Raw genomic sequence first — 138,108 nt, 5'->3', positions numbered from 1 at the left:
ACAGGGAAGCTTCACTCAGGATACCTCAACAATCTGGCTGCCTAAACAAGGCCCAGCCAATGACAACACCAGTATATATGCTGGCCTGAAAGGAAGGACTCTCACAGGGTCTTACCCCAGATAAAAAACCTTGTATAACTAATAAACACTGAGAACACGAGAAATAGTATTCCCTGAGATGAGCCCCCAGTTGGTTATCCAATACCAAGTAATAGGCCCTCAAATCCTGTGCAAACAAGTAACACCAAAAGAACTAGAGAGGTTGCATTTTTATGTTTAGGTACGTACATGCACACACACATATAATACTGCGACAATAACCATTAAGATAAAGAGACCATGGTTTCAAGAGGGAGCCAAGAGAAGTAAGTGTATGGTTAGTAGAAGAGGGTGTGCGTGTGTAATTTTAATTAAAAAAAATAAAAAATAGGTGACAAGATGGTGGCGCCATCTTGTCTGAAGAGCAGGACAACCTTTTCTGTACAGCGACCAAGAGACTGAACTCTGGGCCCTAAAACAGCAGTGATTGTGTTTCCCAGGTGAGAGGAAACCCCCACGGTGTGGGAATCAGTCGGGTCCATGCTCAGGCCACCCAGTCAGAACTTGGAAGAGATCCCAGGTCGGGCAGGCACTAGGTCGCCAGACCAGAGCCACACGCCTGCATGTCCTGATCACCTTCCCAGGATCGGTGGGCACAAAAACACCAGAGACTGGGAGTCCCAGTCACGAGAAAACCCCACAGGGAAGGAAGAAAACCGGACTGACTTGGGTCACCCAGTCTTTCCCTAGAAAAAGTCTCGCATACCGGTGGGTACAAGCCGCCATCACTGAACTGGGCTCTAGCCGCGAGCACAGACAATTGCTGCGTGCCCAGCTCTCCAGCACAGACAGAGCTGTGAGCCCCAGGGCAACAGAGACTGGGAGTCACTGTCAGGAGAAATCCTCATAGGCAACAAAGAAAAGGGGATGGACTTAGGCCACTCAGTATATCCCTGGAAAAGGTCCTGCCGACCAGCCCAACCTAGGGACCTGCTGTGCACCAGATAGTCTGCTGTTACCAGGAGAGCGGTACCCACCTGCCACAGATTACAGCTTGGATATTGGGGCACAGAGCCCCAACTTCAGACCTACAGAAGTGCGGAATCCCCGAGATCAACTCCCAGATACTGCTCCAAGGGGCAACCAGTTATCCCTAACAAAACTGACCAAACCACGGGACACACAGGTTACAGCAGCAGAAACCCAGAAACAGGGCAGCTGTCTTCAGGACTTCTCTGGGTGAGAAGAGAGTCCTCTCGACTAACAAGGACCACAGTTACCACTCAGGTCTCTATGCCTGAGGTGAGCAGTGGCAACTCCTGAAAAACACTGACCATCCAGTGACTATACCCAAAAAGCTGAGAAGGCTTCCTTCAGGAAAACCCAACTTCCTGCCAAGGGGATTCTTTCCACCACAGGATCCAAGGAACCACCAGAAACTAATTCCAAACACCTAAGATTGCCCAATGGCTAGAGGCCAGCATAAAAGCTCAACCAACAAAAGACAGAGCAATATGGCATCTCCAGAACCCAGTTATCCAGGGGCAAGTAGCTCTGGACACCCCAGCATAATTGAAATTCAAGAAGATGACCTAACATGTATGCTCATGAAGAATATAACAGAGGAAACAAATAAAATGCAAAAAGACATAGAGGAAGATAAACTCAAACAGATTATGGCCATCTGTAAAGAAATAGAGGAAGATAAAAACAGATTATGGCCATCTATAAAGAAATACAGGAAGTTGCAGCCAAACAGTTTGTGGCCTTTAGAGAGGAAATGCTTAAATCACTGAAAGAAATAAAAGAAACAGAGGATTGTTCAAACAAACAGCTGAAGGAATTGAAGGAAAAAGAGGAAAATACAGTCAGATGGATGAAGGAAATCAACAAAACGGCTCAAGATCTGAAGATGGAATTGGAAAAATTAAAGAAACACCAATGGAGGAAATTGTGGAGAGAAAGAACTTGGGAAGAATACAGGAACTACAGAGGTTAACATAACCAATAGACTACAAGAAATGGAAGAAAGAATCTCAGGTGTGTAAGATACAATGGAAGAAATAGATGTATCTGTCAAAGAAAATCTTAAATCTAAAAAATCCTGACACAGACCATCCAAGAAATTCAAGACAACATAAAAAGACAAAACCTAAGAATAATAGGAATAGAGGAAAAAGAAGATTCCCTGCTCCAAGGCCCAGAAAATATTTTCAATAAAATCATTGAAGAGAATTTCCCCAACTTAAAGGAGAGGCCAATAAGAATACAAGAGGCCTACAGAATACTCAATAAATTAGACCAGAAAAGAAATAATTGAAATTCAAGAAGATGACCTAACATGTATGCTCATGAAGAGTATAACAGAGGAAACAAATAAAATTCGAAAAGACCTAGAGGAAGATAAACTCAAACAGATTATCGTCATCTGTAAAGAAATACAGGAAGTTGCAACCAAACAGTTTGTGGCCTTTAGAGAGGAAATGCTTAAATCACTGAAATAAATAAAAGATACAGAGGATTGTTTCCCCAACTTAAAGGAGAGACCAATAAGAATACAAGAGGCCTACAGAATACCCAATAAATTAGACCAGAAAAGAAAATCCTCCTGCCACATAACAATCAAAACAGTAAATATACAGAACAAAGAAAAAATACTAAAAGCTGCGAGGAAAAAAGGCCAAGTAAGATATAATGGCAAACCCATTAGAATCACACTTGACTTTTCAAAAGAGACTATGAAAGCCAGAAGGGCCTGGATGGATATCATGCAGACCCTAACAGAACACAGATGTCAGCCCAGGCTACTATACCCTGCAAAGCTCTCAGTCCTCATAGACGGAGAAAACAAGATATTCAATGACAAAAACAAATTTCAACAATACCTACACACAAATCCAGTGTTACAGAAGACACTAGAAGGGAAAATACAACCTAAGAAAACTAGCTACTTTCAAGAAAACACAAGAAGTAATTAACCTCACTACAGTAAAACAAAAAGCAACCAAGCACACAACCTTATGACCACAGCCAGCATCAATATCAAAGGATATAACAGCCATTGGTCATTAATCTCTCTCAACATCAATGGACTCAATTCTCCAATAAAAAGACACAGACTAACAGAATGGATGCATAAAGAAAACCCAGCAATCTGTTGCATACAAGAAACACACCTAAGGCACAAAGATAGACATTACCTGAGGGTAAAGGGTTGGAAGACGGCTTTCCAAGCAAATGGACCCAAGAAGCAAGCAGGAGTAGCCATTCTAATATCTGATAAAATAGGCTTTCAACCAAAATTAATAAAATGAGATGGGGAAAGACACTTCATACTCATCAAGGGAAAATTCCACCAGGAAGACATCACAATCCTGAACATCTATGCCCCAAATACAAGGGCACCCACACTTGTAAAAGAAACATTGATAAAATTTAAACCACATATAGATCCCCACACATTAATAGTGGGAGACTTCAACACCCCAGTCTCAACAAAGGGCAGGTCAACAAAACAGAAATTAAACAAAGAAACAATGTCTCTAACAGAGGTCATGATTCAAATGGACCTAACAGACATTTACAGAATGTTATACCCAAACACAAAAGAATTTACCTTCTTCTCAGCACCTCATGGAACCTTCTCCAAAATGGACCATATAGTTGGTCACAAAGTGAGCCTCACCAGATACAGGAAGATTGAAATAATCCCTTGTATCCTGTCTGGTCACCATGGAATAAAGCTGGACCTCAATAACAACAGAAATAGCAAAAAGCCTACACACACATGGAAACTGAACAACTTGCTACTAAATGACAGCTGGGTCAGGGAATAAAGAAAGAAATTAAAGTCTTCTTAGAACTCAATGAAAATGAAGACACAACATACCCAAACTTGCGGGACACAATGAAAGCAGTGTTAAGAAATTAAAGTCTTCCTAGGACTCAATGAAAATGAAGACACAACGTACCCAAACTTGTGGGACACAATGAAAGCAGTGCTAAGAGGAAAGCTCACAGCACTAAGTGCCTTCAAGAAGAAATTCGAGAGAGCTCATTCAAGCAACTTAATGGCTCACTTAAAAACCCTAGAAAAAGAAGAAGCAGACACACCAAAAAGGAGCAGACGGCTGCAAATAATCAAACTCAGGGCTGAAATCAATCAATTAGAAACAAATAAAACAATTCAAAGAATCGATGAAACCAAGAGCTAGTTCTTTGAGAAAATCAACAAGATAGACAAACCCTTAGCCAAGCTAACTAAAAGGCAGAGAGACTGTTATGCCAGGTTCACGGGACCTTCAGAGACCACCAAGTAATCTTAAGGAGATGACTTGATGCAATTGCAAGAGAGCTTTATTACGAGAGCGATCAAACTTGGTACCCAAGTCTCACTGATGCAGCAGTAGAGAAGTGGGACCTTGAGCTCTGAGTGAACAGGATTTTTAAAGGGAAAGTCTGTGAGCAGGGGGTTTCCATGGCAGCAAGCAGGGGGGCACAAGCGGTGGCATTACAGAATTGGTTGAAGTTTAGCAGGGCAGGGTGACCTTTTCTGAGGCACACAATCACAATGGCTAAGGCATATAATCACAATGGCTATTTTTCTAAACCAAATCTGAAACATTGGGGAGAATTTTCCCACCCAATTCTCAATTGATTCACATTGATTATTGCCAAGGAGTTTGTCTCTATTTTCTAGGAAGCATTTATTCTGTTATATTTCCTGGAGGCTGTTGCTAGGAGAGTTAACTTTGTTTTCTGCCAGGTGTACATTCTGTGATAATTCCTGGTACCTGAATTCAGTTCCCAGTCAAAATCTTTATTTGAAAATGCAGTTATATTCTGGCTAAATTAAACTCTTCAAGACACCATCCAAATTAACAAAATCAAAAATGAAAAAGGGGACATAACTACAGACACTGAGGAAATCCAAACAATCATTAGGACTTACTTCAAAAGACTATATGCCACAAAATTTGAAAATCTAAAGAAAATGGACAATTTTCTTGATCAATTCAACTTATCAAAGCTGAATCAGGACCAGGTAAATCAATTAAATAGTCCTATATCCCCCAAGGAAATAAAAGGTCCCATCCCAAAAAAGCCCAGGACCAGATGGTTTCAGCGCAGAATTCTACCAGACCTCCAAAGAAGAGCTAACACCAATTCTCTTCAAACTATTCCACAAAATAGAAGCAGAAGGAACATTACCAAACTCATTCTATGAAGCCACAGTCACCTTGGTACCTGAACCTCACAAAGACCCAACATAGAAAGAGAATTTCAGGCCAATCTTCCTTATGAACATTAATGCAAAAATACTCAGCAAAATACTTGCAAATCAAATCCAAGAACACATCAAAGATACCATCCACTATGACCAAGTAGGCTTCATCCCAGGTATGCAGGGGTGGTTCAATATACAGAAATCCATCAATGTGATCCAGCATATTAACAAACTGAAAGAAAAAAAAAACACATGATAATCTCCCTAGATGCTGAAAAAGCATTTGACAAAATCCAACATCCATTCATGTTAAAAGTCTTGGAGAGATCAGGGATACAAGGCACATATCTAAACATAGTAAAGGCAATATACAGCAAACCTATAGCCAACATCAAACTGAACAGAGAGAAACATAAAGCAATAGCACTGAAATAAGGAACAAGGCAAGGCTGCCCACTCTCCATATCTCTTCAACATATTGCTGGAAGTCCTTGCTAGAGCAATAAGACAGTTGAAGGAGATCAAGGGGATACAGATTGGAAAGGAAGAAGTCAAATTATCACTATTTGCAGATGATATGATAGTATACATGAGTGACCCCACAAACTCTACCAGGGAACTCCTACAGCTGATAAACACCTTCAGCAAAGTGGCCGGATACAAAATTAACCCAAATAAAAAAAAAAAAAATCAGTAGCCTTCCTGTATACAGAAGACAAAAGGGCTGAGAAAGAAATTAGGGAAACAACACCCTTCACAATAGCCACAAATGCCATAAAGTACCTTGATGTTGAAAGGGTTAGGCTAACTTTGTAACCTATATATCTTCTAAAGCCTATAGTTTTGAGTTTTAGGTCCAGGTTAAGCTAAAGCCTCTTAATACCTTTCCAGAGAGTGATGAAATGTGACCCTATCCGTGAGGACAGATATAAAAAAAGGGCAAGCATACAATGACCTTCACTCACCAAAAGAAGGACCAGACCCTTGTCCTTGAGATAGCGTTTCTTAGCAACGAACCTAGACTTCTTCTGATTAGCTTTTGACCTCCAGCCAAGAGCTCGCAGCCCTAATTTTCAAGGATGAGCTAACCACCCCCACCTTCAATTGCAGCTGCATCCACACTTGGCAGGACTGGCCAAGCTTGAACACCTAAGACTAACCAATTATCTTACTTTATAGCTTCCTCATCCAATCCTAAATTGCCAAAACTAGAACTTCAAATCTCCCACAATTTTTCTTTTAAAAACCTAAAGGCCTTTGTCTCCCGGTGCCACTCTTTGCTGACCAGCAGGGGTGACCCCATTGTACAATGGTTAATAAACCTCTTGCTTTTGCAATGAGTCTTGGTCTGGGGGAGTTTCTGAGAAGGGCGTGATTGAACTCCTGAGCTGTGAGACCCCACTTCTTACATTTTTGGTGCGTTGGCCGGGAAAGGGCGTGCCCCTTCCCCAACCCTCATCAGACTGAACTCGGAGGTCAAGCTCAGAACAGGTTAGTCTGTTTCTGTCTTACCAATCTGTTTCTTGTCAGAGATGGCTGCCATGAGGCAGCCTCTCAATTAGATTTCTGTGGTACCCATCTGTTTCAGTTTAGGCGCCTATCTGGATCTTTTTGGTCATCTGATCAGTCATTGCGATTGACAGATGGTGTCAGAATATCGCTTGACTGGGAACTGGGGGATGCCCCAAGTTTCTGTTTGGGAGGTTGGATCTGAGACGGTCCTCCTCCCGTCTGATTTCCGTAGAGAACGACCGCCACCAGGCAGCCGTTCTATCAGAGCACTGTGGTACCACTCAGAAGGGTGTCCTTGCTTGATTACTTGCCTGATTCTTTGTGTTTCTGTTGTTGTTGCCTCTCTGACTCTTTTGACAGGGAAATGGTCTAGCTTGAAAGCATCTGTAGAAGGGGTTCGAGTCCCCTGAGTGGTTCGAGGCCACTCGCCTAGAACGGTTTCATTAAGGCAGACAAACCTGTCATTAATGCCAAGTTCATGGGACATCCTGTAGGATACTCAGCTTGCCCCTTTCTGTGAACAGGGAGGAGCAGAGAGATTCTGCTCCCCCAGCAATTTAAATCCTGTGTTTCTCATGTATGTATGTATTTTTCTGTGTCTGTTTCTTGGTAGACTTGGACTGATAAAAATTCGGACAGAGGATAGTTAAAATTAGAACTAGTTCTCGGCCCGGGAATGCACATGGCTGTATGGCAGGACACCAAGCAGTGTGCTCTCCCTCCCGAGGGAGCCAAGGAGGGAATGCTTTCGGGTGGCTGGGGAGACGTGTGGAGCTGGGGCTGGAGCTTGGGCAGGCAGTGCTCAGGCACTTGAGCGTCTGTGGAATAACATTGCACACCAAGCAGGGCATGGGCTTGATGCGCCATCCCCTTGTTGCGATGGACAGCCAAAGAGCACGGGGGAGGGGAGAGGCCCAGCCAGGAAGCAGGTTCAGGACCTGCGGGGGAGGTAAGCTATAGTAGAGCTCACAAGGGAGCCAAGGGAGCAGGCAAGGCTCATGGGCTTGCTGGGTGGAAGTCCTTAGACATGGCTAGGTGGGGATTGGCACCGTAGCTGCTCCATGATAGGAGCTGCTCTGGCTGCTGAGAGTGAGGAAAAACTCCTCCCCCTTGCCTTCATGCCAGCTTAGCAGGGAAGTGAGCAGCAAGAGCTCACCACGCCCTCTTGCTCCTCTCTTCCCTCCTCCCACCTAGGGGGCTTGCAACTTACAGATCAAACAGTAATTTAAAAAAAACCTGCACTTGCTGTAATGTTTAGAATTACAGCTGAGTCTGTCTGTTTAAATATATGGCCATTATACAATTGTTTTCAACTGGTCTTAAATGGTTAATATGATAAAAAAATAATTGGGTATGTTTTAAGGTTAAATTCAAATTCTTGTTTTAAACACGTATATGTGCCTATGTGTTTATAGGGTCTATAAATGCATATATTTAAATAACAACAATGTAAATTGCCACATGGTGTGGCTCAGGAAAAGAACAAAGGTTGCAAAATCTCTGAGTCAAAATGATTTTATTTCCTTTTAGGATAAGAAGAAAGTCTTATTCTAAGTTGATATTGGTTCTGAAGATTGGGTTGTTTTCACTGATAAATTTTGGTTTTAAAATCTGGTTTCGATTTTTAAAATTATGGTTATGCTTTGTAAATTCAGTCCTAAAAAAGATACTTTGCTTTGATATTGCAGAGACAAGTTTTAAAAATTGTTTAGATGTTTAAGAGGATAAAACATTTACAGTTTATCAGAATTTTTAAGCAATAACTCTTGGGCAGTCCAACAACGAACTTAAAACAGTTTCCCAACCCTTGGGGAAAAAAAATTAATGAGAGTTTTCCTGTTGTCTGAAAAAAAAAAAGAGTGAGCAAGGAATATTAAAAAAAAAATAGCTTGTCTAAAACAAAAATGTCGGTTAAGCCAGAAAAAGAAAGCTAGGAACCTGAAGGTATATAGGATGTTGCAGAAGGTTAGTGGATGTATTATAAAAAGCCAGAGAGTTAATATGATTTGAAAAAAAAAAAAAACTATATTTAAATATGTTATAATTCATTTAAAAGGCTGGTGATTCTTCATTGCAAAATGTTTTTTTATGCTCTTTTAAGGGGAAAAAATTTCTGGCTGATAGGTTTGGTATGGCTAAAATAATTCATACAGTTTAAAAGTGTTCTGTACTGTTCTGTTATGCAGTTGGTTCTAAAACTTATTTGATCACTGTTAGAACTTTTGGTTGTGGGGGATTATGGATGCTCCACAGTGTTTGCTGTATCATCAACAGTACCTAATGGCTATTTTTGGTATTGTCAGTCACAGCCTGTGCTAACACATAGCTAGCTGCCATGATAGTTCAGGGATAGAGAGCACGTGAAGCGGTAGTTTTGCTGCCATATTTGTTTAGGACTTCCAGCTGAGTTCAGTTACACGTGGCCAGCCGCCATGCTGGTTCAGAGATAAAGAGGGTGGAGACATGAGTTTACCACCATTTTGTTTAGGTCTCTCAGTTATGTTCAGTCCTCTGATTAGTGTTAAGTGCAAAGCTTTTTACTGTTCAATTTTAATACAAAGTGGTAGGATCAGCAAATTTGCTAGCCCCTCTATAAACTGTATCTGATTAAAATGTTTGTTTTAATTTTAGTTCAGAAAGAGCAGACTTAAAGCTATGCTAACGACTGCAGTTGGTTAAGATGTTGAGCTCTACCTAGTGTCTTTGTATAGGGATTTTTTAAGGTTAAGCCTAGGATGGGTAACTATAAAGTTTGCCTATTTGTCTTAAAATATATAGTTCTAAAACATGCATCTCAGAAATATGCTAAAACTAGATTAAATAGCATTCTGTTTTATAAGACACAGTTTAAAACAGATGATAAAAACAAAGAGTAACTCAGATATGCTGGCCCTCAAGCTTATCAGAGATCTGATGAATTTTACATTTTAACATATGTAAGTTTATTGTGACAGAAAGTCCCAAAATCCTGGCAGTAGCTCCCCAAGGTCTCCGAGAAGATTTGGACAATGACAGATGACTGCAACTCTGGATTGTGGTATGCTAACCACTGGGCAATACTGCCCCAACTGGCCCACTGCTAGGGACCAGCCTAAACTGTGGACAAAGCCGGGGACACCTGAAGAGCCATTGTCTCACATTGTGAGAGGCAAGGTGAGGTCAATCTCTTCTGTTCCTCTTTCCACAGCAGCAGTTTCTCATTCTCTATGCCTGATGGCTGGACTGCCTCTGCTCAGAAAGCCAGGAGACCATAGGAGCAAGGGACACTGCCTAGGTGATGGACTAACTAGTCATCTCTGTCATTTTGATCGATACATTTACTTAGCTCATAATTTATCCTTCTCAGGTCTCTGATCACATTGACAGCTAGGCTAAAAGGCTAGGCTTAGTTAACAGTAACTTGGCAGTTAGAGAGGAGAGAGTTAGTTTCACTATCAGCTCATTGGACAGTTCATTAGTTAGTTAAAACTACTGGGTACTATATCTTTTTTATAAAAAAAAAAAGAATAAAAACAGGTTTACCCTGCTCACAGGCTTTAAATCAGTCGCCAATGTCTTATAATAATAGTTAAATAAAAAAATACAAAGTTTATATAGGGTCTGAGGATATAGGAGTTCAGGTTATAAAAATCTAAAAAATGTTTATCTACATACTGATCAAAGTGTCAATTTAATGGACGTTAGGTTAACACTTAAGTAAAAAAAAAAGTACAAGCAGTTTCTCACGCAGGCAGTTTTACTTAGCCAAAATATAGGAGGGTTTACTCAAGGTTGCACAGAGCCTGCTGTCTGGCTACTATGGTTGCACGGAGTTTCTCAGGGTCAGAGCAGTCCACTGTAAGACCACCAAGGTCAGTCTGTGAGAGACTGGACTTTAAAAAATAGCCAAGAGTCTGAGTTCCGCTGCTCAGATGCCGTTAACTCCAAAAAGGCTGCCACATGGACACACTTAAGTTGTTTATAAAAGATATAAAACAAACAGCTGACTGGTACCAATTCTGTTGGATATAGTTTTTATCTGTTACTTTCAAAATGTTGCTGTATTAGATTTGCTGATATGTTACTTTTCTGAGTTTCCTTTTGTGTACCAAAAATTTATATAAGTTTATAAAAATCAAAAGGTCATAAGACCTAGATCTGGCATAGCTCAAATGGATTCCAGAAGAGTTTTTCCCTGGTGTTGGGATTCCTCACTTTTTCCATTTAACAGACAAATCTTAACTTCTGTCTCTAGTCTGACTTTGTCTCGGCAGATTTTTCACCTGGTTGACTCTGGGCTGCAAACTGAAATCTGGACTTGTTGGAAGCTGACATGATTGCTCCCTCTCTCTTCAATTGGATCAACTAACCAGAGACTGTTAAGAACTGCCTCATTGACCAGCCTTTGACTGGCTCCTAGTAATCTTTACCCATGTACTCTCCCCAACTTTTGACCAGCATTTCAGCCTCTTTTAAACTGAGATTTCAACGATCCATCATCAGGATGAAGAAATTCCAGAAGACGGATCATCGGCCCATTGTCCCATTCTACAGGCTGAAATGTTGAGTCAAAAGAAAAAAAAATTCTTAAGATAAAATTCTCACTCTGCAGCTGCTTCATGATTGAAGCAGTTACAAGGAGAAGGGGGAAATGAAAGGGTTAGGCTAACTTTGTAACCTATATGTCTTCTAACGCCTATAGTTTTGAGTTTTAGGTCCAGGTTAAGCTAAAGCCTCTTAGTACCTTTCCAGAGAGTGAAGAAATGTGACCCTATCCGTGAGGACAGATATAAAAAAAGGGCAAGCATACAATGACCTTCACTCACCAAAAGAAGGACCAGACCCTTGTCCTTGAGATAGCGTTTCTTAGCAACGAACCTAGACTTCTTCTGATTAGCTTTTGACCTCCAGCCAAGAGCTCGCAGCCCTAATTTTCAAGGATGAGCTAACCACCCCCACCTTCAATTGCAGCTGCATCCACACTTGGCAGGACTGGCCAAGTTTGAACACCTAAGACTAACCAATTATCTTACTTTATAGCTTCCTCATCCAATCCTAAATTGCCAAAACTAGAACTTCAAATCTCCCGCAATTTTTCTTTTAAAAACCTAAAGGCCTTTGTCTCCCGGTGCCACTCTTTGCTGACCAGCAGGGGTGACCCCATTGTACAATGGTTAATAAACCTCTTGCTTTTGCAACGAGTCTTGGTCTGGGGGAGTTTCTGGGAAGGGCGTGATTGAACTCCTGAGCTGTGAGACCCCAGGTCTTACAGTGTAACCCTAACCAAGGAAGTCAAAGACTTGTATGAAAAAAATTTCAAGTCTCTGAAGAAAGAATTAGAAGAAGATGTCAGAAGATGGAAAAATCTCCCATGGTCAGGGCTTAGCAAGATTAACATAGTAAAACTGGCCATCTTACCAAAAGCAATCTAAAGATTCAATGCAATTCCCATCAAATTACCAACACAATTCTTTACAGGCCTTGAAAAAAAATGCTCAACTTCATATGGAATAACAAGAAACCCAGAATTGCTAAAACAATCCTCTACAACAAAAGATATTCTGGATCTTAAGCTGTACTATAGAGCAACAGTAATAAAAACTGCACGCTACTGGCCTAGAAACAGAATGGTGTGTTTTAAGTGGTTATTAATATTTACTATTGGTTTATCTTCTGGTAATGCTGCTGTTAATCCTCAGCAGCTGTATAACCAAATCACCACACAGAGACTGGGTTTTTAGTTAACCTAGAACACAATGCTGGGCAATATTTACTCCCTCCTAAACCTCCAAGCCCTCAGTTTCCTAACATTTAGATTTCCCACATTATATTTGCTTTTTGTGAAATCTTAGGTCTGGTTCATGCTCCACGTCCTCCAAGATCTCTCCTCCAGCTCTGCTCTCCTAGCTCTCCTCATGCCCCTTCTCCTCCTTCTCTTCTCACGCCTTTCCTGCTCTCTAGCTCCTCCCCTCTTTCCTGTCCTCTGCCTCCTCTCATTCATTACATTGTATCTAGTTGCTTTATTTTGTCCTGTTTACACTAGAGTTGGGACAGGATGCTTAGAATGAGTATCACAATGCAATATCTGGATTGAAACCAGAGAGTTGGGGGTGGAGGAGAAATCAGTATTTGAATGAACAAGGGTAAGGTGTGTACATTAAAAAAAAAAACATTATTCCAACAATGTTTATCAGTGGAACTGAACAGAAGACCCAGAAATAAACCCACACACTTATAGACACCTGATGTTTGACAAAGTACCAAAACCATACAATGGAAAAAAGATAGCATCTTCAACAAATGGTGCTGGTCTAACTGGATGTCTACATGTAGAAAAATGCAAATAGATCCACCCTTATCACCCTGCACAAAACTAAAGTCCAAGTGGATCAAAGACCTCAACATAAAACCAGACACATTAAATCAGTTAGAAGAAAAAGAGGGGAAAATCGTAGAACTCATTGATACAGGAGATAACTTCCTGAACAGAACACCAACAGCACAGGCTCTAAGAGCAACAATCAAATAATGGGACCTCATGAAACTGAAAAGCTTCTGGAGAGCAAAGGACACTGTCACCAAAACAAAACGACTGCCTACAGATTGGGAAAGAATCTTCACCAACCCTTTATCTGACTGAGGGCTAATATCCAGTATATATAAAGAACTAAAGAAGCTGAAAAACAGCAAACCAAGTAATCCACTTAAAAAATGGGGAACAGAGCTAAACAGAGAATTCTCTGTAGAGGAATATCGGGTGGCAGAGAAACACTTAAAGAAATGCTCAACTTCATTAGCCATTAGGGAAATGCAAATCAAAACGACCCTGAGATTTCACCTTACACTCATGAGAATGGCCAAGATGAAAAACTCAAATGACAACACATGCTGGAGAGGTTGTGGAGAAAGGGGAACCCTCCTCCACTGCTTGTGGGAATGTAAACTAGTACAACCAATCTGGCACTTTCTCAAACAACTAGGCATAGCGCTTCCTCAAGATCCAGCCATACCACTCCTAGGCATATATCCAAAAGAGGCTCAAGTACACAAAAAGGACATTTGTTCAACCGTGTTTGTAGCAGCTTTATTTGTAATAGCCAGAAGCTGGAAACAGCCCAGATGCCCCTCAACTGAAAAATGGATGCAGAAATTGTGGTACATCTACACCATGGAGTATTACTCTCTAATGAAAAATAAGGAAATCATGAAATTTGCAGGTAAATGGTGGGATCTGGAAAGGATCATCCTGAGTGAGCTGTGCCAGAAGCAGAAAGACACACACGGTATATACTCACTCATATAGACATATAACAAGATAAACCTAGTAAAATCTGTATATCTAAAGAAACTAATCAAGAGAGAGGACCCTGACTAAAATGCTCAATCCCCATCCTGAAAGGCAAGGAGGATGGACAGAAGAAGAAGATGAAAACAGGAAACAAGTTAGGAGCCTCCCACAGAGGGCCTCTGAAAGGCTTTGCCCTGCATACTATCAAAGCAGACGCTGAGACTTATGGCCAACTGTTGGGCAGAGTGCATGGAATCTTATGTAAGAAGTAGGAAATAGTAAGATCTGGAGAGGACAGGAACCCCACAAGCAGAGCAACAAAGCCAGAAAATTTGAACACAGGGGTCTTCTCAGAGACTCATACTCCAACCAAGTACCAGGCATGGAGATAACCTAGAACCCCTGCACAGATGTAGCCCATAGCAGTTTAGTGTCCAAGTGGGTTACATAGTAATGGGAAGAGGGACTGCCTCTGATATAATCTAATTGGCCTGCTCTTTGATCACCTCCCCCTGAGGGGGAAGCAGCCTTACCAGTCCACAGAAGATGACAATGCAGCCATTCCTGATGAGCTCTGATAGACTAAGATCAGAAGGAAGGAGAGGAGTCCTTATCAGTGGACTTGGGGAGGGACATGCATGAAGAAGGGAGAAAGAAGGTGGGATTGGGAGGGGAGGAGGGAGGGGCTCATGGGGAGATACAAAGTGAATAACTTGTGATTAATAAAATAAAATTAAATTAAAAAATAAACAACAGAGGGGGCAAGATGCCGGCGCCGGGAGGACTCTCATTCTGAGCGACAGCACAGCAGGATCGGCACAGTGACCAGCAATCAGAACTCGCAGCGATAAAACACAGGTGATTCTATTTTCCAGGTAAGAGGATACCCCACGGTGGGGGATTCAATCAGCTTTTAACTCACCCAGCTAAACCTTGGAAGAGATCCCGGTTCTGCCAGATGCTTGGCTGCCGGCCACCAGCCCCAGCCCCAGCCCAGAACCATAAGCCAGTGTCTCTGGTCACGGTCCCAGACTGAACCGTGCGCATCACACTATCAGAGACTGAAATTTTCAATCGAGAGATAACCCAACAGTGCAGGAAACAATTGGGACCAACCTTAGGTCACCCAGACATCCCCTGGAAAAGACTTGGGTTCTGCAGGCACCCCAGGAGCCAGCCAGGAGTCAGAGCCAGGGACCCAGGCTCCGGCACAGAGTCCTGCCTGTGCGCCTGATTCGCTGCCCCAGATAGAACTGTGGGCTCCAGGGCACCAGAGACTGTGTTTCACTGTTTGGTGCAAACACACAGGGAGGGAAATGGCTGGTCTGATCTCAGAGCACTCAGCCAACACCCCCACCCTGAAAAAGTCTCGGGAAAATTACCCACTTTAGGCAGAAGCCCAGGATCCCAAAGGCCAGAAAGGCAAACACAGGCAGTTTCTGTGCACGAGCTAGCTGGCAGAGGCAAAGCAGTAAGCTCCAGGGCAAAAAATTGATTGGGAGACCCTGTCTCCAGAGAATCCACAAGGAAGGAAGGAAACTGTACTGAATTAAATCACCCAATCCTTCCCTGGAAAAAGCTCGCAGACCAGCGAGGCTGAGCCGCCATCACTCAGCTGTGCTCCAGACACAGGCACAAACAGTTGCTGCGTGCCAGATGTCCAACTGGGTCACAGCAGCTGATCATTACATTTACAGCAAAAAAACAAAAAACAAAAAACAAAAAAAACAAAAACAACAACAACAAAAAAAAAACAAACCAGAAACAGGGCAGCTGTCTTCAGGACTTCCCTGGGTGAGAGGAGAACCCTCTCGACTAGCAAAGACCAGTTACCACTCAGGTCTCTATCCCTGAGGTGAGCAGCAGCAACTCCTGAAAAAAATGCCAGCCATCCAGGGACTATACCCAAAAAGCTGAGAAGACTTCCTTCAGGAAAAACCTGCTTTCTGCCAAGGGGATTCTCTCCACCACAGGATCCCCAGGAACCACCAGAAAATAACCCCAAACACCTAAGATAGCACAATGGTAGAGGCCAGCATAAAACCTCAAGCAACAAAAGACAGAGCAATATGGCATCTCCAGAACCCAGTTACCCAGAGGCAAGTAGCCCTGGACAGCCCAGCATAACTGAAATCCAAGAACATGACCTAACAACTATGCTCATGAAGATGATAACAGAGGAAACAAATAAGATACATAAAGAAATAGAGGAAGTTGCAGCCAAACAGTGTATGGCCTTTAAAAAGGAAATGCTTAAAGCATTGAATGAAATAAAAGAAACAGAGTTGAAGGAACTAAAAGAAAAACAGGAAAGTACAATAAGACAGGTGAAGGAAGTAAACAAAACAACTCAAGACCTGAAGATAGAACTGGAAAAATTAAAGAAAACAAAAATGGAGGAAATAATGGAAAGGAAGAATCTAGGGAAGAAAACAGGAACTACAGAGGTAAGCATAACCAACAGAATACAAGAGATGGAAGAAAGAATCTCAGGTGTAGAAGATACAATGGAAGAAATTGATGTATCTGTCAAAGAAAATGTTAAATCCGAAAATATCCTAACACAGACCGTCCAAGAAATGCAAGACAATATGAAAAGACAAAACCTAAGAATAATAGGTATAGAGGAAAAAGAAGACTCCGTTCTCCAAGGCCCAGAAAATATTTTCAACAAAATCATTGAAGAAAATTTCCCCAAGCTAAAGGAGAGGCCAATTAGAATACATGAGGCCTACAGAACACCCAACAAATTTGACCAGAAAAGAAAATCCTCCCGCCACATAATAATCAAAACAGTAAGTATACAGAACAAAGAAAAAATACTAAAAGCTGCAAGGGAAAAAGGCCAAGTAACATACAATGGCAAACCCATTAGAATCACACCTGACTTTTCAACAGAGACTATGAAAGCCAGAAGGGCCTGGATGGATATCATGCAGACCCTAACAGAACACAAGATGTCAGCCCAGGCCTCTATACCCTGCAAAGCTCTCAGTCCTCATAGACGGAGAAAACAAGATATTCAATGACAAAAACAAATTTCAAAAATACCTACACACAAATCTAGAATTACAGAAGACACTGGAAGGAAAAGTACAACCCCAAAAAATTAGCACCTTTCAAGAAAACACAGGAAATAATTAACCTTACTACAGTAAAATAAAAAGCAACCAAGCACACAACCTTATGACCACAGCCAACATCAAAATCAAAGGATCTAACAGCCACTGGTCATTAATCTCTCTCAACGTCAATGGACTCAACTCTCCAGTAAAAAGAAACAGATTAAAAGAATGGATATGTAAACAAAACCCAGCAATCTGTTGCATACAAGAAACACACCTAAGGCACAAAGATAGATATTACCTGAGGGTTAAAGGTTGGAAGACGACTTTCCAAGCAAATGGACCCAAGAAGCAAGCAGGAGTAGCCATTCTAATATCTGATAAAATAGACTTTCATCCAAAATTAATAAAAAGAGATAGGGAAGGACACTTCATACTCATCAAAGGAAAATTCCACCAGGAAGACATCACAATCCTGAACATCTATGCCCCAAATACAAGAGCACCCACTTTTGTAAAAGAAATATTGATAAAATTTAAACCACATATAGAACCCACACATTAATAGTGGGAGACTTCAACACCCCAGTCTCAACAAAGGGCAGGTCAACAAAACAGAAATTAAACAAAGAAACAATGTCTCTAACAGAGGTCATGAATCAAATGGACCTAACAGACATTTACAGAACATTATACACAAAAGAATTTACCTTCTTCTCAGCACCTCATGGAACCTTCTCCAAAATGGACCATATAGTTGGTCACAAAGTGAGCCTCAACAGATACAAGAAGACTGAAATAATCCATTCTTTCCTGTCTGGTCACCATGGAATAAAGCTGGACCTCAATAACAACAGAAATAGCAAAAAGCCTACACACACATGGAAACTGAACAACTTGCTACTAAATGACAGCTGGGTCAGGGAATAAAGAAAGAAATTAAATTCTTCTTAGAACTCAATGAAAATGAAGACACAACATACCTAAACTTGTGGGACACAATGAAAGCAGTGCTAAGAGGAAAGTTCATAGCACTAAGTGCCTTCAAGAAGAAATTCGAGACAGCTCATTCAAGCAACTTAATGGCTTACCAAAGCTGAATCAGGACCAGGTAAATCAATTAAATAGTCCTATATCCCCCAAAGAAATAGAAGCGGTCATCAAAAGTCTCCCAACCAAAAAAAGCCCAGGACCAGATGGCTTCAGCACAGAATTTTACCAGACCTTCAAAGAAGAGCTAACACCAATTCTCTTTAAACTATTCCACAAAATAGAAACAGAAGAAACATTACCAAACTCATTCTCTGAAGCCACAGTCACCTTGGTACCTAAACCTCACAAAGACTCAACAAAGAAAGAGAACTTCAGGCCAATCTCCCTTATGAACACTGATGCAAAAATACTTAACAAAATACTTGCAAACCGAATACAAGAACGCATCAAAGATATTACCCACTATGACCAAGTAGGCTTCATCCCAGGTATGCAGGGGTGGTTCAATATACACAAATCTATCAATGTGATTCACCATATTAACAAACTGAAAAAAAAACATAATAATCTCCCTAGATGCTGAAAAAGCATTTGACAAAATCCAACAACCATTCATGTTTAAAGTATTGGAGAGATCAGGGATACAAAGCACATATCTAAACATAGTAAAGGCAATATACAACAAGCCTATAGCCAACATCAAACTAAACAGAGAGAAACTTAAAGCAATCCCACTGAAATCAGGGACAAGACAAGGCTGCCCAATCTCTCCATATCTCTTCAACATAGTGCTGGAAGTCCTTGCTAGAGCAATAAGACAGTTGAAGGAAATCAAGGGGATACAGATTGGAAAGGAAGAAGTCAAATTATCACTATTTGCAGATGATATGATAGTATACGTGAGTGACTCCAAAAACTCTACCAGGAAACTCCTACAGCTGATAAACACCTTCAGCAAAGTGGCCGAATACAAAATTAACTCAAAAAAATCAGTAGCCTTCCTGTATACAAAAGAAAAAAGGGATGAGAAAGAAATTAGGGAAACAAAACTCTTCACAAAAGCCACAAATGCCATAAAGTACCTTGGTGTAACCCTAACCAAGCAAGTCAAAGACTTGTATGAAAAAAATTTCAAGTCTCTGAAGAAAGAATTAGAAGAAGATATGAGAAGATGGAAAGATCTCCCATGCTCATGGCTTGGCAGGATTAACATAGTAAAAATGGCCATCTTACCAAAAGCTATCTACAGATTCAATGCAATTCCCATCTAATTACCAACACAATTCTTTACAGACCTGGAAAGAAAAATGCTCAACTTCATATGGAATAACAATAAACCCAGAATTGCTAAAACAATACGCTACAACAAAAGATCTTCTGGAGGTATCTCCATTCCTGATCTTAAGTTGTACTATAGAGCAACAGTTTTAAAAACTGCATGGTACTGGCATAGAAACAGAATGGTGGATCGATGGAACCGAAGAGAGGACCCAGAAATAAACCCACACACTTATGGGAACCTGATCTTTGACAAAGATGTCAAAACCGTACAATGGAAAAAAGATAGCATCTTGAACAAATGGTGTTGGTCCAACTGGATGTCTACATATAGAAAAATGAAAATAGATCCATACTTATCACCCTGCACAAAACTGAAGTCCAAGTGGATCAAAGACCTCAACATAAAACCAGACACATTAAATTGGCTAGAAAAAAAAGTGGGAAATACCCTAGAACTCATTGGTACAGGAGAGATCTTCCTGAACAGAACACCAACAATCAATAAATGGGACCTCCTGAAACTGAAAAGCTTCTGTAAAGCAAAGGACACCGTCATCAAAACAAAGCGACTGCCTACAGATTTGGAAAGAATCTTCACCAACCCTTTATCTGACAGAGGACTCATATCCAGTATATATAAAGAACTAAAGAAGCTGAAAAACAGCAAACCAAGTAATTCACTTAAAAAATGGAGAACAGAGCTAAACTGAGAACTCACTGTAGAGGAATATCGAATGGCACAGAAGCATTTAAAGAAATGCTCAAACTCATTAGCCATTAGGGAAATGCAACTCAAATCAACCTTGAGATTTCACCTTACACCCATCAGAATGGCCAAGATCAAAAACTCAAGTGACAACACATGCTGGAGAGGTTGTGGAGAAAGGGGAACCCTCCTCCACTGCTGGTGGGAATATAAACTTGTACAACCACTCTGGAAATCAATCTGGCGCTTTCTCAGACAACTAGGAATAGCACTTCCTCAAGATCCAGCCATACCAGTTCTAGGCATATATCCAAAAGAGGATCAAGTACACAAAAAGGACATTTGCTCAACCATGTTTGTAGCAGCTTTATTTGTAATAGCCAGAAGCTGGAAACAGCCCAAATGCCCCTCAACTGAAGAATGGATGCAGAAATTGTGGTACATCTATACAATGGAGTATTACTCAGCAATGAAAAATAAGGAAATTATGAAATTTGCAGGTAAATGGTGGGATCTGGAAAGGATCATCCTGAGTGAGTTGTCCCAGAAGCAAAAAGACACACACGGCATATACTCACTCGTATAAACATACAACATAGGATAAACTCACTAAAATCAGTACATCTAAACAAACAAAGCAAAAGAGAGGACCCTAACCAAAATGCTCAATCCCCATCCTGAAAGGCAAAGAGGATGGACATCAGAAGAAGAAGAAAACAGGAAACAACCTAGGAACCTGCTACAGAGGGCCTCTGAAAGTCTCTGCCCTGCAGACTATCAAAGCAGATGCCGGCCAACTGTCCGGTAGAGTGAATGGAATTTTATGTAAGAAGTGGGAAAGAGCAAGAGCTGGAGAAGACAGGAACTCCACAAGGAGAGCAACAGAACAAGAAAATTTGAACACAGGGAACTTCCTAGAGACTCATACTCTAACCAAGGACTATTCATGGAGATATCCTAGAACCCCTGCACAGATGTAGCCCATGGCAGTTCAGTGTCCAAGTCGATTACATAGTAACGTGAAGAGGGACTGCCTCTGACATAATCTGATTGGCCTGCTCTTTGATCACCTCCCCCTGATGGGAGAGCAGCCTTACCAGGCCTCAGAAGATGACAATGCAGCCACTTCTGATGAGAACTGATAGTCTAAGATCAGAAAGAAGGAGAGAAATACCTCCCCTATCAGTGGACTTGGGGAGGGGCATGCATGCAGGAAGGGGAGGAAGGATGGTATCGGGAGGGGAGGAGGGTGGGGCTTATGGGGGGATACAAAATGAATAAAGTGTAATTAATAATAATAATTAAAAAATTTAGGAAAAAATAAATAACAATTAAATTCTTAAAAATAACACACTTTCATCATATTAGCCAATAGACAACACTGTGGAGAATTTTCTTTCTTTTTAAAGCTTTAGTTAATAAAAAGTTACATCATTCCCCCAGCTCCCTTTTCTCCTTCTAGTTCCTCCTTAATCTCTCCACCTTTAATCCTTCCCAAACTAATGACTGTTTTTTCTTTGACTGTTGTCATTTCACACACACACAAATACTTAAATACAACATATCTTGTCCATTTATTAATTCTTCAAAAAATGAAGAAAACAAATAACCCAATCAAGAAATGAGCTATAAATCAATAAAGAATAAGTAAAAATAGTCACAAAATATCTTTAAAGTATTCAGCATCCTTAACAGTTAGGAAAATGTAATTCAAAATTGCTTTGGGATTTCATCTTACCCCTGCCAGAATGGGAAAGATCAAAAACATCAGTTGCTGGAGAAAATGTTGGGGAAAGGGAGCCATCAGTCAGGACTTCAAACTGGTGCAACCACTCTGGGAACCAGCGTGGAGAATCCTCAAAAGGCTAAAAATCAACCTACAATTTGACCCAGTTATGCCCCTCCTTAGCATATGTGCCCAAAGGACTCAGCAAGCCACTCCACAGACTTGTTCAGCCCCGTTCATGGTTTCTCTAGTTATGATAGCTAGGGAGCAGAAACAGCCTAAATCTCTGTTGGCTGATGGGTGAATAAGGAAAGTGTGGTACACAAAGGCAGTGGAACTCTATTCAGCTCTAAAGATGCAAAACAATGAAACCATGAAATCTGCAGATAAACAGTGAAAGCAGAAAATATACTGAGTGAGCAGAGTCAAACCCAGAAGGATAAATGCTGCAAGTTCTCTCTTATTTGTGGTCCCCAGTTCTGAACCTTAGATGTGAATCTGTAACCTGGAGTAAGTGCAAAACCCAGGCAGGTAGGAAGAGGCCATGGGCAGGGGGAGAGGGGGCTCTAGAGAGGGGGATAGGACACAGATGCTATGAAGAGGGGAAAGGGGAAAATGGAGGGGGGAGAGAGAGAGAGATAGAGGAAAATTCAGAGGGAAAGGGAGGGATGGTGGATAAATAACTCTAGGGATGTTTGAAAAAGCCATAAGGAAACATTATTTTATGTTTTTAAAACTGCATATATATGTATGTATGTGTATATAATTTAAATTAAGTTATAAAGCACGAGGTGATGCTGTTCCAAAGAGTTATAGAATATCTAATAAAAATCCCAGTGCCAGACATGTATAACCTCCCTTTGAGTCTCCCACAAGAATCCCAAAAGCAGGTTATTGCCTTTGCCCTTGGTTTCCTTCTAGAACTTGTAAAAGACCCTACTGCTAAAGATGTCACACACTTTGGACATAGTCCTTGGAGGGATCAGCCTCAAAGAGGTCTGGAAACCTCTTCCTTGACGATTAGCTCTCATGGTATCTGAAGGTGTTATGCAGGCTGCCACGGGAGAAAAGCAATCAGCACTCCTACCCCTCAGAAAAGCCGGGAGCCTCTACAGTGAGGGGCTCATTTACCTCTGTGGCAGGGAAGCTGCCCCTGGGAAATATCAACAATACGGCCACCTAAACAAGACCTGCAGAAGGACACAAGTTTGACATGCCAGTGCAGATGGGGGAATGTCGCAAGGCCTCCCCGCTGTAAGAAGTCTGGGCAGTGAACAGCTGCTGAAAGAGGGACAAGCCCCTGATAGGATATCCAGTCCCAACTGGTCAGCCCCAAACACATATACATCTGAGGAACACTAAATGGACTCAGTAAGGATGTGTGTGTGTATGTGTCTGTGTCATAATTAAAGAAGGAGTCAGGAATTTGGTGGGATCATAGAGGGGTGGGTAGAAATAATGTAAATATAGTTCTCAGATATGAAACTATCAAAAAGTTTTTAAATAGGGCAAAATGAGGAACACCTTTGTGCAAGCATATGACCAATCTACACATTTCAGTGCTCTCAAAGGAATATCAAATCTATTTTTGGGTAGAGGTAGCGCTGTCACACGATGCTTTATCTACCTCATTCAATTTGGAATTTGCCTACCTAGCTACACTTTTGCAAAAGCTGCTGCAAACTGAAGGTTTTCACTTGTTTGGGGGACAGGGTTTTGCTCTACAGCCCATGCTAGCCTCAAGGCTGACATCATCTTGCTTAGCCTATTGAGTGGTTGGACTAGAAGTATGTGCCACCATACCTGGCCAAGTTGAACCTTTTAAAGCACACTCTTTCATCGGACAATTTTTATGATGAGTTTGCCCAGCGTAGCAGATAACCACTTTTGACTATCCCTAATAAGATAAAAAGAACTCCTCGTCACTAGCATGCGAAGTGCCCAGCAATGGTCCTTCTGGACTTCTATCAACCCTCAGGCTACTCAATATCTTGTCTAGTTAATTTTGAACTCGTCCCTTGATACACCACACCTTACAGTCTAGTTAGCAATCATGAGACAAAAGTCATGTTCTTATCTATAGACACAATTACCCTACTCTAGCTTCCTGTTCCTTCCCTTTACAGAAGGAACTGGCCAGGACTTGCCAGCCTAAGGCTGTGCTTGGTGAATTTCCATTTTCACTAGTGCAGCCTGTCATTACTTTTCTGTTGCTGGGATAAAAGCCCTTGACAAAAGCAGCCCACAGAGAATAGGCTTATTCTGGCTTACAGTTTGAAGATCGCTATTTCATCGTGGCACAGAAGACAGGCCAGTTGGTCACAGTGAATCAGCAGCGAAGAGGCGGAGAAAATGAACAGGAAGTGGCACCAGGTTCTAAAGTCTCAAAGCCATGTCCCCTGTGACCCACTTCCTCCACCAGACTCCTCCTCTCAAAGGTTCCAAAATATATCACCAGCTGGAAACCAAATGCTCAAACACATGAGCTGCGCACGAGGACATTTCACATTCTGACCACATAAATCCAGAGACAGTGTCCTCCAGTAACCTCTGTATGTGAATCTCCCTCCCACTCTCCTCCTTGTCATAGTCTTCACTTTTAATTTTCTAAAATTATTCTACCTACCATGTGTCTGTGCACATGGACCATTTTTTGGTCTATCTTAGGAAGTTACCAGGATCCAATGGGAGCTTCACCTTAATGACCTTCTTTCTATAGATCCCACCTTGAAACACAATAAAGTTCCCACTCCTAGACTCTTAGAATGAGGACTCCAGTTCAAAACATGACCCTTTACAGAACTATCAAACCATCATGGCACAGCTAATCTTGGTTGTCAGCTTGACTACATCTGGAATCAAATAAAATGCAAGCTCTGGACATTCCCATGAGGAGTTTTCTTAATCAGGAACTTGAAGGAGGAAGACTTATCCTAATGACAATGAGCACTCTTTGCTGGCAGCCCAGATAAAGAGACATGGAAGAAGGGAAGTGCTTTGTTCTTATACTCATTCTCACAGGCAAGTTCATCTATCTTGCTTCTGTGGCATTCCTTCACTGGTATTAGAACCAACTTCTTCATGAGTAAAATGTAGACTGAAGACCAACCAGCCCTCTCCAGGAATCCCCTAGGACTCCAGTGCCAGACTGGGACTGCTGAGTCATCATCCCACCTTTTAGAGTCAACAACAGCCAGATTCTCAGCCTCACAGTGTGAGACAGCCATTGCTGGATGACCCAGGCTACATCCTGTAAGCCAGTCTCATAAATGCCATGTATTTGGATATATAGATACACTTCCACATCTATTCTATATATCTATCTATGTCTGCATATGTATATCTCTATCTAGACCTATATTTATATATTCTATCAGTTCTGTTCCTTTAGAAAACTCTGCCTAAAACAGAAGGGGGAACTTCCCAGGAAAAGAAAATGACAGCTACAAAAGCTCTGGAACAAGACTATACACAAATATTTTTGTTGCAACACATAAGGAAATCAGTCTCAAACTGACTAGGAAAGTTGCTTCTTTCTAGAGAGCTTTCATAATGCAGTCTGTGTTCAGTTTCACAGGTGTGTCCTGTTTCCATTCCAAGGCATACATAAAAGTGCTCTAAACTGATTTAAATCTAATTGTTAAACTTTATTTTTTATACAATTTTTTATTTAATACAATTTATCCACTTTGGATCCCAGCTATAGTCCCCTCCCTCATCACCTCCTAATCCTGCCTGCCTTCCCTCCCTCATCTCCTCCCATGCCCCTTGCCCAGTCCACTGATAGTGGAGGACCTTCTCCCCTTCCATCTGACCCTAGCTTATCAGGTCTCAGCAGGACTGTATTTCACAGTCTTTTGAGGGGGGCTGGAAAAGGCTGCTCTTCCCTCGGGGGGAGGTGATCAAAGAGCCAGCCACTGAGTTCATGTCAGAGACAGTCCCTGTTCCCCTTACTAGTGAACTCACTTGGAGACTGAGCTGCCTCGGGCTACCTCTATGCAGGGATTCTGGGTTGTCTCCATGCATGGTCCTTGGTTGGAGTATCAGTCTCAGAAAAGATCCCTGTGCCCAGATTTTTTGGTTCTGTTGCTCTCCTTGTGGAGCTCCAGACCTTCCCAGGTCTTTCTGTCTCCCCCTTCTTTCAGAAGATTCCCTGCACTTTGCCTGAATTTTGGCTATAAGTCTCAGCATCTGCTTTGATACCCTGCTGGGTAGAGTCTTTCAAAGACACTCTGTGGTTAGGCTCCTCTCTTGTTCCTTGTTTTCACCTTCCTCTGATGTCTATCTTATTTGCCTTTCTGAATGAAGATTGAGCATCTTACCCAGGGTCCTCCTTCTTGCTTAGCTTTTTTAGGTGTACAGATTTTGGTATGTTTGTCCTATTTTATACATCTAAAATGCACTTATAAGTGAATACATACCATGTGTGTCTTTCTGCTTCTGGGATAGGCCACTCAGCATGACCTTCTCTAGTTCCCACCATTTGCCTGCAGATTTTATGATTTCCTTGTTTTTCATTGCTGTTTAATTCCTTGTTTGTAGTTCCATTGTGTAAATGTACCACAATTTCTGTATCCATTCCTCTGCTGAGGGGCATCTGGGTTGTTTCCAGGTTCTGGCTATTATGAATAAAACTGCTACAAACATGGTTGAGCAAATGTCCTTGTTGTATATGTATCTTTTGTATATATGCCTAGGAGTGGTATAGCTGGATCTTGAGGAAGTGCTATTCCTAATTGTCTGAGAAAGTGCCAGATTGATTTCCAAAGTGGTTGTACAAGTTTACATTCCCACCAGCAGTGAAGGAGGGTTCCCATTTCTCCACATCCTCTCCTGCACGTCTTGTCACTTGAGTTCTTGATCTTAACCATTCTGATGGGTATAAGGTGAAACCTTAGGGTCGTTTTGATTTGCATTTGCCTGATGACTAAGGATGTTGAGCATTTCTTTAAGTGTTTCTCTGCCATTCAATATTCCTCTATTGAGAATTCTCTGTTTAGCTCTGTACCCCATTTTTTAATTGGATTTGTCGCTGTTTAACTTCTTGAGTTCTTTATATATTCTGGATATTAGCCCTCTGTCAGATAAAGGGTTGGTGAAGATTCTTTCCCAATCTGTAGACTGTTGTTTTGTTCTGATGACAGTGTCCTTTGCTTTACAGAAATGTTTCAGTTTCATGAGGTCCCATTTATTGATTGTTGCTCTTAGAGCCTGTGCTGCTGATGTTCTGTTTAGGAAGTTATCTCCTGTGCCAACGAGCTCAAGACGCTTCCCCACTTTTTCTTCTGACAGATTTAATGTGTCTGGTTTTATGTTGAGGTCTTTGATCCACTTGGACTTTAGTTTTGTGCAGGGTGATAAGTATGGATCTATTTGCATTTTTTCTACTGTAGATATCCAGTTAGACCTGCACAATTTGTTGAAGATGCTATCTTTTTTCCATTGTATGGTTTTGGCATTTTTGTCAAAGATCAGGTGTCCATAAGTGTGTGGTTTTATTTCTGGGTCTTCTATTCAATTCCACTGATCCTCCAGCCTGTTTCTATTCCCCAGGACCATGCAGTTTTTATTACTGTTGTTCTATATTACAGCTTGAGATCAGGGATGGAGATACCTCCAGAAGATTTTTTATTGTAGAGGATTGATTTAGCGATTCTGAGTTTCTTGTTATTCTATATGAAGTTGAGAATTTTTCTTTCAAGGTCTGTAAAGAATTGTGTTGGTAATTTGATGGGAATTGCATTGAGTCTTTAGATTGTTTTTAGTAAGATGGCCATTTTTACTATGTTAATCCTGCCAAGCCATGAGCATGGGAGATCTTTCCATCTTCAGATATCTTCTTCTATTTCTTTTTTCACAGACTGGAAGTTTGTTTATTTTTTTTTTCATACAAATCTTTGACTTGCTTGGTTAAAGTTACACCAAGGTACTTTATGCCTTTGTAGCTATTGTGAAGGGTGTTGTTTCCCTAATTTCTTTCTCAGCCCTTTTGTCTTCTGTACACAGGAAAGCTACTGATTTTTTTTAATTTAATTTTGTATCCGGCCACTTTGCTGAAGGTGTTTATCAGCTGTAGGAGTTCCTTGGTAGAATTTTTGGGGTCATGTATACTATCATATCATCTGTGAATAGTGATACTTTGACTTCTTCCTTTCTAATTTGTATTCCCTTGATCTCCTTTATTTGTCTTATTGCTGTAGCAAGGACTTCAAGAACTATGTTGACGAGATATGGAAAGAGTGGGCAGCCTTGTCTTGTTCCTGATTTCAGTGGGATTGATTTAAGTTTCTCTTCATTTAGTTTGATGTTGGCTATAGGCTTGATGTATATTGCTTTTACTATGTTTAGGTAAGTGTCTTGTATCCCTTATATTTTCGGGACTTTAAACATGAATGGATGTTGGATTTTGTCAGCATCTAAGGACAATTGTTAAACTTTAAAATGTAAAGGTTTAAGTAATCATCTGGTCTTGAGATAGAACAGGAATAATATCCCAAACCCTTAAAAATTATTTAAAAACGTTTTATTAGTGTACATTAATTATATACAATAACATTTCATATATAGACTATTTTTTACATGTTTATTATATATATTACAGTTTATTGCAATCATGCTCAACACCAGCTTCCCATTACCTTTTTGTATCTCCCTCTAGTTCTCCTGCTCCCCTTCTGTCTAAAATCACACGTTTCAGACCAGCCCAGAACTACATAGCAAGAGTTATCCTCAACTTAGATAGATAGGTAGATGAAGTTAGAAGATGAGTGACAGCAGTGGTCACTTTTTTCTTTTTCTTTTACTTTTTAAAGTATTTGACTTTTGGGTGTTTTGTCTGCATGTATATCTGTGCACTGCTTGCATGCCTGGTGCCCACAGCGGTCAGAAAGAGGGCATCAAAGCCCCTAGAACTGAGTTACAGGAGGCTGTGAACTGCCTGATATGGATGTTGGGTGCAAACCTGAGTCCTCTGCAGGAGTAGTGACTGTTCTCCCATGGAGACATTTTTCAGGCCCCACTTTTTTTCTTTGTATGTGGAATTGTTGAAAACATAGAGGCCTTCTTCTTAATCCCTCTTCCCTGTGGCAAGTTGGGAAACAATCTAGCTCTATTTAAAACTTGTTCTAGAATCTATCAACAAACTTTGTTTTATTTTAATTAAAACTAGCATATGTAATGCGTATCTACTGTAATTACGTATCTGCTTGAAAGGACAATAACAATAAAGCCTAGGAGCTGAGCACTAAATTCAAGAAGTCAAGGTCTCCCAATGCCTTAGAGGCCACTGTGCCAATCCCTTTTCCTGGTTGATGCTGTCCTCCTCTTCCAGTTCTCTGTCATTTTACCAAACACACACACACACACACACACACACACACACACACACACACATCTACATATCTACATGAACCTTCAACTTTGCCTGTTCTTCTTCAGTTGTTTGTGTTTCTTTTTGTTTTAGTTCTATGTCGTGTGTGTGGGAGAGAGAGAGAGAGAGAGACAGAGAGATTGAATCTAGGTGCCATGATTACTAAGTACACACTAAACCGCTGCCCTAATCTTGAAATGCTTGGTTTTCCTGTATTTCCTCTGTAAGATATTTGACCTGGAATTGAAGGCCTTGCCCAAGAGTGAGAAGCACTTTGCTACTGAGCTATAGCTATAGCCCTCAAATTGTTTGAGCTAAGATTTTACTGTGTCTACAAAGAGAATTCCAGAATAGTCAGAACCCCTGTTTCAAAAAAGCCAATTTAAGAAAAGATTTTACTATCTTGATTTGTAGTATAGCTCAGATTTCTCTTGAACTCACATTTTCTTGCCTTGGTCTCATGAGTTCTCAAAGCACAGCCATGTGCTACAATAATACATGACTTACTTACTGTTTTTGTTCGGGGGTGGTCAGCTGGTAGAGGGGCCTTTGAGACAGAGTGCCAGATAACCTGGGATGGCCTCAAACTCAGTGTTTAGGGAGGATGGCCTTAAAATTATCCACCTGCCTCCACCATCCACGTGCTGGATGACAGGCATGCTCCAGACCCAGATCTTGTTTTGCTTTGTTTTTTAGATTATTTATTTTTATTTTGTACATTGGTGTTTTGTCTGCATGTGTGAGGAAGTCAGATACCCTGGAACAGAAGTATTGACAGTTGTGAGCTGTCATGTGGGTGCTGGGAATTGAGCCCTAGTTTCTGGAAGAGCAGCCAGTGCTCTTGACCACTGAGCCATCTCTTTAGCCCCACCTTTTGTTTAGATAGAGAATAGCAAGATGTAAACTGACAATTGGCAACAGTGACTATATCCTTTCATCCAAGTGTCTCTCTGGGACACCCGAGGGCTCTCAGTTGCTAATGGGAGTCTGGAATGAACATAAATTCAGACTTTAACAAGAACAGAATTCCAGAGACTTAGAACAAGGTCAAAGTGCAGACAGTAAGTGACAGGGTATGCTCATTCCTGAGGAAACACTTCCTCCCCCCGAACTCAGGGGCCATTGCAGAAGAGGGGCCCAAGAGGTCAGAAGAGCCAGAGGCTGTAGAGGACAGCTTGTGTTTGTCTTGTTTTGTGCACAGCAGGGTCCTTCCCTCAGGAACTCACAGTTGCTGTGGTTGCCTATCCATACGAGCCTGCCCCAAATCCAGCCAAGCCAGGCCCCACCTGTAGGAGGGGAGCTGTTGACACTTGTTTCTGCTGGAGTCAGTCTTCTTCAGCCTGTGGGTCTTGAAGTTTCCCGAGCTCTGTTGGATGGCCCCATGTCAGTGACAGATCCTGTCTCCCCATGTAAAGAAACCCAGAAACCAGCACAATACTGAGAAAATACGAGGAAAAAATGGTAACAATGTAAATTAACAATTTTATTTCCCTAAAATTGGGTTACTAGAGAGAAAAGAGTAGAAAAAGAATGACATGAAAAATAATCAAATAATAGACAATGATTTCCCATGCTTGATGGTAGAGCCAAGTGCTCTAATTGAAAAGGCCACTGACTATCCGATACAATAGCTGTCAAAGACCTATACCTAGGATTTGGCTAGCTGAAGGAGAGATCTGATCTTCACCACACACCTCCACTATGTGGCACGTGTATACCTTGTGAGCACATGCAAAATAAATAAAATGCAATAAAACTTTTTTATAAAAGGAAGAGGAGCATAAAGATGCAGTGGGAAAGGAAGCTGTTCATATATATGGAAAGTTAGTAGAGGGTACTGGTTCTTGATTATTATGACATAATTATAAAATAGTCCTTATAGGCAGCTCCTGGGTTTGGATATTTCTTGCCCTTTGGGCAGTTTGTGGAACCTTTAACAGGTGGAGCCTCCCTGGAGGAAATGAGTACTTGGTTACAGCCTGAAGGGTTTATAGCCTGGCCCAACTTCTTACTTTCTTTTTCTCCTTCTTCACTGAGGATGAAATGTGACCAGTAACCTCTGCTCCTTCTCCCACCCTTTCCCTGCCATGATGGAATTTAGAACTTCAACTGTCTTCATTAGTTGCTTTTGTCAAGGTAGCTTGTCCCAGCAAAAGGAATACTGCAGCTTGTGTGGGCAAACATGAAGTAACTAAGCAGAGCTGCCAAGTCATGGCCAGTTCCTTCTGCAGAGGCCTGGAACAGGAAGCCAGAATTGGGCAAGTGTGTCTTTTGTCTCATTGTCATTAAGGGGACTTTAAGGAGAGGGCATCGGGGGACAACTAAAAAGAACTAAAGAGGTGAGTAGCTGTGCGGGGCCTCAGAGGCATGATTCCTGGAGGATTTTATACATTAGTGATAAGGAGTCTTTAAAAAATCTTATTAGGTATTGTTAAATGTGATCATTTCTCCATGGTCGGTAGCCATATGTACCCTTAAATGAAAAGGTGCACTCTTCATTACCTTTAAGGTCTTCAATTTAGCATGGTGGCACATGCAGAGAATCCCAACACTCAGGAGACTGAGGCAGGATGATGTCAACAGTGAGGCCAACTTGGGCATCTAGCAGGGCCCTGTCCCCAAAACAGAATAAAAACAGATGGAAGAAATTAAAGCCTTCAGTTTGTTGTGGTTTTTTGCAGAAATATGGGTAGTAGAAAAATTCCCAACTGGATGAGATAGATCAAGGTAGAGTGTGTAAAACATGTGAAGGTCTGTCCTCAAGTGTTGTAGCTCAAGTGTTAAGCTGGATACTCCTGTGGGATACTGAAATGCTGAGAATGCAGACAAGGCCTGAGGATTGGTCTATGTGTATAAAGGGTGGAAGAGGAAGCTGCAGTTGCACAATTGTGTCTTCTGGCTTAAGCCTTTGGTTTAAGTAACGATTCATTTTTCAGAAGTTCTCTAAGTAGATGAACTCTACATATGGGTCCGATGTTGGGGGAAGATGAGATAGGCTGTTGTAGGCTAAATTAGTCATTTGCTACAAATTGTGTTGTATGATGATCAATGAGAATGAAAAATCTCAGGTCTAGTAAGCCAGATGGTAATGTGCAGGTGAATCCTTAGACATGACATCCAGAAAGGAGGAAAAAAGTGGGGTTCCTTCTGAAATTTCAAATGATGTGATAATTTATGCCAATGACTGGCTACAGGGTCTGTTCCACCAACTCCTCCAACTGTCAAAGCACCAGGGTGAATTTCTAATTCATTATAGTCTTACCTTCTGATGACACAAAAGCAGAATTGGCCATCTCCTTAAAGCAATATGATGGTTGCAAATGGTGGAAAATCCCCATTTTTCCCAGCATTCAGGAAATGGAGGCAGGAGAACTTGTGGATTATATGCTCAGTTCCTGTCTCAAATGTATATATGAAAGAATCAATCAAAGATCTGTTGTGGTTATTTAATATTTATTATTGATATATCTTTTAGTTAAGCAGCGGTTAGTCCTAGACCCGCTGTATACCCAAATCAGCACACAGAGACTGTGATTTATTTAATTAACCTAGAACACAATGCTGGGCAATAGTTATTCCATCCTAAACCTCCAAGATGACGTAGTTTCCTACCATTCAGATTCACCCATTATACTTGCTTTTAGTCATATCTTAGGTTCGGTTCATCTCTCCATGTAGTTTCGAGACCTCTCCTGCCGACCTCTCTGCTCCTACTCCCTGGCTTCCTTTCCTTCCCCTCCGGACCAGGATGTCCCACCCTATCCTCTCCATTGCACAGCATTGGGGCTGGTTGTTTAATTGACAATACAGAAAGCAAATGGTGGCATGTTTACACAAACTTGAGACAGTTTGTGATGCTTATTCTAAGCATCACAATGCAATGTCCTAATTGAACCCAGATAGTGGGGTAGAGAAATCAACATTTGAATGAATGAGGGTAAATTGTGTACATTCCAAAAGAATATTATACCAACAAAGATCCCAGTAGGCAGTTCTTCTGTTAATGCCATGCCTGCTGCTGTCTTTGCAGTGTACAAAAAAAATTCTTTTCTTTCTAAAATGAAATAAAACAACAAAGAATATAAAATGAAAATGCCCTGCACTCTGCCTAAAAGTTGCCCATAAGTCTCAGCATCTGCATTGGTAGTCTGCAGGGCAGAGCCTTTCAGAGTCCTCTGTGGGAGGCTCCTAACTTGTTTCCCATTTTCTTCTTCTGATGTCCATCCTCTTTGCCTTTCTGGATAGGAACTGAGCATTTTAGCAAGAGTCCTTCCTCTTGATTAGTTTCTTTAGGTGTATAGATTTTAGTAGGTTTATCCTATGTTATATGTCTATATGAGTGTGTACATACCATGTGTGTCTTTCTGCTTCTGGGAAAGCTCACTCAGGATGATCCTTTCCCGATCCCACCTACAAATTTCATGATTTCCTTGTTTTTAATTGCTGTTTAATTCCTTGTTTTTAATTCCATTGTGTAAAAGTACCACAATTTCTGTATCCATTCCTCAACTGAGGGACATCTGGGTTGTTTCCAGATTCTGGCTATTACAATTAAAGCTGCTATGAACATGGTTGAGCAAATGTCCTTGTTGTATACTTGAGCATCTTTGGATATATGCCTAGGAGTGGTATAGCTAGATCTTGAGGTAGCACTATTCCTAATTGTCTGAGAAAGTGCCAGATTGATTTCTGAAGTGGTTGTACAAGTTTACATTCCCACCAGCAATGGAGAATGGTTCCTCTTTCTCCACATCCTCTCCAGCATGTATTGTCACTTGAGTTTTTGATCTTAACCATTCTGACGGGTGTTAGGTGAATTCTCAGCGTCATTTTGATTTGCATCTCCCTGATGGCTAAGGACATTGAGCAGTTCTTTAGGTGTTTCTATGCCATTCTATATTCCTCTACAGAGAATTCTCTATTTATGCTGTACCCCATTTTTTAATTGGATTGCTTGATTTGTTGCTCTTTAACTTCTTTATTTCTTTATATATTCTGGATATTGGTTCTCTGTCAGATATAGGGTTGGTGAAGATCCTTTCCTAGTCTGTAGGCTGTCATTTTGTTCTGAAGACAGTGTCCTTTGTTCTACAGAAGATTTTTAGTTTCATGAGGTCCCATTTATTGATTGTTGCTCTTAGAGCCTGTGCTATTGATATTCTGTTCAGGATATCTGTGTTCTCTGCCAATGAGTTCTAGGTTCTTCCCCACTTTTTCTTCTCCTCACCAATTTAGTGTGTCTGGTTTTATGCTGAGGTCTTTGATCCACTTGGACTTCAGTTTTGTGCAGAGTGATAAATATGAATCTATTTTCATTTTTCTGCATGTAGACATCCAGTTGGACCAGCACCATTTGTTGAAGATTCTGTATTTTTTCCATTGAATGGTTTTGGCTTCTTTGTCAAAAATCAAATATCCATAGGTGTGTGGATTTATTTCTGGGTCTTCTATTTGGTTCCATTGATCCACCATTCTGTTTCCATGCCAATACCATGCAGTTTTTATTACTATTGCTCTGTAGTACAGCTTGAGATCAGGGATGGAGGTATCTGTTGTTGTACAGGATCGTTTTGGAGATTTTGGGATTTTTGTTTTTCCATATGAAGTTGAGAATTTTTCTTTCAAGGTCTGTAAAGAATTGTGTTGGCAGTTTGATGGGAATTGCATTGAATCTGTATATTGCTTTTGGCAGGATGGCCATTTTCACTATGTTAATCGTATCGATCTATGAGCATGGGAGAGCTTCCCATTTTCTGATATCCTCTTCAATTTCTTTCTTCAGAGACTTGAAGCTTTTTTTCAGACAGGTTTTTCACTTGCTTGGTTAGAGTCACACCGAGGCACTTTATGTCCTTTGTGGCTATTGTGAAGGGTGTTGTTTCCCTAATTTCTTTCTCAGTCCTTTTTTCTTTGGTATACAGGAGACCTTCTTAGTTTTTTGAGTTAATTTTGTATCCAGCCCTTTGCTGAAGGTGTTTGTCAGATGTGGGAGTTCTCTGGTTGAATTTTTGGGGTCACTCATGTATACTATCATATCATCTGTGAATAGTGATACTTTGACTTCTTCCTGTCTAATTTGTATTCCCTTGATCTCCTTTAGTTGTCTTATTGCTCTAGCTAGGACTTCAAGTACAATGGTGAACAGATATGGAAAGACTGGGCAGCCTTGCCTTGTCCCTGATTTCAGTGCATTGATTTAAGTTTCTCTTCATTTATTTTGATGTTGGCTATAGGCTTGCTGTATATTGCCTTTACTATGTTTAAGTATGTGCCTTTTTTTTAACTTAATGTTTGAGGGTGTCAAGTATATATACATTTGATTAAAGATATGTCATATATTTGTATATATGCTAAATACATATATATTTTATTTTTTCCAAAATTTATTGACTACATATTTTGTGAGTTTGTCAGTTAAAATTCTTTGGCTATTTTCTTTAAAGCTTTTAAAATTTATTCTTTTAGATTTCATACATTCATGTAATGTGTCTGGATCATACACACCGTGAAGCTTGCTCACACATCCCACACAGGTCCCTTTCTCATCCTCATTTTCCTCCATCTCTCTCTATTTTTCTCTCTCTCTCTCTCTCTCTCTCTCTCTCTCTTTCTTTCTTTCTTTCTTTTTTCCCTTCCTTCCTTCTTTTTTTTAACATAATTAACTGAATTCAACTAGTGCTGTCTGTATGGGTGTGGGGCCATCCTCTATATCATGGAGAACCTACATCTGTCCACATCTCAGGGAGAATAAAAAAAAAATACAGACTCTGTCCCAAAGCACCCATAAACTGCCAATGTGCTATTTATTTGGGGTGGGACATTCTGAGGTCCCACAACTTTGTCTGCGCTACAATGTTGACTGGCTTAATCCTATAAGGTCTTATGCAATTTACTACAGGTGCTGTTGAGTTCATGAGTTCAATGTCCATGTCATTAAAAACAACATTTTCAGCTTCTTCCTCATTCTCTAGCTCTTACGTTCTTTCTGCCCTCTCATTTATGATGTTCTCTAAGCCTCATGGGGTGAGGTTGATATGGACATCTCATTTAGGGCTAAACATTCAAGAGTCACATATTCTGAACACTTTGACCAGATATGAATCTATACATTGATAGATATATGTATATTATATGAATCTATAATTTTCTGTTCACTGCAAGAGGAACTTCTTTGACCAAGACTGAGAGCAGAGTTAATCCATGGGAATACATATTAATACTCAGACAGCAGTTTGGTGTTACCTAATGTAAAACATCAGTGACGGGTTGCTGCCCTGGTTGGCTTTGGAGGTCACCTTGACATAGTCTAGAATTTTTCTAAGTGGCTTTTGGCTTTTGGTCATGGTATTTATCACACTGTCATAGAAGAAAAGCAATTAGAGCAGTTTCTCCCTAGGGTCTATGACCTCCCAGCTCCAGGCATTTTAAAAAGATTTATTTTAACAAAGGCTGTCACTCTGCAGCCTTAGCTGGCTTGGAACGTGCTACGTAGACTAGGCTTACCTCTAATTCATAGAAATCTTTCTGCCTCTGCCTTCTGTGTGATGGGATTAAAGACAGGTGATGCCACACACAGTTTAACCAAATGTTTTAGCTTGGTTCACAGTAACAGGTGTGAATTTCTCCCAGGTGGAACAGGCCTCAAATCTAATGAGAAAGCCATTCACTACCCCTGTAACAGTCATGCCACTATGTCACCACTGTGCCTCTCTCATCAGAGATTCTTTGGAGAAATATAAAGCTATTGGTGGCTACATGAGAACCCAGAGTAAAGTTACCACCACCTGTTAAGGATAAAAAAAAAAAACCCTAAGAACAACATATATAGAGAGCAATGGAATGGGTTGACATGTAATAAAGGAGAGTTAAGATGCTCCACTGCACAGGTGGACAGAGGGGAGGATGTCCAGATTCACAAATGGCCTGAGACAGGGGTTCATGAGAACAGTTAGTTCTGTGACTTATTTTGACCCAGAGACACTAAGGAGGTACATGACAAACCAACCTTCCCCCTGCCTCCATAAGCCAATGGGGTTCACTGTCTCTTTATCTGTCTCATACACATCTGAGTTGAAACACTATTCTTACATAATATCTTTGTCTTTTTTTTTCTCACAATTACAGACACTCAATGAGTATTCTGCACACATCAATAACTTTGCTTTTCTTTTAGTTTTTTTCCTTCTCTGTGTGGTGTGTGGTGCATGTGTGTACACTATGAGTATACAGAGCTGAGAGGTGAGCCTTGGTGCTATTTGTCAGGGATATCCACCTTGTTCTTTCGGGAAAGTCCTTTCACTGGCCTAAGGGTACAATTCTTTGGCTTGGCTGTCTGTTCAGATAGACCTAGAAATCCACCTGTTTGTCTTTCTGTACTGCTGGGATCAGAAGCATGCATCACCATGGCCACTTCCTTTTAGGTGGGTTTCAGGGGTTGAACTCGGGTCATCATGTTCTGGAGCCAAGCACTTTCACCTCCTGAGCCATTTACACAGCCTAACTTTGTTCTTGCTTTTGTGCTCATGAAAGTATTTCTTTTGTTCAGTGCTCAGAGACATAACCCATTAGTCCTGGAACTGTAGAAACAACAGTAGGACTCTTAGGTAGCAAAAAATGGATTGAAGGGAGCTGTGGATGAGGTGGTTTGGGTGAGAATGACTCATTGGTTTGTGTGTTTGAATACTTGGTCCCCAGTTAGTGGAACTGTTTGTGAAGGGCTAGAAGGTGACTTCGCGTGTCACAAGGATGGCCTTTGAGACTTCAAAAGCCTAACCATTCTCAGTGCACTCTCTGTTTCTTGCTCTCCTGCCTGTGATTTGAAATGTGAACTCTAGGCTGTTCCTGTCATTCTGCTTTCACTCCACCATCAAGAACTCTAAACCTCTGGAACCATGAACCCACTTAAATACTTTCTTCTATAAGTTGTATGCCACTAACTTGTATACCACCAACTACTGGAAGGGTTGCTTTAGCTGAGCACTTTTCTAAGCCATTTAGCAGGGAGAGAGTTAAGGAGTTGCCTGTTACAGACCAGAAGAGAGTGGCAGCTTCTCTGTGTGGGATAAGAAAAGGAAATGACTCAGCATCTTCCTGATGCTATTGCCAGCCCAAACTGTCCCAAGCAGGTGGTGCTAAAGCATGGGTACTCCTTACTCCAGACAGCTGCTGAATGCTTCCCAGAAGTCTGTCACACCCCAGCATTTCAGTCGGTGAGTTCATCAACAGAACTGTGTGGATACAAAATTAGTTGCTCACATAGGAAATGCCATGTGGAGGCTCAGTGTGCAGCCGTCATGGTCATGAGCCCTGATATCCACTGAGGTGAACGTCGGGATCTTTGTTTCTGCCCAAGGACTGTGGCTTGTGCAAGGAGATACAAGGTGGTTTTCTCATGTTGCTGTTTTCAAATAATTGAATGACTGCATCAACTTTTCCTGTAAAACTGAAAAAAAAAAAGAGTGAATTAGAAGTTTTGTAGGGCTAAGAAGATTGAGGAGAAATGGAAAACCAACGAGTACTAATAGATACAGTTCTTTCTTTTGAGAGTGATAAGTTGTTTGAAAATCACTGATTGTACCAGTCTGTGAATGTCCTAAAATCTATAAACTGCATTGCAAAGAGGAGAACGTATAATGTGTGCATTGTGTCCCAATAACATTGTAATATTAATAGTGAAAATGCTTGAAAGAAGGAATGTATGTGATAAACTGCATGATTGTATCTTACCTGAACTACTAGAAAGGATGATAAGGTATCTGAATGGAGAACCTACCCCTGATCCCAGCTCTGAGGAAAAAAGTTTATGAATAACTACTTTTTGGCTGTTTGCAGGTGCTAGATAGAAACATTTGAATCACTGAGGCCTACTTACATATCTACTTTGAAACACTCTATTGTAGTGCTTCTCAACTTTCTTAATGCTGAGACCCTTTAATACAGCTCCTCCTGTGGTGACCCAGACATAAAGTTATCTTCGTTGCTACTTCACAAGTCCAACTTTGCTACTGTATGAATCTTAATGTAAATATCTGTGTTTTCTGATGGTCTTAGGCAACCCCTGTGAAAGGGGCCTTTGACCACAAGGGTTCAAGGCCCACAGTTTGAAAACCATGGATCTATAGGCTCTCTGGGGAATGTCAAGAGATGCAGCCTTCATTGAAGACACAGTATATTTGATAACCGTTATGAATTATTTAAAAATCTTTTATGGGGTGTGATAAAAAGTTGATGATACAGCAAATGAATTGTAGCTAATAGTGGATGTACTAAAGTGTAACCTTCTACTTGCTTCATTCTGAACTGATAGGGTTTTAAGAACGTATTGGCTAGAGAGCTCAGCAAGTAAAGGTACCTGTGTGGAAGCCTGATAACATGAGTTTGCTCCCTGGGATACACCTGGCAGAAAGAGAGACCTGATATGCACTCTCACACACATACTTTCCAAATGTAATGAAAAGAATTAACTACGTTATCTAGGATTTGGGAGAGCAAGGCATGAGGATTATCACAAGTTCAAGGCTAGCCAAGACTATATAGCAAGAGTGCTATAAGCTTGGGGACACTGGTGCTCTGAGCAGCTGGCACATGCTTCCATTATTATTAACCTTATTTTAGCAGAAAAGTAAAAATTAAGCCATGCAAGAGGAGAGGATTTAAGATGCTCGCAGAGGATTATTCATTTATTTGTTTATTATTCATTTTTGTGAGAAGGGAGTTTTAAGACAGAGTTTAGCTCTGGCTGTCCTGGAACTCACTCTATAGATCAGAATAGCCTGAATCCAGGCTTCTGCTCCTGAGTGATGGCACTTGGGGTGTGTACCACCACACTGGCTATTCCAGAGGCAGTGGAAACCCTCTTGCTTACTGCTACAAACTGTTGATGAAAGTGTCCATTTGATTCAACTGGGAAGCACTGCCTCATTGCAGGAAGGAATCAGGTTGAACTGAAAGTTCTAGTTCATCAGCTAACCAGTAGGAGGGGCTGGTTGGCTGAGATAAACAGGGCTTCACAAATGGGAAAAAATTTTATTTGGGTTACTCTAAAAAAAACCCAATTTTCAGAATTATTTTACTAGATACAAGATGGAGATAAGATAGACCAAAAATTGGCTTTGTTTCTTGATTGCTGGAGAAATCACATATCATGTTTGAAAGTTTTTGCAAACCTCTATTTTCAAAGTTACCCAAGTTGGCTTGGGTGGGTGGGTGTTTGGAGTTCACTTTATATGTGGCTTTGAAGAACAGGAGGTTCTTTGGGAACTTGAAGTAGCCACTGAGCAATAGATTATGATGGAACCACACAAGCTCAGTTTCACTTACTTATGGCCACACGTGGAGGCCATGCCTGTCCCCCAGGATGACCACTGGGGTGCTGGACTTGGACGTCGCTGAGACGCCTGACCAGGCTTTTTCCCTTGGGAAATTCGATTTTGGTTTGTAAGCAGACTTTAATTTCTGTTACAGAGAAACATGGAATTCTGATATGTGAATCCCCATTTCAGGAAACCACCTGAGAAGAAGCAGGACCGTTACCTTACTGAAGGCAAAAGGAGCCCAGATGACCATAAGCAAACCCAGTGCCTGACAGACACCCAAACCCTTAAGAGGATGCATGTGTTTGACTCAGCAATTCTTATTTCAGGAATTTACTCTGAGAAAATGTTTAAACTTGAGGAAAGGTTTTGTTTTTAGCATCTTGAACCCATCTTTGTCTATGAAGAGAAAATGGCAGTGGCATAAGTGCTCCATTGTAGGGGAGTGATTAGCCATTCAGAAGTCAATGAACTAAACAACACACAAGCAACGAAAGCCCAAAGCAGTGCGGGTAAAAGAGATTGCCTTGCAAGCCTGAGTTCAATCCCTGTGTTCCACTGTGGAGGGAAAAACCAGCCTCACAGACACACTGTGGCCAGGGATGCCCACACTCACAAATCACATACACTCACACACAACCTATTAGGGGGAAATCAAGGTTCCCTGCTTGGGTTCTTGTTCTTGTTAATTAAAAAAAAAGTAGAGAATCAGAAGGAAGCTCAGGGATCATTTTATTAGAGTTTCAGAGAAAAATGATGAGGCCGGTAAGGTATAAATTACAGCAGCTTCCAGAAGGAGAGACATGGAGAAGAGGAGAGAAAGTTACGTCTTTGAGTTAGGACCCAAGGACACAGGCAAATTCAGCAGTGGAGTTCAACAAGCAATGTGTGGGTTGGGAGTGGAGGTCTTCAGAGAAATGGAGTCTAGTGGTCTAATGTGTCAGGAGACCACGCTTAGGCTTTTGGTCAGTATCCAAAAAATAAATAAATAAATAAAAAGAAGAAGAAGAAAAACTGAGAAAAAGGAAAAGTTACAGACTTAAAGAATTTTTTTTTTCCATCATTTATTTTGGATGTAGGTGAGTCTTGTTTGAATGCATGTCTGTGCAACCAACATACATGCCTGGCACCCATGGAGGCCAGAAGAGGGCGCTATCTCCCTGAAACTGGAGTAGAGACCATTGTGAGCTGGGACTTGGGTTTACTGGGAATGGAACCCAGGTCCTCTGGAAGAGCATCCAGTGTTTGTAACCCTCGACCCCCTAAGCTACAGTTTCCCTGTTAGAACTAAGAAAATTGGGCAGGTTTAGCAGTGCTGAGGGGTGAAAGCTCTGTAAATACAAACATTATCTTCTGAGGAAATAATTATGCCTCCCAACTTCTGGTGAGTCAGATTCCCTGTGGAATGGTCTCTTGGCTGGGTGACTGGCAAGGGACATTATCTGTAATGTTCTAATCCTCGGAGCAAATCAGAAAGTCTACAAGGGCAGGAAGTGCAAAAGGAAGAACTCAGATAAGGGGATGAAAATCCTGTTTGCTCAAGCCCTGACTGCAGGGCTCTCTATTAGCTAGCAAACCAATAAATACACAGTGGGAAAATGAGAATCGTTTACTCTTGCAGGAAACCCAGAGACTTGTGTCTCTGTCTACTATTACCCTGCCATGTCCCTGTACTACCCATGGCTGTGCTGGCTGAGGCAGCTCAGAGGTGGGGTAATTTCCTGGTATGCAAAAGGTCCTGGGCTCAGTGCTATACACCCACCCTGGACTACTGAAGGGACTAAGGGCTTGGTTAGTTCAAGTCTGTTAGGCAAAATAGAGGACCTGGGCTCGATCCCTAACAGCCACCCCAGTACACTGCAGGTATATGTACATTTATACGTATGTCTATGTCTGTCTATATCTATGTCTATGTCTATGTCTATGTCTATATCTATGTCTCTGTCTCTATGTCTGTATCTATGTCTATGTCTTTGTATGTCCATGTCTATATCTATATAGGCTAATGGGACAATGCAACATTTTAACTTAGAGAAAAATAATTGATAAGATAAATTCTATAGCAATTATAATAATAATTATGTTTTTCTAATATAATAATAGAATAGGGAATAGTGTAGAGGAGGAGGTTCCAGAGATTAATACGAAAGACAGCAACAGTGGAAGACTGGAAGTCCTTCCTGACCTGGGCTTCATTTCAACCAAAGGAGCATGCTGAAGAAGAGCTAGCTTTGTGAGAACACTGGGAGAGGCAAATATTGTGTGAAGTGTCATGCAGAGCTGTCCCTTTCCTTTCTCGGGTCTGGGTCACAGTCCAGGCAGCATTCTTAGCTGATTAGAATGTCTCCTTTAATAAACTATCTCCTTACCTGTAAGCATCCCTGTGCTTCATACAACCCACCGTAAAGAGGTATAAGATCTTGGGAAGCTCAGTGGCTGCCTACCAGACTCAAATCCTCCCCTACATTTGGAGTTTGTAAGCAAGGGTGAGTAAAACCACTGAACTGGACCACCCATGGGTAAAAAAAAGTTTGTTTAGGAAATTAAAGTGCCAGGTGTTCACTTGGAGGCCAGGGAACAGTGGCACAGAAAAAGCCTTGTCAATATTAAGGGAATAGGGAGGAGAGGTGTGACTCAAAACAGCCTGGGAGTTAGTGCAGGCTTTTGCTGTTCGGGGTTAACAGGAACTAGATGTCCATGCCCCAGGTAGGTGACTGTTAGGGACAGCTGGATAAAGAAAGTGGTGATTTTCCTGGTAAACAGAAAGGTGCCTTTGAGGTTCCTGAGGGATGCTGAATTTACCCCCTGGTTTACTCAATAACCTTCTGTTTCCCTGGCCAGAGTCCTGCCTGAGATAGGACATGGTTATTGGCACTACCACTGTGGAGGCCACTGTGGACCTAACACAGCTTACACGCAGAGCACTAGCCCTGAAAAGTGAATGTAAGAGAAGGGTTTTAAAGAACAGGGTGATTTTACCACATTTTCTCTACAAGACTATGGGATTTCGTGTACATTTTTCTCTAACATGCATGGCAAATATGTGCCCGCATCACAACAATGGGGCCATTATTCACATTTGGAACAGGTCTTGGTGAAACAAACTGTGTAGCATCCTGTAGGCTGATGTGGTCTGTCTGTTTTCAAGCTCTTGGCCTTTAATTCACACAACTGAAAACAAAGGCTCTAAGATTTTCAAAAGAAGCTAAATTGGTTTATGTGGAGCAAAGTGAAGCTACAGATTAGAGCAGGATACACTGTCAAGATGCACAAATGGCTGTGTGAATGAGAGTTCTGACACACCCTGATTATTGCTTGGGCTTTCACTCATGGGGTTGAGGAAATGGAGGGATCAAGTTACAAGAAAGGAGACAGGTTCTTTGTTTTGTCTGACAGGCTGAATTTAACCAAGCCTTTAGTCCCTGAACATGTCCTTCACATAACACATCTGACTTTCTTCATATGCATAAGTAATTATGTGAAAGATAAGATGCTCAATAGGGAACTTTCCATAAATGTGAGAAAGTAGTTTTACTTTCCTGCATATGCACCGCAAACTAGTGTGCAGGTGAGATCAGCCTGTCCATTCTCCCTTCTTAATGCATTGGTGCCACACTTTAATAGAGACTGCCTACACTTGACTGTCTGTCACCAAAGAGAAAAGAAAAAAATCCAAAAGCCCAGAAATTGGCTCAATGAAAGTGGCAGGGTGTCTGTGGTATATGTAGGTTATTACAAGAGGGAGATGTGCACAACTCAAACCAAAGAGGGTCCCAGGGTAAACACCTTCCTGTGGCGCCTGCCTCGGCCACAAGTTCTAGACCAGCATGGAATACATAGCATAATTCTATCTCAGAATAACAAACAAAGAAACAAAAGGTGGGCAGAGCCTTTATGGATGGAAACAGGCCTATTTGTCTTGTTCATAGCTGGTCCTCATGGCCTAGTTGACTTGCTTGAGATACAAGTTGACACAGCAATTATTTCTTTTTAGTCCCTTTGTTTTGACATATGGGGCAGGGGTATGAGTGTGTGTATTCCCATGTCCATGTGGAAGTCAGACGACAACTTGTGGGTGTCAGTTCTCTTCTTTCCATGTCCTGGGTTTAGCTGCAAGTGTTTTTACCCTCTGAGCCACCTCATGGGACCTAAATTCATGTTCTTTATAGCAAAGCATTGCTATCACCATTATCTGTTTTCCTTTCTCTTTTAGAAGATGGCCTTTTAGAGCACGGGGAGGCCTCTGAGGAGCCAGTTACTGAGTTTGATTATGATCATCTCCATGAGCTCTCTGCTCTTCTTGGTGTGGATGCAGTGCAGCTGGCCAAGAGCCATGTAAAAGAAGAGCACAAAGAACGAATGAAAATGAAGAAAGGATTTAACTCATAGATGCGCAGTGAAGCTAAGAGATTAAAGACTTTTGTGACCTATGACCCATATAGGTCATGGACGCCTCAGGACTTGGCAGCTGCTGGGTTTTACCTTACTGAGGTGAAACTTGGGGTGCAGTGCTTTTGCTGTAGCTTAATCCTCTTTCACACCAGCCTCAGGAAAGTTCCCATAGAAATCCACAAGAAATTTCGTCCAGAATGTGAGTTCCTGTTGGGCAAAGATGTCGGTAACATCGGCAAGTATGACATAAGGGTGAAGAGTCCAGAGAAGACGCTGAGAGGCGGCAAAGCACAGTACCAAGAAGAGGAGGCAAGGCTGGAGTCCTTTGAGAAGTGGCCGTTTTATGCCCATAGGACCTCGTCATGTGTACTCTCCACAGCCAGCATTGTCTTTACAGGTAACTAACTGGGTCCCATTTTGTGAGGTTTTCTGTGGTGGTTAAGGGTTAGGTTCCATTTTGTGGGCAGTATTTTGCTAATGAACTGTGTTACATTAGACATAATGTGTATTTCATCACATTTCAACTTTAATAACTTTGCTTCTGCTTTAGTGCACATTTAATGAAACATTATTGGTTTGCTATAGATATGTATGTATAAGCATACACACATGCACACACATATGTGTGTAAAGTAAAATGTTGCTTTTCTTTACATTTAGACCTTAAGAGTACCGGCCGTGGGCTGAGTGTATAGCTGAGTGCTAGATCACCTAGGTAGGACCTCCAAAGCCCTGGGCTGTGTCTATGGAGGATGGCCATGGCTGGGATGGGAGGTCCAGACTCAGGAGTGGGTCATTTAGGGCAGTGGGATGTGGCCAGGGATTCAGCCAGAGGGAACATGGAAGAGCAAGCATGCTGGGGTCTGTGTTGCTCTGGTTCAGTATGATCAGCTCCAAGACACACCTGGTCTTCCCTGCATCTGTAGGTGAAAGGGACACTGTGCAGTACTTCTCCTGCGGTGGATGCCTGGGAAACTGGGAAGAAGGAGATGATCCCTGGAAGTTGCATGCCAAGTGGTTCCCCAAGTAAGTGGATCGTATTTCATGAGTAAACTTTTTAATGTTTTACAGAGCAAAATAAACCTAGAGATAAAAGCCACATTGTTGGGGTATTCCCTTGAGTTCTGATCTTCCTCCTATCTTATACGGGGTCACCCCAGAACTTTTTAAGTGGTCACATAGTGATAAATTTGAATCACACAAACTTAGCTTTTTCTTCTATTTTTAAAGTTTTTGTTTGTTTGTTTGTTTGTTTGTTTTTTGCTGGATTATTGAGTGATTTTATTGGCTTGATCCATAAAGGATATTTTTAATACATTCTTAGTTTTTTTAATCAATCTTGTAACCACTACTTTTCTTTTTTTTTAGCCTTTCTTTGTCTAATTTTTATTTTTATATTAATTAGTTTATTTACTTTGTATCCCCACTGTAGCCCCCTTCCTCATACCCTCCCAAGCCCATTCTCCCTCCCTCCTTTCCTCCCTGTCCCTCTCTAAGTCCATGATAGGGGAGGTCCTCCTCCCCTTCCATCTGACCCTAGCTTATCAGGTCTCATCAGGACTGGCTGCAATGTCCTCCTCTGTGGCCTAACAAAGCTGCTCCTCCCTGGGTGGGTGGGTGGGGTTGTCAAAGAGCCAGCCATTTAGTTCATGTCAGAGATAGTCCCTGTTCTCCTTACTAGGGAAATCCACTTGGATGCTAAGCTGCCATGGGCTACGTCTGAGCAGGGGTTCTAGGTTATATCCATGAATGGACCTTGGTTGGAGAATCAGTCTCAGACAAGATTCCTGTGTCTAGATATATTTGGTCATTGTGGTGCTTCCATCCTCTCCAGGTCATACTAACTCCCTCTTCTTAAATATGATTCCCTGGACTCTGCCCAAGGTACGGTTATGAGTCTCAGCATCTGCTTTGATACACTGCTAGGTAGAGTCTTTCAGAGCTCCTCTATAGTATGCTTCTATCCTGTTTCTTGTTTCTCCTACTTCCAATGTCCATCCCATTTGTCTTTCTAAGTGAGGTTTGATCATCTTACTCTGGAACGTCCTTCTTGTTTAGCTTCTTTAGGTGTACAGATTTTAGTATGTTTGTCCTATCTTATAGGCTTAGTATCCACTTATAAGTGACTATATACCATTTGTGTCTTTCTGCTTCTGGGATACCTAACTCAGGATGATCTTTTCTAGATCACTATTTGCCTGCAAATTTCATGATTTCCATGTTTTTAATTGCTGAGTAGCATTCCATTGTGTAAATGTACCACAATTTCTGTATCCATTCCTCCGTTGAGGGACATCTGGGTTGTTTCTAGGTTCTGGCTATTATGAATAAAGCTGCTACAAACATGGTTGAGCAAATGTCCTTGTTGTGTACTTGAGCATATATATATGTTGTGTACATATATCTTTGGATATATGCCTAGAAGTGGTATAGCTGGATCTTGAGGAAGCACTATTCCTAATTGTCTGAGAAAGCACCAGACTGATTTCCGAAGTGGTTGTACAAGTTACATTTCCACCAGCAATGGAGAAGGGTTCCTCTTTCTCCACATCCTCTCTAGCATGTGTTGTCACTTGAGATTTTGATCTTAGCCATTCTGATGGGTGTTAGGTGAAATCTCAGGGTCATTTTGATTTGCATATCCCTGATGGCCAAGGAAGTTGAGTGTTACTTTAGGTGTTTCTCTTCCATTCTATAGTCCTCTACACAGAATTCTCTTTTTAGATCCTTTTAGTTTACTTGATTTGTTGCTTTTTACTTCTTTATTTCTTTATATATTCTGGATATTGGTCCTCTGTCAGATATAGGGATGGTGAAGATCCTTTACCAGTCTGTAGACTATCGTTTTTTTTTTTTTTCTGATGACGGTGTCCTTTGCTCTACAGAAGCTTTTTAGTTTGATGAGATCCCATTTATTGATTGTTGCTCTTAGAGCCTGTGCTGTTGATGTTCTGTTCAGGATATCTGCGTTCTGTGCCAATGAGTTCTAGGCTCTTCCCCACTTTTTCTTCTAACCAATTTAGTGTGTCTGGTTTTATGTTGAGGTCTTTGATCCACTTGGAAGTTAGTGTTGTTCAGGGTGATAAACATGGATCTATTTTAATTTTTCTGCATGTAGACATCCAGTTGGACCACCATCATTTGTTGAAGATGCTGTATTTTTTCCATTGAATGGTTTTGGCTGCTTTGTCAAAAATCAAGTATCCATAAGTGTATGGATTTATTTCTTGGTCTTCTATTTGGTTCCATTGATCCACCATTCTGTTTCTATGCCAATACCATGCAGTTTTTATTACTATTGCTCTGTAGTACAGCTTGAGATCAGGGATGGAGATACCTCCATATGATCTGTTGTTGTACAGGATCATTTTGGAGATTCTGGGTTTTTTATTTTTCCATATGAAGTGGAGAATTTTTCTTTCAAGGTCTGTAAAGAATTATGTTGGTATTTGGATAGGAATTTCATTGAATCTGTATATTGCTTTTGGCAGGATGGCCATTTTCACTATGTTAATCCTACCGACCCATGAGCATGCGAGATCTTTCCATCTTCTGATATCCTCTTCAATTTCTTTCTTCAGAGACTTGAAGTTTTTTTCAGACAGGTCTTTCACTTGCTTGGTTAGAATCACACTGAGGAACTTTTATATTTTTAGTGTCTATTGTGAAGGATGTTGTTTCCCTAGTTTCTTTCTCGGCTGTTTTATCCTGTTTTATACAGGAGGGCTTCTGAGTTTTTGAGTTAATTTTGTATCCAGCCACTTTGCTGAAGGTGTTTGTCAGTTGAAGGAGTTCTCTGGTTCAATTTTTAGGGTGATTCATGTATACTATCATATCATCTGTGAATAGTAATACTTTGATTTCTTCCTTTCTGATTTGTATTCCTTTGATCTACTTTATTTGTCTTCTTGCTCTAGCTAGGACTTCAAGTATAATGTTGAAGCGATATGGAGAGAGTGGGCAGCCTTGCCTTGGCCCTGATTTCAGTGGGATTGATTTAAGTTTATCTCTGTTTAGTTTGATGTAGGCTGTAGGCTTGCTCTATATTGCCTTTATTATGTTTAAGTATGTACCTTGTATCCCTGGTCTCTCCAAGACTTTAATCATGAATGGATTTTGTCAAATGTCAACATCTAAGGACATTATCATGTGTTTTTTCTCATTCAGTTTGTTTATATTGTGGATTACATTGATGGATTTCTGTATATTGAACCACCCTTGCATGCCTGGGATGAAACCTACTTGGTCATGGTGGATGATTTTTTTTTTGTGTGTTCTTGGATTCGGTTTGCAAGTATTTTATTGAGTAATTTTACAAGAGAGACAGGTCTAAAATTCTCTTTTTTTGTTGGGTCTTTGTGTGGTTTAGGTATCAAGGTGACTGTGGCTTCATAGAATGAGTTTGGTAATGTTCCTTTTGTTTCTATTTTGTCAAATAGTTTGAAGAGAATTGGAGTTAGCTCTTCCCTGAAGGTCTGGTAGAATTCTGCACTGAAACCATCTGGCCCTGGCTTTTTTTTGGAAGGGAGACTGTTGATGACTCCTTCTGTTTCCTTGGGGCATAGAGGACTTTTCAATCTTTCTGCCTGATCTCTATTTAACTTTGTTAAGTGCAATCTATCAAGAAAATTGTCCATTTCATTTAGATTTTCAAATTTTGTTGCATATAGGCTTTTGTAGTCAGACCTAATGATTGTTTGGATTTCTTGAGTGCCTGTTGTTATGTCCCTCTTTTAGGTTCTCTCTTCCTTTTAGTTAGCTTGGCTAACGGTTTGTCGATCTTGTTGATTTTCTTAAAGAATCAGCTCTTGGTTTCATTGATTCTTTGAATTGTTTTATTTGTTTCTAATTTATTGATTTCTTACCTGAGCTTGAATTTTTCCAGTTTGTCTACTGGTGTGTTTGCTTCTCTTTTTTTTCCCTAGGGCTTTCAGGTAAGCTATTAAGTTGCTTGTATAGGATGTTTCAAATTTCTTCTTGCAGGCACTTACTGCTATGAGCTTTCCTCTCGGCACTGCTTTCATTGTGTCCCATAAGTTTGGGTATGTTTTACCTTCATTTTCATTGAATTCTACGAAGTCTTTGATTTCTTTCTTTATTTCTTCCCTGACCCAGCTGTCATTGAGTAGGGAGTTGTTCAGTTTTCATGAATGTGTAGGCTTTTTGCTATTTCTGTTGTTGGTGAGATCCAGCTTAATTCCATGGTGATCAGACGGGATACAAGAGATTATTTCAATCTTCTTGTATCTGTTGAGGCTTGCTTTGTGACCAACTATATGGTCTATTTTGGAGAAGGTTCCATGAGGTGCTCAAAGAAGGTATACTCTTTTGAATTTGGGTGAAAAGTTCTGTAGACATCTATTAGGTCCATTTGATTTAGGAGCTCTGTAAGTGCCCTTATTTCCCCGTTTGGCTTCTGTCTGCATGATCTGTCCCTTGGTGAGAGTGGAGTGTTGAAGTCTCCCATTATTAAGGTGTTGGGATGGATGAATGATTTTAGCTTTAATAATGTCTCATTTACAAATGTAGGTGGTCTTGTATTTGGGGCATAGATGTTCAAAATTGTGATGTCCTCCTGGTGGATTTTTCCTTTGATGAGAATGAAGTGCCCCTCCTCATCTTTTTTGATTAATTTTGGTTGAAAGTCTATTTTATTAGATATTAGGATAGTTACCCCCAGCTTGTTTTCTGGGTCCATTTGCTTGAAAAACATTTTTCTATCCCCTTACTCTGAGGTAGTGTTTATCTCTGTTGCAGGGGTGTGTTTCTTGGATACAGCAGAATGTTGTATCCTGTTTCTGCAACCATCCTGTTAGTCTGTGTCTTTTTATTGAAGATTTGAGTCCATTGATGTTGATGGATAATAGTGACCAATGACTTTTATTGTGGAATTGGTGGACTTACTGTGATTCATTGATTGTTTTCTTGTAATTTTTGTTGGGAAATTATCTGTATCCTATGTTTTCTTGAGTGTAGTGTTTTCATTGCATTGGAGTTTTCCTTCTAATATCTCCTGTAGGGCTAGCTTCCTGTGTAGTTATTGCTTAAATTTTGTTTTGTCATGGAATGGTTTGTTTTTTCCATCTATGTTGGTTGAAAGCTTTGCTGGGTATAGTATTCTGGGTTGGCATCTGTGGTCCCATGAAGTCTGCATGACATCTGCCCAGGCCCTACTGGCTTTCATAGTTTCTGATAAATCTTGTGTGTTTCTGATAGGTCTACCTTTATATGTTACTTGGCCTTTTTCCCTTGCTGCTTTTAATATATTTTCTTTGTTCTGTAGATTCAGTGTTCTGACTATGATGTGACATGAGGAATTTCTTTTCTGGTCTAGTCTATTTGGTGTTCTATAGGCCTCTTATATGTTTATGGACATCTCCTTTTTTTAAATTGGGAAATTTTTCTTCTTTGATTTTCTCGAAGATATTTTCTGGAACTTGGACCCTGGTATGGACGTTTTTTTTTTTTTTTTAATTTTTTTTTATAATTTTATTTTTCTCATTAGTTACATTTTGTTAATTCTGTATCCCAGTTGTATCCCTCATTCCCTCCCCAGTCCCACCCTCCCTCCCTCATCTCCTCCCTGCCCCTTCCCAAGTCCACTAATAGGGGGAGGACGTCCTCGCCTTCATATGACTCCCTTTTGTCAGGTATTTTCCGGACTGGCTGCAAAGTCCTCCACTGTGGCCTAACAGTACTGCTCCTCCCTTGGGAGGTGGGGAGGTCAAAGAGCCAGTCATTGAGTTCCTGTTAGAAATAGTCCTTGTTCCCCTTACTATGGGAAACCAATTGATTACTGAGCTATCATGGGTCACATCTGAGCAGAGGTTCTAGGTTTTATCCTCTCATGGTCTTTGGTTGAGTGTCCATCTCAGAAAAGACCCTGTGCCCAGATACGTTTGGTCCTTGTGGAGCTCCTATCCTTTCCACATCAAACTCCCCTTCTTTCATATGATTCCCTGCACTCTGCCGAAGGTTTGGTTGTGAGTCTTAGTATCTATTTTGGAGCACTGCTAGGTAGAGTCAGATGCTTTCTGCGGTAGACTCCTGTCATACGTTCAATGCATAACCCATTTGTCTTTCTAAATGAGGATAGATCATCATACCCCGTGTCTGCTTTCTTGACTATCTTCTTTAGGTGTATAGATTTCATTATGTTTATCCTATCTTTTAGGTCTATATAAGCGAGTATATTCCATGTTTGTCTTTCTCCTTCTGGGATACTTCACTCAGAATGATCTTTTCTAGATCCCACCATTTGCCTGCAAATTTCATAATTTCCTCCTTTTTGATTGTTGAGTAGTATTCCATTGTGTAAAAATACCACAATTTCTGTATCCATTCCTCCGTTGATGGACATCTGGGTTGCTTCCAGGTTCTGGCTATTACAAATAAAGCTGCTACAAACATGGTTGAGCAAATGTCCTTATTGTGTACTTGAGCAAATTTTAGGTATATGCCTAGCAGTGGTATAGCTTGGTCTTGAGGAAGTGCTATTCCTAATTGTCTGAGAAAGCGCCAGATTGACTTCCAAAGTTGTTGTACCAGATTACATTCCCACCAGCAGTGGAGGAGGGTTCCCCTTTCTCGACAACCTCTCCAACATGTGTTGTCATTTGTGTTTTTCATCTTGGCCATTCTTATGGGTGTAAGGTGAAATCTTAGGGTCGTTTTGATTTGCATTTCCCTAATGGCTAGTGAGGTTGAGCATTTCTTTAAGTGTTTCTCTGCCATTCTATATTCCTCTACAGAGAATTCTCTGTTTAGCTCTGTTCCCCATTTTTTAAGTGGATTACTTGTTTTGCTGCTTTTCAGCTTCTTTAGTTCTTTATATATACTGGATATTAGCCCTCTGTCAGATAGAGGGTTGGCGAAGATTCTTTCCCAATCTGTACGCAGTCGTTTTGTTTTGATGATGGTGTCCTTTGCTTTACAGAAGCTTTTCAGTTTCATGAGGTCCCATTTATTGATTGTTGCTCTTAAAGCCTGTGCTGTTGGAGTTCTGTTTAGGAAGTTGTCTCCTGTACCAATGAGTTCTAGGCTGTTCCCTACTTTTTCTTCTAACAGATTTAGCGTATCTGGTTTTATGTTGAGGTCTTTGATCCACTTGGACTTTAGTTTTGTGCAGGGTGATAAATGTGGATTTATTTTCATTTTTCTACATGCAGACATCCAATTAGACCAGCGCCATTTGTTGAAGATGCTATCTTTTTTTCCATTGAATGGTTTTGGCTGCTTTGTCAAAAATTGAGTATTCATAGGTACGTGGGTTTATTTCTGGGTCTTCAATTCAGTTCCATTGATCCTCCTTTCTGTTTCTATGCCAATACCATGCAGTTTTTATTACTATTTCTCTGTAGTACAGCTTGAGATCAGGAATGGAGATATCTCCAGATGATCTGTTGTTGTATAGGGTTGTTTTGGAGATTCTAGGTTTTTTGTTTTTCCATATGAAGCTGAGAATCTTTTTTTCAAGGTCTGAAAAGAATTGAATTGGTATTTTGATGGGAATTGCATTGAATCTGTAGATTGCTTTTGGCAGGATGGCCATTTTCACAATGTTGATCCTACCAATCCATGAGCACGGGAGATCTTTCCATCTTCTGAGATCTTCTTTGATTTCTTTCTTCAGAGACTTGAAGTTTTTCTCAAACAGGTCTTTCACTTGCTTGGTTAGTGTCACCCCAAGGTACTTTATGTTATTAGTGGCTATTTTGAAGTGTGTTGTTTCCCTAATTTCTTTCTCGGCCCTTTTGTCTTTGGTATACAGGAGGGCTTCTGATTTTTTTGAGTTGATTTTGTATCCAGCCACTTTGCTGAAGGTGTTTATCAGCGGTAGGAGTTCTCTGGTTGAATTTTTGGGGTTATTCATGTATACTATCATATCATCTGCCAATAGGGACACTTTGACCTCTTCCTTTCCAATTTGTATCCCCTTGATCTCCTTTAGTTGTCTTATTGCTCTGGCTAAGACTTCAAGTACTATGTTGAAGAGATATGGGGAGAGTGGGCAGCCTTGTCTTGTCTCTGATTTCAGTGGGATTGATTTAAGTTTCTCTCTATTGAGTTTGATGTTGGCTGTAGGCTTGCTGTATATTGCCTTTACTATGTTTAAGTATGTGCCTTGTATCCCTGATCTCTCCAATACTTTAAACATGAATGGGTGTTGGACTTTGTCAAATGCTTTTTCGGCGTCCAAGGAGATGATCATGTGGTTTTTCTCCTTCAGTTTGTTTATGTGGTGGATTACATTGATGGATTTCCGTATGTTGAACCACCCTTGCATGCCTGGGATGAAGCCTACTTGGTCATGGTGGATGATATCTTTGATGTGTTCTTGGATTCGGTTTGCAAGTATTTTATTGAGTATTTTTGCATCAATATTCATAAGAGAGATAGGTCCGAAGTTCTCTTTTTTTGTTGGGTCTTTGTGTGGTTTGGGTATCAAGGTAACTTGCTTCATAGAATGAGTTTGGTAATGTTCCTTCTGTTTCTATTTTGTGGAATAGTTTGAGGAGAATTGGTATTAGCACTTCTTTGAAGGTCTGGTAGAATTCTGCGCTGAAACCATCTGGCCCAGGGCTTTTTTTGGAGGGGAGGCTGTTAATGACTGCTGCAATTTCCTTGGGGGATATAGGGCTATTCAGTCTTTCTATCTGATCTTGACTTAATGTTGGTAGATGGAATCTATCAAGAAAATTGTCCATTTCGTTTAAATTTTCAAATTTTGTGGCATATAGACTTTTGTAGTATGACCTAATGATTGTTTGGATTTCTTCAGTGTCTGTAGTTATGTCCCCGTTTTCATTTCTGATTTTGCTGATTTGGATAGATTCTCTCTGCTTTTTAGTTACCTTGGCTAAGGGTTTGTCTATCTTGTTGATTTTCTCAAAGAACCAGCTTTTTGTTTCATTGATTCTTTGAATAGTTTTATTTGTTTCTAATTGATTGGTTTCAGCCCTGAGTTTGATTATTTCTAGCCTTCTGCTCCTCTTGGGTGTATCTGCTTCTTTTTTTTTCTAGGGTTTTCAGTTGGGCCATTAAGTTACTTGTATGTGATGTTATAAATTTCTTCTTGTAGGCACTTAGTGCTATAAATTTTCCTCTGAGCACCGCTTTCAATGTGTCCCATTAATTTGGGTATGTTGTACCTTCATTTTCATTGAGTTCTAAGAAGTCTTTAATTTCTTTCTTTATTTCTTCCTTAACCCAGCTGTCATTGAGTAACAAGTTGTTCAGTTTCCATGTGCGTGTCGGCTTTTTTTTGTTTCCATTGTTGTTGATGTCCAGCTTTAGTCCATAGTGGTCCGACAGAATACAAGGTATTATCTCAATCTTTTTATATCTGTTAAGGCTTGCTTTGTGACCAACTATATGGTCTATTTTGGAGAAGGTTCCATGAGGTGCTGAAAAGAAGGTATACTCTTTTGAGTTTGGGTGGAAAGATCTGTAGACGTCTATTAGGTCCATTTGATTTAGGGACTCTGTAAGTGCTTTTATTTCCCTATTTGGTTTCTGTCTAGTTGATCTGTCCCTTGGTGAGAGTGGGGTGTTGAAGTCACCCACTATTAGGGTATTGCCATCAATGTGTGGTTTAAGCTTTAATAATGTTTCTTTTGTGAATGTGGGTGCTCTTGTATTTGGGGCATAGATGTTTAGAATTGTGATGTCTTCTTGGTGAATTTTTCCTTTGATGAAAATGTAGTGCCCCTCTATGTCTTTTTTGATTAGTTTTGGTTGAAAATCTATTTTATTAGATACCCATTCCTGCTTGTTTTTTGGGTCCATTTACTTGAAAAACTGTTTTTCAGCCTTTTACTCTGGGGTAATGTTTATCTTTGTTGCTTAGGTGTGTTTCTTGGATGCAGCAGAATGTTGGTTCCTGTTTCCGCACCCATTCTGTTAGCCTGTGTCTTTTTATTGGAGAGTTGAGTCCATTGATGTTGATAGATATTAATGACCATTGAATGTTATTTCCTATTATTGTGGAGTTGGCGATGTTACTGTGAATCATTGCTTGTTTGCTTTTGTCTTTTGTTGGAAATTATCTTTACCCTATGTTTTCTTGGGTGTGTTTGTTTTCATTGGATTGGAATTTTCCTTCTAGTATCTTCTGTAGGGCTGGGTTGCTGTTCAAATATTGCTTAAATTTAGTTTTGTCGTGGAATATTTTATTTTCTCCATCTATGTTGATTGAAAGCTTTGCTGGGTAAAGTAGTCTAGGTTGGCACCTGTGGTCCCTTAGGGCCCGCATGATCTCTCCCCAGGCTCTTCTGGCTATCATAGTTTCTGATGAGAAGTCCAGTGTGATTCTGATAGGTTTGCCTTTATATGTTACTTGGCCTTTTTCCCTTGCTGCTTTTAGTATCTTTTCTTTGTTCTGTAGATTAAGTGTTTTGACTATGATGTGGCGTGAGGAGTTTCTTCTCTGGTCTAGTCTATTTGGTGTTCTGTAGGCCTCTTGTATGTTTGTGGACATCTCTTTCTTTAGGTTGGGAAAATTTTCTTCTATGATTTTCTTGAAAATCTTTTCTAGACCTTGTAACCTGGACTCCTCTTCTTCTTCAATTCCTATTATTCTTATATTTTGCCTTTTCATGGCATCCTTGATTTCTTGGATGGTTTGTGTTTGGGATTTTTCTGATTTTATTTTTGCTTTGAGAGAAGTATCAATTTCTGTGAGTGTATCTTCAGCACCCGAGATTCTCTCTTCCATCTCTTGAATTTTATTCGTGATGCTTACCTTTGAGATTCCTTCTCTTTTCTCTAAGTTCTTCAGTTCCAGGGTTTTCTCAGTTTGTGTTTTCTTTATTCTTATTTCTAATTCCGTTTTCATGTCTTGCAACATTTCCTTCATCTGTTTGAGTGTGGATTCCTGTGTCTCCAAGATGGACTGTATTTTTTTTGTTTATTTCCTCTCTTAGTACCTCTGCTTCTGCCTCCAATTGTTTGGCCATATTTGCATGTGTTTCTTTAAGAGCTTCTTCGTTCACCTCATTTGTCTTTGTTTCTATTTGGGAGGCCAGATCGTTAAGGGATTTTTTTGTATCCTCTTTAACTATTTGAATCTCTATGACTATTTCTCTGAGAGATTTTTTGGTTCCCTCTTTATGTGCCTCAAATAACTGGATAATCATAGCTTTAAAATCATTTTCTTTTTCTGTTTCTGCTGAGTTGGAGTGTCCAATAATTTTGGAGGTTGCCGGTGAAGCCATGATATCTTGATTTGCGTTGGTTGTGTTCTTTTGCCGACCTCTGGCCATTTGGTTATCTGTCGTGTTCACTGTCTGTTCCTGGATTCTGCAGGTCAGACTGGTTTTTCTCTGGTATCTGGAGAATTCTTCAGGAAAATGAAGGTCTAGTGAGGTCTAGTGGTTTCAGTGTGTGCGTTGGTTATTCAGCTATACCTGTAGAAGGAAAGTTCGCAGGCGCAGAAGGGCAAATGCGGGGTAGCGTGTGTTTGAGCGTGTGCTTGTGGGTGTGTCCTAAGGGACAGGGAGTTGGTGAATGAAGAGGCCTTCAGTGTGTAAGAGGGGTGCTTTGCAGGCACTGAAGTTGTTGCAGGCGCTAAGGGATCACAAGCGCTGTTGAAGAATGCGTGCGCGTATTGATTTTACAGGTCTGCTGGTCTTTGGTGTCTTTTCAGCTGGTTTTCTGCCACTGAGGGGTTGGATGGCCCATAGAGTCACTGGCTGGGCAGCCCTGTGTAGTCCGTGCTGCCACTTGCAGGCTTGGGATCTGGGACGGGTTGAGTCTCTGTGGCTAGCACTGTATTGGGCGTGCACTCTGGCGGGGTGGAGTTTCGGTGGTGGGTGCACTCCTGCAGAGCCGGGTGATGGTGGTGGTGGTGGTGGGGAGTGTGTTCCGCGGGTCAAGAGCTCGGCGAGAGGGCTCTAGGTCGGGTGTGTTCTCCTCTGAGTAGTGGCGGTCAGCACTCAGTACTGCTCTCCGTTGCGGCTGTGGGGTCTGGAGCCCTGCCTCCCTGCCTCCACCCATCTTGGGTCCCAGGCACTGAGCTTTGTGGCTTTGGTATCCAGGAAGAATTGTATTGTGGATCTGAGTCTCTGTGGTTAGCGCTCAGTGGTTGGAGCTCTGTGATTGGGCCTGCGCTCCTCCTGTGTGGAGGTTTCTGGGGTTATTGCGCTCTGGCCACTTGGGGCATGAGCTCCGCTGCACTTCCTGCTGCTGTCTAAACCGTGGGATCCCGTCAGCGGGATGGGGGAGGGGACGATCCTCTGGACCAGAGGGCCCCAAGCGGGACGTGTCCCAGGAGGGGTCACGTGTTCAACAGGTGGTTACAGCAGACCGCTGCTGTAAGGGGCCCGGAGCACTGTCTCTGCTGCCTTGATCTCCTGGATGTGAGTTTTGTGCTCAGCTGCCTGGTGCTGTGTGCGGGTTTCCCCGCGGGAGCCCCAGACAAGGGAAGCGCCCTATTTCCTTCCTAGAGAAGTCCGTGCCCCATCTAAATCTACTAGCATTCCACGCTTCTGTGGTGGCCCCTCTCCTTTAGAAAGCCCCACACTCCAAATTCTAGCTTTGATTGACTCTCCACTCACCAATTACGGAGATTCATGTCTTCTGCCTCTCCAAAACGGTGCGCTCTGCTCGCTGCCATCTTGGTGTCCCTGGTATGGACTTTTTTGTCTATTCTTATTATGCTTTGAATTCGCCCCTCATCACAAGAAAATCATAACAATCAAAAAACTAGTATGACCAAAAAAACAAAACAAAACAAAACAAAACAAAAAAACAAAAAAAAAAAAAAAAAAACACGGAGTGTGTTTTGTGTTGGCAAGTATTCCTGGGCATAGGCCTGCCCTGAAGTGTGTGGTTATACCCAGGGACACTGCACTGGAGACTGATTGTCCCCTCATCAGCAGGGATCAGTTGGAAATAGCTTCTTGGTTAGAGTCCTTGTGTCCACTTCCCTGCTCAGTGCTGGTTCTCCATCTGGTTGGGACCTACTCAGGTCTTGTGTTTGCAAGTATTTTTCCTGACAGTATTAGTAATGTATAAAGTCCAATAATTTGAGAGGTTTTATTAAACGGTCTTTGCAGTGTAGAACATCTCTGTTTATAGAGTTTTTTTAATAAAGAAAATTTTCTTTTTTTTATTTAAATTCATTTGTATTACATCATAAGGGTGACCCTTCACTCCTTTCCTCCCAATCTCCTCTCCCCCTTCTTCCTTCCCCCCTTCTCCCTTTCCTTCCAGAAAATGAGAGTCCTCTTCCCTTTTATCAGCCCTCCCCAAGACATCAAGTCACATCAGGACTGAGCATATCCTCGTCCACCGAGGCCAGGAAACACAGTCCTGCCATGGGGAGCTGATCCAAACCAGGCAATAGAGTCCATGTTAGAAGTTTTCTGTGTGTGTGTGTGTGTGTTTTATTGATTCTAATTCTGTTTTTATGCCTTGCACCATTTCCTTCACCTTTTTGAAGGTAGATTCCTGTCTCTGTATGATGGCCTCAATTTTTTTTTGGTTCGTTTCCTCTCTCTATTCCAGTAATTGTGCCTCTACTTGTGTCTCTTTTTGTTTGGCTATATTTGACTGTGTTTCTTTGAGAGCTTTGTTCATTTCCTCTTTATTTGCCTCCACTTGTGTGGCCAATTCTTTGAGACATGTATTCATTTCCTCTTTAACTGTCTCTATTTGTATGGTATTTCTCTGAGAGATCTGTTTCCTCTTTATATGCCTCTACTAACTGGATAAGCATATCTTTATAGTCATTTTCCTGTTTCAGATGGATTGGATAGCCATTGATTTGTGTGGTTGCTGGTGAAGCCATAATGTCCTGATTTTTGTTGGATGTGTTCTTTCGCCGACCTCTGGCCATTTGCTTATCTGTAATGTTCACTGTTTTTCCTGGATTCTGCAGTTCAGACTGTATGGTCTTTCTCTGGAGTCTGGAGAATTCTTCAGGAAGATGAGAGAGGTCCAGTGGTTTCAGCATGTGCATTGGTGTTTCAGCTGTACCTGTGGGAGGAAAGTCCTAGGGCACAGCAGGACAAGTTTGGGCAAGGGTGTGTGTTCGCACATGGCCGGAATTGTACCTAAAGGAGACAGGGGGGTAAATAATGTAGAAGCCTTGAGTGTGTGGGAGGGGTGCTGCCTTGTAGGCACCAAAGGGGTTGCAGGCACTGAAAGTGTCACACAGGCTGGTGATAATTGCTTATGAAAATTCCCTCAGTACCTCAGTGTCCTACAGGCTACTGGTATCTGGCTCTGTCTGAGCTCCAGATGTTATTTGCCTGAACTCCACTGGTGGACCCCCCAGAGCAGGGGCTTCAGTGTCCCAAGAATCCCCCTGTTTCCCACAGTGGATGTGTGGATGGGAGGGATCTGATGACCAGCTGCTATCTTAGAAGGACCCTGGATCTGGGACTCTGCAGGGACTTGAGGGCACACTCTCTCTCTAGCAGGTCAAATCGGCAACCACCTTGGTACCCCTGCTCTCTACTCCAGGTTTGGACCTGCTGAGTCAAACATGGGAGGATGAGCTCCGTCAGCTCAGTGGTGCTGCAACCACCAAAGTAGGGAGTCCAACCGCAGCATCAGAATAGGAGGCTGGTTAAGGTGCCTGCTGGGAAGTCCTGGGGGACCACAACATTGGTCCACAGACCTAGGTGGCCTGGCACCTGGTGTACTTGGTTATTTTGGTGGCTGTACAGCCAGCTGTCCACCACTGAGGGGACATACAGTCACTGGCTAGCAGACCCTGCAGAGTCTGTACAGCTGCTTGCAGACCCAGGACCTGGGACCAGGAAGGCTGGTACCTTGGATCTGGGACTCTGAAGGTGGGTATGGCTGGCAGCCACACAGCTGAGGAGATAGGAGCTCCGCCTCTGCTGTCTCAATCCCCAGGCAGAGAGTTCTGTGCTGAGAATCTCTGGCACTGAGGGCCAACTCCGAGGGGAGGGAGGCCCGAAAAAGGGAAATGCAAAGGGTTCAAAAGTTCGCTTCTCTCTGTCCCCAGAGAAGTCCTCAGGTGACCTGAATCTAAAGGTCTCAACTCATGTGATGCCCCCTCTTGTTCAGGAAGCCTCATTGTCGATTTTCAGGCTTTAGCTGCCCCTCCACTCACCAATTTTGGAGTTTCAGGTCCTCAGCCTCTCAGATACTATGCCGCTGGTCACTGTCATCTTGGATCCCCCTTGGGATGTTGGGTTTTGTCAAAGGCATTTTCACCACCTAATGAGATGATCATGAGATTTTTTTTTCCTTCAGTTTGTTTATATGGTGGATTAGGTTGATGGATTTTTATATGTTGAACCATCCCTGCATTTCTGGGATGAAGTCTGCTTGATCATGGTGGATGATAATTTTGATGTGTTTTTGGATTCAGTTTAAGTATTTTATTGAGTATTTTTGAATCAATGTTCATAAAGGAGATTGATCTGAAATTCTCTGTTGGGTCTTTGTGTGGTTTCAGTATCAGGGTAACTGTGGTCTCATAGAATGAGTTTGGCAATGTTCCTTCTGTTTCTGTTTTGTGAAGTAGTTTGAGGAGTGTTGGTACTAGTTCTTTGCAAGTCTGTTAAAATTTAGGCTAAAACCATCTGGTCCACGGCTCTTTTTGGTTGGGAGGCTTTTGATGATTGCTTCTATTTCCTTAGTGGTTATAGGTCTATTTAAATTGTTAACCTGATCTTGATTTTACTTTGGTAAGTATCATCCATTTCATTTAGATTTTCCAATTTTGTGGCATACAGGTTTGGAAGTATGATCTAATGATTCTTTGGATTTCCTTGGTATCTGTTGTTATAGCCCCTTTTTCATTTCTGATTTTATTAATTTGGATACTCTCCCTCTCTCTTTTAGTTAGTTTGGCTAAGGGTTTGTCTATCTTGTTGATTTTCTCAAAGAATCAGCTCTTGTTTTGTTGATTTTCTGTATTGTTCTCTTTGTTTCTAGGTTATTGATTTTATCCCTGAGTTGGATTATTTCCTGATGCCTACTCCTCTTGGGTGTGTTTGCTTCCATTTTTACAGAGCCGTCAAGTGAGCTATTAAGTTGCTAGTATAAGTTCTTTACATTTGTTTATGAAGGCACATAGTGCTATGAACTTTCCTCTTAGTACTTCTTTCATTGTGTCCCATAAGTTGAGGTATGTTGTGCTTTCATTTCATTGAATTCTGGAAAGCTTTTAATTTCTTTATTTCCTCCATGACCCAGTAGTCATTAGCTAGAGAGTTGTTCAAGTTCTGTGAGTTTGTAGACATTCTACTGTTTCTGTTATTGTTGAAGTCTAACTTTAATTCATGGTATTCTGATAGAATACAAGGTGTCATTTCGATTTTCTTATATTTGTTGAGGCTTGCTTTGTATCTGAGTATGTGGTCAATTTTGAAGAAGATTCCAAGAGGTGCTGAGAAGAAGGCATATTCTTTGGTGTTTGAATGAAATGTTCTGTGGATCTCTGATAGGTCCAAATGACTCATTACATCAATTAGTTTCATTATTTCTCTGTTTAGTTGCTGTCTCGATGATCTGTCTTTGGTGAGAGAGATGTGTTGAACTCCTCCCACGTGTGGGGTTCAACGTGTGATTTAAGCTTTAGTAATGTTTCTTTTATGACTGTGGGTGCTCTTGCATTTTGGCCATGTATGTTCAGAAATGAAATATAATCTTGGTTGATTTTTCCTTGGATGAGTATGAAGTGCCCTTTCTCATCTCTTTTAATTAATTTTAGATGAAAGTCTATTTTGTTAGATATTAGAATAGCCACTCCAGCTTGCTTCTGTGACCATTTACTTGGAAAACCTTTTTCCAGCCCTTTATTCTGAGGTAATGTCTATCATTGTTACTGAGGTGTGTTTCTTGTTAGCAACTGAATGATGGGTCCTGTTTACACATCAATTCTGTTAGTGTGTGTGTGTGAGTGTATGTGTGTTTAACAGGGAGTTGAGGCCATTGATGTTGAGAGAGATTGATGACCACTGGTTGTTGATTCCCATTATTTTGATGGTGGTGGTAGTGTTTGTTGTGCTGTGTGTGTGTGTGTGTGTGTGTGTCCCTTCCCTGTTTTGGTTTATTGTTGTGGGGTTATTTGTTTCCTGTGTTTATCTGGGTGTGATTAGCCTGCTGGGGTTGCAGTTTTCCCTCTGTCGTTTTCCTTCTGTAGGGCTGGGTTTGTGGTTAGGTATTGTTTAAATTTGTTTTTGTCATAGAATATCTTGCTTTCTCCCTCTATGGTGATTAATGTTTTGCTGGACATATTAGTCACAGCTGACATATGTGGTGTCTCAGTGTCTGTAACATAGCTGCTCAAGCCTTTCTTGCTTTTAGAGTTTCTGGTGAGAAGTCAGATTTAATTCTGATAGGTCTGCCTTTTAATGTGACTTGGCCTTTTTACCTTTCAGCTTTCAATATTCTATTTTGTTCTGTACATTTACTGTTTTGATTATTATGTGATGGGAGGATTTTTTTTCTGGTCCAGTCTATTTGGTGTTCTGTAGGCTTGTATATTTATAGGCACCTCTTTCTTTAGGTTGGGGAAGTTTTCTTCTATGATTTTGTTGAAAATATTTTCTGGGCCTGGGAGCTTGGAGTCTTCTCCTTCAATTTCTATTATTCTTAGGGTTGGTCTTTTGCTATTGTCTCAGATTTCATAGATGTTTTGTGTCAGGAATGTTTTATATTTAACATTTTCTTCGGCTGATGAATCAATTTCTTCAATAGTATCTTCTACAGCTGAGATTCTCTCTTCCATCTCTTGTATTTTGTTGGTGATGCTTTTGTCTGTAGTTTCTGTTCTCTTCCCTAGGCTTTCCATCTTCAGGATTGCCTCAGATTGTGTTTTCTTTATTGCTTCTGTTTCCCTTTTTAGGTCTTGGACAGTTTTATTCTTTTCCTTCTCCTATTTGGCTGTTTGTTGTTGTTGTTGTTGCTGTTTTTTCTGTGTTTCTCTAAGGGATTTATTCAGTTCCTTTACCTGTTTGATTGTATTTTCCTGAATTTCTTTTGAGGGATTTATTTACTTCTTTTAAGGCTTTAATCATTTGTTTTCACAACATCAGATTTAAGACTGTTTTCTTGTGCTTATGGTGTGATAGTGTCCTCAGGGCTTACTGTGGTAGGATAGTTGGGTTTTGGTGATGTCACATGGCCCTGGGATTTGTTGCTTGTGTTCTTGTACTGATTCTGAATAATTTGGTTGACTTTGGTATTAGCAGGCCTGGTGGTCTCTGATGGTAGCAGGTCTCTGGAGATCTTGGTCCCAGATGGCCTCAGTCTTATGCTTTTCCTGCTGCTCTTTGATCCATGCTGGTCTGCTACTCTCTGATCCTTGATGCTGCTCTCTGATCAATGCTGATCTCCAAGGCCACAGATCGGAGCGTGTCCTGGGAAATGGCACAGGCCGGGGAAACTGAAGTTTAGAGCTCACAGGGAAGTGGAGCTCAAGCACTCTGAGCAGAACTCATTACTATTGCTGGCAGGCCAGTAGATGGGGAAGGGTGGGGGAGGTTTCACCTGTTGGTCCCTGATCTGTGCTGGTCTCTAGGGCTGCAGATTGATGTGTGTCCTGGGAAATGGTACAGCCCCAGGAACTTGGAGTATATTTTAATTATATTTTTAATTATAGATGTGAATTTCTTCAAAGTGTGAAATCGTCAGAGGAAATTGCCCAATATATTCAAAGCTACGAGGGATTTGTTCATGTGACGGTAATTTACAAGTGCCAACTCTTTCTAATAGCCTATGTTTGTTACCTAATAATATGTGATTCATCAGGGTGATGTTCATTTTTGTTTGTTTGTTTTCCCAAATACTCTGTGTTTCTCTTCCTTTCTCTTGTCATTGTCCTGCCTCTTCTCTGCAGAGAGGAAACAAAACTCTTGTCTTGTGAAGCTGGAACCACTTAGACAGTTTCCAGGCTGGCTTTGGGTTGCTTCTGCTGTCTCCTTCATCTTCCCTCTGAGTGATTCCACTCACTACTCTAGCTACCTCCTGCCGCCTCCATCTGGATGTCTGACTCAATCTTCTGACCTAATACATGGCAGAGTCTGGGCACTCAAAGCTGGCTCCTGAACCTGATTATTTACACCCTTAAACTAGTAACGACATTCTAGTGGCAAGCAGTGGGTACCCACCTCAAACTGAAGCCAAAGGAGACTGTATTGTCTGACTGGGCATGGGCTCACAGTTGGGGTGCAGTTTTCTCACAGGAAGAGTTGCTTGGTTGGAGAGGTTCTTCTGAGTGTGGCTCCCTTCCCATGTCTCAGTTCCTCATGAGTAAAAAAATACACCTCTGTGTATAACTGCAGTTCTGTGGTTGAGCAGGGTTTGTGGTAAGAGTGACCCTGAGAAAGCTTCCATTTCACTGATGTTAGGCACTGCATAAAAGTTTACAAGATCAATAGAAATCAAACCAAAATTAAAGGGCTGCTTTGCTCAAATTCTGCTGCTCAAATGAAAATTCACTTCAGTTTGGGAAGACCTTAAGTTGCAGGCCACAGATAGATGTATATCTTGTAAGTCAGCCAATCAGGCAGTAACCTGAATTTCTTTTCCTCAGGGAGAACATTTTGTGAATTCCTGGATCAGAAGAGAATTACCTATGGTATCAGGTAAAATCTCAGGCACATTCCAAAGTCTTTGTTTGTTCTTTCTTTTTGTGTTCTCTCTCTCTCTCTCTCTCTCTCTCTCTCTCTCTCTCTCTCTCTCTGTATCTCAGGCTCTGTCTCTCTGTCTCTCTGTCTCTCTCTTTCTGTGTGCACATGCTGCACATATACAGGTGCTTTTGGAAGCCAGAAAAGGGCATCAGATCCCTTCGAGGTGGAGTAACAGGCATTTGTGAGCTGTCCGATATGGGTGCTGGGAACCGAATTCAGGTCCCCTAAAAGAGTAGAAAGTGCTTTTAACCACTGAGCCATCTCTTCAGCCCTCATCAACTTTCTTCAAAAAATATTTTTATAAATGATTTCTCCATCATGGAATGAGTTTTTTTTTTTTTGTTTTGTTTTTGTTTTTTATGGCTGGGAAAGACGGCTGAGTGGTTAATGTACTTTGCGCTCCTGGGAAGGACTCGGGTTAGGTTCCCAGGACCCTTTAGTAGCTGACAACTCTGCAAGTATAGTTCCAGAGAATCCAATACAGTCCTCTGACATCCTTGGCCACTGCACACATATGGTACAGCCAAACATGCAGACAGAACACCTACATCAAAAATAAAAATAAGTGAATCCTTAAAAGTAAATCTTTAAAAAATTGACACCCAGCCAGTCACTGTGGCACATGCCTGTAATCCAAGCACTCAGGGAGGCAGAGGCAGGTGGATCTTTGAGTTTGAAACCTGCTTGGTCTACAAAACTAGTCCAGGACAGACAAGCCTACACGAAGAAAATCTGTCTCTAAAACGAAGGAAAATAAAACCCAATTTACATTCAGTTATTTCCATAACATATATGTGTATGCATGGGTCCATGTGTGAAGGTCGGAAGCCAGAGGACAACATAGGAGTTGCTTCTCTCCTTCTGCCATGAGGGTTCCAGGGATTAATTAAAAGTTTGTCAGGCTCAGCAGCAAGCATCTATACTGTGGAGCCATGAACTGGCTCATTGTTTAGCATAGGTAAACACAGCTAAGTGTGGTAGGGTGGGCGCTGTCATGGATGCTTCTTTAAAACAGCTAACATTTTGGATAACATGTTTTGGAAGCATTTTTGAGCATCTCTCCTATTCCAGGCTGGCCTCAAATGCAAATGAATTTTGAACTTTTGTTTCTCCTGCTCAGTGCTGAGACAGAGCTTCTTGGGTGCTGGTGATGGAACGAAGGACTTCCTGAAATATAGGAGAGAATGCTACCAACTGAGCTACATTCCCAGTCCCCAAAAGCATTCTTAAGTGACATAGTGTGCTGTTAAGAAATTAAGGAATATTCACATTAAAATGATGTGACAGGCCTAAGGATATTACTCACTTGCCTAGAATGAACAAGGTCCTTGTGTTTCACGCCAACATCCAAAGGAAAAAAAAAAAAACCTTAATGTTAGGAATCTAGCTCAGTTGTAGGGCATCCATATACCAAGTAGGACAGGCTCTGAGTCCAGTTCCAGCAGAGGTCAGAGACATGGGAACATGGGGTAGTAGATGGGTGAAAACAGTTGTAATAGAGTAAGAATTCTATGGTCACATGAGTGTGCTTCTCCCTGTATTTCCTGCTCTTGGAAGGTGGAATGAGGTGCCCATGACCAGGTAGGAATATTGTAACAGGTTAGAGGCCAGTATGGGCTGCATGAGGTTAGTGCCAAGTATAGAGGTCCATGCCTGTAATCCCAGCACTAAGAAAGCTGAGGCAGAAATTTGATGAGTTTAAGGATAGCTTAGTTTAGCCAACATGGCAAAGCATTGTCTCTCATCCCCCAAATAAGCAGGAGGTGAAGGCATGTCTCAGATGTTATGAGTATTTGTTGTTCTTGTGGAGGACTCAGGCTCAGTTCAAAGTGTCTCCAAGGTAGTGGCTTACAACAACTTCTAACTTCGTCTTGAGGGGATGTAACATCCTTTCTGTCCACCTGGGGCCCCAGCCAACCTGTGGTATACATACATGCTTCCTGTAGGCAAAACACTCACACACACATTCATAATCAAGTGAGTGTACACACACACAGACACACACACATCTACAAACAGAGCAAGAGAGAGAGAGAGAGAGAGAGAGAGAGAGAGAGAGAGAGAGAGAGAGAGAGAGAGAGAGAGATGGCATCCTTCTGGCTGGAAACACCTTTTTCCAGTAACTTGCTAAATAACAAACACAAAGGGAAAAAGAAGACACAGACAATGTTTGTTCTCTTGGTCTTTGAATGCAGAGCTGTGTCTTTGGCCACATATGCAAGAGTCTACAAAAAAAAAAAAAGAAAAGAAAAAGAAAAAAAAAAACTGATATTATCACCATGGGGAATGGACTGTCAAAAAGGCCTGATCATGAATACAACCATAGCAAAACTGGAAGAGTCTACAGTGTTACCCAGCATGCTCTTTTTTATTAAAGAAGCAATTCATGAGCAGGATTCCTGGGAAGAGAATCACTGAAAGTATTTATCTGATTAGGAACTCTAAGGGTCAGGGATGGGCAGTAAGTGCAGGGTGCTTTCCTTGCAAACTGTCTCCAGAAACCATGTGACAAAGCCAGGTGTTACTGTTGTGCATTTGTAATCTCAGGGCTGGGGAAGCAGGGAAAGATAGAATCCTGGGGATCTTCAACCACCCCAGATAAGTGAAAGCCCCTCACAACAAAGGAGACACAGTGAAGGTTGTCCTCTGACTTCCACAGATATCTGAACAATATACCTGCACGTATACCTGCACACACATGAACACACACAGAACTCTAAGTCCTGAGACAGCTTCCTAATATAGGTGAAAGAAATGATCAGATAAAGAAGGAAGCCAAAGAAAGACACAAGTGTCAGCCTGCTCCAACCAGAGAAACATACTTGTGAGAACTAAGAAAAACAGTAGAGCAGGCCAATTAGTTCATGTCAGAGGCAGTCCCTGTTCCCATTACTATGGAACCCACTTGGACACTGAACTGCCATGGGCTACATCTGTGCAGGGGTTCTAGGTTATCTCCATGCATGGTACTTTGTTGGAGTATGAATCACAGGAAAGACCCCTGTGCTCAGATTTTTTGGTTCTGTTGCTCTCCTCGTGGAGTTCCTGTCCTCTCCAGATCTTACTATTTCCCACTTCTTTAATAAGATTGCATGCACTCTGCCCAACAGTAACCAAAAGCCTCAGCATCTGCTTTGAAAGTCTGCAGGGCAGAGCCTTTCAGAGGCCCTCTGTGGTTGGCTCCTAACTTGTTTCCTGTGTTCTTCTCCTTCTGATGTACATCCTCTTTGCCTTTCGGGATGGAGATTGAGCATTATAGCCAGAGTCCTCCCTCTTGATTAATTTCTTTAGGTGTACAGATTCTAGTAGGTGCTCTTTGATCACCTCCCTTTGAGAGGGAAGTGGCCTTACTAGGCCACAGAAGAAGACAATGCAGCCACTCCTGATGAGATCTGATAGACTAGAATCAGAAGGAAGGAAAAGAGGACGTCCTCTATCAGTGGACTTGGGGAGGGGCATACGTGGAAAAGAGGGAGGGAAGGTGGGAATGGGAGGGGAGGAAGGTGGGCTTTATGGGGGGATATAAAGTGAATAAAATATAATTAATAAAAATTAAAAAAAATATATACATAGGATACATTGTTGAAAAAAAAAGAAAAACAGTAGAATCTATTTGCTATGACATTCTGGCTTAATAGAAGTCAAAAGTCAGTAAAAGTTTCTAGACACTAAAGATAGTTTTCTGGTTAAATTAAAGTGTAGTATTCCAAATGCCAAAGAAATACTTAAAGCAAAAGGAAAAAAAGGGGGAATCTAGGATTATGTGTGAACACAGCAGAATTTCATCTTGAGAATCTTGTCAGACCAAGGTTAGGACACTTTAATTTTCAAGTACTCACAATATGGAGAAGACCAGTGGCCCAGAGCCAGGATGAGTGATCTTCCCAGTGTGGTGATCTCAAAGAGCAAGCCATGAAAATGACTGTTTTTAAGAAAGCCACAGAAGAAATGACCTTTCTCAGATCTTCACACTGACTCTGGAAATAGGAATCTCCTCTCAATATTCTTCTATCCTGATGCTAGATGACCAGGGGACAGTCTTAAGTTACATTTTAACACAGTGACCATGCACAGAAATGAATAGAATGAATGGAATACCCCGGTGTTTACCACTCTGCTCCAGCAGTTCTAACATGGTATTTCTTGTATCTCTTATTTCTCCCTGCTCTTCTAAACACCCTCAATTATTCTGACACAAGCACAGATCATGACATCATTCCACCTATACACAAACCTAACTTGAACTTTGTTTTCAAAGCCTGCTCTTCTCACCCACATCTTTTCCCCAAGCTTACTGCAATGACAGCGTCTTTGCTAATGAAGACTTGAGGAAGGACACTTTTAAGGACTGGCCCCATGAGTCACCTGAGGCTGTTGAAGCTCTCGTCAAAGCAGGCCTTTTCTACACAGGTCAGTCGGGGGTTTTCCCCCTTATTTGTACGTTTCTGTGTGTGAGTGTTGCCTGCATGTAAGTATGGGTGCCACATGCCTGCCTGGTGCCCTCAGAGGCTAGACAGGGTGTTGGATCCTGGAACTGGAGATACAGTTGCCGAGAGCCAGCATGTGGTGCTGGAAACAAACCTGACTCCTTTGCAAGAGCAGCCAGTGCTCTTTATGCTGAGCATCTCTTTAGCACCTGAGTCAGAATTTTGTGTCTGCCACATATCTAATTCCGGAATTGCACTTTTCTTTATTTTCATTTGTCATAGATCTCTTTGGGGCCTCATAAGACCTTCAGCTTCCCATAGTTCCCTCGGTGCTCAGCCTCTGGGCTTGGGGATCCTGAGGTCACTTCATCCGACAGGTCTATTCCACTGGCAGAAAACAAACCACCTGGTCTTAACGCACTGTCTTCTCTTTCCAGCCTTGCCTGAGTGTCACAGATGAAGTACTCCTATTTCTAGGGAAGGAGAGCTGGCAATAATGTGAGCAGAGACAGGGATTCTTCATAATCTGCCTTACATACAGGCTCCTAAGTTTGCTCTTCCATCCTGCCCCAGCTACAAGTATATTCTTCCGATATACTCTGTAAGCAATTGCTTGTTTGTTGGTTGCCTATGTCTGTGAATGTCCCGTATGTCATCATTGTCCAGAACAGAAAGAAATCTCTGCCCTCATGGAGCTGCTGCTGCAGATCCTGATGGCAAATCTTTCAGGATCATGGTTTGGGAGAGGTTCATCAAAACACACGGTGCACAGGAACCTTCAGCAACTATTGCTGACTGTTGCTGACCACCCCACGGAAGGACCAAGAGTCTTGTGTGAACTCATGTGTCCTGTGCGTGGTATTGCCACATAACCCAACTGGAGGAGCAAGCAGGATTTCACTAGTGAAATCTGGAGTCGAATTCTTGTGAGTTGACAGGTGTATGTGCTGTTGAGCTGACCCCATCTCCTTTTCCTAGGCAAAAAGGACCTTGTCCAGTGTTTTTCCTGTGGAGGATGTATGGAGAAGTGGGAGGAAGGTGACCACCCATTAGCAGACCACACCAAGTTTTTCCCAAAGTGAGCAAAGTAAATTCTCTTGACTTTGAACTCACTTCATCTGTTATTCCCTCACTGTCCAGGTTTGTTATCTGTGGGTAGTGTCTGCTCACTCTCTGGTTCCCACTGCGAAGAATACATCCATGTATCTTTATTTCTTTCCCCCCTTGATACTCTCCCTGTCTAGCTATTTTTCTCATTATAGTAAGATCTTAGTTTTTGTTGGATCTATGTACACACTTTTAAAAACCGGATCTGTGTAGCACAGACTGTCATAACAATTCTATCGAGTGGAACTTGATCTCATGATCCTCCTTCCTCAGCCACCTAAGCCCACTGCAGAGGCCACATCATGTCTGCCAGTTCTAGGCCTTTCTGATTTTTTTGAGTACAAACTAGTTTTTTTTTTTTTCTCACCTCCTTTTAGAATGCTTTACAGGTTTCTCTTTCTATTGTCTAAGATTTCCTCAGTGGTTTTCTTTTTCCAGGGTTGGGAGTGAAAGCACTGATTTGAGCACACCAGGCAATCACTTTACTATAGAGCTACTCTGACTCCTTTTCTGTCAGTCTTCAAATGTATTTTTATTCCTCTTCTACATAAGAAAACCCTAGAAATGTCCACTTGCACAATGAAATTTGTCATTATGTAGTAATTAGAATTTTCAAAGACAAATATCAATATGCGCTGATTGAAAAGTGGGTATTTCTGGGCAAGGTGGTTGACACATGAAGTCCTAACTCTCAGGAAGCTGCATGAAGAAAAATGTAGTTTTGTTTTATATTAAATACTTTGATATGAATTACCCTAAAGTTGATCTGTTTTAAAATCCAGCACTTGTTATTAAGAAATAAGAGTCCTCCCATCCCAATCCCACCCTCCCTCCTCCCTCTGCTTGCATGCCACTCCCCAAGTCCACTAATAGGGGAGGTTCTCCTCTCCTTTCTGATCTTAGTCTGTCAGTTCACATCAAAAGTGGCTGTATTGTCCTCTATTGTAGCCTGGCTTCCCGCTTCCCACTGTTTGCATTTGAGGGTGCAGGCTCCCAGCGACACACTGTTGTCCGTGTGATATTTCCCTTTCCTGCCCGTGTTCAATCAGAGGATTGACCTCTTGCAGGAGCAAATTGATACCCTATGGCAAATCGCTCAACCTGGCTGTCAATGAAAGTATGCTGGACTTTGTGTCACTAGCATACAACATGAGAATTTTTCCTGCGCTGCAAATCTGTCTAAACAATTGTCGAGCTATATTTTAGGTAATTGGACTGGAGAATTCGATACTACGATGGAGCAGCTGAGAGTGGCCATTGTCACAGTAAATTCTACCGGAGTGGACGCAGGACTAGCCACAGGATTATCAACATGGATTGCTGCAGCCATGAATCATCTGAAGGAATGGGCGGGCATGGGAGTGTTAGCAGGCCTTCTGGTGTTGGTCTCCTTGGTTTGCCTGTGGTATATATGCAAGATTAGAGTCTCACAACAGTGTGATGCAGCCATGATCATTCAGGCCTTTACAGCCATTGAAGCAGGACATTCTCCCCAAGCATGGTTGGATACCATAAAAAGCTAAAATGATACGCTCAGGATGCGAGGCTAAGCACTGCACTCAGGGTCAGCCGCTTTGGACCCAGAGAAGAGCATGTCTGATTGCATGCGGGTTGATGCCCCAGGTCCCGCCTCTGAGAAAAAGGTATCGGACGGGTCTGATGCTCTTTGGGTGGATGACACCTAAATGAACATCTGTACAAAGTCCCAATTTATTTCTAATATCAGAGATCAGACCCCTACTCTTGCCTGATGCGTCTAAAACAAAAAGGGGGAACTGTAGAGAGCTGCGGAATGCTATGCCTTAAAGATGGAGCTGGTTTCTGCCTTCCACCTTCCCGATGGTGAGTGCTCTCTGTCACGAACAACTCCACATTTGGCTAAGGCCGAGGATCTGGCTTGCTTCCATGTATGTGGACCTATCTGCATTGCCCCCGTGGCACGCCTGGGTTGGCTACCCAGAGGCTATTTAAGCTGTGGGCTGGCTTTCCCCGGGGTCCGAGGATTGTTCAATGTTCCTGAATAAACTGCATTGAAAAAAAAAAAAAAAAAAAAAAAACAAAAAAAAAAAAGAAATAAGAGTCTTTTGATTCGGTTTCCCTTGCAAGGTAGGAAAATCTCCAACTGTGTTGGTGCCTCAGCAGTCTGTGGTCAGTTCCACCAGTGTGTTTTCTTTCCATCCAACACATACCTAAAAGTGCTCTAAATTGATTTAAGTTTAATTATTAACATTTAAATGTAAAGGTTTAAATAACCATCTGGTCTTGAGATAGCATGCTAATAGTATCTGAATCACTTAAAATATTTCTTAAAAATGTTTTCTTAGTATGCATTAATACATACAATAACATTGCATATATATGTACATTATGTTTTACATATATATATTATTATTATTATTATATAATATATATATTATATTATTATTATATATATATTACAGTTTACTACAATCATGCTCACCACCGTCCTCCCATTACCTTCTCTTATCTCTCTCTAGCTCTTCTCAGGTCTTTTTCTTCTAAAATCATATGTTTTGTGTCCTCCCAGGGCTATAGCAAGATTTATCCTGGTTTTAAATAAATAAATATATACACAGAATATTTCTATTTAATTTTGAAGTTAGAAGAGATACAGCAGTGCTCACTTTTTTCTTTTCCTTTTTAAAGTACTTGACTTTTGGGTGTTTTGTCTGCATGTATATCTGTGTACTACTTGCATGCCTGGTGCCCACAGAGGTCAGAATGAGGGCATCAAATATCCTAGAACTGAGTTACAGGAGGCCGTGAACTGCCTGATATGGGTGTTGGGAACCAAACCTGAGTCCTCCCAGGAGTAGTGACTGTTCTCCCACTGAGATATTTTAGGCCCCACTTTTTTTCTTTTTTCTTTAGGAGTATGTAGAAAATAGTTGAGAATGCCAGGGCCTTCTTCTCAATCCCTGTGTGGCAAGGAGGGAGAGAATTTTTTTGTACTTAAAGCTTGTTCTAGAATCTATCAACAAACTTTGTTTTATTTTAATTAAAACTAGCATATGTAATGCATATCTACTGTACTTACGTATCTGGTTGAAAGGACAATAACAATAAATCCTGGGAGCTGAGTGCTAAAGTCAAGAAGTCAAGGTCTCTCAATGCCTTAGAGGCCACTGTGCCACTCCCTTGTCCTGGTTGATGCTGTCCTCCTCATCCAGGGGGAAACACAGTCCTGATTTTCAGTTACTGTCCTTTTACCAAACACACATACACACACACACACACATCTACATAAACCTTCAGCTTTGCCTGTTCTTCAGTCGTTTGTTGGTTCTTTTTATTTTAGTTCTATGTGTGTTGTGTGTGTGTGAAAGGGGACAGGAGGTTGAATCCAGACTGCCATGAGTAAGAAGCAGCACTTTGCCACTGAACTACTGCTCCAGCCCTCACAATTTTTAAGACAGAATTCTAGTATGTCTACAGAGTGAGTCCCAGAAAGCCAGGACTACACAGAGAAACCTTATTTCAGAAAAAAAAAAAAAAAAACAATTAAAAACATTTACTGTGTAGCTGATCTTGATTTGCAGTATAGCTGAGATTTCCCCTGAACTCACATCTTGCCTTACTCTCATGAATACTAGATGCACAGCCATGTGCTACCATAATTGACTGGCTTGCCTGCTATGTTTGTTAGAGGGGGGGGGTCAACTGGTAGAGAGGTGTTTGAGACAGAGCACCAGATAACCCGGGATGGCCTCCAACTCAGTATTTAGGGAGGATGGCCTTAAACTCATCCAACTGCTTCCACATCCCAAGTGCTCGATGACAGGTATGCTCTACTACACCCAACATTTTTTTGTTTTTTAGCTTATTCATTTTTATTTTATACATTGGTGTTTCATCTGCATGAGTGAGGAAGTCAGATCACATGGAGCAAGAGCTATAGACAATTGTGAGCTGTCATGTGGGTGCTGGGAATTGAGCCCTGGTTTCTGGAAGAGCAGCCAGTGCTCTTGACCACTGAGCCATCTCTTTAGCCCCAGCTTTTGTTTAGATAGACAATAGCAAGATGTAAACTGACAACTGGCAACAATGACCATATCCTTTCATACAAGTTTCTCTCTAGGACACCCCAGGGCTCTCAGTTGCTAATGGGAGTCTGGAATGAACATAAATTCAGACCTTAACAAGAACAGAATTCCGGAGACTTACAACAAGGTCAAAGTGCAGACAGTATGTTACATGGATTGTTCATTCCTAAGGAGGACACTTCCTCCTCCAAAACTCAGGAGACATTGCAGAAGAGGGGCCCAAGAGGTCATAAGACCCAGAGGTTGTAGAGGACAGCTTGGGTTTGTCTTGTTTGGTACACAGCAGGGTCCTTCCTCAGGAACTCAGTTGCTGTGGTTGCCTATCCATGCAAGCCTGTGCCAAATCCAGAGAAGCCATGCCCCACCGCTAGGAGGGGAGCTGTTGACACTTGTATCTGCTAGAGTCATTCTTCTTCATACCATGGGCCTTGAGGTGTCCTGAGCTCTGCTGGATGGCCCCGTGTCCACTCACCCATGAGCAGCACTAATTGAATTCAGTTAAAAGAGGATACAAAGCTGGGAGGTGACCTGACTTGAGGAGGAGTCTGGGGAAACTGAAGAAAGGCAGTGGGGGTTGATATAATCCACATACATTGTACATATTTCTGTGATTTCCAAAGAATAAAATACTTTTTAAAAAAGAACAGGCTTCCAAACTGTGGCTCAGAAAGCTCTGCCACTTGATCAGAGTTTATGGATAAACGAGAGCAACAGAGAGTGGTGTGCAGAGGAGATAATTGTCGAGGGAGAGAGGAGTGAGTCAGGAGAGGCGCTTAGGGGAATTTTGCAGTTCTGATTGACTAGCAATGAGATTGCTTCTTTATTACACAGGTTTCACAGAACAAAGACCAACTAATGACAGACTAACCTGTTCAAGAAGTGCAGATGATTTGTTTGATTTTTCATTACGAAGTGTTACAACTTCAGTCATGATTAGAAAACACAAACAGAACAGATTTATGCTTATTATAAGCCTTATAACTCCAAGTTATAGAATCTAAAGATTGTCTTATCCAAAGCAAACACATTTCTTATATAACAGCCTGCTTTTAGGCAGGCAGTATTTGTAGTTTTAAGGCACTCCAGACAAACAGAAAACACCTGAGCTTTTTTTTTTTATGAAGAGCAAATATTAATACCTAACTGCTTTTACTACTTGTGTCATCATCTACACTATAAAGTAGGAACAAGTTATTTTAGTCAATCTATCTTATTTACTGAGTTCTCTTCCTCCAGGGGTGTACCCTCTATGACCCCCTATCTTTAAACTACATTTTTCAGAGAGTTCTAAGTGTATTGTAAAGGGAGGCCTTGAATCTGTTACCTGGTTTTCTGGCCAGTCAGAGTTTGTCCTTGTCTTTGTTTCCCCTGCACCAGTTATTCTGTTTGAGTTTGCTTAAGGGCAGATATCCACAAAAGATTCCTGTAGTAATGGCCTCATAAAAGAATTTCTAGTTTACGTGCTAATCTGTGCTCAATGATCTCCAAAGCATAAGGAAACCTTCACAACAGTGGCCAGATAATATCATTTTTCTAAAAGAAAATAACTCAGACATAATTTTCTTGGGAAAAGAGAGAAAAAATCATAATGCATAAAAGATCCCCCCTCCGCCAAATAAAACACGTAGAGCCTAAAAACCTACAAAAGAGGGAAAGAATGAAAATGATTGCAGCATTTGGCTCACCTATGCTAGAGCTGTGTCAAACAGCTGTGCTGGCTTCATGGCTTTTCCTGTTTCCAATGGATATGGCTGTGCCGTGAGATGCTCCCAGAGCCTTGGTGTGAGGTTGACATGGATGTCTCATTTAGTGCTGAGCACTTGATCATCAATTATTACCTAGCCAAGGATCAAATAAGCAGCATTCTTTGCGCAGGAACATAAATATATAGAAGGCAATTTGACAGGATGTCCGTTAAGCCAGATAGCATTAGTAGACCCTGCCCTGCTAAGACCTTTATAGACTCTCTGGACCATGTGCTTTTGACCAGGGTTAGTTTAGGTTTTTGTTTTCTTTAGTTTAGGTTTAGTTTCTTTAGTTTAGGTTTTGTTTTCTTTCATTTTGTCTCACTGTGTTGCCCTTTCTGTTCTGACCTTGCTATTGTAGATCAGTCTGGCCTTTGATCCAGAGATCCACCTGTCTTTGATACCCAAGTGCTGAGATTTGCAGGCCTGCACCACCACACCCAGCTTGACCTGGTTTAGAGAATCTGTGAAGCAGCCTCAAGCCCAATTCAAAGCAGTTGGTTATCCCAAAAGATTCAGTCCACTCTTCACTGTTGGCCTCATCTTGTCTGGCATGATAGTGATGTGGTAGAATGCAGGTGGCCCTCCTCCCCCAGCAGACTGCAAAGCCTCTTCCAGTACTGTGACAGGGAGACAGCAGGGAGGAAATTCCGAGTCAGTTCCAGCTTTATTCCTGAAAGCAACATGCTCTGTGTATTCAGAGAGGTCTGTAGTTCTGTCCAACTTATTTTTGTGAGACAGGTCTCTCACTAAACCTGGATCTGGCCAATGAGACTTACTGGCTGGTCATTGAGCCCCTATGGTCTTCCTGTCTCTGCTTTTCTGGCACTAAGATTACACTGTCCCTATTGCCTCACTGTTACACAGGTGCTGGAAATCTGAGCCCAGTCTCCATGTTTGCCCAGCAAGCATTAAATTTTTATTTAACTGTGTGATATCTATGTTTTTATTCTTAATGTGAATTTCATGTAGTTGACACACTCAGATCTTGTGGGTTTGTTTCTGACAGTTTGACAAGAGTTGAAATGGTTAAAAATTATTGTTATCTAAATTCTTAATTGTACACTCTCTTTAGTATGTTTTAATGTCCTTTGTTGTTCTTTTTCCATGACTCTATCGTTTTTTCATAATTTAATCTGTGAATTTTTATTTTTTTACCTTGTTCACTTAGGTAAAGTGTATTTGTGTGTGCACTGTGTGTTCTACATAGGGCCAAAGGGAGACAGGGAGTCTCCTCTCCTTTATGTCACCCTCTTGTTCCCTTGAAGCAGGGTCTCTCTCTGAACATGCTAGCATCCAGTGTGCCCTAGTTATCCCCTTGCCTTTGCACCCACAGTGCTGTGTCACTATTTTTTATTCTTTAAGATTATTTTAGCTGGTTTCACAGACAAGCACTGACTCTGTTCTCACCCCAACACATTCCCCGAATATCCTCACCATTACTTTACAAACCACATGCATTGGTTATTGGAAACCAGAGACTGAAGGTTATACAGGATGCAAGACTGACAGAGTCACTGAGAATGTTCACTTTCTGCCTCATTCCTGGTCCTGAATCTTCATGTCCTCCAAAAAGCTAATGCAGACACTTAACTGCACAGAACCATTTCATGACTTTTCTCTTGTCTGCATAGTTGTGTATTTCTTCAAAACCTGAAGTCCTCTGCAGAAGTGATTCCAGCCCTTGAGAGCCACCATGCACTTCTGGAAGCCATGGTAATGTGCCCCACCCCTTCTCTGACTCAGCAACACAAGATTGTGGGGTTGAGCTGTGATTGTCAACTATAAATGTACCATAATTAGAAATTGTCCACGAGAATCTAAGAAGCAACTGTCACACGATAGCTATAGATGGGGCTTCATAGTGAACAGTGAGCCCTTCTCCCTGAAGAAGCAGATGCTTGAGACCCTTTTAGACTTCGACTTGATTAAAATGCAGACTAAACACATTTCATCTGCCCTTTTGCTGCAGGGCAGTAGGCTTGACTTTCTGCTAGAACTTTTGAACCTCAAAGTCATGTATCATTTTCTTAGTTGTACTTTTCCTTGAGAGAGATTTTCAGTTTGTAGCGTAGGCTGATCTTGCAGTTTGTATGGAGCCAAACCTGACCTGGAACTTGTGATCTCTGCCTCAGTCTTAAAAATGCTATGGTTCCAACTGCCTTCACCCAAGTCGAGCTGATTTGACTTTTGATGTTGTTTCTTGTATTGAAACCAAGACGCCGCATTCTGAGCAGCAGCAGCAGGATCAGCACAGTGACCAGTAATCAGAACTCGTGGCCATAAAACACAGTCATTGTGTTTCCCAGGTGAGAGGATACCCCACGGTGGGTGATTCAATAAGCTTTTAACTCACCCAGCTAAACCGCGGAAGAGATCCCGGTTCCGCCAGATGCTTGGCTGCCAGCCGCCAGCCCCAGCCCCAGCCCAGAGCCACAAGCCAGTGTCTCTGGTCACGGTCCCAGACTGAACCGTGCCTACCACACTATCAGAGACTGGAATTTTCAATCGAGAGATAACCCCAGGGTACAGGAAACGACTGGGACCGGCCTTAGGTCACCCAGACATCCCCTGGAAAAGACTCGGGATCCACAGGCACCCCAGGAGCCAGCCCGGAGCCAGAGCCGGGGACCCAGGTTCCGGCATTAAGCCCTGCCTGCCTGCGCGCTTGACTCGCTGCCTGAGATAGAACTGTGGGCACCAGGGCACCAGTGAATGAGTTTCACTGTCCGGTGCAAACACACAGGGAGGGAAACGGCTGGTTTGATCTCAGAGCACTCAGCCAACACCCCCAACCTGAAAAGGTCCCCGGAAAATTACCCAGCTTAGGGAGGCACCCAGGATCCCAAAGGCCACAAAGTCAGACACAGGCAGTTTCTGCACACCAGACAGCTGGCAGAGACTGAGCCACCATCACACAGCTGTGCTCCAGGCACAGGCAGTTTCTGCGGGCAGCCAGCTGGCAGACACTGAGCAATGTGCACCAGGGCAAAAAAAGACACTGGGAGTCCGTGTCTCCAGAGAATCCACAGGGAAGGAAGGAAACTGTACTGACCTAAATCACCCAATCCTTCACTAGAAAAAGTCTAGCAGACTAGTGGGGCCGAGGCGCCAGCACTCAGCTGTGCTCCAGACACAGGCACAAACAGTTGAGGCGCGCCTGATGTACAACTTGGTCACAGCAGCTGATCATTAAATTTACAACAAGAAACCCAGAAACAGGGCAGCTGCCCTCAGGACTTCCCTGGGTGAGAGGAGAACCCTCTGGACTAACAAAGACCACAGTTACCACTCAGGTCTATATCCCTGAGGTGAGCAACTCCTGAAAACACACCAGCCATCCAGGGACTATACCCAAAAAGCTGAGAAGACATCCTTCAGGAAAAACCAGCTTTCTGCAAAGGGGATTCTCTCCATCACAGCATCCCCAGGAACCACCAGAAAATAACCCCAAACACCTAAGATAGCACAATGGGTAGAGGCCAGCGTAGAGGCTCAAGCAACAAAAGACAGAGCAATATGGCATCTCCAGAACCCAGTTACCCAGGGGCAAGTAGCCCTGGACACCCCACCATAACTGAAATCCAAGAAGATGACCTAACAAGTATGCTCATGAAGATGATAATAGAGGAAACAAATAAGATTCGTAAAGACATAGAGGAAGATAAACTCAAACAGAATATTGCCATCCGTAAAGAAATAGAGGAAGCTGCAGCCAAACAGTTTATGGCCTTTAGAAAGGAAATGCTTAAAACACTGAATGAAATAAAAGAAACAGAGTTGAAGGAACTAAAAGAAAAACAGGAAAGTACAATCAGACAGGTGAAGGAAGTAAACAAAACAACTCAAGACCTGAAGATAGAATTGGAAAAATTAAAACACAAATGGAAGAAATAATGGAAAGGAAGAATCTAGGGAAGAAAACAGGAACTACAGAGGTAAGCATAACCAACAGAATACAAGAGATGGAAGAAAGAATCTCAGGTGTAGAAGATACAATGGAAGAAATTGATGTATCTGTCAAAGAAAATGTTAAATCCGAAAAATTCCTAACACAGACCGTCCAAGAAATGCAAGACAACAGGAAAAGACAAAACCTAAGAATGATAGGTATAGAGGAAAAAGAAGACTCCCTTCTCCAAGGCCCAGAAAATATTTTCAACAAAATCATTGAAGAAAATTTCCCCAAGCTAAAGGAGAGGCCAATTAGAATACATGAGGCCTACAGAACACCCAACAAATTTGACCAGAAAAGAAAATCCTCCCACCACATAATAATCAAAACAGTAAGTATACAGAACAAAGAAAAAATACTAAAAGCTGCAAGGGAAAAAGGCCAAGTAACATATAATGGCAAACCCATTAGAATCACACCTGACTTTTCAACAGAGACTATGAAAGCCAGAAAGGCCTGGATGGATATCATGCAGACCCTAAGAGAACACAGATGTCAGCCCAGGCTACTATACCCCACAAAGCTCTCAGTCCTCATAGATGGAGAAAACAAGATATTCAATGACAAAAACAAATTTCAACAATACCTACAAACAAATCCAGCATTACAGAAGACACTGGAAGGGAAAATACAACGCAAGAAAGCTAGCTACATTCAAGAAAACACAGGAAATAAATAACCCCACTTCAGTAAAACAAAAAGCAACCAAGCACACAACCTGATGACCACAGCCAACATCAAAATCAAGAGATCTAACAGCCACTGGTCATTAATCTCTCTCAACATCAATGGACTCAACTCTCCAATAAAAAGACACAGATTAACAGAATGGATACGTAAACAAAGCCCAGCAATCTGTTGCATACAAGAAACACACCTAAGACACAAAGATAGACATTACCTGAGGGTAAAGGGTTGGAAGACGACTTTCCAAGCAAACGGACCCAAGAAGCAAGCAGGAGTAGCCATTCTAATATCTGATAAAATAGACTTTCAACCAAAATTAATAAAAAGAGATGGGGAAGGACACTTCATACTCATCAAGGGAAAATTCCACCAGGAAGACATCACAATCCTGAACATCTATGCCCCAAATACAAAGGCACCCACATTTGTGAAATAAACATTGATAAAATTTAAAGCACATATAGATCCCCACACATTAATAGTGGGAGACTTCAACACCCCACTCTCAACAAAGGACAGGTCAACAAAACAGAAATTAAACAAAGAAACAATGTCTCTGACAGAGGTCATGAATGAAATGGACCTAACAGACATTTACAGAACTTTACACCCAAACACAAAAGAATTTACCTTCTTCTCAGCACCTCATGGAACCTTCTCCAAAATAGACCATATAGTGGGTCACAAAGCAAGCCTCAACAGATACAAGAAGATTGAAATAATCCCATGTATCTTGTCGGATCACCATGGAATAAAGCTGGACCTCAACAATAACAGAAATAACAAAAAGCCTACACACACATGGAAACTGAACAACTTGTTACTAAATGACAGCTGGGTCAGGGAAGAAATAAAGAAAGAAATTAAAGTCTTTCTGGAAATCAATGATAATGAAGACACAACATACCTGAACCTGTGGGACACAATGAAAGCAGTGCTAAGAGGAAAGTTCATAGCACTAAGTGCCTTCAAGAAGAAATTCGAGAGAGCTCATTCAAGCAACTTAATGGTTCACTTAAAAACCCTAGAAAAAGAAGAAGCAGACACACCAATAAGGAGTAAACAGCTGGAAATAATCAAACTCAGGGCTGAAATCAATCAATTGGAAACAAATAAAACAATTCAAAGAATCAATGAAACCAAGAGCTGGTTCTTTGAGAAAATCAACAAGATCGACAAACCGTTAGCCAGGCTAACTAAAAGGCAGAGAGACACCAACAAAATCAGAAATGAAAAGGGGGATATAACTACAGCCACTGAGGAAATCCAAACAATCATTAGGACTTACTTCAAAAGTCTATATGCCACAAAATTTGAAAATCTAACTGAAATGGACAATTTTCTTGATCAATTTGACTTACCAAAGCTGCATCAGGACCAGGTCGTATAAATAGTCGTATATCCCCCAAAGAAAAAGAAGCGGTCATCAAAAGTCTCCCATCCAAAAAAAGCCCAGGACCAGATGGCTTCAGCGCAGAATTCTACCAGACCTTCAAAGAAGAGCTAACATCAATTCTCTTCAAAGTATTCCACAAAATAGAAACAGAAGGAATATTACCAAATTCATTCTATGAAGCCACAGTCACCTTGGTACCTAAACCTCACGAAGACTCAGCAAAGAAAGACAATTTCCGGCCAATCTCCCTTATGAACATTGATGCAAAAATACTTAATAAAATACTTGCAAACCGAATCCAAGAACACATCAAAGATATTATCCACTATGACCAAGTAGGCTTCATCCCAGGTATGCAGGGGTGGTACAATATACAGAAATCCATCAATGTGATCCACCATATTAACAAACTGAAAGAAAAAAACCACATGATAATCTCCCTAGATGCTGAAAAAGCATTTGACAAAATCCAACATCCATTCATGTTCAAAGTATTGGAGAGATCAGGGATACAAGGCACATATCTAAACATAGTAAAGGCGATATACAGCAAGCCTATAGCCAACATCAAACGGAACGGAGAGAAAATTAAAGCAATCCCACTGAAATTAGGGACAAGACAAGGCTGCCCACTCTCTCCATATCTCTTCAACATAGTGCTGGAAGTCCTTGCTAGAGCAATAAGACAGTTGATGGGGATCAAGGGGATACAAATTGGAAAGGAAGAAGTCAAATTATCACTATTTGCAGATGATATGATAGTATACGTGAGTGACCCCAAAAACTCTACCAGGGAATTCCTACAGCTGATAAACACCTTCAGCAAAGTGGCCTGATACAAAATTAACTAAAAAAAAAAGTCAGTAGCCCTCCTGTATACAAAAGACAAAAGGGCTGAGAAAGAAATTAGGGAAACAACACCCTTCACAATAGCCACAAATGATATAAGGTACCTCGGAGTAACCCTAACCAAGGAAGTCAAAGACTTGGATGAAAAAAATTTCAAATCTCTGAAGAAAGAATTAGGAGAAGATATGAGAAGATGGAAAGATCTCCCATGCTCATGACTTGGCAAGATTAACATAGTAAAAATGGCCATCTTACCAAAAGCAATCTACAGATTCAATGCAATGCCCATCAAATTACCAACACAATTCTTTACAGACCTGGAAAGAAAAATTCTCAACTTCATCTGGAATAACAAGAAACCCAGAATTGCTAAAACAATCCTCTACAATAAAAGATCTTCTGGAGGTATCTCCATCCCTGATCTTAAGTTGTACTATAGAGCAACAGTTTTAAAAATTGCATGGTACTGGCATAGAAACAGAATAGTGGATCAATGGAACTGAACAGAGGACCCAGAAATAAACCCACACACTTATGGACACCTGATCTTTGACAAAGACGCCAAAACCATACAATGGAAAAAAGATAGCACCTTCAACAAATGGTGCTGGTCTAACTGGATGTCTACATGTAGAAAAATGAAAATAGATCCATACTTGTCACCCTGCACAAAACTGAAGTCCAAGTGGATCAAAGACCTCAACATAAAACCAGACACATTAAATCGGCTTGAAAAAAAAGTGGGGAATACCCTAGAACTCATTGGTACAGGGGAAAACTTCCTAAACAAAACACCAACAGCACAGGCTCTAAGAGCAACAATCAATAAATGGGACCTCATGAAACTGAAAAGCTTCTGCAAAGCAAAGGAGACCATCACCCAAACAAAGCGACTGCCTACAGATTGGGAAAAAATCTTCACCAACCCTTTATCTGACAGAGGACTCATATCCAGTATATATAAAGAACTAAAGAAGCTGAAAAGCAGCAAACCAAGTACTCCACTTAAAAAATGGGGAACAGACCTAAACAGAGAATTCTCTGTAGAGGAATACCGAATGGCAGAGAAGCACTTAAAAAATGCTCAACCTCACTAGCCATTAGGGAAATGCAAATCAAAACAACCCTGAGATTTCACCTTACACCCATGAGAATGGCCAAGATCAAAAACTCAAGTGACAACACATGCTGGAGAGGTTGTGAAGAAAGGGGAACCCTTCTGCACTGCTGGTGGGAATGTAAACTTATACAACCACTCTGGAAATCAATCTGGCGCTTTCTCAGACAACTAGGAATAGCGCTTCCTCAAGATCCAGCCATACCACTACTGGGCATATATCCAAAAGAGGCTCAAGTACACAAAAAGGACATTTGCTCAACCATGTTTGTAGCAGCTTTATTTGTAATAGCCAGAAGCTGGAAACAACCCAGATGCCCCTCAACTGAAGAATGGATGCAGAAATTGTGGCACAGCTACACAATGGAATATTACTCAGCAATGAAAAATAAGGAAATCATGAAATTTGCAGGTAAATGGTGGGATCTGGAAAAGATCATCCTGAGTGAGTTGTCCCAGAAGCAAAAAGACACACATGGTATATACTCACTCATATAGACATACAACATAGGACAAACTCACTATAACCTGTGCATCTAAAGAAACTAAGCAAGAGAAAGGACCCTAACAAAAATGTCCAATCCCCATCCGGAAAGGCAAAGAGGATGGACATCAGAAGAAGAAGAAAACAGGAAACAACCTAGGAACCTACCACAGAGGGCCTCTGAAAGCCTCAGATGACCCAGAAACCCTGCACAGATGTACCCCAGGGCAGTTTGGAGTCCAATTGGGTTACATAGTAATGTGAAGAGGGACTGCCTCTGACATAATCTGATTGGCCTGGTCTTTGATCACCTCCCCCTGGGGGGGGAGCAGCCTTACCAGGCCATAGTAGAGGACAATGCCGCCACTTTTGATGTGAACTGATAGACTAAGATCAGAAAGGAGAGGAGAACCTCCCCTATCAGTGGACTTGGGGAGTGGCATGCAAGCAGAGGGAGGAGAGAAGGTGGGATTGGGAGGGGAGGAGGGAGGGGCTTATGGGGGGATGCAGAATGAATAAAGGGTAATTAATGAAAAATTTAAAAAAAAGAAACCAAGACCCCTTTTGTAACTTTGGACTGAGACATATTTCTGGCCCTTGAATGTGCTTTATAAACAAAACCAAATGCCAAGTAATAAATCAGGAAATCTATTTTTGCAACAGAAGACACAACTGTCAATCTGATGGGCATACCAACTGCTGCATGCCCCAGTTGTTTGGTAAGTGTGCTATGATTGCTCCCCACAAAGCAAAAGCAAATGTGGGAATCATGGCTCATGTCTACAATATAGCATTCTGGAAGCTGAGGCAAAAAGATGGCTGTGAGTTCAAGATCAGCCTGGATTATACTATAAAACCCCATCTCTAAAAACAAAATAAAGCAAAAAAAAAAAAAAAAAACTGACAGCAAACAAACCAGAAAAAAAATGAAGAAAACAGGGTGAAAACTGAAAAGATAATCAACTCTGGGTTGATGTGATATGTGTACAATATTAGTGAATTTCAAAATAACATTGCAAGGTCTGGAAATGTTCTGTTGGTAGAATACATGCCACAAACAGAGTGAAGTCTAGAAGACGTTGGGTTCTCAGTGATAACATAATGTCTCACTATCATGCAAATTTTAATTTAATAAAGGATTTCTCTTTCAAAGGAAATCACAACTGAAAGCAATCACGAGGACCCAGTTCATCCCACCGAGGCTGGTAGGAACATAAAAGAACATGGGATTCTGTGTATTTGTATATTGGACAGGAAAGCATATTTCTAATTATCTGGAAAGCTCCTAGAGGAGAACACTGAGGTAAAGGGAGCTGTGGGTGAGAGAGTCAGTGCTCCTGTGGCATCTTGAGAGTGAATGCAGGACTACAGACAGTAGTTTTCATGCCAGATCCAAAGCAGCCAGTGTTAAAGGCATCGTGCAGCAGGCTGGTCTCCTGAGATTCTAAAGGGAAATTAGGGTGCCAGGATATCTAACTCCCTGTCAAATGAGAGGCCTTAGACATAGTACCCCACATTCTGATGCTACGGAAAGATGAGAGGGTCTTAGGGTATGGACGGGGGTCATGGGAAGGAGAGGAGAGTTCTAATCCACTCTTAGCAGACAATCAACGCAATCAGAGAGATGTGAAAGTACACCTTCCTCTGCCTTCCTTCTCTCCACAGGCTTGGCTCTGAGGGAAGCCCAGTGGTTTCAAGAGGCAAAGAGTCTGAGTGAGCAGCTGCGAGGTGCCTACACCAAAGCCACTTTCCGCCACATAAATTTGCCAGAGTTGTGCTCCAGCCAAGGCACTGACCACTTGCTTGGCTGTGATGTGTCCATCGTTTCAAAGCACATCAGCAGGCCAGTGCAAGGGGCCCTGACGATCCCCGAGGTCTTCACCAATCTCAGCTCGGTCGTGTGTGTGGAGGGGGAAGCTGGCAGTGGGAAGACAACCTTCCTGAAGAAAATAGCTTTTCTCTGGGCATCAGGGTGCTGTCCCCTGTTTAACAGGTTCCAGCTGGTCTTCTACCTCTCCCTTAGTTCCACCAGACCAGATCAGGGTCTGGCCAGCATCATCTGTGCCCAACTTCTAGAGGCAGGAGACTGTGTTAGTGAAGCGTGCCTAAGCAGCAGCATCCAGCAGTTAAAACACCAGGTGCTGTTCCTGTTGGATGACTATACTGGGGTGGACTCGCTCCCCCAAGCCCTAGAGACACTGATTACAAAAAACTACTTGTCACAAACCTGCTTATTGATCACTGTCCATACAAACAGGGCCAGGTCCATCCGTCCATACCTGGATAAAATTCTAGAGATCAAAGAGTTTCCTTTCTATAATACTGTCTCTGTGTTAAGGAAGGTCTTCTCACAGAGTATAACACGTCTGCAAGAGTTTATGGTTTACTTTGGACAGAATGAGGATTTACAGGGAATTCACAAAACTCCTCTCTTCATGGCTGCAGTCTGTACTGACTGGTTTCAAAATCCTTCTGACCAGCTCTTTCATGATGTGGCAGTTTTCAAGTCCTATATGAAGTACCTGTCCTTAAAGTACAAAGCTGCAGCTGAAGCCCTCAAGGCCACTGTGTCCTCATGTGGTCAGCTGGCCTTGAGGGGGCTTTTTTCTTCATGCTTTGAGTTCAACAATGATGACCTCACAGAGGCTGGAGTGGATGAAAATGAAGACCTGACCACCTGCTTGATGAGCAAATTCACCGCCCAGAGGCTGAGACCAGTCTACCGGGTTTTAAGTCCTCTCTTCCAAGTATTTCTTGCTGCCATGAGGCTGACTCAAGTCCTGGGTTCAGACAGACAGGAAGACCAAGATCTAGGAATTCATTATTTGAGACAAATTAACTCGCCCTTGAAGGCTCTGGCCACCTACAACAACTTTTTGAAGTATGTCTCCAGCCACCCTTCATCAAGGGCAGGGCCAGAAGTTGTGTCTCATTTGCTTCAGTTGGTGGATGAGAAAGAGTCGCTGAAGAACATGTCTGAAGAAGAGGATTATGTAAAGCACGGAGTAGAACATTCCTTGATAACACAGTCAATTAAAAAAATGTGGCAGTTTTCTCCTGTAGCTTTTTCTTCGATTTTTTCAGAAAATTTATTGGGCATTGCTCTAAACTTTGCTTATGAAAGCAACACAGTTTCTGCATGTTCTCCATTGATTTTGCAATTCCTTCCAGGGAGAACACTGGCTTTAAATGTATTGAATTTCCATTACTTTAGAGACCACCCAGAAAGCCTTTTACTGTTGGCAAGTATTAAAGTCTTCAAAAATGAAAATAAAATGTCACATACTGTAGGTTACTCAGTCATGAAAAAGTGTTATGAAACACTACAGCCACCAACTATAGATGAGGACTATGCATCTGCCTTTGAACATATGAAGGAATGGGCGGAAATTTTAGCTAAAAATGAAGAGAATTTATACAGTTTTTTTAATATCCAATGCAGCCATCTACCCAAAATAAATTCTGGGTATTGGAAACTGTCACCCAAGCCACACAAGATCCCTAGGTTGGAAGTTGCAGTGGCCAACATGGGCCCTGCAGAGCAAGCACTGCTCTGGGTCCTAATGGAAGTCTTCTCAGCTTCACAGAATATTGAGCTCTGCTTGTCCAACAGCAGTGGCTTTCTTAAAAGCATCTGCCCAGCTCTGGAGCTGAATAAGACCTCTGTCACCAAGTGCTCTGTGTGCAGGCTGGAGCTCAGCACAGCAGAACAGGAGCTGCTTCTCACCCTGCCTGCCCTTGCAGTCTGTTGAGGTCTCAGGGACGAACCAGTTACCAGGTATCCCTGAGTGTGCTTACACAAGCAGTCTGGCTGAGTCTGTGGTTTCTCATTCTTAGTGTTAGATGAGTAAACTTCTCAGGCACAAGCCATAAATGTGCCTTGATAAGAGAAATCTGACTACTCTCACTATTTGGGGCAGTGTATAAGGCCCTGAATCCTAGAATGGGTTTCAAGTAACTCAGACAACACTAGGAAAATATTGCCACCATCATTTCATCTCTCAAGGTCCTCAGAAGGGTGCTTGAGTAGCTTGTTGTTGGTAAATGGGGCATTGTGTGTCAGATGATGCTGGAGAACCTTCTGCACTCTCGCTGCCCAGAGGAGGAAATGGCTTCTCCAGAGAAGACATTTAATCTGCATAAATAATAATTATGTCTTCTTCTAAGCGCTGTTTGATAGTTTTCAGGATAGACTTTATAATGATGTCTTTTAAAATATATTTATTTCACTGTGTGTGTGTGTGTGTGTGTGTGTGTGTGTGTGTGTGTGTTCCTGTGCATGGATGTTTAGTTGCCCTCAGAGGTAAAAAGAGAGTGTCAGATCTTTTGGAGCTGTGGTTACAGGTTGTTTCAGCTGTCTAATGTGGGTGATGGGAACCTAACTGTGGTCCTCTGTTGAACAGCAGGAGCTCTTAGTTGCCGAGCCATCTTTTCAGCTCCTAGACTTTACTATCTTTCATTTAGTTCATGTCTCAGTTTTTATACCATGGCAAATATTTAATTTTTAAATTTTGTTATTGTTAGTAGCAGAACTTTGATTTTTTTTTTAGCAGCCTGCTATATGCTCAAGTATTCTTTGCTCTGTCTGTATTGTCCATTTACTTTTTTAAAAAACTTTTTTAATGACGTTTTTGGTTTTTTTAGTAATTTATTTAATTTTTATTTTATGTGCATTTGGTGTGATGATGTCAGATCCCTTGAAATTGGCATCACAAACAGTTGTGAACTTCCATGTGGGTGTTTGGAATTGAACCCTGGTCCTTTGGAAGAGCTGACAGCACTCTTAACCACTCAGCCATCTCTCCAGCCCCTTCCCTTTTCTTTTTAAGAATTATTTTTGGAGTGCAGGAAACAGGGGAGAAAGCCACTGATCAAGAAACACTGGAATTAGCAAATAGTCACACATCCATGAAAAAGACAGACAAACGGACATCTCTTTGGTACTAGGAAGCTCACTGAACTGGGGATTGCCTTGCTCATTCTCATGTGGCCCTTCCCTGTCTTTTATTAAAGTGCATACTAGGCACTGAAATTGTATTTGATGTGTTTAGATACTTGGAAAGGAGTGCCAAGCACCCAGTCCTGGGCACCTCCAGCTTCTTCCTACCCAGCTAGAGACAGCTTCCAGGACCTGCACTTGCAGCTGCTCTCACCCCAATGACAGCAGCCCTGTCTGTGGAACTCCACAGAAGAGCTGAGCTGACTCACTGTGGCGTGTGGCTGCAGAGTTAACAAAGTGGCCTGATTTTAGGCATGTGACTGCACTGCAGAGTAAAGAGCTGGAGGCTTAAGAGAAAGAGAGTCCCTATTGTATAAGCTAGGCCATCTGGGGACGTGACTCTGACAAGGGGTTAGCATTTCCCAGGGCTAACCTCTGCCACACATCTGCTGCCCTAGCACCTGGACACCAAGGACATCACAAAGGCCAGCCTCTGGTAGAGTCAGGATGGAAATGTGTGCTGTCCCCGGGGACGCATGCACAGCCGTAGAGAAGGCTTACTTGCTGAGCCAGCTGGGCAGCTAACTAGGCACCTGAGCCCAAGCCAGCCAGAGCAGCAATACTGAAAGCAGGAACCAGCTCTGCCAACAGAGCCCACACAGCCTTCTCATACCCTACCAATTTGTCTCTCTTCTTCCTTCTCCTCTCAGCAGACCCTGACTTGCAGGACCCTGGCTCTGTTACTGGGAAGCTAGAGTCAAATCAGGGCACCTTGACAGTCTTATTTTTCTTCCCCATACAAGGAAACAGCTACCTCCTTTGCTGTCCCCCAGAGAAAAGCTAGGAAAATGAAACTAGTTGGCAACCATGAAGGCCTCTGGGAGTAAAGATATTGGTGCTGAGGCACAGATGGTGCCCAGCCCTGTTCAGGTGCCAGTCCCCTGAATACCCTGGAGGAAGTACCTACAATGGCTTCCAGCTTTACAGCAGAGCCTGGAGCAGTGGCCAGCAGCCAGTGTTTCTTGATCAGTGGCTTTCTCCCCTGTTTCCTGCACTCCAAACTCTTGGCATATTATTTAATTAATACAGATTAAGTATCTGTAATCTGAAACCCTAGCACCTGAAATACTCCAGGATCTGAAACTTTTTGGATACTGATGCATCATCACAATGAAATATTCCACACCTAACCTCACATGTAAGGCAAAAAAAGAGGCATGCTGAACGTTTTATATAAGGTCATCTGTCTGTGGGCTGTGTGGATGAGGAGTATATGAAATACAAGTTTTGTCCTTAGAGTTGAGTGCCATCATCTCATTATGTCTTTGCAAACATTCTGAAATATGAAAAATTCAACTTCCAAAATGCCTTTGACCCAAAGCATTTTGGCTAAGGGGTGGTCAACCTGTATCTAGTACTGTGCCTATTGCTTAGTTGATTTTCAAGAAAACTATGACAGATGAGAGACAAATGAACTTTTGGATGGAGTCATAAACTACCCATTTCTTGTTCCCTATAAGAGGATCCCTGCCACTCATTTGATGCAGTTTCCTGAGCTCTGTGCTCAGTGTCTAAGGAGCCCTGTCTCCAGCTTGCACAGTAATGATATGCAGAGGGAGTTCTCACTCCTAGTTTGTAGATAACGGAAGAGAAATGCAGAGATATTAAAGGATTTGTCTGAGGTTGTAGCCAGCAAGCAGCCAATCCAGGACTGAAAGCCATGCTTTAGACTTTAGAGTCATGGTCCTCCTCTGCACTGCTTATGACCAGATGGAACAGTCTTAGTATGAAGACAGAGTCTATACCCAGGGGCTATCACCTAAGAAAAATCACTGAGACTGGTAAAGTCATAGCCTAACTGACTGCTCCAACAGTACTGTGTAGAAGCTATTTCAGAGGGTAGCATTCATTCCAGGGCCAGGTCAGGCTTTGTGTTTTTGATGTAATATAATTTTTTAAATTAAATTTTTGGTTTTTTTATATTATTTACAGTTTATTTACTTTGTATCCCAGCTGTAGCCCCCTCCCTCATTCCCTCCCAATCCCATCCTCCCTCCCTCATCTCCTCCCTGCCCCTCTCTAAGTCCACTGACAGGGGAGGTCCTCCTCCTCCTCCATCTGACCCTAGCTTATCAGGTCTCACCAGGACTGGCTGCAATGTCCTCCTCCAGGTCAGGTTTATATCATCCTCTTTAGTCCAGGAAAGCATTAAGCCAAAGCTGTGAGTTGCTTTCTATGTGGCTGTGGATATAAGGTGGTGTAGAAAACACAATTTCCATCTCTGTTCTTGGAAGTAGCTGTAGCCTCACATTGAAACTCAGATTTACCTGTCTCCCAATGATCTTGGAACTGCCCCCCAAGAACAGTGCTTTTCAGCTGCAGCTGTCTCTTGGGCTAGAAGTGAGGCAGTGACCTCAAGGTGAAAGTCTCCATATCCCATTACCAATCCAATTACTTGGTAGATGAGAACTGCTGGACCAGAACTCAACAATGGATCATTTAGCTCTGTGTCTTGTCTCTGACAATAGTCAGGGCTGAGTGTCTCACTCAGTTGCTTCTTATTGGCAGTCCACAGACACACTGCCATGCTTCCCTTTAAATGAAGGAATAGAACTGATCATGGGAAAGAGCAAGTAGCTAAAAGATTCACTGTGCTACCTCAGCTACCACCCAGCTTCTAACGAATCCCTGAACACATTAATTAGTTTATAGAACAAATATGCACCAAGCCAGTTCTGTGTCCTAATCTATCTGAGGCACTGGAGACAATAGGATGGGTGGCTTGTTGGATCTCAGGTGCTTTTAATGGATTAAGGATATCACAGGTAATTAAACATATTCTGTGATGGATGCTACAAATACTGTATAAAGAAAGAAGCTTGCCAAAGAAGATGGATAATGAAAGCACTTGTTGTTCTTTCTTAAGAGGCTGAGGATATCTGTTGGACAAGGAGATGTGTTAGCAGAGATATGGGGAAATTTTAGGAGCAAATCATGGCTATCAGGAGGCAGATATGTGGAAGGTATCACTTCTGCCTTCTATGTAATGGAGACCGAGAGACCTCTCATGCTAGAAGCAGAAGAGTAAGAAGGTACTGATAGGAATACACTTGAAGTGCATAATAAATGGAGGAAGGGCAAGATCTCAGTGGCTGGAAGGGATGAGTGAAAGAGAAAGAGATGTGGTTTCTGAGAGATGCAGCATCACAGAAGCTTATAGACTGATATGAATTTTGGTTTTTACTTTGATGAACCCAGGAAGCCATTTGAAGGGTTTTGAGTAGTACAAGTGACATAGCAACAAAGTATTTATTAAACATGTAGTCAGATAAATATTTGTTGAATGAATACATGAAAGATTTGTGGGTGATTGAAAGAACAAATATCACTGAATCACAAGCATAAGTACACAGAGATCCAAGAAGATACTTGTCCATATTTGCTCAGAGGAGAAGGAAAACTTCCCACTGAGAGAATGATTAACCATCAGCTTGTATGTCATGGTCCCAGTGAAAGCTAGACATGGACAAGTTTGAGTCCGCAGGGCATACGATAGGTGAGTAGCCAAATGTCCATTTGGCAATGGGAGCCAGAGAGAAGCTTGCTACTGTGACGTGGCAACTCTTGGTTAGAGATGACGCAGCCATGGGTGCTGCTGTTTGTTTGGAGACACAGAGATGCTCTTCACGGAGCTTGAGTTGAGCCAGTCTAGACATCTCTGCACTGAAGTCTGATGGGCCTTCTGTCTCATACCCTGGAATTCCACATCATAGCCTCCTCCTCTTCTTTAGCATTAAGAAAGTTTTCTGCCTTTAAAGCTTATCTCAACCAGCATCTGAGGGTTGACTCCTAGCTGACCTTTCCCACTTTGTACCAACTGTCAACTTTTCAAATATACCCTTCTAAAATTCCTACCATTGATTTCCTTTCTTCCGGAGTAAAATGTTTCCTCTTCCCATCCACACCTCTGAATAGGACCATTGACCACTGTTCTGTGTTGGTTTTATGCTCATCACGTCTGCCTTCCTTCTATACCACTTTTCTTGACCCTGTGGTGTTCCTATTTTCTGCATTGAGTGTGGTGTTCATATTGTAGGTATGTCTTTCTTTTCCATCTTCCCTCCTCTTTCTCCTTCTTTTCTTGCTTTTGTTTTTTTAATTAACCAAGCATGATTCTTCAGTCTTAGAAACTTGATTGGAGAATCAGAATGCTGGCCTTAGTTTGTTCATTAATAAAATGTGTGTTTCACTTCTCTTTTCGCATATTTGTGTGGGGAAACAACTTAAATGAATATTAGAATTGTTTGTTGTTTTTTTTTAGGTTATAGACCATCCATACACACTTTTAGACATTTATGTCAGACACCCCCTAAGAGGAGCAATCATGAAAAGAGTGGTAGTACCAGATCTAGAAAACTGCTTTGAGAATTTGCTATGGCCTAGAGAACTCATGGGGAAGCAAAATGAGGGGACAAGTTGTCCAATCACCAATGCTACTATTCAGTGGCAAAATACTGGGTGGACACCTTTTTTTTTTTTTTTTGGATTGTCACATACATACATGTTACTACTCAGGCATAAGTTACTTGAGACAAGATTTCATATGATAGGTCTGATCTACCTGGGTGATGAACTAACTCACAATCTCCTTCTCTCTTGCCACATTTCACTTCTCTCAGACCTTCTGGTATCTCCTTTGTTTTACAAGGTCCTGGGCCATGCTGCTTATACACTGGCATACCTCAGTTTCAGAATACACTTGTTTGCCTTCACTGGGGACTTTCTAGGCTTGACTAGTTCATCCACTTCAACACTGCTACTTAATTGACTGAACCTACAAAAAACAAACCCATGCTGATCGATAGAGAAATAATTTTGCAAATTGTGGGCATAAGTCTTTAGAGATCTGTGTGTACTGCTATTTGTTAAAATGTTGAAAAGGTAAATCAATGTTCTTTATTAAAACACAATTGCTTCATCTATTGCTAGTTTAAGCAGAGGCAGGGAGACAGGGTGCGGGAGGAGGAGCAAGGAGGAGGTTCTGTCATGCTTTTTGTACCCTTTATTCAGGGGTTACTTGTTAGTCTCAAAGGGTCAGGTGCTGCAGATGGGATGAGTGCTCTGGGGCTGGCAAATGTTTTAACATTATAAGAAAAGGAAGTCATGGGATAGAGGAAGGTGTGGGAATAGTTAATTTTAGACTATAGAAGGTACTGCTGGGATTTGCCCATGTATTGCTTCCCAGCTTGGCACTGTTTGGAAGTGATACAACTTTTAAGAAGTAGAGCTAAGTACCTATTCTCTTTGGTTCCTCCCCTCCCCTCCCTCTTCTTCCCTCCCCTCTCCTCCCCTCCCCTTCTTTTCCCCTCTCCTCACCTTGCCTCTCCTTTCCTCTCCTCTTTTTCATGAGATGAACAAACTCCTTTTTCCCCCTCATATACTCCCATCATTATGTACTGCTTTACTATAGGCTTGAAAACAATGGTACTGATCAATCACAGATAGAAACCTCTAAAACTGTAAGCCCCAATAAACCTTTTATCTTAAAAAATATGATTGTCTCAGGCACTTGTTAGAGTAACAAAAAGCCACTTAACAGAGGTGCTGAGCAAAACTCAAGGAATTCCATAATCGTCACCATCTCAGAGTTTACTAGGATAAGTTAGATTGATATGTGGCAAGAGACTCAAAGTCACAAGGCTTCATATAACAGTTTTATTTCTTGTTTGCATTACACAAGCAAGCATTGTTTATCAATGAGGCAAAGTTGATGGATGAGCCCCACTGCAAAATTGGCTACTCTATGTGCCAGAGAGAAAAAGAGACAGAGATGACTCCAGTTTGGCTCCAAAATCTTCCACTTAGTGCCAAAAATTAGCCTCCTAACTTTTAATGCCATTGGACAAAGAGACACGGGAAAACCCAGGGAGAGGTGGGCATTTCTGCTAATTTCCAGGCACAGTGGCCCTAAAAAAAAAAAGAATTATTTTTGAAACTATAAAATTTATCATGTCCTTTTATCCTGTCTTCCATCCAAGCCTTTCCATATACCCCTCCTTGGTCTCTTTCAAATTCATGGCATATTTTTAAAAACTAGTTGCTGATATTGATATATATACATATATGCATGTATATATTTCTAATATACTTGTATACTAATTATGTGTATATATTTCTCAATGTAGCTAATTTTATGGGGTTGTATTTTCCCTTCCAGTGTCTTCTGTAATGCTAGATTTGTGTGTAGGTATTGTTGAAATTTGTTTTTGTCATTGAATATTTGTTTTCTCCGTCTATGAGGACTGAGAGTATTGCTGGGTATAGTAGCCTGGGCTGACATCTGTGTTCTCTTAGGGTCTGCATGATATCCGTCCAGGCCCTTCTGGCTTTCATAGTCTCTGTTGAAAAGTCAGGTGTGATTCTAATGGGTTTGCCATTATATGTTACTTGGCCCTTTTTCCTTGCAGCTTTTAGTATTTTTTCTTTGTTCTGTATACTTACGGTTTTGAATATTATGTGGCGGGAGGATTTTCTTTTCTGGTCAAATTTATTGGGTGTTCTATAGGCCTCTTGTATTCTTATTGGCCTCTCCTTTAAGTTGGGGAAATTCTCTTCAATGATTTTGTTGAAAATATTTTCTGGGCCTTGGAGAAGGGAGTCTTCTTTTTCCTCTATACCTATTATTCTTAGGTTTTGTCTTTTCATATTGTCTTGGATTTCTTGGATGGTCTGTGTCAGGAATTTTTTGGATTTAACATTTTCTTTGACAGATACATCTATTTCTTCCATTGTATCTTCCACACCTGAGATTCTTTCTTCCACTTCTTGTAGCCTATTGGTTATGCTTACCTCTGTAGTTCCTGCTTTCTTCCCTAAGTTCTTTCTCGCCACCATTTCTTCCATTTTTTAAGTTTTCCAATTCTATTGTCAGGTCTTGAGCTATTTTGTTGGTTTCCTTCACCTGTCTGACTGTATTTTATCTTTTTCCATCAATTCCTTCAGCTGTTTGTTTGAACAATCCACTGTTTCTTTTATTTCATTCAGTGATTTATGCATTTCCTCTCTAAAGGCCACAAACTGTTTGGCTGCAGCTTCCTCTATTTCTTTTCCTATTTTATTTGTTTCCTCTGTTATCTTCTTCATGAGCATAGATGTTAGGTCATCTCCTTGAATTTCAGTTATGCTGAGGTGTCTAGGGCTATTTGCCCCTGGATAACTGGGTTCTGGAGATGCCAAGTTACTCTGGCTTTTGTTGGTAGAACTTTTATGCTGTCCTCTACCCATTGGGCTATCTTAGTTGTTTGAAGTTAGTTTCTGGTTGTTCCTGGACTCTTGTAGTGGAGAGAATCCCTTTGGCAGGAAGATGGTTTTTCCTGAAGGAAACCTTCTCAGCTTTTTGGGTATAGTCACTGGATGGCCAGTGTTTTTCAGGAGTTGCTATAGCTCACCTCAGGCATAGAGACCTGGGTGGTAACTGTGGTCCTGATTAGTCAAGAGGGCTCTCCTCTTACCAGGAGAAGTCCTGGAGACAGCTGCCCTCCTTCTGGGTTTCTTGCTGTAAATTTAGTGATCAGCTGCTGTAACCTGTGTGTCCCGTGGTTTGGTCAGTTTTGTTAGGGATAACTGGTTGCCCCTTGGAGGAGTATCTGGGGGTTGATTTCAGGGTTCCTGGTCTCTTTTGCACTGGGGCTCGCAGCTCCTCTGTACCTGTGAGCTGGGCGTGCAGCCGCCTAGATGACTCAAGCAGCCCAGTTTCTTCCTTGCCTGTGGGGCCCTCTCTAGACAGGGATTTCCCAGTCTCTTTTGCACTGGGGCTCGCAGCTCCTCTGTACCGGTGAGCTGGGTGCGCAGCTGTCTGCACTGCGGGAGCTCAGTTGTGATGGCAGCAGGTGCCTGCGGTCCAAAAGACCTCCCAGGGAAAGACTGGATGACCTGTCATCAGACTAGCAACTTTGCTTCCTCGTGGGGTTTTCTTGAGACTTGAACTCCCAGTCTCAAGCACCCTTGTGCCCACTGATCAGACTGGGAAAGTGATCGGGACACACAGACTTGCGGCTCCAGCCTAGAGACCCAAAGCCCGCATTACCCAGGATTTCTTCCGGGTTCTGGCTGGGCAGGCGAGAGTGGACCTGACCGATTCCCACACCATGGGAGCCTCCCCTCACTTGGGAAACAGGATCACTCTAGTTTTAAGGCCCAGAGTTCAGTCTCCTGGTCGCTGCATGAACAGTGCTGTCCCACTTCTCAGACACAGTGCTCTCCTGGCGCCACCATCTTAGCTCCTCCTATTTTCTCAATATTCATAGAAGCCTTATTCTTTTTTTACAATAATTTTTATTTTTTTATATTAATCACAGGTTATTTACTTTGTATTCCAGCCGTAGCCCTATCTATCCCTCATTTCTTCCCAAGGCTGCCATCCTTCCCTCATCTCCTCCAAGCCCCTTTTCAAGTCCACTGATAGGGGAGGAATTTCTCCCCTTCCATATGACCCTAGCTTATCAGGTCTCTTCAGGACTGGTTGTAATGTCCTCTTCTGTAGCCTAGCAAGGCTGCTCCTCCCTGGGGGGGGGGGAGGGGCGTCAAAGAGCCAGCCATTGAATTCCTCTCAGAAATAGTTCCTGTTCCACTTACTAGGACACCCACTTGGATACTGAGCTACCATGGGCTATATCTAAGGAGGAGTTCTAGGTTATTTCCATACATGGTCCTTGGCTGGAGAATCAGTCTCATAAAAGACCCCTGTGCCCTGATATATTTGGTCCTTGGGGAGCTCCTGTCCTCTCAGACAATTAGGAATAGTGATTCCTCAAGATCCACTTATACCACTCCTAGGCATATATAAAAAAAAAAAAATGCTCAAGTACAAAACAAGGACATTTGCTCAACCGTGTTTGTAGCAGCTTTATTTCTTAATAGACAGAACCTGGGAACAACCTAGATGTCCCTCAGTTGAGGAATGGATACAGAAATTGTGGTACTTTTACACTACTCAGCAGTTAAAAACAAGGAAATCATAAAATTTGCAGGCAAATGGTGGGATCTAGAAAAGATCATTCAGAGTGAGGTATCCCAAAAGCAGAAAGACTCACATGGTATATACTCACTTATATAGACCTATAAGATAGGATAAACATACTGAAATCTATACACCTAAAGAAGATAAACAAGAAAGAGGACCCAGGGTAAGTTGATGAATCCTCACTTAGAAAGACAAATGGGATGGACATTGGATGTAGGAGAAAAGAAGTAACAGGACAGGAGCCTACCATAAAGGGCCTCTGAAAGACTCCACCTAGCAGTGTATCAAAGCAGATGCTGAGACTCATAACCAAACCTTGGGCAGAGTACAGGGAATCATAAGAAAAAAGGGGGAGTTAGTAAGTGCCTATCTTTAAATCTAAGATATGTTGCTCATAGACAAGAGATTGATGAAATTATTATTATTATTATTATTATTATTATTATGTTTCTACAGACAGGGCTTCTTTGTTTGGCGTTGGTTATCTTAGAACCTCCTCTGTAGAACAGGCTAGCCTCATTCACAGAGATCCACCTGCCTCTGCCTCCTCAGTGCAGGAATTAAAGGTTGTGCTAACACTGCCTGACATGATTTTATTTCTTGATTCATTCAGCCAGCCTGAATCATTTGATTGGAGAATTGGGACCATTAATATTTGAAGATATTATTGAAGTGCATATGTTGGTTGTAATGATGTGTTGTTGATTTCTGATGTTGTTTGTGCTCTCAGTAGTATTTGTACTTTAGTAATCATACCTTCAAATTTCTTCATCTCTTAGCTCAGTTCACCCCTTTCTTCAGTCTGAAATATTGTGTCCCTTAATTTCTTTAAGTTGGTTTTTTGGATATAGGTTTTGTAGCCTATTTATATCATAGAATTTTCCCCGCAATCAAGTATGGTAGATAGTTTTACTATCAGTATTAATCTAGATTGTCTGTTGTGGTTTTTTTTTTTTTTTTAGGATTTGGAATGCAGTGACACAGGTTTTTCTGGCATTCAATGTTTTCACTGAGAAATCATCTGTTATTCTGATGGGTTTTCTTGTATGTGTGACTTGTGTTTCTTCTCCTGATGTTTTCAAATATTTTGTATACTTAATGTTTTCATTAAAATATGGCATGGAGCAGAGTGCAGGGAATCTTATTAAAGAAGGGCGATAAAGACCTGGAGGGGTCAGGATCTCCACAAAGACAACAACAGAACCATAAATTCTGGACACAGGGGTCTTTTCTGAGACAGATACTCCAACCAAGGACCACTTATGGAGATAACCTAGAACCTCTGCACAGATGTAGCCTATGGCAGCTCAGTCTCCAAGTGGGGTCTCTAGTAAAGAGGATATGGGCTGTCTCTGACATGAACTCAGTGCTGGTACTCTGATCACCTTCCCCTGAGAGGGTGCAGCCTTGCCAGGCCACAGACGAGGACAATGCAGGCAGTCCTGATGAGACCTAATAGGCTAGGGTCAGAGGGAAGGGGAGTAGGACCTCTCCTATCAGTGGGCTGAGAGATGGGCATGGGAGGAGAAGAGGGAGGGATGGTCAGATTGGGAGGAGATAAGGAGGGGCTATAGCTGGAATGCAAGGTGAATAAAGTGTAATAAATAAAAAAGAAAAGAAACAGTAATAGTTGAAAGGTTAAAAAAAGACATCAGCATTATTGTGTAGTTAGTAATAAAATTATTGAAATAAAAAAATGCCATTAAGAGTTTCTTTTCAGGTTTTTTCTATTTGGTGTTCTCTGTGCTTCCTGTATCTTCTGTGTGGGTATGTCTTCTCTTGATTTGGGCAAGTTTTCTTCTATGATGTTGTTGGAGAGCTGGTCTATGTCATTGACTTGGGCTTTTTCTCCCTCATCTATTTCTCAAATTCAAAAGTTTGGTCTTTTCTTGGTGTCCCACATTTCCTGTATGTTTCTTTGCTGTGTTTCCCCCCATATTCTTTTCTTATTTCATGTACTTTATCTTCAAGTCCTCATACTGAATCATCTGCTTGATTCATTCTACTTGTAAGTCTGTCCTTTGAGTTTTTTAGTTCAGTTATTGGGTTTTTCAATTATATATATATTTAGCTTGACTCCTCCTTAGTGTTTCTATCTTTATTGAATTTTATTTTCAAATCCTGGATTTTCTTTGTCATTCCATCAGTTTTATGATTGTGAGGGTTAGATTGGGCCTCCAAGTTGGATATGGCTCAGGTGGACACCAGAGCCTGAGCTGATATGCAAGATATGCATTTTAATCCAAACTTGTGGGGGTTGGAGAGGGTGGGAGGTGGGGAGCATCAGGAAAACTCACCCAGCTAGACCCTGGAGAAGATTGTGTAGGATGTGGCTGAAGGTTGGGGATGGAAAGGAAGGCAGGGTGGATTGTGAAAGAATTCTAGAGTTTGGCAGTGACACAGGCAGAGATAGATGGACTAGGCCGAGGTACTGGATGTGGGATCCAAACTAGATCTAGCAGTTTGGGGATGGATGATAGAGGAGGGTTGGAGAGGTACCTGGACAGACTTCGGAAGAGGATGCACAGAATCAGGTTGGTGGAGAGGTTCTGAGTTACATTTTTACGTAAGGTGGAGGTAAGAATTCAACTATAATGTTTTGCATGTGGAAAGCCAGTTGTTTCCCATGTTGTTTGTTGGTTGGGGAAAATTTTATATATTTTGTGAGTCTAGAGACCAGCACAGGGCTTCGCCTATAGTCTATAATCAGCAGATGAAGCAAATGGCCGTATCTTCATGGCTGTGCTTCCTACAGAGATGTAAGGAAGTCTGAGAAATTTTGTTCTGAAAGCATGAAAAATGGCTAAAGATGACAGCATAGTTTAGAACTTAGACTGGGGATCTTGAGTGATGGGAACTATGTGCTGCTTTCCAGATCAACTCTTTGCTAACTTGGACAAGTTCCCCGGCCTGAAAGAACTGTCTGTGAGACTACATGGCAAAGCAGATGTGCTTTCAGTCCTTCCTGGAGAGTTCCCAAACCTCCACCACATGGAGAAGTTATCTATCCAAACTTCCACAGAGTCTGACCTCTCCAGACTAGGTAAGGATGGTGCTTGGATCTCCAGCTCATGTCTCAGCTGGAAAAGCTACTTGGCTAGTAATTGTTAGAACCATCATTAGTTAAAGCTTCCCTGGGCTTCAAAGCGTGAACTGTGTCCATGGGAAGGTATGGGAACAGTGCTCTTCCTCCTTAAGAGAGCAGAGATTTATTTGTTACCCAAGTCTTTAACATGTGGGGAACTGTTCTCAGCCCTTCACAACCGCTGACTCAGTCTTCACAGCCCCTGTGTGAGAGAAGGTTTGATGATTATTGCTAATTGTCAGCTTGGGAAATGAGGTCAGAGATGGCTCAGGGCTAAGGAAATGTGTCTTCAAACAGAAGGTTTGACTGCATAGCCTGAGCTTTACACTCCTGACAATTCCTCTCCAAAGCAGTGTGTGGAGTCCTCTTCTTTTGCTGTCTGAGTGGCAAGTGCAGATCTGTCTACTGAGGGCAAAGGAATCTGACTGGGAACACTGTAGGTGTTGCAACTCTGAAGGGAAAGGCTTCCCCTACAGGAGTTCTGCACCAGTTGCCTGGAGAGTTTCCCCATTGCAAGTGTAATAGCTCTGCTTCTGCTGGGAAGGTTTCCCCAGCAAAAGTTCTGCTCAGCCAAAAGGGTTTCAGTGTGCTCCAGAAGATATCCTGGCAGTCCAGAGCCAAGGAATACCACCAAGCCACACCACATAACAAACCTCGCACAAGAGATTTATTGGGAGGGAAAAACTGGGAGGGTGGTTGCTTCTTCTCAAGCAAGAAGCAGCAGAGAACTGGGTGGAACACAGAGTTTATGTAGGGTTGCATGGTATGCGGTTGGAGTGGCAGAGCTTTCCAGGGAGGTCTAGGAGTGGAGGGATTCTGTGGCCTGATTTTTGGGATGAGATCAGGAATTGAGACAATTTTATTACTTGTAGGCCTGGGGCCTTGTGAGTTTACAATGTACACAAAGTTTACAAAGGGAGTACAGGGCTTTTGAGTTGGCTTGAATAGCCAAGAAGCAGTTAGAACCTTTTCTCCATTTCTCTTCATCCCAGCCTCCTGTTGACAGGCAGCTGTGTAGCCATCTTTCTAGAACATGCATTTAGCAAAATGACAAAAGCACCATCAGATCCTTAATTTTTAAAGCATTGAACACTAAGGAGATGTAAGCTAGGAACTGACATGGCAGATTTGCATGTCATAACGTCACTAGAGTATGGAGGCTCCTGCCTATAGTCCCAGCATTTGGAAGGCTTAGACAGGAAGACTATCATATCAAAGCCAGCCTCTCTCTGTAAATGTAGTTATTTCCAGGCTAGTCAGAGATACAATATGAGACCCCGTCTGAAAAGAAACAAAAGCAAGCAAAAAAACATTTTCCAAGTTGAAGGTAAATGTGCTTAAGTCAGTCCTGTTGGCTTCAGTCCCATAGATCTGTGTGATGAAAGGAAACATCGAGTTCTCCCAGTTTTCCCCTGACCTCCCAATATGTGCTTTGGCACATGGATGATCTCCACACACCACATACACACAGACAAAATAAATAGGTTTACATGTTTTTAAAGTTGTGTTTCAGAGTTGTTCTCTTTTTTTATGTTACTTTGCGCAGAATTCCTATTGTGTCAGTAAAGTGTGCAAACATAGAGACATTAGGATGCTGACGCTGGGGGTGAAATATAGTGAACAGAAATAGTTTTATTTTTCAGTTCTATGTTTCCAGAGGGGGTCAAGAATTTGCCCCGGGTCATCTGCTCTCTAGTCAGTTGCAGAAACTGACCATAACCCCAATGAATGTAGTCTGACTTCTAGATACTGTGCCACTGTGTCATAGAGGCACTGGGCCACCCAGTCACTGCCTATTTAATCAGTGTGGCTGGAATTGATGTTGAGGGTCCAATTCTGATAGATATTCATGGCCTTTTCTACTTTCTGAAATTCTTTCATCTTTTGCAGTTAAATTGATTCAGAACTCTCCAAATCTTCATGTCTTCCATCTGAAATGTAATTTACTGTTGAATTTTGAGTCTCTCATGGCTGCGCTTGCTTGCTGCAAGAAACTCAGAGAGACTGAGTTTTCTGGACTATGCTTTGAAACCACGTCATTTGGTAAGAACTGTACAACTTTGACTACAGATGCTCCTGTGCACAGTCATTCAATACTCTAGGATTAAAATGCAACTGGTATCGTGGGAACTGTGAAGACACTTGATCTTCATTGAGGCTTTCACAAAAGTGAAACACATCTGTCTACAATTTAAATCTTTCATTTTCAGAGCAGTGTCTTCCACTTAGTCATAGTAATTCAACCTGAGTATTATATCTCCTTTCATCACATTTGAAATACTCTTTATTTCAATGGTAATCTTGTATTTCATAGGAAACTCGTCTGACCTAACTAAAATTTATTTTCCCTTTCCTAGTCACCATCTTGCCAAATTTTGTTTCTCTGAAGATATTGAATCTTAAAGACCAATGCTTTCCAGAGAAAGAAATATCAGCAAAGTTTGGTAAGTTTGTAAAACATTGTTTCTTAATTTATTTTTCATCTTCTCCTCTCCCTCCTCCTAGAGTGAACCCACCACCAAGAAAGTTGTGTATAGTTGTTCCTTGACACCCATGGCAGTTGTGTCTAGGGCCTGCTGCTGTTGTAAACACTAGAAAATCCTCTATGATATAAAATGGTGCCATGTTTGCCCATGACTCCACACATCCTCCATGTACGTTAATCCATCTCTCCATTGCCTACAATACCTATTGCCCTGTAAACAAATGTTATGCTGTGTTCTTCTGGGAATATTGAAGAGGGAGAAGAGTCTGTATGTGTTTGGTACAGTCACAATGTTTAAAAATTCAGCCTGTGGCTTGTGGAATGTACCCATACATTAGCACACTGACTCATCTATTCAGTCTCCCCACAAAGCACACATGTACACACATGTGCACACATACACACATTCACTCACATAGAGTTGTTATCTCTACCTAAAAGGAACAAAAGGGATCAAGGAGAAACGCAGGCTCTCTTTATGCACAATAAATCTGAGAACTGTGAAGAGAAAGCTCTCTACCCTATTTTGGCATTTGTCTTGCGTTTTTTTTTTTTTTTTTACATACCAATATTTGCATTTATTAATTACCAAAATCTTTGTTTAAGGAATTTTTATTAATTGTTTTTTATTAATTGTTTTATTAATTACACTGTATTCACTTTGTATCCCCTCATAATCCCCTCCCTCCTCACTTTCCAGTCCCACCCTCCTCTCCCCCTTCTTCATGCATGCCCCTCCCCAAGTCCACTGGAAGGAGAGGTTCTCCTCTCCTTCCTTCTGATCTTAGTCTATCAGATCTCATCAAGAGTGGCTGCATTGTCATCTTCTGTTGACTGGTAAGGCTGCTCCCCACTCAGAGGGAGGTGATCAAAGAGCAGGCCAATTAGATTATGCCAGAGGCAGTCCCTCTTCCCATTACTATGGAACCCACTTGAACACTAAACTGCCATGGGCTACATCTGTGCAGGGGTTCTAGGTTATCTCCATATATGGTACTTGGTTGGAGCATGAGTCTCTGGGAAGACCCTTGTGTTCAATTTCTGGCTCTGTGACTCTCCTTGTGGGGTTCCTGTCCTCTCCAGATCTTACTCTTTCCCACTTCTTTCATAAGATTCCATGCACACTACCCAACAGTTAGCCATGAGTCTCAGTATCTGCTTTGATAGTCTGCATGGCAGAGCCTTTTAGAGGCCCTCTATGGCAGGTTCACAGCCTGTTTCCTGTATTCTTCCTCCTCTGATGCCTTTCCTCTTTGAGTTTTAGGATGGGGATTGAGCATTTTAATCAGGGTTCTCTAGTTCTCTCTCTTGATTAGTTTCTTTAGATGTACAGATTTTAGTAGGTTTATCCTATATTACATGTCTATATGAGTGAGTATATACCATGTGTGTCTTTCTGCTTCTGGGACAGCTCATTCAGGATGATCCTTTGAGTTCCCACCGTTTACTTGCAAATTTCATGATTTCCTTATTTTTCATTGCTGAGTAATATTCCATTGTGTAGATGTGCCAAGTGTTTCCCATAAATGCTCATTATTTGATGAGACTAGATCTCAAACTCAGCGCAGAAATCTGAACACTTGCCTCTTCCTGACTGGGTCTTATGAGGCCTGAGGAGTGGCCTTTCCCTGGGCCTTTTTTGTTTACATTCATTGACTTATTTCAAGTCTGTGTTGGGTGGCTGTGCATGATCCACCAAATTATGGGTCATGCTGGTCCTTTGGAGGACACCATAGTGATATGCAGTCTCACCTCTCCCATTCCCCCTCCCTAATGCTTGTCACTTGTTGATCTTCATTCATTAGTTCGGTGCCATCCTTTGCCACACCTTTTGCATACTCCAAAAAGCTGAGAGGCCTTCTTTTTCAATAATTTCTAGGGGAAAAACACCCCCATAGTTTCTAAGAATGCCTTGCCTACAATCCCTTTAAAAATGACCTGGCTTACCATAATTAAAACATCTCACATTTTGATTGTTCTTAAGACTGTTAGAAATTTCTTCTGCTATCAGAGTAGCATTATAATCATGAGATCCAATATCAGCCATATTTCTGGTCCATTCATCTATTGGTGCCAATCCTGCTTAAAAGGACTGCTCACACTTTTGCATTCTGAATTAGCATTTTTTCTGTTTTGGTTTTTTGAGAAAGGATTTCTCTGTGTAGCCATGGCTGTCTGGAACTCACTCTGCAGATCAGGGTGGCTTCATACTAACAGATCCACCTGCCTCAGCCTCCTGGCTGCTAGGATTAGAGAAATGTGCCAACACCACCCATCTCTGAATTAGCATTTCAAAAGCCAAAAATTCAATCAAAATTTGTCTGACTTGTGAATCTGATACTATTTTATTCACATTTGAAGTCAATCTTTGCAAAAGGGTCAGTATAGGCATATTTTTGGTCCTTGTAGATTTTAGTAAATGACTCCAACCTCTTTCCTGGTTCTTCAACTTTGTACCAAATATTTAAAGCTGCTAAGCAACATAGTGTCATGGTGTGATTATCATATTCAAGCTACCTTTGTACCTCATCATATTGACCTTTACCTAGCAATGGATCCTGGGAAATATTAATACTTCTAGTCTTTTTTTATGTTAGTATGTGATATTTTTATTTTTTTCTTGTTATTATTATTATTATTATTATTTACACTTTATTCATTTTGTATCCCCCCATAAGCCCCTCCCTCCTCCCCTCCCAATCCCACCCTACCTCCCCTTTCTGCTGATAGGGGATGTCCTCCTTTCCTCCCTTCTGATCTTAGTCTATCAGATCACATCAGGAATGGCTGCATTGTCTTCTTCTGTGGCCTGGTAAGGCTGCTCCCCCCTCAGGGGGAGGTGATCAAAGAGCAGGCTAATCAGTTTATGTCAGAGGCAGTCCCTCTTCCCATCACTATGTAAGCCACTTGGACATTAAACTGCCATGGGCTACATCTGTGCAGGGGTTCTAAATTATCTCCATGAATAGTCCTTGGTTGGAGTATGAGTTTCTGGGAAGTTCCCTGTGTTCAAATTTTCTTGTTCTGTTGCTCTCCTTGTGGAGTTCCTGTCCTCTCCAGCTCTTGCTATTTCCCACTTCTTACATAAAATTCCATTCACTCTGCCCGCCAGTTGACCATCAGGCTCAGCATCTGCTTTGATAGTCTGCAGGGCAGAGGCTTTCAGATGCCCTCTTTGGCAGGTTCCTAGGTTGTTTCCTGTTTTCTTCTTCTGGCTTTCAGAGGCCCTCTGTAGCAGGTTCCTAGGTTGTTTCCTGATCTCTTCTTCTTCTGATGTCCATCCTCTTTGCATTGCAGGACGGGGATTGAGCATTTTAGTTAGGGTCCTCTCTTTTGCTTAGTTTGTTTAGATGTACCGATTTTAGTGGGTTTATCCTATGTTGTATGTTTCTATGAGTGAGTATATACCGTGTGTGTCTTTTTGCCTCTGGGACAACTCACTCAGGATGATCCTTTCCAGATACCACCATTTACCTGCAAATTTCATGATTTCCTTATTTTTCATTGCTGAGTAATATTCCATTGTGTAGCTGTACCACAATTTCTGCATCCATTAGTCAGTTGAGGGGCATCTGGGCTGTTTCCAGCTTCTGGTTATTAAAAATAAAGCTGCTACAAACATGGTTGAGCAAATGTCCTTGTGGTGTACTTGAGCCTCTTTTGGATATATGCCTAGGAGTGGTATGGCTGGATCTTGAGGAAGCACTATACCTAGTTGTCTGAGAAAGCGCCAGATTGATTTCCAGAATGGTTGTACAAGTTTACATTCCCACCAGCAATGGAGGAGGGTTTCCCTTTCTCCACAACCTCTCCAGCATGTGTTGTCACTTGAGTTTTTGATCTTGGCCATTCTCATGGGTGTAAGGTGAAATTTCAAGGTTGTTTTGATTTGCATTTCCCTAATGGCTAATGAGGTTGAGCATTTCTTTAAATGCTTCTCTGCCATTCAATATTCCTCTACAGAGAATTCTCTGTTTAGGTCTGTTCCCCATTTTTTAAGTGGAGTACTTGATTTGCTGCTTTTCAGCTTCTTTAGTTCTTTATATATACTGGATATGAGTCCTCTGTCAGATAAAGGGTTAGTGAAGATTCATTCCCAATATGTAGGCAGTCACTTTGTTTTGATGACAGTATCCTTTGCTTTACAGAAGCTTTTCAGTTTCAGGAGGTCCCATTTATTGATTGTTGCTCTCAGAGCCTGTGCTGTTGGTGTTCTGTTCAGGAAGTTCTCTTCTGTACCAATGAGTTCTAGGGTATTTCCCACTTTTTATTTTCTAGCTGATTTAATGTGTCTGGTTTTATGTTGAGGTCTTTGATCCACTTGGAGTTCAGTTTTGTGCAGGGTGATAAGTATGGATCTATTTTCATTTTTCTACATGTAGACATCCAGTTGGACCAGCACCATTTGTTTAAGATGCTATCTTTTTTTTCATTGTATGGAAAGAAAAAATGTCTTCGTTAAAGATCAGGTGTCCATAAGTGTGTGGGTTTATTTCTGGGTCTTCTGTTCAGTTCCATTGATCCACCATTCTATTTTTATGCCAGTACCTTGCAATTTTTATAACTGTTGCTCTATAGTACAACTTAAGATCAGGGATGGAGATACCTCCAGAAGATCTTTTATTGTAGAAGATTGTTTTAGCAATTCTGGGTTTCTTGTTATTCCATACGAAGTTGAGAATTTTTCTTTTCAGGTCTGTAAAGAATTGTGTTGGCAATTTGATGGGAATTGCATTAAATCTGTAGATTGCTTTTGGTAAGGTGGCCATTTTTACTATGTTAATCCTGCCAAGCCATGAGCATGGGAGATCTTTCCATCTTCTCATATCTTCTTCTAATTCTTTCTTCAGAGACTTGAAATTTTTTTCATACATGTCTTTGACATGCTTGGTTAGGGTTACACCAAGGTACTTTATGTCATTTGTGGCTATTGTGAAGGATGCTGTTTCCCTAATTTCTTTCTCAACCCTTTTGTCTTTTGTATACAGGAGTGCTACTGATTTTTTTGAATTAATTTTGTATCCGTCCACTTTGCTGAAGGTGTTTATCAGCTGTAGGAGTTCCCTGGTAGAGTTTTTGGAGTCACTCATGTATACTATCATATCATCTGCAGATAATGATAATTTGACTTCTTCTTTTCCAATCTGTATCCGCTTGATCTCCTTCAACTGTCTTATTGCTCTAGCAAGGACTTCCAGCACTATGTTGAAGAGATATGGAGAGATTGGGCAGCCTTGTCTTGTCCCTGATTTTAGTAGGATTGCTTTAAGTTTCTCTCTGTTTAGTTTGATGTTGGCTATAGGCTTGCAGTATATCGCCTTTACTATGTTTAGATAGTGCCTTGTATCCCTGAACTCTCCAATACTTTAAACATGAATGGATGTTGGATTTTGTCAAATGCTTTTTCAGCATTTAGGGAGATTATCATGTGGTTTTTTTTTTTTTTTTCTTTCAGTTGGTTAATATGGTTGATCACTTTGATGGATTTCCATATATTGAAACACCCCTGCATACCTGGGATGAAGCCTACGTGGTCATAGTGGATAATATCTTTGATGTGTTCTTGTATTCGGTTTGCAAGTATTTTGTTAAGTATTTTTGCATCAATGTTCATAAGGGAGATTGGCCTGAAATTCTCTTTCTTTGCTGAGTCTTTGTGAGGTTTAGGTACCAAGGTGACTGTGGCTTCATAGAATGAATGTGGTAATGTTCCTTCTGTTTCTATTTTGTGGAATAGTTTGAAGAGAATTGGTGTTAGATCTTCTTTGAAAGTCTGGTAGAATTCTGCGCTGAAACCATCAGGTCCTGGGCTTTTTTTGGATGGGAGAATTTGATGACTGCTTCTATTTATTTGGGGGATATACGACTATTTAGTTGATTTACCTGGTCCTGATGCAGCTTTGGTAAGTCAAATCGATCAAGAAAATTGTCCATTTCATTTAGATTTTCAAATTTTGTGGCATATAGACTTTTGAAGTAAGTCCTAATGATTGTTTGGATTTCCTCAGTGGCTGTAGTTATATCCCCCTTTTCATTTCTGATTTTGTTGATTTTGGTGGTGTCTTTCTGCCTTTAGTTAGCTTGGTTAATTGTTCATCGCTCTTGTTGATTTTCTCAAAGAACCAGCTCTTGGTTTCATTGATTCTTTGAATTGTTTTATTTGTTTCCAATTGATTGATTTCAGCCCTGAGTTTGATTATTTCCAGCTGTTTACTCCTTATTGGTGTGTCTGCTTCTTCTTTTTCTAGGGTTTTTAAGTGAGCCATTAAGTTGCTTGAATGAGCTGTCTCGAATTTCTTCTTGAAGGCACTTAGTGCTATGAACTTTCTTCTTAGCACTGCTTTCATTGTTTCCCACAAGTTTGGGTATGTTGTGTCTTCATTTTCATTGATTTCTAGAAAGACTTTAATTTCTTTCTTTATTTCTTCCCTGACCCAGCTGTCATTTAGTAACAAGTTGTTCAGTTTCCATGTGTGTGTAGGCTTTTCGCTATTTCTGTTATTGTTGAGGTCCAGCTTTATTCCATGGTGATCAGACAAGATATAAGGGATTATTTCAATCTTCTTGTATATGTTGAGGCTTGCTTTGTGACCAACTATATGCTCTACTTTGGAGAAGGTTCCATGAGGTGCTGAGAAAAAGGTAAATTCTTTTGTGTTTGGGTGTAAAGTTCTGTAAATGTCTGTTAGGTCCATTTGATTCATGGCCTCTGTCAGAGGCATTGTTTCTTTGTTTAATTTCTGTTTGCTTGACCTGTCCTGTGTTGATAGTGGGTATGTTGAAGTCTCCCACTATTAATGTGTGGGTATCTATACGTGGTTTAAATTTAATCAATGTTTCTTTTAGAAGTGTGGGTGCTCTTGTATTTGGGGCATAGATGTTCAGGATTGTGATGTCTTCCTGGTGGAATTTTCCTTTGATGAGTATGAAGTGTCATTCCCCATCTCTTTTTATTAATTTTGGATGAAAGTCTATTTGATAAGATACTAGAATGGCTACTCCTGCTTGTTTCTGGGGTCTGTTTGCTTGGAAAGTCGTCTTCCAACACTTAACCCTCAGGTAATGTCTATCTTTGTGCCTTAGGTGTGTTTCTTGTATGCAACAGATTGCTGGGTTTTGTTTACGTATCCATTCTGTTTATCTGTGTCTTTTTATTGGAGAGTTGAATCCATTGATGTTGAGAGAGATTAATGACCAGTGGCTGTTAGATCCCTTGATTTTGATGTTGGCTGTGGTCATCAGGTTGTGTGCTTGGTTGCTTTTTGTTTTACTGTAGTAAAGTTAATTATTTCCTGTGTTTTCTTGAAAGAAGCTAATTTTATGGGGTTGTATTTTCCCTTCCAGTGTCTTCTGTAATGCTAGATTTGTGTGTAGGTATTGTTGAAATTTGTTTTTGTCATTGAATATCTTGTTTTCTCTGTTTATGAGGACTGATAGCTTTGCAGGGTATAGTAGCCTGGGCTGACAGCTGTTTTCTCTTAGGGTCTGCATGATATCCATCCAGGCCCTTCTTGCTTTCATAGTCTCTGTTGAAAAGTCAGGTGTGATTGTAATGGGTTTGCCATTATATTTACTTGGCCTTTTTCCCTTGCAGCTTTTAGTATTTTTTCTTTGTTCTGTATACTTACTGTTTTGATTATTATGTGGCGGGAGGATTTTCTTTACAGGTCAAATTTGTTGGGTGTTCTGTAGGCCTCATGTACTCTTATTGGTTTCTCCTTCAAGTTAGGGAAATTTTCTTCAATGATTTTGTTGAAAATATTTTCTGGGCCTTGGAGAATGGAGTCTTCTTTTTCCTCTATACCTATTATTCTTAGGTTTTGTCTTTTCATATTGTCTTGGATTTCTTGGACGGTCTGTATCAGGAATTTTTTGGATTTAACATTTTCTTTGACAGATACATTGATTTCTTCCATTGTATCTTCTACACCTGTGATTCTTTCTTCCATCTCTTGTAGTCTGTTGGTTATGCTTACCTCTGTAATTCCTGTTTTCTTCCCTAGATTCTTCTTCTCCATTATTTCCTCCATTTGTGTTTTCTTTAATTTTTCCAATTCTATCTTCAGGTCTTGAGTTGTTTTGTTTACTTCCTTCACCTGCCTGATTGTACTTTCCTGTTTATCTATTTGTTCTTTCAACTCAGTTTCTTTTATTTCATTTAGTGCTTTAAGCATTTCCTCTCTAAAGGCCATAAACTGTTTGGCTGCAGCTTCCTCTATTTCTTTTTGGATGGCAATATTCTGTTTGAGTTTATCTTCCTCTATGTCTTTACGAATCTTATTTGTTTCCTCTGTTATCATGTTTATGAGTATAGTTGTTAGGTCATCTTCTTGGATTTCAGTTATGCTGGGGTGTCCAGGGCTACTTGCCTCTGGGTAACTGGGTTCTGGAGATGCCATATTGCTCTGTCTTTTGTTGCTTGAGCCTCTACGCTGGCCTCTACCCATTGTGCTATCTTAGGTGTTTGGGGTTATTTTCTGGTGGTTCCTGGGGATCCTGTGGTGAAGAGAATCCCCTTTGCTGAAAGCTGGTTTTTCCTGAAGGATGTCTTCTCAGCTTTTTGGGTATAGTCCCTGGATGGCTGGCGTTTTTTCAGGAGTTGCTGCTGCTCACCTCAGGGATAGAGATCTGAGTGGTAACTGTGGTCTTTGTTTGTCGAGAGGGTTCTCCTCTCACCCAGGGAAGTCCTGAGGACAGCTGCCCTGTTTCTGGGTTTCTTGCTGCAAATTTAATGATCAGATGCTGTGACACAGTTGGACATCTGGTGTGCACAACTGTTTGTGCCTGTGTCTGGAGCAGAGCTGAGTGATGGCGACTCGGCCCCGCCGGTCTGCTTGACTTTCCAAGGAAGGATTGGGTGATTTAAGTCAGTACAGTTTCCTTCCTTCCCTGTGGATTCTCTAGAGACAGGGAATCCCAGTCTCTTTTTTTGCCCTGGTGTGCACTGCTCCATCTCTGCCAGCTAGCTGGCTGCAGAAACTGCCTGTGTCTGGAGCACAGCTAAGTGATGGCGGCTCAGTCTCCGCCAGCTCTCTGGTGCGCAGAAACTGCTTGTGTCTGCCTTTTCCGCCTTTGGGAGCCTGGGCGTCTGCCTAAACTGGGTAATTTTCCAGAGACCTTTTTGGGGTGGGGTTGTCGGCTGAGTGCTCTGAGATCAGACCAGCCATTTCCGTCCCTGTGTGAAACTCATTCACTGGTGCCCTGGTGTCCACAGTTCTATCTCAGGTGACAAATCAGGCGCACAGGCAGGCAGGCTCTGGGTCCCCGAGCCTGGGTCCCCGTCTCTGGCTCCAGGCTGGCTCCTGGGGCGCCTGTGGAACCCGAGTCTTTTCCAGTGTATGTCTGAGTGACCTAAGGTCAGTCCCAATTGTTTCCTATATCGTGGGGTTATCTCTCGACTGAAAATTCCAGTCTCTGATAGTGTGATGCACACGGTTCAGTCTGGGACCATGACCAGAGACACTGGCTGTGGCTCTGGGCTGGGGCTGGGGCTGGCGGCCAGCAGCCAAGCATCTGGCGGAACCAGGATCTCTTCAGCGGTTTAGCCGGGTGAGTTAAAAGCTGATTGAATCCCCCACCATAGAGTATCCTCTCACCTGGGAAACACAATGACTGTGTTTTATGGCTGCAAGTTCTGATTGCTGGTCACTGTGCTGATCCTGCTGCTGCTGCTCAGAATGAGAGTCCTCCAGGTGCTGCCATCTTGCCCCTCCTCCAATACATCTAGTCTTATATCATTGTTCTATAGTCCTAGTTTCCTCTTTCTACCATGTTTGCCATTGTAACTGAGAACTGGCTTCTAATATTGCTGTTGCCAAATCTTTCCAGACAAAGGATAATTCTGTTCTAAGTTGCCAATAACTTTAATATTTACTTCACATAGGGTGAATGCATACCAAATAAAATGATTACTTCTTTAAATCTCAAATTCAATATGCCTATAAGATTCCATTTAACTTCCTCAGAACATTGGGGATGTCTATCATCTTTTGTATAGTTACTGTATAATCTAAGGTTGGTTTTCTAATAAACTTAAGCTACCCCTCTTCAGTTTCATCATGCAGTGGCACAGTAAGTTCTTATCTAAATGTCTCTGTCTTTGTCTGAGTGTTGTTCTCATTTTTATTTATAAGTATCTCTAATTTTTCTTCTAAAGCTTGTATCATATCAGTCCACTTTTGATATTTTTATTTTCCCTATATCTCTAGTTTTCTTTTTTTTTCCTTTGAGAGGGTACAAAAATCTACTATGGCTATTAAGGATAAAATATTAATTGCTAGGCTGGTGTAATTATAATCTGAATTATGTCAATCTCAGTTAAGTCATTTATCTTTTCATTTACTGCTGTTGTTTTAAAGCCATTTAAAGCAGGATTATGCAGGGTCCTAGCACCTTGTATTATGGTATTTCCCATCTTAACTCTTTCTTGGAGAACTTCCAGGTGACTTAACAAATCTTATAGCTTCTCAGTTTGTCTGCACTGGCATAATTTCCCTGTCCATGTGGTTGTGCCATGTGTTAAAGCACTATATATAAACAAATTTCAATCACTCAATTTCACCAATAAAGATGCAGGAGCAAGATGCTTGGGTAAAAAAAAAATTTAAAAAGGCTGCTGTATGAGAGAGGCAGAGCAGAGAAAGTATCCAGCTAACCTTCCTCCTCAACCTATGTGACAAAGGGAAACTCTCTTTCCCAACACCATCTCAAAAACCCCTCAAAACTCAGTGTCTTACCCTTTTACTTCCCATGTGTTTCTTTATCCATCCTTCTGCCTTTTCTTACTATTTTTTTCTACATTCACTCCCTATCAACTGGTTGCTTGCTCCACCTCTTGAACTTTTGTTGACTTTATTTAATCCTGTTCAAGTAAGTTCTTGGATTAAAGGTGTGTGCTAAGGCTGAGCCCCACCACAAGTAGAAACAGGATATTTTGATAAACAACACAATCTCGGGGTTCACAGTGTGATCAAATATCCTTGAGCACTAACGCCTTTTGTCTTCTTCTTTGAGAGGGCAGTGATGAGGAGGGCCTCTGTTAGGTGGGGCCTCCTAGAGTGCAGAATGACTAGGTCACAGCTGCTCATAATGCAACAACTACAGAGGATGGCTTGCTGTGTCTCCCACAGCACTGGCTCTGGGTTCTCTCAGGAACCTGGAGGAACTGCTTCTTCCCACAGGGAACGGGATTCACCAAGTGGCCAGACTGATTGTCCAGCAGTGTCTGCAGCTTCAGTGTCTCCAAGTTCTTGCTTTTCACCACACCTTGGATGACAACAGTATGATGGAAATTGGTGAGCTTCCCTCAGAGAAAAGTTTTCCCCCATGTGTAAGCAGTGGTGTCCCTGGTGCTACCTGCTGCAAATGTCTAGACCTGAGAAAGGCTTCGAAAGCATTCTTCATTTTGCACTATCATGCTGCTGCTTCTTAGGCCCTTTGGAAAATTTAGATTTATCTTGGTCTAAGTGGAAAGTCAATGTTCTCCTTTTTTTTGTCTTTAGAGGTGGTCAAGATAGGAGGGTAAGGGAGGGGAGGTAGAGAAGTGTTCAGGCTGTGGTTTGTTTTCCCAGTGCTGGGGATTGAACTCAATACTTCACATACACCAGAGTAGTGTTCCGCTACTAAACCACACCACGGTAAAATCTATGTCTCCACACTTGTTGCTTCAGATATCTGGCCATATCCCCTTTTAGTCAACTGGATACTGGCAATATGTAAACAAGTTGTAGCAACTTGAAATATAGAGCTGCATCCATTTTCCTGTCCATGTTACTGAAACATTTGCCATCTAAGTCAGTGTGGCAATGAACCAGGTTAGGGCACAGAGCTTCTCCAGTGCCCGAAAGCCCAAGTTGTATCCATTCTCCAACAGCGCCCTCCACTTCCATACACAAATGACCACTGCACTGCTCTCTCTCACTGTAGCTTTATTTGCAGCTAGACTTTTCATATAAGGGAATTCTATAAGATAGGCAATGTTTTGTCTTTTTTCACCAAAAATTGTGTTTGTATCTTATTTCAGAATAATACATATGACCATAGTGCATTGATTTCACTGCTATGCATCTGTTCATTATTTGACCACATGTGTCCTCTGTGTGTCTATTCAATGGGCACTTGACTTGTTTCTAGTAGCTGATTACTGTGAAGTGCTTCTAAGAGCATTCTTATAAACTATACGTGTTGGGTATTTCTGGGGATGGAATTTCTGAGATACCTCACATATATTGATTAAACCATGTTTTTTGCTTAGATGTGGTACATGTTTGTAAGCCTACACTTGAGGAGGTTCAAGGGTTCCTTGTCTAAATAGCAAGTTCAAGGCCAGGTTGGGTCACAGGAGACTGATCACAAACAAAGAAACAGGAGCAAAAGTCTCCATGGTGTTGTGGTAGCTTTTACCTTCAACAGAGGTTGGTTGACATTCTGTCCCCAGTAAATATTGTCAAACCCTTGTAGTTTGGCTACTCTAATGATTCTCATGGGTAATAAAATCCAAAGCTTTACTTTTTGTCCCGGCCAGCAGAGCTTGTTATTTGGGGGATAGAAGAATATCTGATCCTGTGAAAAGATGGTTGAGAGAAAAGAAGGAGTCCAAGCAAACAGGTGCTTGTCAAGGACTAACTTTACTGAGCAAAATCAGCTTTTATACAGGGTTCAAGATGAGGAAGTAGGGTGAGTGAAAAGTTACAGATTCTTCTCAGCCAGGGGCCTGAGACATCTTGTGATAAGTCACGGTTCTGTGAGCACATCTCTGCTGCTGCCAAGCAGTATGTTTACCGCAAGTAAGGGAACTGGCAAGTTGAGGCAAGTCGGTGAGCTTCCACAGGTGGTCCCTGACAACTGTTGTTATAAACAATTTTTTACCAATAAATTTTACCAATAAAGACTCAGGAGCCAGATGCCAGGATAAAAACCTACTAGCTCAGAGAGGCAGAGAAAGGACCCAGCTGACATTCCTTCTCAGCTCAGGTCTGGATGGAAAAACCCAAAAGGTTTACTAGCTCAAGTGGCAGCTCAGGAAGCAAAGGCCAAAAATCCCAAGGCTGAGGGCTTGCTAGTTCAAAGCCCCAAAGCCATGGAGCTGAGGAGCTGAAGCCTAAGGTAAAGCTAGAGCTTGATGTAATAGCTCCTTTCTATGTCTCCACACTGTTTTAAATACCCCTCAATGCAAAGTCCCTCCTATTCTTTAATCACTATAAGCTTGTTTATTGCTCTGCCTCTTGATATAAGGTTAACTTTATTAAATTTGGTGTACAGAAAGGTCTTGAATTAAGGGTGTGTGTTAGGGCTGGGTGAACCACACCATAATCACCTGTTCACAATAAAAAATTCTTGGACTAAAGGTGTGTGATAGGGCTTGTTATGCCCAATGGTAACTTTTGGGGGGTGGGGGTCAGGCCAGGTACTCTCAGCTCAACCAAACGAGATAAGAAACAGGGTTTTACAGTTCACAATTATGGGGTTCATAATGAAATCACATATCCTGCACCAATTTATTTGAGGAGTTGAGGAACATCTTTCAGATTGACCAGCATCTGAAAGAAAAGCATGAGAGGAAAAAGAAATGGATTACCTTTCTGAGACGCACCTCAGAAGCCAGATAGATCGTACTTGGCTCATGGATACTGCACTAGGGCTCAAAAATTCTAAGAAGAAAAACACATTATCTTAAGGTGAACCCATCTTCCTAAAGGTGGTCTCCTATTGAGGTCCCTGACCTGCCCCACATGATTAACCCTTAAAAGAGGAGCTAAGGGCATGATTCCATGTGAGATAGATTCCATTATTTACACCATAATTACTTCCAGAGGGTGTGTTTAAATCTCCAGATGTGAAACTGGAGATGTACTCAGCAGTACTCATTTAGATTATGTGAATCCCTGAGGTCATGCCCAAACACCACAAAAATCAATCAGTCATTCCATCAATCAGTCAGTCATTCAATCTATTGATCCCTGCCACCTGTCTGCCTTCCTTATGGCTCTAGTTTTCTTTTATATCTTCAAGCTAAGTGCAAAGCACATGTAGAGTTGTAAGATCTTTCTGATAGATCAGTGTTTTTGTTTGTTTGTTTCTTTTTTACCAGTATTGGCACTTCCTCCTGGTTTCTGTTTCCCCTTTGCAGTTTGGCAAGGTCATTCCCTATCGGCCAGGCAGCTGTTTGGTGCTTTCAAAGAATGACCTCTAAAACATCATGTTGACCATTTCCTACTTTCATTGTCAGGGTTGGGAGTAGTACCAGTAACTTGTCACCATTATTGACAGCCTCAGGAGTCTCATTTCATAAATGTTTTGTTTTCTAGCCAAGGTAGCAACCAGTGGAGGCTTTCAGAAACTTGAGAACTTAAATCTTTCAGTAAATCATAATATTACAGAGGAAGGATACAGACATTTCTTTCAAGCCCTCAACAACCTGCCAAACCTGCAAGAGCTGAACATCAGCAGGCATCTCTCAGAATACATCCAAGTTCAGGCCACCACTGTCAAGGCTCTGAGCCAGTGTGTGATGAGACTGCCCAGCCTCATCAGGCTCGGGATGCTCAGCTGGCTCCTGGATGAAGAGGACATGAAAGTGATGAATGCTATGAAGGAAAGACATCCTCAGTGCAAACTCTTGACTATCTTCTGGAAATGGGTACTGCCATTCTCTCCTGTCATTCAGAAGTGAAGGATGCAGCTGAAGGCTACTGACAGTTTTAAATATCTGATTTCCTAAAACATTTTACTGTAGCTAAGCAAGGTGGTACTCCTCTGTACTTTCAGCATTTAGGAGACTGAAGTGGGAGAATCAAGAAGTTCAGACCAGCCTGTGTTACATAGCAAGATCTTGTCTTAACTGATCAGCCTGCTCTTTGATCACCTTCCCCTGAGGGGGGAGCAGCCTTACCAGGCCACACAAGATGACAATGCAGCCACTCCTGATGAGACCTAATAGACTAGGATCAGAAGAGAGGAGAGGGGGACCTCCCCTATCAGTGGACTTGGGGAGAGGCATGTGTGAAGAAGGGGGAGGTGGGATTAGAGGGGAGGAGGGAGGGGATTTATGGGGGATACAAAGTGAATAAAGTGTAATTAATAAAAGTTAAAAAAATAAAGGCATAACTAGCCATCATATGAAATAATATTTATTAAAGGTGTAGGCTGCTGATACTTTTCTAGAAGCCTGCCTGTTCCTCACTAAACTTAGCAGCAATGATGAACAGTGCCTTGGCAGTCCTTGTATGGTCCTCCTGTCTAAAGATTAGAGACCACTCCATTGCAAGGTCAACAGGAATAGGCTGGGGAAAAGAACATCAGTGTATAAAAGCCAGAACATGGAAGGAGTATTTGATGGAGGTAAGAAACAGACGGTTTAGTATTGCATCAGTCTCATACATGATGAAGCACGAGTCAACTTCACCACAGGATGCAGCTGGCTTTCCAGGAGTTGCTTACTCTTTGCAGGGCTTTTGTATGTTCACCAGCCTTGGTGTGGCCATGCTTGCTGTCATCTCTCATTCATTGCCAATGTGAGGGGGGAAATGGGCTTAGAGAAAACTGCTTTTGTTCCAGAGGCTTTTGAAAAGTTTTCATGTGCTGTAATGGTCTTAAGATTTCCTTTGTTTTTCCATTTCGTTGTTTAGAGACAGGTTTTCACTAGGTAGCCTTTGATAGCCTGGAACTGAATATGTGGACCGGGCCTACTTGGAACTCACAGAGATCTGTCTGCCTCTGCCTCCTAGGACTAGGATTGTTAAAATCATATTTGCGGAAACATTAAGGACTCAGGGATATATTAACTTGGTTTGACAGTCATTTAGTATTCCATATGTATATAAAAATCTTACCTTGATACTTGTGTTGGCTTAACATAAATATATACTTTTAATTGGTCAATTTATACCTCAATAAATTTTGAAGAAATATATTTCCAAACAGCTCTAAAATTTTTTTAAATCTTTGATTATATCTGTAAAGTTGAGTCAGAAAGTATTCTTACTTTCCATTCTACCCCTTTCTGTATTATTCTTTATCTTACAGTTCTCTGTGTTTTTTATTGTTTTTTTTTTATTTTTTTATGTGTAAAATAAAGATTCAGGACTTTGAGAGATGTTAAGAACACTTGTTAAAGCCGCCATTGTTGCTGCCATCTCATTGGCGGCTGTTGGAGCTACCACCGCAGCATTAGCCATGAGTCATACTATGCAGACTGCTCAGACCCTAAATAATCTTTTAGCCAATGTAGCTCATGCGTTAGATGTACAAAAAGGAATTAATGCTCAACTAAAAGGAGGCTTGATGGTGTTCAATCAGAAGATTGACCTCGTGCAGGAGCAAATTGATACCCTATGGCAAATCTGGCAAATTGCTCAACTTGGCTGTCAATGGAAGTATGCTGGACTTTGTGTCACTAGCATACAATATGAGAATTTTTCCTGTGCTGCAAATATGTCTAAACAATTGTCTATCTATATTTTAGGTAATTGGACTGGAGAATTCGATACTACGATGGAGCAGCTGAGAGTGGCCATCATCACAGTAAATTCTACCAGAGTGGACGCAGGACTAGCCACAGGATTATCATCATGGATTGCTGCAGCCATGAATCATCTGAAGGAATGGGCGGGCATGGGAGCATTAGCAGGCCTTCTGGTGTTGGTCTCCTTGGTTTGCCTGTGGTGTATATGCAAGATTAGAGTCTCACATCTATGCATCCATGATCATTCAGGCCTTTACAGCCATTGAAGCAGGACAGTCTCCCCAAGCATGGTTGGCTACCATAAAAAGCTAAAATGTTATGCTCAGGATGCGAGGCTAAGCACTGCACTCAGGGTCAGCTGCTTCTGACCCAGAGAAGAGTATGTCTGATTGCATGTGGGTTGATGCCCCAGGTCCCACCTCTGAGAAAAAGGTATCAGACAGGTCTGATGCTCTTTGGGTGGATGACACCTAAATGAACATTGGTACAAAGTCCCAATTTATTTCTAATATCAGAGATCAGACCTCTACTCTTGCCTGATGCATCTAAAACAGAAAGGGAGAACTGTAGAGAGCTGCGGAATGCTATGCCTTAAAGATGGAGCTGGTTTCCGCCTTCTACCTTCCCGAAGGTGAGTGATCTCTGTCACAAACAACTCCATATTTGGCTAAGGCTGAGGATATGGCTTGCTTCCCTGTATGTGGACCTATCTGCATTGCCCACAAGGGTTGGCTATGGTTGGGTACCCAGAGGCTATTTTAAGCTGTGGGCTGTCTTTCCCCAGGGTCAGAAGATTATTCAAGGTTCCTGAATAAACTGCATTGAGAAGAACAAAAAAAAAAAAAAAGATCAGAAAGAAGGAGAGGAGGACCTCCCCTATCAGTGGACTAGAGGCATACATGCAGAAAGGGGGGGAGGGTGGGACTGGGAGGGGAGGAGGGAGGGGCTTATGGGGGGATACAAAAGGAATAAAGTGTAATTAATAAAAGTTAAATAAAAAATTTAAAAAAATACAAAAAAAAGAACACTTGTTAAGAGATTGTTAAGAATACTTGTTACTTTTAAGGAGAACCCATGTTTGGTTCCAAGACAGTCTCTCTCTCTGTTTCTCTTTCTGTTCTCCCTCTCTGTTTCTTTTGAGACAGGGTTTCTCTGTGTAGTCATGGCTGTTATTAGACTCACTCTGTAGACCAAGTTTGAGAGACCTGTCTCTCAAAGTCAGAGACAGCCTCTCTCTATAGGATCAGACATTATCTTGTTTATTATCTGATTTGACATGTTAATACTTTATTGTCAGAAATGTTTAAATATTATATCAGAATCCAGTGAGTAGACAGAAATGACAGGTCACTCTGTTCCAGGTAGCAAGGTGTAGTTATGCTTGACAACAAGGTGGACGGGCAGTGCTTTCACTAAAGGAATCAATAAATCTATAATTACTAATTGGCCTTTTGTACCTTATTCCACTTCATTACTGGTAACTCTAGTGGGGCCCATCACTGGCCTCAGGAAGCACCTGCTCCACCTTCCCTGAGGCATCACTCCTGTTTCCTCCTCAGAGAGCTGCAGCTCAGCCCCCTGCTGTTTCTCCTCTCTGACCACATGTGTGGTGGGGGAAGTAGGAGTCTGAGTTCTCCTGACTTCGTCTCTGTTAAGTGCACTTCCTGGACCACTTCATCCAGCTCAATGGCTTTGAGTTCCAGGTCTACACCATCTCCTCCATCTCCAGCTCTAGCCTGAGACTATAGATACATCTTCAATAGGCATTGAAATATCACATTTCCAAAGCTAACTCTCCTTCACCAAAGTACTCTTTTTTAATTAAATTTCATATTTTATATTAATTACAGTTTATTCACTTTGTATCCCAGCTGTAGTCACCTCCCTCCTCTCCTCCCAATCCTGCCCTTCCTCCCTCATCTCCTCCTATGCCCTCTCCAAGTCCATGGATAAGGGAGATCCTCCTCCCCTTCCATTTGACCCTAGCTTTTCTGGTCTCATCAGAACTGGGTGCATTGTCCTCCTCTGTGGCCTGGCAACGCTGCTCCCCCTTCTGGGGGAGGTGGTCAAAGAGCCAGCTACTGAGTTCATGTCAGAGACTGTCCCCTTATTAGCTGCCATGGGCTACATCTGTGCAGGGGTTCTAGGTTATCTCCATGAATGGTCCTTGGTTGGAGTATCAGTCTCAGAAAAGACGCCTAAGCCCAGATATTTTGGTTCTGTTGCTATCCTTGTGGAGATCCTATCCTCTGCAGGTCTTACTATCTCCCTCTTCTTTCCCAAGATTCCTTGCACTCTGCCCAAAGTTTGTTTATGGGTCTCAGGACCTGCCCCAAAGTACTCTTTCTGCAGGCTTTCATTTCCCCAAACTCCCACTTCACTGTCTGAAACCTCTGCTGCTAACGTTGCAGTTCACCACAACATGTACTACAGAGAGAAGCTTACTAAGCCAAGGTTCAAAGCAGCATCATTCTTTGCATAGGAACATAAATATTTAGAAGGAATTTTTACAGGATGTCCATTAAGCCAGATAGCATTAGTAGACCCTGCCCTGTTAAGACCTTTATAGACTTTCTGGCCCATGGGCTTTTGACCAGGGTTAGTTTGGGTTTTTGTTTTCTTTAGGTTTAATTTCTTTAGTTTAGTTTCTTTAGTTTAGGTTTTGTTTTCTTTCATTTTGTCTCACTGAATTCCCCTTTCTGTTCTGACCTTGCTATGTAGACCAGTCTGGCCTTTGACCCAGAGATCCACCTGTCTTTGAGACCCAAGTGCTGAGATTTACAGACCTGCACCACCACACCCAGCTTGACCACGATTAGAGCATCTGTGAAGCAGCCTCAAGTCCAACTCAAAAGCAGTCGGTTTCCCCAAAGATTCAGGCCACTCTTCAATGTTGGCCACATCTTGCCTGGCATGATGGTGATGTTGTGAATGCAGGTGGCCTTCCTCCCCCAGCATACTGCAAAGCCTCTTCCAGTACTGTGACAGGGAGACAGCAGAGAGGAAATTCTGAGTCAGTTCCAGCTTTATTCCTCTCTGTCCTAAAAGCAACATGCTCTGTGTATTCAGAAATAGGTCAGTAGTTCTGTCCAACTTAATTTTGTGAGACAGGTCTCTCACTAAACCGGGAGCTGGCCAATTAGATTTACTGGCTTGCTAGTGAGCCCCTAAGGTCTTCTTGTCTCTCCTTATCTGGCACTAAGATTACACTGTCCCTATTCCCTTGCTGTTACACAGGTGCTGGAGATCTGAGCCCAGTCTCCATGTTTGCCCAGCAAGCATTAAATTTTTATTTAACTGTGTGATATCTATGTTTTTATTCATAATGTGAATTTCATGTAGTTGGCACCCTCAGATTTTGTGGGTTTGTTTCTGACAGTTTGACAAGAGTTAAAAATTATTGTTAACTAAATTCTTAATTGTACACTTTGTTGAGTATTTTTTTACTGTCCTTTGTTGTTCTTTTTTCATGACTCTATAGAGTTTTCTTATTTTATAATCTGTGAATTTTTATTTTATATTTTTACCTTGTTAACTTAGTTAATGTGTGTTTGTGTGTGCATTGTGTGTTCTACATAGGGCCAAAGGGAGACAGGGAGTCTCCTCTCCTTTATGTCACCCTCTTGTTCCCTTGAAGCAGGGTCTCTCTCTGAACCTAGAGCAAAGGTAGCATCCAACAAGCCCTAGTTATCCTCTTGCCTCTGCACCCACAGTTCTGTGTCACTATTTTCTATTCTTTAAGATTATTTTAGCTGGTTTCACTGACAGGCACTTGAAAGAATCAGACTAAGTTTGTAACCTATGTTTCTTTCAATTGCCTTATAACTTATATTTTCAAGTTTTAGGCCCATGTTAATTAAAGCCTCTTAGTGCTTCTCCAGAGATCCGAGGAATGAAAAGGTTCCTGACATCAGCCATCTGTTAGGGCAAAGATAATGAAGAGAACAAGCAGAGATCCTTACTAAATGGAGAATAAATCACCAGCTGCACCTGTGAGATGACCTTTGTTTGGAAACTGAGATGAGTTAATCACTTTCCCACTTTAACTGTAGCTTTATCTCATATGGCAGGAAATTCCAAACGGACTTGAAGAGGAGATATTTATAACAGGGCTGACCGGACATAAGGGTGACCAGAACTAACCAATTATTTTAAAAGTTAAACACCTCATCCAATCCCGAATCGCCAAGATAGCAACCCCAGGAGATTCCTGCCTTTTGTCTTTTAAAAACCTAAGGTCTTTGTCTCCCAGTGCCACTCCTTGCTGACCAGCAGCGTTGACCCCATTGCCCAATGGTAAGAATGAACCTCTTGTGATTTTGCATGGATGGATGATTAGTGTCCTGAGTTCTCTTCATACCTTTTTATATTTAGGCTCTTGCTGGGCCTAGCACACTAACTCTGTTCTCACTCCAACACATTCCCCGAATATTCTCACCATTACTTTACAAACCGCATGCATTGGTTATTGGAACCCACAGACTGAAGGTTATACAGGATGCAAACTGACAGAGTCACTGAGAATGTTCACTTTCTCCCTCATTCTTGGTCCTGAATCTTCATGTTCTCCATAAAGCTAATGCAGGCATTTAACTGCATGGAACCATTTCACGACTTTATCTTCTCTGCATAGTTGCATATTTCTTCAAAACCTGAAGTCCTCTGCAGAAGTGATTCCAGCCCTTGAGAGCCACCATGCACTTCTGGAAGCCATGGTAATGAGCCTGCTCCTTCTCTGACTCAGCAACACGTGGTTGTGGGGTTGAGCCGCAATTGTGAACTGTAAATGTATCATAAATAGATAGAGTCCACGAGAATCTAAGAAGCAGCTGCCACACAATACCTATAGATGGGGCTTCACAGTGAACAGTGAGCCCTTCTCCCAGAAGAAGTAGACCCTTGAGACTCTTTTAGACTTCAACTTGATTAAAATGCAGACTAAACACATTCCATCTGCCCTTTTCCTGCAGGGCAGTAGGCTTGACTTTCTGCTAGAACTTTTGAACATTAAAGTCATGTGTCCTTTTCCTTGGTTCGACTTTTGCTTGAGACAGATTTTCAGATTTTCACCTTAGGCTGATCTTGAATTTACTGTGTAGTCAAACCTGACCTGGAACTTGTGATCTCTGCCTTGGCCTTAAAAATGCTATGGTTCCAACTGTCTGCACCCATGTCCAGCTGATTTGAATTTTGATGTTGTTTCTTGTATTGAAACCAAGACCCCTTTTGTGCTACACAAGCACTCTGAAGTGGTATACATTTCTGGCCTATGATTGTGCTTTGTGAACAAAACCAAATGCCAAGTAGTAAATCAGGAAATCTATTTTTGCAATAGAAGACACAACTGTCAATCCAATGGGCATACCAACTGCTGCATGCCCCACTTGTTTGGTAGGTGTGCTATTATTGCCTTCCCACAAAGCAAAAGCAAATCTGGGAATCATGGCTCATGTTTACAATAAAGCATTCTGGAAGCTGAGGCAAGAAGATGGCTATGAGTACAAGATCAGCCTGGATTATACTATTAAACCCCATCTCTAAAAACAAAACAAAACAAACAAACAAACAAAAAACCGACAGCAAACAAACCAGAAAAAAATGAAGAAAAAAAGGTGAAAACTGAAAATATAATCAACTCTGGGTTGATGTGATATGTGTAAAATATTTGCGAATTTCAAAATAATATTGCAAGGTCTGGAAATGTTGTTCTGTTGGTAGAATACATGCCACAAACAGAGTGAAGTCTAGAAGACATTGGGTTCTCAATGATAACATAATGTCTCACTATCATGCAAATTTTAATTTAATAAAGGATTTCTCTTTCAAAGGAAATCACAAGTGAAAGCAATCAGGAGGACCCAGTTCATCCCAGGGAGGCTGGTAGGAACATGAAAGCACATGGGATTCTGTGTATTTGCACATTGGACAGGAAAGTGTGTTTATAATTGTCCAAGGAGCTCCTAGAGGAGAGCACTGAGGTGAAGGGAGCTGTGGGTGAGAGAGTGCTCCCGTGGCATCTTGAGAGTGAATGCAGGACTACAGACAGCGGTCCTCATGCCAGATCCAAAGCAGCCAGTGTTAAAGGCATCGTGCAGCAGGCTGGTCACTTGAGATCCTAAAGGGAAGTTAGGGTGCCAGGATATCCAAGTCTCTGTCAAATGAGAGGCCTTAGACAGTTTACCCCACATTCTGATGCTATAGAAAGATGAGAGGGTCTTAGGGTATGGAGGGGGTCATGGGAAGGAGAGGAGAGTCCTAATCCACCCTTAGCAGACAAGCAAAGCAATCAGAGAGATGTGAAGGTACATCTTCCTCTGCCTCTCTTCTCTCCACAGTCTTGCCTTTGAGGGAAGCCCAGTGGTTTCAGGAGGCAAAGAGTCTGAGTGAGCAGCTGTGAGGCACCTACACCAAAGCCACTTTCCACCACATAAATTTGCCAGAGTTGTGCTCCAGCCAAGGCACTGACCACTTGCTTGGCTATGGATGTGTCCATCGTTTCAAAGCACATCAGCAGGCCAGTGCAAGGGGCCCTGACGATCCCCGAGGTCTTTGCCAATCTCAGCTCAGTCATGTGTGTGGAGGGGAAAGCTGGCAGTGGGAACACAACCTTCCTGAAGAAAATAGCTTTTCTCTGGGCATCAGGGTGCTTTCACCTGTTGAACAGGTTCCAGCTGGTCTTCTACCTCTCCCTTAGTTCCACCAGACCAGACCAGGGTCTGTCCAGCATCATCTGTGCCCAACTCCTAGATGCAGGAGGCTCTGTTAGTGAAGCGTGCCTGAGCAGGATCATCCAGCAGTTAAAACACCAGGTGCTGTTCTGGTTGGATGAATATAATGGGTGGACTCACTCCCCCAAGACCTAGAGACAATGATTACAAAAAACTACTTGTCACAAACCTGCTTATTGATAGCTGTACATACAAACAGGGCCAGGTCCATCTGTCCATACCTGGATACAATTCTAGAGATCAAAGAGTTTCCTTTTTATACTTCATTCTCTGTATTGTGGAAGGTCTTCTCACAGAGTATAACACTTCTGCAAGAGTTTATGATTTACTTTGGACAGAATGTGGATTTACAGGGAATTCCAAAACTCCTCTCTTCATGGCTGCAGTCTGTATTGACTGGTTTCAAAATCCTTCTGACCAGCCCTTTCATGATGTGGAAGTTTTCAAGTCCTATATGAAGTACCTGTCCTTAAAGTACAAAGCTGCAGCTGAGGCCCTCAAGGCCACTGTGTGCTCATGTGGTCACCTGGCCTTGAGGGGGTGTTTTTCTTCATGCTTTGAGTTCAACAATGATGACCTCACAGAGGCTGGAGTGGATGAAAATGAAGACCTGACCACCTGCTTGATGAGCAAATTCACCGCCCAGAGGCTGAGACCAGTCTACCGGGTTTTAAGTCCTCTCTTCCAAGAATTTCTTGCTGCCATGAGGCTGACTGAACTCTGGGTTCAGACAGGCAGGAAGACCATACCTGGGAATTTATTATTTGAGACAAATTAACTCACCCTTGAAGGCTCTGACCACCTACAACAACTTTTTGAAGTATGTCTCAAGCCACCCTTCATCAAGGGCAGGGCCAGAAGTTGTGTCTCATTTGCTTCAGTTGGTGGATGAGAAAGAGTTGCTGGAGAAGATGTCTGACTATGAGAATTACAAGAAGCTCTACCTGGAAATTTTCAAGTGGGTGGAGTTTGTTAGGGCGCTGTGCCAGGAATCTCCAGAAGCTTTCTGTTCATTCCTTTCAGAACATTTGTTAGATATTGCTTTAAACATTGCTTATGAAAGCAACACAGTTTCTGCATGTTCTCCATTGATTTTGCAATTCCCTCGAGGGAGAACATTGGCTTTGAGAGTATTGAATTTCCTGTACTTTTGGGACCACCCAGAAAGCCTGTTACTGTTGAAGAGTTTACAGGTTTCCATAAAAGGAAATAAAATGTCTTCTTGAATGAATAATCTATATTCATTCAAGACATATTTTGAAAACTTACAGCCACCAGCTATAGATAACGACTACACATGTGCTTTTGAACATATTAAAGATTGGAAGAAAACATTTACTGAAAATGAGGAAATCATCAATAAATATGTAAATATCCGACCCAGGGCCCCCCCCAGACATCAGTGAAGGGTACTGGAAACTGTCACACAAGCCACACAAGATCCCTAGGTTGGAAGTTGCAGTGGCCAACATGGGCCAGCAGACCAAGCACTGCTCGGAGTCCTAATGGAAGTCTTCTCAGCTTCAAAGAATATTGAGCTCTGCTTGTCCGACAGCAGTGGCTTTCTTGAAAGCATCCGCCCAGCTCTAGAGCTGAATAAGACCTCTGTCACCAAGTGCTTTGTGTGCAGGCTGGAGCTCAGCACAGCAGAACAGGAGCTGCTTCTCACCCTTCCTGCCTTGCAGTCTCTTGAGGTCTAGGGGATGAACCAGCTACCAGGTATCCCTGAGTGTGCTTTCACAAGCATTCTGGCTGACTCTGTTGTTTCTCATTCTTAGTGTTAGATGAGTAAAACTTCTCAGGCACAAGCCATGAATTTGCCTCGATAGGAGAGATCTGAATACTCTCACTGTTTGGGGCAGTGTATATGGCCCTGAATCCTAGAATGGGTTTCAAGTAACTCAGAGAACACTAGGAAAATATTGCCACCATCCTTCCCATTTATTCCTGAATTATAGGTGAGCGTCACCTGATTTCCTTCAATATATTTTGACATGTTGATATCACTGTAAATATTTAACTTTTTTATTTTATAATGAATAGTAAAGCTTCCTTTTCATCAGCCTGTTGCATGGTTGGACATGCTTTGAGATGATGTCTTCTGTAGTCTAGACTGGCCTTATCCTGGTTATCTACCTGATCCTTCTGCCTCCATTTCCCCAGCACTAGATTACAGGATTGCAGGGTATGGCACCACATCCTGGCTCTGAAACAGCATCAAAATTTAATAAGTACCAACTCACTCATTACAAAAACGTTGATTGACTTTTAAGTAAACCAGCTGGAGATGAAGCTCAGGTGTTGATTACTTGCCTGGCACAAATAGCTGGGTTTGGCCATAGAATTTTGCAATCTGGGCAAGGTGGTGCATGCCTGTGAGACCAGCATGTAGAAGGTAGAGGCAGGAGGATCAAATGTTCAGTGGCTGCTTTGGCCAGGGAGAGAAATACCACAGGCTTGCTCAAAAAAGAGAAATATTTTATTTTAAACTATTATTTCCACTTTATTTTTAAATATTTTATAAATTACAGTTTATTCACTGTATCCCCACTGTAGCCCCTTTCCTCATCCTCTCCCACTCCCACCCTCCGTCCACCATCTCCTTCCATGCCCCTCCCCAAGTCCACTGATAGGGGAGATCCTCTTCCCCTTCCCTCTGACCCTAGCCTATCAAGTCTCAGCAGGACTGTCTGCATTGTCTTCCTGTGTGGCCTGGTAAGGCTGCTCCCCACTCAAGGGGAGGGGATCAAAGAGCCAGCCACTGAGCTCATGTCAGAGACAGTCCCTGTTCCCATTACTATGGAACCCACTTGGAGACTGAGATGCCATGGTCCACATCTGTGCAGGGGTTCTAGGTTATCTCCATGCATGGTCTTTGGTTGGAGTATCAGTCTCAGAAAAGACCCCAGATTTTTTGGTTCTGTTGCTCTCTTTGTGGAGCTCCTGTCCCCTCCAGGTCTTTCTGTCTCCCCATTTTTTTCACAATATTCCCTGCACTCGGCCCAAAGTTTGGCTATGAGTCTCAGCATCTCCTTTACCTTGCTGGGTAAAGTCTTTCAACAGCCCTCTGTGCTACGCTCCTGTCCTGTTGCCTGAATTTGATTATACCAAATTACAAACAACAAAATAATGTTTTGGCCATTTAAAATATATGATTTAATGGCATAAATAACATCCACATTCTTGTCCATCCATCACCCCTACCCTTTCTTAGGACCTTTTAATTCTCCCATCCAGCAACTTGATTCCATTAAACAGAAACTTTATTGTTTATAATTTAGATTTTTTAAAAAAAAATATTCATTTATTTACTTTGTGTATATGTGTACCCTGCATGTACAACAGCATGTTGTAAGGTGGCATCAGATCCCATTATAGATGGTTGTGAGCCACCATGTTTATCTTGGGAATTGAACTCAGGGAGAGCAGGCTTTTAACCATTGAGCCATCTCTCCAGCCCTAAACAGTAACTCTTCCCTTCATTAGCCCATTTTCTCTCTTTCTTTCTTCATTTATTTATTCACTTTACATCCCAATCTCAGCCCACTCTCTCCTCTTCTCCCACCCTCCTTCCTTCTTCCCCATATTCCTCCTCTCCTCCCCCTTATAAAAGGGAATCCACCTCCCACCTACTCTTCCCAGCACATCAAGGCATACCAGGACTGAGCACATTCTCTACTACAGAGGGCAGGCATGGCAGCCCCACAAAGCATACAGGAGAGTCCTTGTCAGAGACAGACCCTGCTCCCTTTGCTAAGGGACCCACATGAAGCCCAAGCTGTCCATCATGTACACATGAGTAGGGGCCTTGAGCCACTCCATGCATGGTTCTTAGTTGTTATTTGAGTCTCCTCAAGCCCCCTGTGCCCAGGTTATTTGGCTCTGTTGGTCTTCTTGTGGAGATCATGTTCCCTCCAGGTCCTTCTACTCTTCCTCCCACTCTCCCACAAGGCTCCCTGTGCTCCACCCAATGTTTGGCTGTGAGCCTCAGCATCTGTTTCAATCTGCTGCTGGGTGGAGCCTCTCAAAAGCCAGCTATGCTAGCTCCTGTCTACAAGCATGGCAGAGAACCCTTAATAGTGTTAGGGGTTCCCTCTCTCCCATGGTGTGGCCAAACATTGCTTGTACATACCTCAGTCTCTGCTCTAAGTTTATCCCTGCATATCTTGTAGTCGGGGTGAATTTTGGGTCCAAGTTTTCGTAGGTGGGTTGGTGTTTCCCTCCCTCTACTTGGAGTCTTGTCCAGTTAGTGGGTGGCCTCTTTAATCTCCATGTTTCTCGCTAGGAGGGTTTTCCACTAGAGTCACCCCCAAGGACTCCCAGAAGCCTACCCTATTGTAGGTCTCCAGCCTTTCTCAGAGATGGCCCAGGCCATGATTTCTCTTCTCCTGCATGCCCTCTGTCCTCCTTCCACCTCTCCTTCTCTCCCCACACCAGATCCCTATCTCATGTCCCTCAGCGCTCTCTCTCCTATCCTGTCCCCTCTCTTTGAGCACTTCCTCTATCTATTCTATTTCCCCTTCTCAGTGAGATTCACGCATCCTCACCTGTGTCCTTGTTACTTAGCTTCTTTGGATCTGTGAATTGTAGTATGGTTATCCTGTATGTCCTGTATCCTATTATCTGCTTATAAGTAAGAACATACTATGTGTGTCTTTTTGGGTCTGGGTTATCTCACTCAGGATGATCTTTTCTAGTTCCCACCATTTGCCTGCAAATTTCATGATTTCCTTGTTTTTAATAGCTGAGTAGTATTTCATTATGTAAACGTACCACAGTTTCTTTATCCATTCTTTGGTTGAGGGACATCTGGGTTGTTTCCAGTTTCTGGCTATTACAAATAAAGCTGTTATGCACATAGCTGAGCAAATGTCCTTGTTTTGTGATAGAGCATCCTTTTGGTATATGCCCAGGAGTGGTATAGCAGGGTCTTGAGGTAGAAGTATTCCCAATTTTCTGAGAAACTGCCAGATTGAATTTCAAAGTGGTTGTACAAGTTTTCACTCCCAGGAACAATGCAGGAGTGGTGCCCTTTCTCCACATCTTTGTCAGCATATTCTGTCACTTGAGTTTTTGATCCCAGCCATTCCGCCTAGTGTAAGGTGGAATCTCAGAGTTGTTTTGATTTGCATTTCTTGGATGACTAAGGATGTTGAACATTTTTAAGTGCTTCTCAGACATTAGAGATTCCTTTGTTGAGAATTCTCTTTTTATCTCTGTGCCCCATTTTAAAAATTGGATTATTTGTTTTGTTGGTGTTTAATTTCTTGATATATTTTGGATGTTTACCTTTTGTCAGATATAGGATTGGTGAAGATCTTTTCCCAATCGGTAGGCTATCATTTTGTTCTGTTGACAGTGTCCTTTGCCTTACAGAAATTTTTCAATTTCAAGAGGTCTTATTTATTGATTGTTGATCTTAGAGCTTGAGCTGTTGTTCTCATGTTCAGGAAGCTGTCTCCTGTGCCAATGCGTTCAAAGCTCTTCCCCACTTTTTCTTCTAACAGATTTGGTATCTCTGGCTTTATGTTAAGATCCTTGATCCACTTGGACTTTAGTTTTGTGCAGGGTGATAAATATGTATCTATTTACATTTTAAACATGTAGACATTCAGTTAAACCGGTGTCATTTGTTGAAGATGCTATTATTTTTCCCTTGTAAGGTTTCGGTTCCTTTGTCAAAAAGCAAATGAACATCAGTACAAAGTCCCAATTTATTTCTAATATCAGAGATCAGACCTCTACTCTTGCCTGATGTGTCTAAAACAAAAAGGGGGAACTGTAGAGAGCTGCGGAATGCTATGCCTTAAAGATGGAGCTGGTTTCCGCCTTCCACCTTCCCGATGGTGAGTGCTCTCTGTCATGAACAATTCCACATTTGGCTAAGGCTGTGGATCTGGCTTGTTTCCATGTATGTGGACCTATCTGCATTGCCCACGTGGCACGCTGGGGTTGGCTACCCAGAGGCTATTTAAGCTGTGGGCTGGCTTTCCCCAGGGTCAGATGATTGTTCAAGGTTCCTGAATAAACTGCATTGAAAAAAAAAAAAAAAAAAAGCAAGTGTCCATAAGTGTCTGGGTTTATTTCTCAGTCTTCGTCTCGATTCCATTGATTCACCAGTCTATTTCAATGCAAGTACCGTGCAGTTTTTATCATTGTCACTCTGTAGTACAGCTTAAAATCAGGGATAGTTCCATCAGTCTTTTGTAGAATCTGTTTTACTGTCTGTCCCAACAAACTTATCTACCTAGATATATTATATAAGTATAATCATATAATAATTAACCCCATGTGTAGATCATTTGCCTTCATATAATGTTTTCAAAGTTTACCATGGCATAACATATATTAGACTTTCATTTCTTTTTGTAAGTGAATAATAATGATATTACTTTGTATGTAGGTTTATAATTGTGCACGTGCCATTTTGTTTATCTATTAATCTGTTCGTGGACACTGAGTTTTAATGCTGCCGTTATAATTTGTGTTACTAGTGTCTGTTTGAGCTCTGCTGTATTGGTTTTTATATATTCCCACGAGTAGAATTGTTGCTTTATATAGTTCTTATGTTTTCGAGACAGGGTCTCTCTCTATGGCTAGAATGGCTTGGAACTCACAGGAATCTTCCAGCCTCAGCCTCCCAGTCATGGGGGTTAGATCTATGAGGCACCATATCTTTTTTGTGTTTAACCTTTCAGGAACTCCCCAACTGTGTTCCATGGTGGCTACCCCATGTATCTCCCACTGCAATGTGCAAGCCTCCACTTTTTCTACATCTTCCACCCCATTTTCCCTTTGTTTTGCTTATCTTAGACACATTCTAGAAAGTGAGCATTCTCATCTGTAGTTTGGATTTACGTTCCTCTAGTGACTGTATGGGCCTCTTCATGTGACTATGTACCTTTCTGAGAGAAAAGTGCGCTTAAATCTTTGTCCATATAAACATGTTGTCAAGGTATGGAGGTTTATACCTGCACTCTCAGGAATCCAGAGTGAGGGAAGAAGGCAGTCCTGACTTTGAGACCAGCTTGAGCTATATAATGGGTCTGGGGCAGCCAAGGCTGTAGAGTAAAACTATCTCAAACAAACAGAACAAAATCATTGTTGCTCTATTGTAGGAGTTCTTTGTGTACTGTGGATATTAAACCCTTATGAGACAGGGAAGGCATCTCACTGGGAGAGCATTGGTCTACCAGTTGTAAGACCTGGAGTTCCGTCACAGCCTGAAAAAAAAATCTATCAAAACCTAAAGTCAGAGATGTAGCTTGAAAGACATTTTCTCCCATCCTGTAGATTGTCATTTCATCTTGTAATGTCCTTTGATGCATGAACAACTGTTAATTTTGATAAGGTCTGTACTAGCAAGGGTCCCATAGAAGAACAGAACTTACAGAGCATATACATATACATATACATATACATATACGAATGACTTACAAGTTGTGGTCTAGTTAGTCCAATAATTATTGTCTACAATTGCTAGTCCAAGAATCCAGTAGTTGTTCAGTTAATGAGGCTGGTTGTCTCAGCTGGTTTTCAGTATATGCTAGAATCCTGAAGAAACAGGCTCTAATGATAGTGAAAGAACAGATTTGCTAAGAAGAGGCATAGCAAGCAGGCAGAGAGAGAGAGAGAGAAAGAGAGAGAGAGAACTTTCTTTTTTTATGTCCTTAAGTAGGCTGCCTGGAGAAAGTATGGTCCTGATTAAAGATGGCTCTTCCCGACTCAAAGGTCCGAGTTAGAAGTTGATCTTCCCACTTCAAATTATTTAATTAGAAAAAAAAGAAAAAAACCTCACAGGTGTGCCCAATCATTTAGGTTTTAGTTAATTTTAGATGTAATGAAGTTAACAACCAAGCCTTTCCCAAGGTCTTTTTTTTTTTTTTTGCTATTGCTTTTTATAGCATATCTAAGGATCCATTGTGAAATCCAAGGTCATGAAGATTACCTGTTTTCTTCTAAGAGTTCTATAGTTTTATCTCTTACATATGTTGTCAATCCAAGTTAACCTTTTTATGAGATGGAAGCAGGAATCCAACTGTGTTCTTTTGCATATGCAAAAACAGTTGTTCCCATGCTGTTGGTTGGGGAGATGTCTCATTTATTTTGTGAATCTAGAGACCAGCACAGGGCTTCCCCTGAATTCTGTGATCACTAGATGTTGCAGCTGGCAGTATCTTCCTGGATGTGCTTCCTAGATGTTAGGAAGTCTGAGAAACTTCATCTTGAAAGCATGAAAATGGCTGAAGGTCACAGCATACTTGAGAACTTCCACTGGGGACCTTGAGTGATAGGAACTATGTGCTGCTTTCCAGATCAGCACTTTGCTAACTTTGACAAGTTTCCCAGCCTGAAAGAAATGTCTGTGAGACTAGACGGCAAAGTAGATGTGCTTTCAGTCCTTCCTGGAGAGTTTTCAAACCTCCTATCCATCCAAACTTCCAGGGAGTCTGACATCTCCAGACTAGGTAAGGATGGTGCTTGAATCTCCAGCTCATGTCTCAGCTGGAAAAGCTACTTGGCTAGTAATTGTTAGAACCGTTAAATCATCATTAGTTAAACCCTCCCTGGGCTTCACAGCATGAACTGTGGGAATACTAACCTTCCTTGGAGATTTATTTGAGAACCTTGAGTTTTTACTATATACTAAGACCTGTTCTGAGCACTTAACAAATATTAACTCACTCTTTGCACTCAGTGTGCTCAGTGTGTGAGCTGAGGTATTGCAATTATTGCCACTGTGCAGCTGGAGAAATTAAGGCAGAAAGAAAGATGTTAAGCGATTTCCGCAAGTTTTCTCAGCTACAACAGGCTGCTTATGCAGCCACAGCCATGTTGCCATGATAAGCCTGATGATTTTCTACACCCTTACTCAGGGAAGCAGACCCTTTCCTTCTCTTCTTCCTACCTCTTTACGAAGCACGATTTCCCTGATACTTGGGCTTCCTTCCTCGCCCTCTGAAACAACCCCCTCACCCTAACCTAGTACTGTGCAGTGGCTGGTCTGCCATAGTCCTGCCTTCCACTGTTGAACATACCAGCGTAACTGAAACAGCACATATTTTCTCAGTTTTTCTTCATCTCCAAAATTATCTCCAAAATTATTTTCTCTCCAAAATTATCTGTAAAGTTTTTTTAAGATTTATTTATTTACTATTTACACATTATTCTACCTGCATGTATGCCTGCACAGCAGAAGAGGGCACCAGATCACATTATAGACGATTGTGAGCCACGATGTGGTTGCTGGGAATTGAACTCAGGAACTTTGGAAGAGCAGCCAGTGCTAGTTGATGGCAAGCCTTGATGTTGAATTCTGAGAACAGAAAATTGATCCAGAGAGCGCCAGGAACTTGTCCCAGGTCAGTTCCAGAAGCTGAGCACAAGCCCAACATGGCCTGAGCTCTAGACACTGAGAAATTGCACTGTGCACCATGTGTTACCACGTCACTGTGTCACTGCCCGTTTAATCAGTGTGGCTGGGACTGATGGACTGAGGGCCCAATTCTGATAGAAATTTGTGGCCTTCTCTAATTTCTGAAAATATTTCATCTTTTGCAGTTAAATTGATTCAGAACTCTTCAAATCTTCATGTCTTCCATCTGAAATGTGATTTACTATTGAATTGTGAGTCTCTCATGGCTGAGCTTGCTTCCTGCAAGAAACTCAGAGAGATTGAGTTTTCTGGACAAAACTTTGAAACCACGTCATTTGGTAAGAATTGTATAATGTTGACTTCAGGTGCTCCTGTGCACAGTCTTTCAATACTCTAGGATTAAAATGTAACTATTGTCGTGGGAACTGTGATGACACCTAATCTTCAGTGAGGCTTTCACAAAAGTGAAGTATATCTGTCTACATCTCGGTTCATTTTCATAACCGAGTCTTCTACTCAGTCATAGTAACTCTGAGTAGTATGTCACCTTTCATCACTTTTGAAATACTCTTTGTTTCAGTGGTCCTCTGTGTCATAGGAAATTTATCTAACTCAACTCAATTTTATTTTCCCTTTCCTAGTCACCGTCTTGCCAAATTTTGTTTCTCTGAAG

The 138,108-nt window shown here is 41.7% G+C and overlaps 2 pseudogenes; both read left to right on the top strand.

The window, feature by feature from the left end:
- Nucleotides 1–44,841: 44,841 nt before the first annotated feature.
- LOC132654906 (baculoviral IAP repeat-containing protein 1a-like) lies at nt 44,842–119,830 on the top strand (annotated as a pseudogene).
- Nucleotides 119,831–120,186: 356 nt separating this feature from the next.
- On the top strand, nt 120,187–128,517 carry LOC132654836 (baculoviral IAP repeat-containing protein 1a-like; annotated as a pseudogene).
- Nucleotides 128,518–138,108: the final 9,591 nt, after the last annotated feature.

The sequence above is a fragment of the Meriones unguiculatus genome, chromosome 6 (genome assembly GCF_030254825.1).
Source record: "Meriones unguiculatus strain TT.TT164.6M chromosome 6, Bangor_MerUng_6.1, whole genome shotgun sequence".
Lineage (NCBI taxonomy): Eukaryota > Metazoa > Chordata > Mammalia > Rodentia > Muridae > Meriones > Meriones unguiculatus.
The sequence above is the reverse complement of the archived record's forward strand: the minus strand, read 5'-3'. Positions and strand labels throughout refer to the sequence as shown.